This window comes from Streptopelia decaocto (assembly GCF_964273445.1).
Source record: "Streptopelia decaocto genome assembly, chromosome: 1".
Lineage (NCBI taxonomy): Eukaryota > Metazoa > Chordata > Aves > Columbiformes > Columbidae > Streptopelia > Streptopelia decaocto.
Window position 1 is genome coordinate 63,615,439 of NC_138663.1, and position 132,694 is coordinate 63,748,132.

Below are 132,694 nucleotides of genomic sequence, written 5' to 3' on the forward strand. Positions count from 1 at the left end.
CAGCAACTAGAGGAGAAGATGAAGGACAGAAAGTAGGAAATGCAGAGAGAGGAGCACCAAAGCTTCACTCATTCTTCCAAAAGTTCCAAACCTCCTACTTTCCAACCTAAATTTAGTCCCAGCCAACTTACAACCACTGATACTGTTATTGTCTTTAGATTTTCAATTTTCTTCTCTGTATTTACTTTCATACGTTCCCTTATGTCTGCTGAACTTACAATTATTGGAACACCCATCAGCCTTTGTTTTGCTAGGCTAAACAACCTATTGGTTTAGGTCCTCTTCTGTGGGGCAGGCTGTGATCAGCTGTGTGGCCACCCTCTGTACCTGCTTCATTTTCAGTACATCTTTGTTGCAAATGGGTGGTCAGAATTGTATTGTATTCACAACAGAGGCTTGCCAAAGATTTTTTGCAATGGCATTAATACTTCCCTTTCTTCAGCAAGACATGCTAGAGTCATAGCTGTCATCTTTGTTGCTATATCTCATTAATGACTGATCATCAACCTTTTCCCTCTTCTCCTGTCCTCTTAGAGATGTCCTTATAAAATCTGTAACTGTGTGCTGTAACTAATAAGGTGGATTTTGCTGCACGGCTATGCTTGAACATTGTAATAAAGGTTTCAAAGGAGAAGTTCCTTCTGTTTGTATTTTTCTGGCAAAATTCACTGCTTGCTCTGACCTCAGGAGCCAAAAGATTATTTTAATAGATGTGGTGTTTATGGGTAAAGACTCAAACAAGTAAGGTTGGTTTTGTAGGGTTTTTCCCCCTGTTTTCATCCTTTCCATTGACTATAACAAAAGATCCAGGAGTAAGGTGAGTAGAGTCAGCCCATGGCAGATGGTCCCACTTCCACTCAGTTTGTAGAGCAGAAAGAATTCATCAGCTGAGTAGCAGGACCACATTGTTTAGGTGACCTACCTAGGTCCTCACCTAGTTTCGTAGTGCCACTTGGCAACTGTGCACATGGTCATGGCTGGTGCTTGCTCAGCCCTGCCTGTCTTCCCCCACACCTACCTAGAGGAGCTGCCTGGGTCAGCAGCATTATTTTTAAACAGGCATCTGTGCTGTTCTTAAGGAATACACAAAAAATCACAGGTATGATGGAACAGAAAAGCAGAATTTCAGTAGGGGTCTCCTCATTCTCTCACTAGCACACATCTTGATGCTCCCCGCTATTTCAAAACACCATCTGCTCCCTAATGGGTCCAAATGCCCATCTCTCAAATTTACAGCTCCAGAATGCCTATGCAACCGCAGAGACCATAGAATCATGGAATGGTTTGGATTGGAAGGGACCTTTAAAGGTCATCTGTCCCTCTTCCAGTGTCTGGCTGAAAAGTCAGAGAAAATAAGCCCTAGTTGATGTTCTCAGAATGAATTACATGGAATCCATTAGGACTCACTAGAATTCCATCAGGAATTCATTAGGAATAGAGTTTATCTCTTCAAAGCCTATTGATATATTAATGCTGCTACTATTACTACCATAAACATCACAGCTTATACAGTATCTGAAGGACACCTAAGGCTGATATAAAACACCTTGTATATTTTGGATAACACTTTATTCAACATTTCATGTAATGCATGTTCAATTTCCTTGGACATTTGTTGTAGATATTGGTTATTTTTTTCACCGTATCCACAGTTGTTCTTCAAGGTGTGATCCTCTGCCTTCCTCTCATGATCACTTTGTTTTGCCTTCCAAGTTTTTTTTCCTATGGGTGGAAAATTCAGCCATCAACAGCATCTGACTCTTTTTCATTTAAGGCACAGGGCTCTCTTTAATGGTAAGAACACTGTGTTTGTGCAAAAGTAGCTTTACTGTGATGCTCGCACTCCCATCATCCTACGGCACTTGAGATCAAGTCTCCAAGTGGTTTCTCTGCCACTGGAAGGTTCCTGTATTACACCGCTCATAGCTCCCAAAGGGCTGTTTCTCTAGCTGAGGAGCAATAAAAGTATTAGGTCTTTCCAGTTAAAACATCATTATCTCACTACCCTGTCCAAGGCAGGGAGGTGAGCAGAGTGCTACTATATTCCAAAATTACCATCCTCCAAATCAGAGAAGTTGTCCCAAAGGCTGTGAAGCCAGGTGTGAGGCATGTTTATGCCACTGGCCTGCTGCACGGTAGTCTTGTTGGAGCTGGCAGGCTGGCCTGGACCATAAGTGTATTCTGAGAGGCAGGCAATTCAGAAACTCAGGAGCCACTTCTCTGTGCTGGCCACAATTCCTGCTTCCCCTGCCAATAAGCTTATGGTTTGGCATTTGTAGACACACCGCAGCTGTCCAGTTGATAAACTGACGCACTCTGGGTGGCCCTCATCTCTTGAGATTTTACAACTGCTGTTTGCTCCACCAGACATGAATTGAAGTCTTCCAAACTCTCCCACAGAGACTTTCCTGGTACTCTGGTGTCAAGTTCAGAACAAGAATCTGGAGCAGACATTTTATTACTAATAACACTTGTTTTCCTACACTGCTGATCTCCTTCAGCCAACTGGTGCCTGTAATGAACCCACACTTCTGTTCACTGGTTTGATCTGCTCAGCAGTAGTCAGGAGATATTTACAGTACCCTCCAATCCAGTAGCCCTCTGCACTTGAAGGAGAAAGGATTGTGTATGCTCTACAGTCAAACTCAGGATTACAGATTAAATGTATTGCTGGGCATGTACATTTATATGATCCTTGGGCCTCTTCCTGGTGTTTTCTGCATGCTCATTGTCCAGGTTAAAGAATCAGCTATCACCCACTTACATACAGTAAAACAGTGCTGAAAAATGCAATGTCCTTAGCAGAGATCTTGAGAAACATAGCTGCTGGACTGTCTGCATTTAAGATGAATTTTGTAGTAGCTTATAGTGACTTATATGTGTCTTGGATCTCTCATTCAATTCTTGCTTTACTCACGCATTACTCCTGGAATACGTAGCTACTTCATCTAGTAGAAAAGGAGAAAAGAAATTTAACGCCCATAGGCGATGATGTTTCAAGCACAAGGAACTGAAATAGTTTCAGTTTTTAGTGGCCGCTATCAAAATATTGTCAGTATTGTTCTTTTCTGTCTCCCACATCATGGCATTCAGGTAACAGTGAATATAGATTTACGGCTAGCTCTAATTTTATGCCAAATTGATACCATAGTAGAGCAACTGTTGGATTGCAGACAGAAGGAGAGGTATTCATTTCCGTTTGCTTCTGCAGTGGATTCATTGAAATGTGTTAGCTCAGCTGTGTGCATATATGCTGATGTAATCAAGCCAGGTGCATGCACAGGATTTTCTAACAGGAGGTGGAGATGAGTCTGGATCGTGTAAAGAGGAGATGGAGAGCTGTGCAGGATGTTTAAAGGTCACAAGGATGCTTCACATTTTGTACCAGACATGTGAGGAGGGAAAATAGCACAGGGGCACACAGTCCTCAGTACATTGAATGGCAAGAGAGGTACAAGTTTGGCATTTAAAGGTCCAGAGTTCCAGATCATTTATGGTGCAAGGCAGAGGGGAGGAGACTCTGCCACTTTGTGAGTTAGGTAGAAAAGATTAGGGAACATGGGTTGCTTATAGGAAAGGCAGGGAACAGAGTAAGGATTATCTAGGGAACATTTTACTATGCCACTTGAACCCAACTAGAGTTTTTAGTAGGCAAATGTTTGCTTCTAGCAAAATGGACTCAGAAGCAGATCTCATAAAATGTAGAAGGCTTTTTTCAGTTGGCCAAATACTACATTCTAGTTCAGTATGTTATTTTTCAAGGGAATGTGTTTTTTCTTTGCCTTCACAGAAGCATAGAGAGATGTGGGACAAGGGTGTACAGGAGGACACATGGATAAACAAGGCTGAGCTTGTAGAGAAAGCTCTCCAGCTTGATTCTTGCCACCAGAGACTTGTATACCACTAAACTTCCTAGATAGCCTCTCAGATTGTATAAGTGAAAAAGACATTACATAAGCTGCCAGCATTTTTCTCTTTTTCACTTTGAGAACCACCCTTATGGGACAGTTGTAAGGAATTTAGTAGGGTTGGCTCTAATAAGTTTCTGCGGATAGTGCTCTAAAAATGCAGACAGAAAAGGAAGCAATGCCTTTTTTCTGGTTTTGTTTTTAAACAGTTATAGAATTCTACAAAAGCGAAAATTATTTCAAAAGTTTTACAGGATACTGTGTGAAACCTTTCCATTTTCATTTTGTCCTATTACACTTTCAGTATAGAGCAGGTGCCATCAGGTATTTTCAGTGGAAGTGAATATGTGCTTTCAGGTCTCACCAAATACTAATTAGATTATGTGCTTAATCCCAAGCCTTCCCCACCTCCCCATGTTCACCTTTTCTTCTAGGTAACAACTGCTGTCTCTTAATACTGGCATCTCATGAATGGCTTCAGTTCCAATCCCAATGACAATAGTCTGGGATAGAAGAAATCCTTTTTTTCTTTTATAGTTTCAGTAAAAGTTTCATGACCCATGAATACTTGCATGAAATCCAAATCTAGTTAGTTTAGTTTTCATGTTATATGGAGGCCTGAGATCAGCTTCTCCCAAAGAAGTGCAGTTTGACATAGCAAGTAATGGGCATGAAAAACACCACCCTTGCCTATTTCAACCTAGAAGCTGCCACGCTAGTGCCTGCCACTGACCTCTGTGGAGGATGCAGGGCAATGCATGACCTCCCACAGAGCTCTGCCACCAGGTCACGTGGAAAAGCTTTGGCTCTTACCTGTCCCACATAATTTCTCTTTCTTGTTCCCTCATGGGGTTGCTCAAAATCAACTGAATTATGCAAAGAAAGCTGACGGAGATCTCTGTTGGTAAATCCAGTCTTACAGGCCTTTGCACAATAACTCCAGGATCAGACTTTCTGTCTTCCAAGAAATTTGATAGCTAAAGATTATGACAACTTCACAGAGTAACTTTTCCAGACCAGTGACCATTACCTATGAAGGTTTCATCCATCACTGAATGTTCATGGTGACTTCAGAAAGAATTTCTTGTATCCCTTTTTACTTATATCATTTTGGAATGACCAGTGTTTCTTCCAAGGTCAAATCTATACAGCATTCATTTTCATGAGAATCACTAGTTACCTCTCAAAAATAATGACCTCACAAATGACAATATTTGTCAAAGGCATTTGGAGGAGAATGGTACCATAGACAGACATACACTCAGCAGCTGGGAAAAAAGAAAAAAGGCTCTTCTCAGAACTTCTCTTCATGTATATTTTTTGTAGCCAAAAACTAGAGTGGGAAAGGAAAAGATAACATCTGAGTTGGGATGACCAAAGAACATAGAGAGAACAATTTAGTCTCTTAAAACAATGCAAGAAGTTAGATTCCAGTAGTAATTCAAGTGAAGGCAGGGGGTTGGGCCATATCCAAATATCTATGCTGTCCCAGTGACCCGAACGATCACATGCAATATACCTCACTTTTTTATTTGCTTGTTTATTCTGAATGACTACAAGGGCACTTGATGTGATAAAATGTGGACAATGTCCTGAGTTCAGCTGGAGAGAGTTAGGATATTATCTTTCTGGAGCTTCTCCCTGCAGTAATGATGATACCTGTTTTGGGGTTAATTTTCTGTTGAATAAGCACGTCAGGTTTTAAGGCACTGGTCCAGACTGTAAACAAGTCAGTCTCTTTGGAGCCTGCCTTGGCAGCTCAGCTGAGGTTACTATTTGTATTAAAATATTTGCTAACCTATTCTTCATAAAGCCAGGTATGTTTCCATGAAAAGGAGAGGCAAGGTTGACATCTGTCCTCTCGCCAGCATAAGTAATCATGTTTCCTTGTTATCTCAGCTAGCACCCCCCCATGCTGATGCACTAAATAAGGGACTGTTGAAATTCTGGGCTGGAGCTGATTACATTTCTGCTCCATACACAACTCTGAGTATCTGTGCAAAAGGCAAGAGAAATTCAGTCCCCTCGTTCCAGTGGCACCGAGATCAGAAGAAACCTTACTGCTGAGAAAAATCAGTGATAGAGAGATCTGGAATGTAAATTTTAAATTAGGTAGAGATTTTTCACATGTGGCTGACAAGCAATTTAAAGCACTAAGGAGAGTTCAAGAGGGAGTTAAGTGGTCCATGTAGATATACAGCTATTAGAATAATTTGGATGCATTTAGGATGCAGGATAGACAAAGAATTCATCTCATCCCCAAGCTGTTTGGAGCTGTGACTACATTTTGGTTTTCTCAGCTTGTAGAGTTTTCTATAGCAAGACTGGTCCCAACTATAATAGATCATTGTAATAGCTCTGTTCTTATTATGAGGTTGGGGAGTGGAAAGCAAACAATCTAAACAATGTAAGACCACTGCAATTGCTTCAATTGTTTTTTTAGGTTACCCATAAAATTGTGGCCACTTTTCAGGCATAGAAAAAGGCATAGGCTCAGACTTAGATCTTCTAGCCCAAAGCATACTCCTTAAACTTTCAGGACTGCCATTGACTGTGGATAAAATTATCTAAGATCATCTAGATCAACTACCATTGACCTAGGATAAAATGCAGGAAGTTCAGGATGATTATTTATGCTCCAAAATTAAATGAGGTGTTTGCAAGAAGAAAAAGGACTAGCTCTGGGGGACAAAAGGTTGCTGTCCCTTTTGTATAAATGTGCAGTCTCAAGGCACAGGAGTTTTTATCAGGTTGGGATTATTTGCGTTTTGATACTTCAGTTTGCCATTGGATAGAGTAGGGCGCAATTACTTTGCTTAGACTTGCTGTTCTCCATTTCTTTGCATTTGATATACAGTTCAAAGTCTGATAAAGAAATGTTAGAAATAATTGGTGTTTTTCCCACAAACAAGGAGTTAAATCAGACACTCTATTTTCTGATTTTTAAATGATGGGAGATTTACACCTGTAAGGCAGAGAATTTTTTTCTTTGAAATAGGTAAGATTTTTCAAAGCACCTGGGGCTGGCCTCATCCCTCTCCCACCAAAGTGAAAGGTCAATGCTTCCACTCACTTCAGTTGGAGCAAAGGTGGGTAAATGATGAGAACATTTGAGAGCATTCCATGTAAAGCAATTAGAACTAAGCATGTTGCTGCCTAGATTCTAGAGTGATTTATCAACTAATAAAAACTGATATGCATTTGCTTTACTCAGTGTAGCTGGATCAACTTATATCTGACACTCTGTTCTGGGAATTCCTAGTGACGGTATCGATATAGCTATGATGGGCTAAGTATACAGGCAAAATAAGTTTTGTGGGAAGAGGTGGTACATTTGTTACTCTGTCTCATATTGCTGGAATATCAGACAAACTTCAAGGCATACAAAGTCTTTTTCTACTTCATACTTAAAAGTTGGCTGATATTTCTGAAGGCATGTTTGCTTTTTTCTAATAGTATTTGTTGGACTGATGGGAGGTGCTATCTTTCTCTGCAAGCTTCAATATGGAAATTTCTTCAAGACACAACTGTGTTGCAGCTCTTTCTCAGGTATCTATCTAACATAAGGCAGCCTCTTTTTTTACTCAGTATTCACTACTATTAATTACTTCACTTTTTCTTCTCTTCTTCACGCTTCTGTCCATTCCCATCCATTATGGTTCCCTTCTTGTAATCATCATGTTGAACTCCTATTTAACTTTTTCCCTTATTTGGTGGTATTGATGGGCTTGCTCCGCAAAAGACAAAACACTCCATAGTATCTTTATTATTGTGTTTTGACATTTTTCAATTTTCATGTAATTATAGGCTGAGTTACTTCGATATGGACCTGGTCCAACATCTGAGTATTTTATTGGTTTGCATACAGTCAGTGTTAAAAATCACTTTTTTCTTTTAAAGTGACAAACTTCCTTTATTTTTCCCATCTTGTTTTCATTAACTTTGCTTGATGGTAGGTCAGGTTAGGTTCTTTGCCATCTCTGCTGCTTCTGTCATCTCCTAATGTTGTAACTGCCTTTTAGAGAGGCTGTTTTTCTTATCTTTGAGCTTTCAGAGCAATGTTTGTATGTGGGCTAGATTTTTTTTTCTCTCTCTGTCATCTTTGCTGTCTCTGCTCCTTGTCGTTTTGGTTTGTCTTTGGCTTTTGTCTTTCTGTTTTTTTGGCTCAGCTGTTCAGTAGCAGAGGCAAAGTTATTGTTAGCTCTGGCTGAGAAAAAATACAGGATGGAGAGATGCTTCTTTCTTCCACAGTTTAGTTTGATGCAATTCTTCCATTATAAGCCTGATTTTGAATCCCACCCTGAGTTTTTCAAGCTAAAATTAATCTACCTGAAATTTCACAGGCAAACTTTTATGTCAGACTACAATTTTTCAGGAAAACTTGACTGATACTAGGCAAAATATTTGGGAGATAAGAAGATAGTTATAAAAGTGGATTGATGTCACTTTCTGGATAATTTACTAACATTTATTTTAAAGAAATGTCATGACTCAAAACTATCTTGACCAAGAAACTCCAAATTTGGGTTACTTTATTGTCCCTGGCAAGGATAGGTGCTTTGGACTCAGTATGGGCATGCGGGTATAATTTAGATATTAGTAACAACAGTGTATCCATACATTAGAAACACATCAGCTTTCTGAATACCACATTCTGGCTTGTGCATTGTTTATAAACCACATACCAGCAGCCTTTGTGCTCTTTAAGCAGCATGCAGTACTACACACACTTTAGGACGCACATAGCCAAAGGCTACCAGATGCCTGAGCAGTTGCTGTTATATCCATCAAGCAGGATGTAAGAAACACTCAGTTTGAAGCATCTTCTGATCTCCACTGGAGTTTCTACAGTGTCTGTCAACTTCGTGGGCATTCTCAGGGTTGTGCATGCTGACAAGACCCCTCAGTGCCTCTCTGGGTATATCCCAAAAGCAAGGTCTCAATGCACTCTGTTCCTAGCCTAACACTTGGTTGTGTGTAGCTCCCTGCATTAACTATGGCTTTTAGGGAAGCACTTACACATTTCTCTTAAGCCCCAGAATGCTGAAATGTGGCGGTTCCTCAACCTAAAATTAAGTCTAAGGAAAAAACAGTAGTTAAAAGGTCAAATGAGGATGTGGAGGTACTTGTGGATAAAAGGGTATTCCTGAAATAATGTCATTACCTGAACTCAATTACTGGCAAATAAACATATGGAAAGTACAGACTTAGGGTAAACTGCCCCTAAACATCTTGATAGAGAAAATGACTCTGTTATGCCTGAATCTTAGTACATTCAAAGGCAACCTGGTCTACCATGAAAGCTCTGCACAGCGCATATATAATCTTATTATTGTTATACATGTATTATTTATAAACAATATGTTGATATAATAAATATATAACATTATTGTTATATATAATAAATATAAATATTCTGGTTTGTAATTCCTGAAGTCCCACGTCTGTTGTTTTGGGGTTCTCCACTCTTAATCAAAACTGATGTAGGTCAGGCAAACACTTTATGAACTGGCATTACTATGGCACATCGTAGGATATCTTAAGAGTGAGCTTTGAGTGAGCTTTGATTCCATCAAAACATCGAGGTGGCAGACTTGGCTTCCAGCTGCAGATGAGTGCCAGCAGGGAGAGTCTGGGCATGGGAGCAGAGAATTCAGCAGAGGCTGCAGAACTCTCCCGAGATGGCTAAAGCAGCCCTTACTAAGCTCCTTGCTGGCACAGTGAGACAGCTACCAGTGGACAAGAAAGGCGGCTTAGGTTAGGTAAGTTTACATTACAGAACGTTTCTGTCTGCCATATAGAGAAATGCTGAAACATTTTGAAATTCCTCTAATAGCAGTACCTTTATTCATAATGAGTCTGGGATAATATACCACCTTGTAAAATCATAGTCCAGACTTACTCAGAGTTTAAATACTTACAGTAATTAAAACAAACTATTGAAATGCAATCTACTTCCAAAAAAGGAGACCAACACTTCTCCAAGATACCACTTTGAATGCTTCTCTTTTGAACATCCCAGTTGTCATGGGGAAAGTAGTGACACTGGATATGAAATACTGCTTCTGAAATACTCCACAGAGCAGTGAACTTATGAGGAAGGTCGTCTTGTTGTGAAATGCATGTGTTTCACTATTTCGGACCCAAGACCTCTGTTCCACTCTGTAGAAATGAGAAACAAATTTACCAGACTAGTGAAATGGGCAAATGGGTATGTCTCCAGCAGAGACCTTCTGTACTCCAGGCATTAGATTTGACAAAAGTAAATGAAGTTTCAGGCAAAAAGTAAATGAAGTTAACAAATGTAAGTACATCTTCTGAGAAGCACTAACTATCTTTTACCTTTGGGAAGGTGAATTTTTTGACAGGTTAGGATTTTCTAGAACACAGAATATGTAATTCCTCCAAAATCAGTCTCAACTGTGCTTGCTGTCTCTTCCAAGCACCATCAGAAACACTTTGGGGATAAAGGATCATTTTCTAGAGAATACTTTGGTAAGATGAAGGGTCTCTAGCCAAATATGACAACAGTCAACATAGTTCCTTGTGTACTTCAATGTTAAGAAATCTTATTGAAAGTTCAAAGGATTGGATTAAGTTCTGCTTGGATTTCCTGTGATAATCTCAGTTGGATCATCTGCTCTTATATGTTAGAGCTCAGCAATGTCTGACTCTGTTAAGGAAAAATGACATTTATTAGAAACAACTTTCCTTAACAAACCTTCCTCATCTGGCTGGGACAATTCATGCTATTTAAAGGACTGTCTTGCATCTAACAAGAGTTTTGTATAGAGAACCAATAAATATCAGATGGGAAAGAATGAACTGCATTAGCCCTTTACCTGAAAAAAAAAAAAAAAAAAAAAGAAAAAAAAAAAGATTTTGGACTTGGTTTCTCACCCTCTGTTTATCTGTTTAATGTATACTGCAATTTCAGTTTCTGTTAGCAAAGACTGAATTCATCCTGCTTTGCATTGCTTTAGGACCTGGTTTTAAACTCTCATGTCATCCATATTCATTAGCAGCATACGAGAAGTAGTTGCACGGAATGATCATTTTCAACGTTTGCATGCCAGTCCGAAGGTCCAAAAGGAGGTTCACAACAAGTAATTTGGTGAACATTCACAGAATCACAGAATCACAGAATGTTAGGGATTGGCAGGGTCAGAGTCTTTGGATATAGATTTGTATTTCAGGACATGTGGTTTGTGGGTATTGAAAGATCGAATATGAACCAAATGGGAAGTTTTATGCAGAAGATTTACCCTTTGCGTTTGCCCTTCTTGTCTTTATTGGTAACTTCCATTAGCTATTTTTAAGGGCATCTGTACTTTGGGAAGGGTAACTTATATGTTTGCTCTGTTAAAATCTATGTAGGCAAGTACTAAATGTTCAGTTAATAGCAATCAAGCTAGCCCCACTGATACTACATTTACTCAGCTAAGCTTCTGTTTTGCTCTGTGTGAAGCCACTGGAAGTTTTGCTGTCAACTTTACAGGGCCAGATTTCACTCACTCTTTCAAATATTTGAACAACCATATTTAAGAATTGCAACCTTCATGAATGTTTTGAATACACCTGATAAAGGAAATAAGTTTATGATGTGTTGTAGCATGTGCTGAGAATGCATATGTTGGGTTTTTTTGTTTAGTTTAGTCTATTTTTATAAAGGAGAGAATCAGTAAATTTAGATTCCTGAGGAAAAATCCGTAAGTTTGAATAGTTTAGTCTACTGGTTAAGTAAGCATAGTAATCTCTGTTGGGCCAGAGTTTCTTGCTGCTTTTATTTCTAATGTAGGAGTTCTCTTGTAAAGATTTAGCTATACGACAGAGGCAAAGTTACTAATTCTGTCTATTAGCAGATGCAGATTTTGCTAGACCAAGATTAAGTGACTGATAGTGATCCATGTCATGACTCAAACACAAGTAAGGAAGAAAGTTTGTGCTGGCTTCCCTGAAATAAGACCTTTGCTGATTTTTATAGGCTTCATCCAAAACCCAATAAGAGAATTTTTCAGTGCCATTAGAGAGGCAGAAGCATTTCCAAGAAAAAGGAAAATTTGAAAATCTGCATTTTCAGCAGTGACTAGTATTGGTTATTCCTCAGTTTCAAAGTTCACAAGCAGAGAATTCAAAGGAAAATTTGGAAGGAAATCCAAAATGGAAAGGGGCCCTAGTTTCAGGTTGTTGGTACTTTCTGCTTTTCGGACTCCTCTTTTGAAGTGTCTCCAGTCAGGCATCTGAATTGCTAGTCATTTTAGAACTTTCAGGCTCATTCTTTTCTTTTTTCCTCATCTTTTTCTCTTTTCCTCTTCTCTTTTCTATTAAGGTCAAATCCTGCTTCTCATGATGCCAACAATAAAACTCCCATTGATTTCAACATGAGCAGGAAATATGCAGTTTGCTATTTACCACAACCACCACAATGAATCTCTGGGAAGAATTCATTTATATTCATTCCAACAATGCCATGAAAAATGGGTTCTTGCTATTTTATCACATCCAAACTGTTGCTCTAACTCTAACATCCTAGCTGTTGCTAACAAGTCAGTGATGATTTGTAAACCAACAATTTATGGTAACCACATTCCATCCCCATTATGATGTGTGGTTTGGAAATGGAAAAGTAATCAAGACCTCCTGTTAAGAGACTATTTCAGTTGAATGTTTCTGTAAATAAAGGCATTTTGAAAGGAGAATTGCTATATGTTTCTAACTCGAAACTGTTCATTTGATCTAGACCTCATCTATGCTCCAAATTCCTGCCAGGCTCTGTCTGTCAGGAGCGTGAGATCCCCAACAGTGGCAGAAGCATACTGGCAAAGCTGTTTCCATCAGTACAAGTATTTTCAGTCAACTGGATAGTTTCACTAGGCTGGAACGGCAGTTCCATTTCTTGGAGAGAGCTACATCCATTCCCTGGAATACTTCATAATATTTTATCAGCACACTGTAAGGGTATTCTGACATAAATAAAGGCCTCCTACTACAGTTACGGTAACAGATGAAGAATTATAGTCAGATCCATGGTATGCAGTAATGCCCTTGGGAACTAAGAGCCTGCGTAGTTTGTGCAACACTTTGTCTTGGTTGTGAGGATTGTGGGCAGTCACTGTGAAACTAAGGAGGATTTTCCAACACTTTGGTGGAAGACCACCTAGAATTACTGGTAAATAGACTCAAACAAGGGAATTTTGTTCCAGTACTAGGTTCTGATACGAACTAGGTTCAAAACCTTCTTTTGATCTCTTTGACACTAATACACTCTATCGCTTCAACCCTGCATAAGGAATCTAGCAGCCAGGGTTTGAGGTTAGAGCCACTTTATTAGGTAACCTGCTGAAGGAGATATCAAATTAGGCAGTCTAGAGAGTGAACTGGTTAATCAACACTAACTATAATGTGATATGAAGATAGAGATCACACTGATTAGGAGATAAAGCTCTCTTCCTACGCCTTCCTCTTCAGTAAAAAATCACTACTTGATTAGTTTACATATCCCAGGACTGAGCACAATCACTGGGGTAGGATGTCACCTCAAAGGGTTTATATGAATGCCCTGATTTTCTGTTGAACAAAAGACTGACTACTAAAAGTCACTCTCAAACTAGTATTAAGAGGTTTTTAACATATATAAATCCCCATGAGGTGTTAATTATCTTGTCTACGTTGTAATAAAATTACAAAAAATTAACAAGTATTTTGTTGTTAAGTAACTTTATAAGTAGTGATCTCCATAACATTAGTGTGAAATATGTATTTTAAAGGACATTTTATCTCATTTGGTACAATATACTGAAAAATAAGATGTGAATACTGGCAAGATTGCTCATTCACCATGGGGAACTTCAGCCACAGCTCCATGATGAAAAGTGTTCATGGGCTTAACTTCAGTTTAATTTGTTCCTTCCCACTCCTGACCCTCTGACCCTCTGCAAGCACAATGCATTTTTGTTAATGACAGCACAACCATTCATGAGCCTGTGTTATGAGTTAGACCTCTGAAATTTGATTGAAAAAAAAAGGAGTATATGTAAGGGGAGACTAATAATGTTGAAGGAGTTTCCTTGTCTGTCATTGTCGTGCTGCCAGGTGTAGTGGGCAGCAATGAGCAGTAGAAAGTGGAAGGAGGTTGGTAGATGGGACAGTCTGAAGCCCATAGTAGTGTTGCCAAAGGCAAAACTATACCCTAAACTAGCTTTAGAAAACAGATTTGTTATTTCACCGAAGAGGTGACCAACACAGGATCCTACAAGCTGCTAGATATGGGTTCTGTTGGGCCTTGAAAAAGTGTGTCTACTATGACACACTATCCAGCCAGAGAGCCAGTCAAGTATGATGTTAGGGGCCACTGCAGCCCAGCCAGTTTCATTCCCCTTGAGCAGAATTTGATCATATCTGACCTCAGCAGTTCTGGAAGCAAGACAAAATCTCAAAGCTAGGTTACATGATTTTATCCCTACCACTCATTCTTTCCAAATAGACCTTTTAGGCACATAATAGATTTCTGTTTTCTTTATTTTCAGAAATGTTTACTGTCCCGGTGTGTATGTCTTTGGTCTAACATATCAAGCTATTGTCTAATTAGAAAGTTAACAAAAAGAAGCAGCTTGTCAACATTTGTCCAGTAGTAGGAGCCTCTCAGGTAACTGGGCAAGAGTTAAGCGAGCCACCATGTTTACAGTAATGCTAATACTGCGCTACCACCTGGTGGACAAAAGGTAAATAGCACAAAGCTGTTCCACACGCAGACACACTAGCCTTATGAAATAAATACAGCACTGGTTGGAAAGGTGACAGTGTACTGACAAGGACGGTATAGTCTGAATCCTCCAGACTGTGCCAGTTCAGAATCTGAGCAGCCAGCAGAAGCCAAACAGATTTTTAAAATCCACTGGAGTTTTCAAGTGTGACAGTAGGTGAAGGGTACCCCTCAAAGGGGTATGACCATCTGATTCTCCTCTAGGATATAGAGAGAAGCAAGTAGGAATAAAATAATATTCCTATGATACTAGAGTATCTATGCCTTTAAATAAGCAACTCCTCTGACCTGTCTCCTCTCAACAGCAATCCTCAGAGCTACTTGCAGCATCCTTGACTGTCTTCTTCCTGCTAGCTCAAATGACAAGTCCTTTGGCAGCTGATTACCTTGAAGTCTTGACTTCTCCATGGTCTTCTTTCCACATGTTGGGATCACAGCAGCTCTCTTTCCTTTCAATGCTGTGCCTCAGGGAAGAAAAGAAATCAAAACACCACCTAAAATTTCAGTTACTGTATATGTTATTAATAAGAATATTTTTGGTAACCTCTTCATCCCATCAGGATGAAGTGCCCTATGGCACTTAACAGATTCTCAGAGAAGAGGTGTGTTCAAAACTTAATCTTCCTTTTCCCTAAAACAGAAGGAATCCCCCTGCAGGTCTGAAACTCTGCACAATCAGGAGGAGATGTACCGTGTGACATGCCTCTTCACACATGAACTACAGAGGGATTAGAAAAACAAGTATTACACAGACATCTCAAGTACATGTCAAAGATGATTAGCATGATCTGGTTTGGGTCTTACATGGCTGAAGGTAAAAGCTTTTGGGGGACTTTCCTTCTCATTAGTCAATCAGCTAGAGATTCAGATTTATACTGATGTCAGATTCTCTCTATGGTCTGATGTGACACAAAATTTAACTGAGGCTTTCCATATCCAGAGAACATGTCCAAAACCACACTTTATTTGATTCTACAGAGCAAGCCTTCCTCTGCTTTTTCCAAGAAAGCTTGGATCAAATGATGCTTGTGGTCCCTTCGAACCTGGTATTCTATTATTCTGTGATGTTCTTTGCATGGTTAATTAGATATCTACTGGAGCGAGCACATGAACTTGGGTCTCTAACATAACTACAGATTGCCTTAATGGTAGGCAGTAAAATTCTTTCTGCATTCCTTCTGTCTCACCTCCCTCATCCTCTACAATTTTGTAAGACAGTTTGAGAATATTTTCCAGGATTGTCTCCTCCAAGCTCAAGAATGGTCCATCCTGACATACAGGAAGCCAAGGAGAGCTCGCAGCAGGCCTGTATGGATGAAACGAAGAGCTCCAGACAAACCTAAAACATAAAAAAGAAACATGCAAGAGGTGGAATCAATTTCAAATCTCCCATAAAGAATGCAGACACATTATATAATGCAGGGATTAGGTTAGGAAATCCAAAATCCAGGTGGAGCTGAATCTGGTGAGGGCAACAAGAAGGGCTTCTACGAGTATATCTGCAGGAAAAAAACAACCAACCAACCAAACCCCACCACACACTGGGGGAAATGTAGGCATGTTTCTGAATGTGGTCATGGAAAAGGCTGAGGAACAAATTGACTTATTGGATGCAGAAATGTGACAAGAGGAATCTCAGGAAACTCAGTTATGGGCAAAATCCTGCACCCAAGAATGATTAGCCCCATGCACTAGTGCAAGCTAGGGGGATCCATCAGCTGAAAAAAAAAGAAAGCCTGGCAGAAGAGGTCTGCTGGCCTGGGTGTACTGGTAGACAACAAGTTGACTGTAAAAATCTGCCTTTGAGGCAGAGATGGCCAACAGCATCCTGGGCTTCATTAGAGAGACCATTGCAGGCAGGTGGAAGAAGGTTATCCTTACTTACTGATCATCATTGGTGAAACCCCATCTGGAATGCTGCAGCCAGTGCTGGGCTCCTCAGTACAAGGACATGGACATACTGTGGCAAGTCTAACAAAGGATCATGAAAATTATTTAGGTATCAGAGCATGTGACATACAGGGAAATGCTTGGAGAGCTGGGACTGTTCAGCCTGGAAAAGAGAAGGCTCAGTGGTATCTTATCAATGTGTATAAATACCTGACAGGGAGAGTAAAGGTAGAGACAGACTCCTCGCAGCAGTAGCCTGTGAAAGGAAAAGAGGCAATGGGCACAAATTCAAATACAGAAATTTCCATTTAAACATAAAAAACCTCTATTTTACTGTCAGAGTGGTCAAACACTAGAACAGGCTGTCCAGAGAAGTTGTGGAGTCTCTGTCCTTGGAGATATTCCAAGCCTGACTGAACACAATACTGAGTAACCTGCTCTAGTTGACCCTGCTCTGATTAGAGTGTTGCACTAGACAGTCTCCAGAGGTCCTGTCCAACCTCTATGATTCTGTTCAGTACCATGTTCATTATTCCAGACACAGTTCTGACAGGAACAATGCTCCTGTGTACAGCTTCTTTTTCCGTTTTTGGCAAAGAGAGGAAAAACATTTCTATCTTTTGATTCTGCTTTCAGGATAACATTCAGTCCACAGGTATTGTGGGACATGAGTGACGCCTTGTGCTTGCTTCAGCACTTTTTCCTGCCCTAATTGTCCTGTTGCCCAAATAAACTTATTGAAGCATCACAGCCCTCTTCTGGTTCCAGGTCCTGTCTTACAAGGAGATAGGAAAGACGAAAGTATATATTCTATTTTTTAGTGTGGCAGAAGCACAGGATAAGCTTAGGACATGAGGTGCAGTAAATGCACTGCAGAAGTTTTTCCACTCTAGTCCTATGGAAGAGTGGTCCTTTAACTCAGGATTAGATCCCTCACCCCTTGCTCTGCCTCAAGCACAGCAAAATTGCTATATAGGAATACTATAGATCTAGGACTCTCTCTCATTTATGCTCGCATGCCTTCCTTTTGCTCCTCTCTTCCACTGACCAGTACTGTGAAATAGCAGAGGTGCCATGGAGAAACGGGTTGTATACCAAAGACCTTAATGTTAAAGATGTGTTTATTTCATCTTCTAAGATCTTCCTAGTGAAAGATTTTCATGTCATGCCAAAAATAACAACTTCTTTACTTAGGGTGGAAATCTGGTAATGTGACAAATGCTGAATCTGTTTCTCTGGAAAGAAGTTGTGAGCAGAAGACTGTTACGGTATTATAGGAGGAATTCAGAGCAAAACAGTTCTTGCTGGGTTTGGTTGGTGCCCTCAGCTAGAAGAGTACATTCTTCCTCAGTTCTGTGACTTGGGTTCCTTATGCAAAATCTATTTCTCTGTGCCTCATGTTTCCTAAATGATATAATTTATATTACTCTGTCTTGCACACAAATATGAAGAGGATGCCATAATCTCAAAACTGATACATTAAAAAGCACAAAAGCTGAACTTCCTTTCCTGAATTCTCAGGCAACATGTAGCATAGCCTATGACAGCTCTTCTGAAACTAGTGGCGTCATAGCATTTTGTATCAGGTTAGGATACATAATTATGTCATCAGTGGGAATCATGCTGGGCCCAAAATTCCTCTGTAATAACTTCAGTTTCCTCAGCTGTTTGTCAGCACCTAAAGTTTTTCATAAAGAGCTGGAATGTGAAGAACAATTTGCAAAAAATAATCAGGAAAGTCTTTGTACAACTCATCTTTGCCATTCAAGTAGTAAAGAGTGAGGTGTTCTCTAGCTTTCTGCATAATGACATCATTGCTTCTTTGCTTCTTGTTTTTGTTCTGGTTCCCGGGCAGAGATGCCAAGGCAATAGAAAAGTCAATTTTCTCCACCCATTTTTTTTTTTTAAATCTTCTTTAACTCCAGTTAACCAAGAAAGATAGCAATGTGGAAACTAATGATGTATTACAAAGTACCGAGAAAATGTCCTTGAGTGGTTTGCCCACAATCCAAACAAGCAATATCATAATGAATCTATTACCACTGTAGTGATGGGGTAGAAGTACAATAAAACTGTGTTCACACTTGATAGCACTATTGGATGATACATTTGTAATAGAAAGTCTATTCTGGTAACCTTTGACTTGTTTCCTGCCTAGGGATAATTGGAAGAAAGTTACAACAAGCAACAGTGACCAGCAATTTTCATTTACGAAACTCCTTCCTCCTCAAGCTCCCTGCAGCTAAAACAAAGTTTCACAAAGAGGGATAAAATTCAGATTCAGTTACAGATTCTGCCTTTGTAGGCCACTAGAGACATAAGAATCGAGTGAAATCATTTTGTTTACTCAGATTTAAACCAAGAAATATGAACTAACGCAAGAGTCAGAACCAAATTGAAATATCTGAAGAACAAGACTTAAACACTGTACAAAATTTGTATCATCATCCAACACACATTCCATTTCTAACCCATCAGTTTTGGGATTCATTCAGGAAATACTTAAAAACAGGCTGTTTTTTTTTTTCCCCTTTTTGTGGGTTCTATTGAGAATGTTTCTAACACTCTTGTGCAAAATATAACGATGATCATCTGTGCCATCTTGTGAGATGTTCTTGAAAGACAGCATTTGTTAATTAACAAATTAATAGATATTTTCCTTCTATGAGTTCATTTTAATTGTCTGTTTATGTCAGAATATTTAAAGTGTGCCAGTCTACCACTTCAAGGAATATTTCTGTAATACTGATAGTTGGGGTTTTTTTCTCTGTCATTAAGTAAAAGAGCAAAGTGCTAAATGCTGCACAGTGATATGACTGTAAATGGATCCTTTATTTTTACTTCCTCACTTTAGCTATTAGCCTGTTCAACAGAAATTTTGCTGTTGATTCAGAGTCTGTAAGTGGGATCAGAAGAACTGGCTTCAGTAAATTCAGCAGCATATCCTGCTTTATTGCCCATCGTTTTCAGACTCCAGAATTTCAGCAACAGCTGAAATGGGCCACATAATTGCAAATGGTATCCAAACTTTTTACAAAGCAGCCAGTTCAGACACTGAACTTCCAAACTGGAGGATTTTTCTAGTTACTGTACCTGACAGGTGTTATGTGCTATATGTTACATTTAGTAGTTTATGTTTAAATCTATCCTGTGTAATTTTGTGCAAGGTGCACCTTGAAGACAAGCACTACTGGTTGTGGGTGGGAGTAGAGATTTGATTTGGATATATCAAGTGGTAGTTGTCACCTCTTTTATCCAAGTGTAACCATTTTGCCAGGTCTTGATTGCCTTCACCAAGGGTCCGGTTTAAGTTCAAAAGAACCCATTTCTTGTTCAAGTTCTACCCAAAACCCTGGGAAAATTATATTGAACTTTCTCACATTCAGTGAGCTAATTTTCCCTGTTTACAAGCACAAGTCACAGAGATCAATAAATAACACATTAAATAAAGGGGAAAACAAAACTCTTAACAAAATGGTTGAGCAGGGTAAAACACAGCACCTAGCATACAGTTATAACACAAGCAATATTACAGTCTTCTGTGGAGGGACAGTGTTTGGCCAGCTATTTGCTTTCTACTCTAAGGTAGCCTTCACTCAAAATTTAGGACTTTTGTGTCTTGCAGGGCAGCAAGGCCTGGTCAGCTCCAGCTTTCCCACACACCACGTAAAAAACTCTTTCCTGAAGACCCCTTTTCTACTTTCTAACCTTTGTACTCCATGCTGAAAGTAAATGCCTTAGATAAGGCTAACATTTCTCGTGCACAGTTAAAAAGTCTGAACTGACCTCAACTACTCTACACTTACAGGTACACACTTTCCTGCTTTATGCTAAAAAGCTCCTTCACAAACACAAATGTTTCTCAAATATAATGAAACAACATACACAAACCAAACATGTTTTAGGCCTGTCTACCAGTCCTTTCCATTCCTTGTTCCCCTGCTTTGCCAGTTGTCAGCCAGACTCCTTTTCTAGTCTGATTTCCTTTCCCCCTGAGGAATTCTTGTAGTGGGAGACAGTGCCAGAGATTTTCTTTCACTGCAGGCCTCAAACACCAGCGTTACCCAAAGTTAATGTATATTTAATATAATGCAGCCAGTATCGCTTTCTGCCAACCTCTGATCATGTGCCAGCTGAAGAATGCTGCAAAATAATGTCCTCTAACTAAATCTCAAAGCCCATGTATAAACTCCTGATTAGTGGTGGGTGAGATTACTAGGGATATATGTATGTACCCCTCTGTTTCTTTGCCAGCTGGAATTTCTCCATGCTGTAGGATATCTATGGAAGCAGGCTCCAGAGAACCTTCTGTTTTTGCAGTATGTGTGTAAGGCAAAGCTACCGGAGGGTTTTTCTTGGTCCCTTCATTTCCTGTCTCAAGCAGTCACGTAACACTTCTGTGTATGATTAATAGACAGTCATGATTTACTGGGTAAGTTATGGCATTTCAGTGATGAGTGTAAGGACATCTTCATGTGTATAGTTGTACATGGAACAATTTCATCTTTTTGGTTTCTTCAGGAAGACACTACCATTTCCATTGAAGTTTGATTTTTGTTGTTGCTTGCTTCTTCCTTCTTGGGTCAGCAGAGACAAGGAAGAATGAGTGTAATGAAGCTTTCTTTCTTGGAAGGGTTTTTTTTTAAATTATTTTTTTCCTCTCTGGTATTTCTTAAATTGGGTAAGTAAGGTTCATGTTCACCAGGTAGTATAAAGGTCAAAATATTACAGGAACCCGAGGGAAGTGATCGAGAAGGTCTTTCTGAGGATGACAGCTCTGCCTTGTAATACAATACCCTTTCTCATGGGAGTGGGTGGGAGGCCTGCCTAAATTTCCTCTTCCTGTCCTGCCAAATTCCCCAAATTGCACAACTGTGTATTCTCCTTACACAGTGGTACCCTTGGCATCTCTAGTAAATCTGCAGGGAAGCAGTGAAGCAGCTGGAGGCTTGAAGGAAGACCAAAATTGGTAGAGGACAGACTTGGTTAGCCAAAAACCAAAACAAATCCAAAGCCATGAACTGAATTTACTAACTCTCCCATGTATAACAGAACAACACAATACAGATTTAATAACATACACTATTTTCTTCTAAATGCACTCCATCTAGGAAAAATAAGTTTATCGGGATAAGCAAAGGACCCATGGGGAGTTCATCAGTTCAGTTTCAAGTCACAAGATGTGTTTTACTTGGCTTCACAGCCTTCTTGTGCAAGAGTAATATGAAACTGCTGAAGTGCAAACTGACACAAAGACATATTTTTACTGGTTGGTGCTTTTTCCTGTGTGCCATTATTTTAATCAGTAGGCCCCATGACTGCCTTCCTCATCACCCCTGCCTCAGACTGGCTTCTGTGAGGAAAAGAAAGAACAACTATTGGAAGAGCAGCATGGCCACTGTACCTTGTAAAGATGTAGCCCTGAAGGCCTTTGCTTTGTCACTACATGGAATCAGAAGAGAAGAATTTGGAACTCCTTAGAGGGGAGTGTCAAACATGGCTATCCAGGGGTAGGTTTTGCCTGAGCAAGGCGGGAAAGGTATGCCTCCTTTGGGAAAAAATATTTATGGTTTTTAAAATTCAGGTAACTGAATTAACTACTTTTGAAGCTTTGGTAAGCTCCACTGGAGCCTACTCTAGCTGATTATGCTGGCTGACTGTCATTAAGACAATTAAAAAGCAAGTACACTCACAGAGGTTTTGATAATCCTGCTCTTATTTTCTGTGTACAGCACCTTAAATAGGCTCAGCACTGTGGCTGGGATTGCTCGAGAGATCGGGTACTACTCAGTCTGTGTAAGGGTGGGAGAATCTGGCTCCAAATGGTTTCTTTTTCTCTCCTTGCTACAGGAACTGGAAAAGACAAGGGTGTGTGGGCGGGCCTGGAGTCCCTCCAAGGAAAGTGTGAGGCCTTGGGCAAAACGAATCCATCAGGTCTCTCATTTCTTCCAAATATAGGTCTGTTCTGAGCAATAGCCAAACTCAAGTCTGAACTCCACATTCAACTGTTTCAGAGGGAATACATGAAAAAGACCCTATGGCCTACAGAGTCTGTCTATAGAAAATATTTTGATAGCTCTTCCTCTCTGGCATTATCTTCCACTTAAAAGAAAGAAAAAGAAAACACACAAAACTGGAGCACACGGTTCAATTTTCACTGTAAAACAACTGATTGATGAAAATAATACTTCTGAAAACAATCTGTCGTGAGCTATCAAGAGTTTTTGCCTATGCACCAGTTGGCAGGAAGCAGACAGATAAATTATTACAATATGTAACAAAACAAATTACTCTGAAGAGAAATGGTATTTCTCTGTGTGTGTATAAGCAGGATAAGTAGAATTAAATCCATGAAAGTATGCTGAGAAATCATCCTCCATCACAGCAATAATATACTGGAAGCAAGGAACTCATTTCAGATCTATCCCTGTCCCTGAATCACTGGCAAAAAAAGGTTTATGATATGCAAATTTTCTCCTGGAGTAGAGTAGAAGAATCATGGACCTAAATGAAGAAGAAGAAGAAAAGGAAGAAAAAAAAAAAAAGGAACAAACTAATGAAATTGGATATTCTTGCTGTTGAGGGGAAGGGGTCTCACAGCCATTTTTGCCAAGATACTTCCAAATTTTTCAGGCACCACCACATTTTAATGAAATGGAGCAGTTACAGCAGCTCCCCAGATCTTGAATACTCTATTACTGCCCATGGGAAAGTTTTCTGAAATGCCTATAGACATGAAGATTTAAGAGACAAAATCCCATTAACTTTCAATAAGACAGTTTCTTTAGAACCTGGCATGTGGACAAATTACAGTGAGATAAGCTCTGAATGAAGTAACATCATGTGAATTGCTCTGTTGTGACTTTCTGTGTACATGCTCCTATCCCACAGTGACTAGTTAAGGCAGAGATGATGACTCTTTTTCTATCAAGAGCCAAACCACCTCACATTCACCTCAGAGTTCAGACCATGTACACTGGAAGTTAGTGGATAGCAGTGGACAAACTTGCTGTTTGCCACGTGCTAAAAATGCTTTTGAAAAAATAAGTAGAGCTTCTAAGTTGCATAGGATAAATCTACCTTGACATTTGTGGATCACTGTCACCCATCTTGAGCCATGAGATCCATATTATCCCTGCTTATGACATACCTATAACGTGCACTGACTCCATCTGTTCGTACTGCTGCTAGGAGGAGAAGGAATCCTTCTAGGCATGAGCCTCGTCTTCTTTTCCTGAACTATTTTCTACTTGTGGATCGTAGTGGAAGGAGAGGGACACAAAGTGTGTGAAAGTCTAGAAAAGAAAATTATGGGTTTGTTTCTGGGAAATATGACCTATAGAGTGTAGAGAAATTTCAGACCCCTCTCAGATAGAAACTGGAGAAGGAGACAAGAGGAGTCTTGTGCACATATCTGATATTGTTTCCATAGCAAGACAATATGACTGCTAGTAATTGATCTTAGGTTTTACACTAAATGTTCCACAGATTTGGCCTTTTAGTTATTACTACAATCATCATTACATCAATATGAAACAAAGATTCTTAAAGGTCTCCAGCAGTATCCAAATCCCATGAAAAACCGATATGGTTCTGTTTCTTAAAGGCTTCTTTGAAAATCCTTGCTTACACCCAAATTTCTTTCCCAGAATTCAAATTTCCCTTTAAAATTATGTATCCTTGTATGTGAGAGAGACAGAGTGTCATGGGCCTATTATTTCCTGCCTTTTTTTTTAGCCAAGGGACAAATATTATGTGATCTCAAATATGACAGGAAATTATTTTGCCCTATTTGAAAGCTACAGAATGAGATGAGTATCTAAAAAATAAATAAGCAGAAGTAAAGGGTTCCTCTTGCAAAGTCTTGCATTTACACATTGTAAGGGAACCATTCATAATTTGTGAGCACAATAGCTGATAGTAATTTCTAGCAGAAATGAGCTAGCTGCAAGGACTTCTAACTGTAGGCAGCTAAACACCCTAGAAGATTGTGATCGTGTCATTGAAGCAGCAAGTAAAAGACTGTGCAGCTGAAGAGTTATTGTGCTATTTACTGACAACTTGAAAAGGTGGAAGGTGACAAAAAAAACCCCTGTAAGAGTCCAATAATAACAGATAAATACACTTCAGAGAGCTGTAGCTCCTATCACATACCAAAAATTGGAGTAATTTGATCTTTTTTGTCATCGAAACATACTCAATAGGAACTCATTAACATGGCTAAGTCAGCAGCATAAATTACAGTGGAAAGATTAGCTTGACAGAGCTGTTTTGTGTCTTGAAGATTTTTGCATGCAACTACAACTTTATCACTAAATCTGCAAATGCTGGAACCATGTACAAATATCCCAGTGTTAGGTGAGAAGTACTGCTGTAGTTTCAAGAGAGGTTTTCAATGGCCAAGCAGAGGTTTTTCAGTTCCTCTTTCATTTGACGGAGTGCCCTCTTGACTTTCTGAGGTGTGTTCATAACCTCTATGCTGCTGGTGAATGGGTTGTAGTGCAGAGAAAAAGGTTTCTTGATCTTCATTGCGTAGTTTCTGTGGGTGAAGAAGACAGAGCTGCTAGCTCAGAAGCTAGTTCCCTAAGTGTAAAAGCTGCAGGACCTAATTTCTCAGTACGTAGACATGGACTTATCAGGGTGCAGAGGTTGCTGTGACATCTCCTCCCTGTTGCTCCTTAACTTTGTCTGGTACAGTACATACCCCCCCATGGCTGAACTACCTGCAGCCCAAGAGATCTGCAGTGTCTTGCTTTTCAGCGTGGCTGGCTCAGACCTGTCTGTGCTCTTAGAGCTCTAACACAATTCAGAGTTATTACAACCACAAGCTGAGGAATGCAGGAACACAGCATGTCTGCTGCCTTCACTTCCAAGAAATAACCTGGAGTAGCTCTTTCTACATAAAATTCTAAAAGCCTGTTGATACTCGGCATCCTGGGCTATTTTGCTGTCTCTATTAAAAGAAAAAACATGGTTGCTTGCCATTTTAGACAAAGTTTCCATTAAGTACATACTGATAGGAACCCCCTGTACTGATGGTGCCTATGTTTTCTGTTCTGACAGATTCTTTTGCCTTTGATTATTTTCAGCAGCTTTGGCTGCACAACTATCTTGAAAAAAATGTATGAAAAAAATTAGAATCTGAGAATGGTGTATTCCTTGTCCTTGTAAGTTCTTTTCAGGTCTGCCTGAATCTAATGCTCTTGAAAATCCTCTCTTCTGCCAGTGATTTCTCAGTCACGTTTTTACACACATTAATCATTTAATGTGAACCTTCATATTTAAGATGAGGGGCCCAATTTGCCATTGTTATGACCCCAGCAGACGATGCTGCTGGGGAAGGGGTGGGGGGAGTAGGGAAGAAGTCTGGCCCAGGTTCTCTTCCTCTAATAAATTATTCATTTCAGCTCCTACATGCTCCCCAGTAGCTCCACAACCAGCCTTCTGCCTCCAGCCAGAATTGGTCATGTTGTTCTGACTGTTGGAGATGACAGCTGGAATTTAAACTCTGCTTACTTTAAAAAGAAATAAATTTTTAAAATCTCCTTACTGCATAACATAACACAGTCAAAGAAATGCATTTAGAAACAACTTGAGCTAATTTGAAGTAATGTTATTTAGATTGCAGTCAGCTACTTTGTAGAAATTAGATTGCCTGTGAATGCTGACTCTGCATTTTATGTACAGATATAATCAGAGGAGAAAGGCAATCTTGTTTTTAAGCCCCCTGCAGATCCATGTTAATTCCTGAGTCTGCTAAAAATTTTCCATGTGGCCTTGAGTAAATCAGTTCTTCATGACCTGCTATCTGTATGGACTAACACACAGGCACCCCAACTGTGGAATTGTGCTCTACTTTGTTACAGAATTTACTGCAGAAATTGCTAAAATGAGGCATTGCTGAGATGAAGCATGGGGCAGGGCATAGCAATATATAGTTATGATTTTTTATGAAGCTTTTCTGAGATAATCTCATATTTAGCCTTGTTGTCAAAAATCCCGCTGTGCAGATGAAGTGTGCAGTGAGATAGCCTTGCATGGTAACTGCAGTAGTGGCAGATGTATTTGAGATTAGGATTCAAGCTGGTGTGCCCCCACTTAGTGAAAACACCCACAAACACTTTACTTACTGAAGCTTGGCCTTGGCATCTTCCAGATTTTCTGCTATGAAATAGACAGGCTGGAAATCTTGATCTTGATAAGGGTGAACTGCAGTCACTTCTGGATCAAAAGGCTTGTACTCTGGCTTGTTTGATAAAGCATACTTTGTAAGGAGAACAACACAGGTTAGAGCAGGTGAATGAACACAGCAAGAACTAGTGCCTACTGGGCCTTGAAATGCCCTTTGTGGTATAGTTAAAGGTAATATCAAGTGATGTTCTTTCAGAGGTAAAACCTGCTTTTCATAATCAGCAGTCAATAAACCAAATAATAAATAATTTTTTAAAAGAGGAAAAAAATTAAAAAAAAATCTATTTCCTGTATTAGAGTGACATATGATTTAGTACCATAGCTAAGTTCTCAGACAGGGAGGGGAAAGTCTATGCCACCTCCCAAAATCTGAATATCTAAAAGAAAAAATAATATCATGCTGCTTTTTTCAACCAGTATCAGAAAAGATTCACAGCCCTGTGCAACAGTTTCTAAGTTCTCAGCCCAGGTCACCATTCTCACATTTCCTGCTGCACTGAAGAACAGATAGAACACTCCTGGTATTTCTGCAGAGCTCCCATGCCAGTTAAGCAGCCTAAAAGCTTCCCTGAAACCCAAGATGTAATTACGTACTATACCAAGTGTGTGCATGTTTGTGTTTTGGGCCCACAGAGGTTCTTCTATATGTTTTGCTCAGGTTCTTCTACATTGTTCCCTTAGGCAGACAGGAGAATTATGGAAGTCGTTTATGTCAGCTCATCTATCATTTGTTTACACATACTGGAGATACCTTTAAACAATCCAGCAGCAGAGCTGGTGGCAGTGTGATTGTATAGGTATTGGTGTTGGTTGTTTAGTACTTGCACAGGGTCCTGTCAGGCTTAAAGCAAGTTCCTGCACAGTTTGCCTGTTCCTGAAACCCAAATGAGATAGTTTAAAATTAGCTCAGCTCCTGTGATGTTTGAACTGCACCACAGATGTGCTTAAAATCTGGTTTGGCCTCCAACTGGCCAGGTTGGTGAGTGCCATGGCCACTTTGGTGAAGTGTCCTGGGTACAAACAAAAAGGAAAAAGGTAGCCCATCCCAGTCAATGTTGAGAACTTTCTTTCCACCTTCTGCCTGGACAGTGGGCACCGTCCACCTAGGGACAGTGTTTCAGCACCCACCGCTTCTTCGAGATCTGTCTTTTTGTCTTTCTCTCTTCTTCCCCAGTCTTCAGAAGGCTCCCTTCACTATCTTATGATCCAAAATGCCAACTCCCATGGGACTTGTAAATAACTGGTAAGACACTAGTAAGAGTGGGTGACACTGTGCAAGACTTTCAGCTCAGTCTGCTAACTGGAAAGAACTCAGACAGTACCCTTAGGCAGACTGTAGACATTTCACTGAACTGAGGCTGAATTCTCCACCACTAGAGGCCTGCCTTAACCAGCAGGCCAATTTGCTGCTGAACTGGTGCAGAAATTAATACAGGGATTTTTTTTTTTTTTTAACTGAAAATGAACAAGATATAAAATGCTAAAAGATGGTGTTTTTCCTGTTCTTCATTTGCAGTGTGAAATTGAAGAATAAACCTTGGAGAGCACTCATACAGTCTAAGATGGATGATATACACAATCATGAGGCTGCTTTTATAATCTTAGAAGCTCTGGGGACTAATGGGAAAAGATTTCAGAAACTCAAAACCTGACAGGGGTCCTGCTATGCTGTCAGTGTTCAAGCATAACTGAAATCCCATTGATTTCAGTGGAAGTTCAGCTTGAAACCGGATGGCCTTAAAGGCCTCTACAAGTTAAGTACTTCTGCTGCAAGAACAGCATATGTAGCACTGAGTTCTGCCAGAAGTGTGGTATGAGCCATAGATTTTACTGTATGTAGGACAGAGTCCAGCTGGGTGTTAACAGGAGAAGCATTTTGGATAATGTAGAACAGCTGACAGAATATAATGAAATAAATAGTGGAATACCAATAGCTGTTGGGGAGGAATTCTTACAGTTCAGAAGAGGCAAGGTTGGCCAGCAGTCAGACCCATTACAACTCTTCAGTTTAGACTTAGGTATGGTTATCCTGTCCCTCCTGATACCTAGCTGCTGCCATTAAATGATTTGTTAGATAACACGGATTCAAGTGCAAGTCTCATGCAGAAGATGTCTAGCTCTACCTCTCATCTCTGCCTTTCTCCCAAGTTACGCCCTGAGTTTGGGCAGGATCAGTTCATCCACAGAAAATAATTATCCAAAGCTGAGTTCAAACTGGTCAGACTGAATGCTATGGAGAAGAGGAAAACATTTTGAAGATTTCATAATCAGGTTGTGGTTCCCTGGGTTACAGTCACACACCCATGGACTATCGGTCCAGGCTGCAGCTCAGGGATGTTCCCAGACTCCTTGCTGATGCTAAGTTTTCACATAACATCAGTTGCACGTACTGCTGCTGACCCTTTCCAGCTGGTTAGATGTTATCTTCTCGTAGACAACCACTAGCCTTAGTAACTCATGCTTTTTTTGCCTCCTCAGTGACCAAATCATCCTGCTATTCCTGGTTCAGAAACCTTCAGTGATGAGCAAACTCCTCCTTTGCATGGGTTGTTGTAACATGTCACCTCTGTCACACGAGCTGCAGTGAACCTGTCCGTGCCAAATATGCCAATCAGTTAAATTATATGGAATCAAGTTTGGGGCCTCCATGCACAAGCCAACATCTGGGCCCATACTGAGAAGACTGGCAGACCATTATCAGGATGGACAATGGCTTTCTCCTAAGCAGTAGCAAAGCTTATCCAGAGCTTTCTCAAGAGCCACTCTTTGCAAGAAACTGGAGGCTATCATGCGCCTCACTATCTTCCAGTCTTCATCTTCTCTAACAAAACTGTCTAGCCACTGCTATATTTCTAAAAAAATCCCTTCTTCAAAATAGACATTGCACCACATATTTTTCCTCTCTTCAGCTGTGAAGGAAACAGTTGGTATACATTTTCAAGTTGCTAGCAGGTGCTTAGGACCTCGGCACTTTACTCACACTGCCACTGCCTGTACAGAAGTTAGAATCAGATGCTTACGCAGACTAGAATGATTAAATGGAAACATTTCTGTATTTCATTTTCATTCCAATTAAAAATCTGTGACATAATCAGTCAGCTGTAAAAGGAAACTTCAGCAATGAAGGCCATGGTTATAATTAATTTGTGTATGAGAAGTTTCTGATGCTCAAGGTGAAGTGCACAGAACTCACTGAGCTGCTGCCCCAAAAGCTACACAGTGATGAACTTGTTGAGCTCACATAGGGATTGTACAGAGCACATAGCAGCATTGCTGGTGAACTACTTCCCATCTTCAGATTATCTTAGGTGTTAAGTGAAAGATGGACACACTTTTGGAAGGGAGATAATCTTTTTTCGTTACTTATTGAATGCTACCACATCCACATGTAATTTCAGGAATATGATGGATGAAGACCTAGGTGGACCCAGCTGTACCAAAAGTTTATCCTGCAGCATTACCAAACAACAACTGATGATAAAGGTAATGACAAGAATCTACCCTTTATCAACTTGAAGATAGTTACTACTTCCATTTTCAACCTTAGAGGTAGGGAATTTGAGATGCAGTTATAATTTTGTGTTATATAGCTCAGTTTTGTGAAAAAGCAGTTCTTGCCTACAACTTTAATCAAAAGCAGAAGAGCTTGCTGATGCCTGGTGAATAAATGTGTAGAAAGAAAGAGAGAGAGCACAAGTCTGGTACACTCAACTCTAGCCACCAAAAGCAAGCATTCTTATACAACTTTCACCTTTATCTTTGCTGAAATTAAACAGAAGAAGGAAATAACATCATGTGGATAGATTCTGTGGTGCATATTACTATGAAAGCTATTAATACATAGGTATTGGAGACATGATTACCTCTGCCCTCTAGTACCCTGATTTAAAATTATAAAGTATTCAGGCAGGTAGAGTAGAATAAAAGTTGCCTTGAACTGTACTTTGATATAGAACATTTTCTGTTTTACCAGGTAAATAAAAGCAAGCCTAGGTTTCCTCTTTGTTGTCTGTGAATATAGCAAGTATTGAAGGATTTTCAGAAAAACAGTTGCTTCAGCCTTAACGTAGAACAGATAGACATAAAGCAAACACATTGCACTGGAGTGTAATTTGTAGGGGAGCTCACTGATCTGCTGTTTCAAAACAATACTTTCCACTGTTCTACAGATGAGTGCTGCAATAGTGCTAGCAGACTTCTGCTTCTGTCCATTAGCAGTCAGGCACAAGATGAGGTTGTTATGTAGAAAGGAAGACACATTTATTTTTCTAGAGGACCAATGAGCATGCAGATCTCCCAGCTTATCAATAAAGAAACCTTTACAAATCATATACCTCAGAGTTTCCTCCCAAAAGTCTCCAAATTGCAAGTGTTGGGAGAAAACCAATGCTAAACTAGGCAGGTGCTAAAAGGAAGGTTGATGTCTGGGAGGATTCTCCTTTCTATATGTTAAATCTCAACTACTCCTCTGTTGGGACTCCTGTTATAAATGTCTTGTGATATGTTAACATGTTGTTGCTTCCCTCTGTCAATCAACTGGGAAGTAGGCTGACCCATATGCCATTAGGAGAGTTTCGTAGTACATTTATCATCATGATGATCCAACTCTTTCCAGTTATGAGAGTCCAAACTGTGCTAATTCAGCAATGGTTCCATGTAAATGCATCATGTAGCTGGCTGTTAAGCTGTTGTGTCTATGTGTTAAGCTTAAACTATATCTCCCATGAAAAAAACCTATTTCTATTTTATAAAAATGCATGAAAAGAGTGCTTTTTATTTTCCTATGCCTCTTACTAATTCAAATAAATCATCCAATATCTGCACAAACTGAAGCTCTTGAGAGCTACTGGTATCAGTTTAGGGGTTTTGCTGTCAGCTGTTTGTCCAAAGAAGGGGAAACCCGTAAGCTTTCTGTAAAGGTGCACAGTCCCTCTTTCCACAGTTAATCTCTCCAGGAATGGCAGTATCAAACCTGTGTACGCAGATTTTCATCTACATAAAACTTGGTCTGGGATTAGTTTTGAAACTTATTTAAGAATGTAAAACTCTAAAGGATTTTCTTTTTCTCAGTGTCCATGCTATTTACAGTTTCTTCACACTTTATTTGCTCCAGTCAGTCAGTGCGTTTCTGAGTCGTGTGTAAGTGAATGTCAACGGCATGGATAAAGTAGCAGAGTTCACAACAGGCATGATATTGCCCTCTAGTGAGTAACTCAGAAAGGTGCAAGAGTTTTATGTTAGAGTCAACTGTATTGCTTGCTACTGGCCAGGAGCTGTAAGAAGCAAATCTATTTCTTTACAAGATGGTTGCTTTTGTTGCATTTCTTTTCTTTAGGTGAAAGACAGGTACAATCCTACAGTAGTTTTTCCTCTACTCAGTAGCATCTGGGAAAGGAGAATGAATTTATTTGCAAGAGATAAATAAGTATTTTAAATCATATTGTTATGTGAGGAAACAATATTTTGCTTTTACCAAAGAGTTCAGAAAATTTGATTATAGAAATCTTTCAATACCATAGGTTTTACACATACCATAAGCTCCCCGTAAGACGAAAGCAGTCCTGCCCCATAAGCTTTGATTGATCCATTTTGCTTGCAGAGACCAAACTCCACAGTGAACCAATAAAGCTGGTAATAAGAACAACTTGTGAAAAACAGTTTCAACAGGCAGTTCATTTTTAAGCTGCTCATTTTTCCTTTAATTTTCTTTTATCCTTATTGATTAATGTCTTTGTATCTTTAAATTTTGTGGTTGTATGTTTTAAGAAAATTATTTTTTCTTTCAAACACGTAACACACACACATAACACACACGAATTATAACATGTTTTTTCAAAACTTGCCATCCTTCTTATTCTCACTTCCCTCACAAAAAAAAAAAAACAAAATCAAAAACAAAACACAACCACAAACAAACAAACAAACAAACAACAATGCTAATGATCATTACGTGGATAAATAAAGCCATCAAGTCCTATGACCTTCTTTCTTTGGAAAATGCTACATATTACCTTGCAACCTCTTAGCCCTGAGCTTCATTACAGTCAGTGGAAGCTGACAGATATCAACCCGTAGTCCCTAGAAGGACAGATAGACTCCTGTAGAGGATTCAAGACCCTAGGAAAGGTCCTTGAAAGGACGTTTCCCTCCATCTTTGTCTGTGTGATAGCATTCAGAAGAATTGAAGAATGACTTATCACTTAGCAGCAATGTGCCCTTTAAGATTATTCCAATTACATCTTCAGCATGCTCCAGTAGAAATAAAGATACACCTCTCTGGGCTTTTCTTGCAATTAAGCATGCTTAGGACAATACTTTCTTTACCTGCTGGACAGCAGTGGGATAAAAGCAACTCTTGGCTCTGTTAACCTGTTAGTCCTTCCCTAATTATAGCATCTAAGGAAATGAACAGTGAAGGAGCAATTTTGGACACAGCCTGACACCTGAGCAAATGGATAGGTGTTGTGCAAAAGAAAACCATGGATAACATGGGGCATTTCAAGAATACGGCTTTGTGTCTCAACTCTTCAAGGTTCCTTTAGGGACATATAGCTGTTTGTTGCCTCATAGGTAGGGCTGGACCTTGGCTTTGGTTTAGCCATAAGTATTGCATTCTCAGCACCCTTCTCAAAGAACTGCAGGCAGTTTGTAAAATAATGTGAAACTATGTTATTCTGTCTATTCTCCCTTTTACCTTCTCTTTCTTTCTCCCACCCTATCTCACATGTCTTGTGATATTGACAGCTTGGTTTTAGCCTGCAAATTCACCTCTAAAGAAACAGCATGCCAGGATCTTTATTTCTGCAAAATCCTGAGCTGTTTCCTCTGAAGTTCATCTAATAATTCTGCATTCTTGTTCTGCTAATAATCTTGATTCTTATGATTTCACAGTGAAAAGTCTTTCCAGTATCTCCCCATTTACCAGACAGTCTTTTGGACTGGAGAATGAGACTTGGGAGAAGGAGGAATTTTTTTCAGTGTTTCCTTAGATATCTTGTATTTGGCTTAACAGAGTACAAGACATGGTACTAGTGGCACTCTGTGGACAACATGAATACTGGCAATTTCCCATTTCTTGTGCACAGATCCACCTGCTTGGAGAAGTCTAGGAACTGGATGAAGTAATGGCATTTCGAAGTTTGTCTTACAAGTGTTATAGACCATAGCAACCAGCAAAGTTAAGGTTCTTTAAACAATCTTTTAGTTTGCTTAAATGTTGCCAAATAACATAATCTAGTTACCTACATTCTCTTTATAATGGATAATGACAGGAAATTTCAGAGAGAAAAAAGAATTTGTTAGACATTTATGTCAGGATAGAAAATACATTACAAGTTCTTCTCTACCTTCACTTTCTAGTGAAGGAACCTAATTAATAAGACTAGATCAGATGTTTAACTTTTAAACAATTGAAGACTGAGAATCCAGAATCCAGAATATGTTTACTGTTTAGAATACTTGAATGGCTCTTACAAAATTGTGTTCTCACAGATCCTTAACTGCAGGTAGTCCTTTCAAAAAGGTGCCCTTATTCTATCTCTCCAAACCCTAGATGATGCTGTGGCAATTTCAGGTATGAGACCTATCGATTCTTCTAATCTTAACCCTACCTCTAATCTAGTCCTAGGCAGTCCAGGCTCAGAGAGAGGTGCTTGCAGAGAAATGCTATGTGAGCCACTGGCCTTCACCCAGTCCCACCAAGACCTGGGTAATGATGCAATACAAGCTCTCCAGGATGCTTACTTCTTTAAATCTTAGCAAAAGCATGGATCTTAATCTTACTCTAGCCTCTCTAGACCCAGAGAGGGCAAATTGCAGAGGAAATGTGCGCGTGTCACTGCATAGTCCCCTCACATCACCAGCCCAGGACCTGGATGATGCTATGAAAAATTCAGCACTGGTACCTTTTGCTCTTCAAACTCTAAAAATACTGCTAGTCTTATCTAGTCCTTACCCACAGACAGATATGTGCAGGTAGATTTTAGGTGAGCCATGATGTCCTTCACACAGTGCCTTGTTCCACTTCACCATGAGTGGGGCTGTAGGCTGGGTGAGGAATTTAAGGAGTGACAATCTCCTCCCATCCACCCCCTTTCTTGGATGAGCCTCACTCATCTGGGTGAGGATAAGGCTCCTCTCTTCCCCTGAGAAAATCATCAAGACTGGGAAATGGCTGTCATTATCAGGAAAAAAAAAATAATTATTTTGATAGATGTTATACAGGCTAGTCATTCAGAACTGAAGGACGGTACCTGCTGTCAAATTGCTTTAAAAGCTTCACCTATTCTGTGAGATTAATGAATACAGAGTGCACCAAATTCTGATGGTCCATTGCAATTTTCATAGGAGAAAATGCGGGAATCACTTTGGGTGTCTAGTCAATTAGGTGAATCTGGAGAGTGAGTTGGGACCCTGCTGTGTCTGAATTTGTAGAAAATCAGCTTCAGCAACATATTCTCATAGAAGCAAAAACTATAAGTATTTTCTTGGTTGGAATCACATGCTTCTGGGCTCTCCCAGAGGGACTCCAGTCCCTGCTCCAGTCCCTAACCTGTGGATGAGAAGACACAATCCTGCTGATGCACCCACATTTGTGGCTAATCTCAGACACTAGAGAAGACCTTTCCCTGCACAGTAAGGGATATGCAGTGAATCGTTTGGGTTTTGCCTTGGATATTAAACTGCCATCTGCACTTACTGTGGCCAGTTTCTCAATCTCCGCTTCAGATGATCCAAGAGAAGCCAGTCCAATATCCTAAAGCAAGTAAGCAAGCAGGCAGTGTTACACTAGTGTGATTATTCAGCCCAAGGGAGAGAAAGAGGGGAAGGGGGAGGACCACATCATTTCTAGCATGAATAGCATGAACTATTCATTGTTTTTGTCACCCAAAATGACCTTCCATGGCTTCCAGGATGCCTACCTCTCCCTGGCTTCCAGCTACATAGCACTGGGAGCCACATTAGATGACCCTTTAATCCTCAGCATTCTCTGTGTAAAGTTAACCATGTCTTGGCTTAATTCTCGACTGTCCATGGCAGAGATTTATAGGGGGGCATGAGAAAGAAGAACAGCAAGGTGGGTTTTATCTTTGACATTACCTTTCTGTCTCTCACTCTCTTTCTGACAGCTCTTACAAGTGGGTCAGATCTATGCAGGGAGGATTCTGTTTACTCTCGTCTGTGCTCCCTGTTAATTGTTATTCTCACAATAGGAATCTCTAGATGTCTCTTCTTAGCTATCCCAGGAGCCATATCATGCAGCAAACAAACAGAACCAGGGGATTTTCACCATTCATTGTCTTATGTTGAATGGAACAAAAAACAGTTTTCATGGGATGAATTTCAACTGTGAAAATACTTTGGGGGAAAAAGAAAAGTGAAATGTGAAAATTCATTTTATGTGATCCCATTCTGTACAGTCTGTGTTATAGATGGGAAAATAGGAAAGCTGAAAGTTTTGAAATTGCTATAATCTCTTATTTCTAATGAGCATTCAGTTCTGGTATTGAACTAAACTGAAGAGATTTCTCCCTGAATAAATTATAGACTACTAGGACATTTTAAGTACTAGTCAACTTAATCAAATAATAACCAATATTTATGACCAAAATAGAAATTGGCATTTATTCAAGTCAACACAACTGGAAACCACATTATATGGGGTGAACTGACATTCTTTTAAAGATATTCTGACAAGGACCTACATCATGTAACCCCTCTGATCTTATTACCAGTTTCCATACTGACCACTGACCGATAAGCCTAGAATATGAGTTATCTTCTTTCCTCTGCTATGGTTTTGAGGCACATTGATAGTTCTGAAGTCTTTCATTATATGAGGTCATTGAGTTCACTTCGGTTTGACACTGACTGATTGTACTAAATAGCCCTTTATTGTACAAAGAAGCTCTGTTTGCTTTTTGGAGCCTTCTCACAAGTGTGAGCAATGCTGTGAGAATCTGGTGAGCTGCAAAAGGAAAAGCATCTTTAATGAAAGACATGGTGATGGACACAACTAAAGTATCATGTGAGATAAAAATGTACATCTAGAGACAGAATTATCCTGGGGACTCGATGGCTGTTGCTGGTTGGGTTCTTGTGGTGTAGGAACAGAAGCCAGGGGAACAGTGTGGTGGGTACAACTCAAACATGCAGCACCACAGAGGCTCCAATGGCATCCTTCTGCAGACTGACATGGCCCTCCCACAGAGAAGTCTCACAAGCACTGTCTGCCTTTTCTTCTACATGGACAGTGCTACCACTCCCTTGCAGTAAAAGTCTCCTGTGGCCCTTCTAGCCTGCCCCACTGGAGGTTGTGACTCAGGCATAATCAAGTCTTACTTAAAGTAGCATTTGAAATATGGTGAGCTGCACACCTTTGAGGCACTTCTGGTCTGCTATCTGGAGCAGCTGGTTAACAACCAGCAGAACAAGCTTCTTACCTGTGAGAACTGGGCAAACTCCTTGTCAGCTAGCATGGGAACATGACCCAATAACTCATGGCAGCAGTCTCTGGAAAACAAGTGACCTTTGTGTTTAAGAAATGTCTCTCTTCCTGCCCTACGTGAACTTCTCATGAAGGACTTTAGCCAATAGACCCCTAAGTGGAGCAAGTGTGAGTGCTGATCCACAGTAGCTGCCTCCATACCTGGCCTGGCTCTGGAGGGAGCAGGACAGAGCATTCCCTTTTGCCTGCCATAGGGAGCCAGCAGCCCCCCACTACCCTGGCTATTGTCTCACTTGGGATGGCACGGGCACTAGTCTCCTATGTTACAACAACTTTGAAAGGCCCCTGTTTTGTTACAGCATACAACAAAAACGTCTCTGTGAACTTGTAATTTCTCATGAAATGTAATTGCTGTTGTCTGGCCAGCACTTACTGGGAGAGTTTCACAGCAGGGAATCAAACCCCAGCAGATGGTAACTGAAGGCAGGATGAAAAGATTAAACCAGATATTCTCCAGTCTTTTCCTTCCCCAGACAACTTTGCAAGAGAGACAGAGACCCACACCCTCTCATGCATGACTTCCCCTTCTAACTCTCCAGCTACCAGTTTCTCAAATTGTTTCATTCTGTGGACTACTGGATAGAGCTCCAGAGCTGTTCCCAAGAGAGTCATCCCCAACACATTAAGGATGGATTTTGCCAAAGCATCAAACTTACGGTTCTGGGGAATGCATAGGAGAAGAGAAATGCCTTATATACTGTGTGCTCTGGAAGACACGAAATGCCAGGCTGGCAAGGAAGTCACGAGCAGACAGCAGTCCTGCAGCTGGTCTCAGCTGAAAACCTGTTCTCTCTGCAAAGGGAAGTGAGACCGAATTCAGATGTTTCTAGGGTAAACTACATGGCACACTTACTTCAGGTAAGCAGTTTTGGAGGACCTTCATGCTCTGTTGCAGTAGCTCCCTCCATCTAAGCATAGCAGGAAGGCCCTGGCTCCCTGGCTTATCATTACCAATGTGCCTCTGTAATGCTGAGTCCAGTTACTACAATATCAAATCACCTAGCCCTTCATCCTATGTGTATTCACACAGCAATGATATGAGATATGGGAGTATTGCCTACTCCAGTTTACATTTTTAGCACATTTACACACAACCACTATGTTTGTCTAGAACTACACAACGTCCCAGTGATGTGATCATAAGTGTTTTACTTTGCATGTATCTATAGAACAGGACAGAATAATGCAATACTTTTGCACTGTGATCTCAGTTTGCACTATCACTGTTATCCCAGGACTCCCTGCATTACTATGAAAGGTCTGTGAGGGACAACTAATAAAATAACCAGTCCTATGTTCAGCAGAACACAAAAATCTACATTTCCATGGGAAACATGTTGGTGGTCTGTAAAGCTAAGAGAATTGAAGATCACTGCTTTAAAAGAGAGACAATAATAATCTTTTTGAAGTCCTATATTCAAAATCTGTGTTGCATTCTCAGCTCCCATAAATGACATGCCATCTTCTTTAAAGTATAAAACTACATTTAAAAAAAATCAGAAATGGCTTTATTCTGCCTTCTTTATCCATATTCTATTGTGTCGTGAAGCCTGGAATCCAATTTATTTTATGTAAACAAACAAAAAAATCCCACCCACAAACCAAGCAATTTACAAGATTTGTTTTGTTTTGGTTTTTAATGTTCCTTCCAGCATTTCTTGTCTTGCTCTGTCTGGCTATTAGCACTTTTCCCATTATTCAAAAAAAAAAAAAAAAAGAGAAGAAAAAGGGCTTCACTGGAAGAATTTGAAGTGACAAAAAAACATCTAAAGCCATACAGTACAAAAGAAGAGTGGACAGCAAGTAATGCTTCTCTCTGACAATATGAAGGACTAGATGGTTAGTATTTGCCATGGTTATCTTCTATTGCTCCACTGAATTCAGTGGTAATGGGTACAGGACTGCCTCAAAACTGAACAACAGCAAAACCCTATGGAGATTATGTCTTTATCTTTGTCTATATCCTGAGCAATGACATTAGAGTTAACCAGGGAACCAGAAGAGATGGTAAATCAGCTTACTGTTCTCCCCCATCCCCAGTTAAGAAAGCAGGGAGTTTGCAGGAATAGACAGACCATCAGCTATGTCTCCTTAGGCGGCAGCCAGGAGCTGGCACAAGAACTCCCTTGCTACTAAGACAGTCCAGAGGAACATGAAAAACTGAGAATCTGGTCATCTTTGCACTAAATTCTGAGTCTGAGTGAAGTGAAAACTGCACCAGCTGAAAAATATATCAGACAAGCACCAAGCCCTAAGTAATTCAGTTTTGGAAGGACTATGAAAAAGTCTAGGGAAATTTGTATTGCTTTAGCATCCACATTGGAGGAGCAGAAGGGAAAATGAAAATTACAACTTATGTTCCCTGAGATGCCCTTTTAAATATAGGCCAGTGAATCAGACAGTCTGCTGGTGGAACAGACTTGGCCAGTTGCCTTGAAAAGCCATAGGAAAAAGTTATCTGCTGAAGGTAATATCTGCAATATCTGAACTTCTATTTCATTAAATCTGAACTTCTATTTCATTACTGCAAAAAAACAGCAATCAGAAGAGAAGTGGGGGTGTGTCCGATTGGACCTGCTGCCCAAAGATCTCTTAAATTAAAATGTCTTGAAGAGAATGTCTTGAGCAGTTGACCTAAAGTGATCTGCAAGGCTTAGTTCTTGGCCTAGAAACCTCATGTATACAGGCCTGTGTGTTGTAGTGTGAGCTTGCTTGAGTTCACTGGCTGTAATTTCTTCCAGCTGTGGAGGACAATGAATGCCTAAATCCAAACATCTTTCCTAGAAAGAAAAATGTGCCTAGGTCCATCTAGTTAACCCTTTAGGAAAACACTCATCATGGTAAACCATTAAGTCACCCTCTAAGCAATCATGAAATACTCATGATATAGAGTTCATTTCTGTTCAAACCAGCCTCACTAGTAGGCCACGTAGCACTAGACAGATCAATTGTATTAAAGTCAAAAGGAATTTCTTGCCTCAGTTCACAGACCTGGCTGAGTAAAAGAGAAGATGGAAGTTTATCTGTCTGTGTGGGCTGGTTATAACATGATGACTTTCTCTCCAGGGTATTCCTCTCTCTCTCTTTCTGCATCCCTACAGTTGATTATATAAAGACTTTATCATCATGTATGCTAAAGAATGATCCAGTCCTTAGAGGCAGTATTTAGCAAAGATAAATTTGAGTCCTAACTGGGAGAATGGGACAGTTCAGGGCTCACTCAGAGCTAACCAGTGAGAGAAGGAGCTGTGCTATGCATCTCCACATAGATTGTAGTAGCTGAAACATATCCACTGTATGCCAAGGAATCTTGGGAGACACACCACAGTCTATAGTTTGGCTGAGGTTTGTTTGGCTGAGCACTGCACACCTGTAACACAGGAAAGAACCTAAGCACAGAGTTGATTCATGAGTTGTAATGACCAAAATTTCTGGCCTTGCTGATGCTGGTGGTAAAAGCCACCCGAATTGGTTTTAAATCAGAATTCCTTATAAATCTTACCTCTCACCCCGTGAATGCTTGGCATGTGATTTAATACAGATTTTACAGACCTTGCAGATGCTTCTGAGTTAAACTGAGTTTGTTACAAAAGGACCTTGCAATAATGTCAATCTTCATGCTATTCTGCAAAGTAATCTGGATAGTGAAACTACCTTATTAGAGGTAATTATTGAAGATAAGTAAGATATCAGCTCAAAGCCCCACATAACTAAAAGGCTAAAATATCTTACTCACTCTTAATTGTGTCTAGCTGTATACACAGTTCTTTTGAACAAACTTTATTCTGTCTGTGCCTAATCTTTTACAAAGCCTCTAGGCCAAAATAATCTAGGTTTTTGTCTACAGTTTAAGGAGGATAGGAGCATCACTCCCAAGAGCCATTCTTTCAATTTTCCTTAGACACCCATTCCAGGACAGAATAAAATGCCTCTGAATTGCCTGTTTCTCATTCCCAGTTAGAATAGTTTGGACAGTTGGCTTACAATAGACACCCCACGTTTACAGTAGGTGCATTGAAACTCACTGTGAAGATCTTCCCAACCTTTACTAGCAGAATTTTAAGAATGACCATTTTTATTGCTATTTAATTTTTTTTTTTTCTTGGGGCAATTTGTATGGGATAGAGAATATTTAGAACCAGAGCACACAAAAGAGGCCCAGACTCCAGGCAGTCAAATCCTGTCCACCAATATGAGTAATAGAAATAGTATTATGATAGGATATTCTTACATTATCCTAAATCCCCACACTCCCTGGCCCTCCCCTTTAAAATCACCTGATTCACTTAAGGAGTATGAACATTTGGGGTAATCAAATCAGCTTCACATGATTTTGGAGCTCCCTGCTGTCAGCTACTGTGTAAATGAGAGAAGATGAGAATAGCTACTTCATGAGAAAAAATATTTATAAGCCCAGTTACCATAGGAGAGAAGATGGATAGCTGAATAGAAAGGAAAATACATGAGAAAATGCGGAATGCATACACAGAAAAATTCCTACATCTGGATGTGAAGCTGCTTGAGAGATGCTTTTCACATGCCAAACCTCCATTCCCTTATACTAAAGGTGCAATAAAAACTTTGCCATCAAACAGCTTAATCTTCCCTGAAAATGGCAATGTCTTAGAAAACTCTTCAGCAACAGGAAACTTATTCAAGGTTACTAACATCACCTGCTGATACACGCAGCAGGTCACATGATTTTCTGAATATTGAGTTTAATTTAATTTATTTAAAGTTAAACCATACTTTTTGTTATTTATTTCAGCATAGTACTGAGCTGTCCTCCACTCCCTGGTACATCTCCTTGTCACTGAGAAGAAGCAAGGACTCTTTAAAGACCGTCATTCTTTAGTCATTCTGGATAACAGTAGGAAATCAGCTGTTTGACACAAAGCACCTGGCCTTGGGAACACATGCAGCCTGTGGCCTCATAAAAATAATGCAGGTTCCCTTCCTCTCCTGCCCCTTGCTAGTCAGCTCCCAGCTAACAGCACCTAGGTCGGTCTAACAGTCTTATGTGTCCCTTCATCTAAGGCCACACCTTCGTGCATTTACAGACTAGCATTTCAGTCTTTCTGCTCTCCTGTCAGCCATGTGACAGGTATCAAAGAGTTTAATCTAGCAAGTGGGGCCATGGAGAGTGAGAAGTGTTCTTTCAAGGTAGCTGCTGATTGACTAGCAGGACCTCCTGGAAATAATTTCTTTTAAGAGACATTGTCATCCTGTCTCATGCATCAAACTTGAGAGGTGTGTACCTTTGTGTTTGGGTGTTACTAGCAGCATAGCTTTAGAAGCATAAATTACAGCCAAACCCATAAAAAACCTGCATGTGGCAGTCATGCTGTGTGGTGTGCTGCTGTGGCTGTACTGCTGCTGGTACTGGAATTGGCTGGTCAGTGCTACACCAGCTGCAGCCACTCACAGAGCAAACACAAGTGTAGTTACAGCTTGGTCCCTAGATACGTCTGGTATTAATGCCCAGTGCTACAGCTCATATTGCACAAGGGAACTCTACAGCTAATCAGCTCTGTTCACCAGCTTGGGCCCTGTGAGATGGTTTGTGTGCACAAACATATCCAGGAAAGCCTAGAATAGACCATGGTTCATAATGACTGACCTTTTAGAAATCTGGAGACATCCTGAAGTTGAGGTATGTGATCCTCTTGGTAGCCACAGTATTTCTCCAGCTGCCGAAAGGCATCCAGGTACTGCATGCAGGCATGAGTAGGGTAAAGGCTGCTCAGCTTCCTGTAGACTTCTCTCCTGAAAAGCAAAAACCGTAGAGCATGACCCACCTCAATAAGGCAGTACTTATCTGCCCTGTCTACAGATCCACAGAGAGTCATAAACCCCTTGCATAGGCAATGGTCTTAAAATCTGAACTCAGGACAGCTGGTGCTTGGAAGCTGCTGCCTGGGTGGATGTAGCAAAACATAAGGGGTTTTGTTTCACTTTTCCTATAGAAGGTGGGTTCTCTTCAGCAAATCTGGTTTATCCCTTCCAATACCCTCCTTTAATGTAGCAGGACTCTAATCCTGATTCAGAAGTGTTTCTTGCTTGGGCATAAGGGTGTTACAGGTACCAGGGAAATCCTAGGGAAAAGCTAAAGCTGTGGCCCTCTCTATGTTGCCTGACTTGAAATGCCAATCCCTTCATCTCTGTGCTGAAGCCTAGAGTGTGTTCGACTCTCATCAGCCTCCTCCTAAAAAAAGCACATTTTCTGATACTAAAAAGTAATATCAGGACAGGCAAAGAGGTTCATACTTTTGCATTTCAAAATGTCTGGCACGGGCTATGTATTTGAAAGACATGCCAACTTCCTGAAGCGTTTAGCCCATTATACAAAAAGAGATCAGCTGAGGAAAAATATATATAACCAGATTTGGGCACAAGTTTCAAGCTTCTCCTAGACTTAATGGTGCTTGGATTTAGAGCTGTGGTTTGGAATATATTTAGCTGTTGCAAAATAAACAAGTAGTAATAGGATGGCAAAGAACCTTATAGAAATGGTTATTTTTGTTCAGACATGGCCCTAGGGTGTTAAAAATTTTATAAACATTAGTTTATGAAAATTGAGATCATTCTTGGAAATGCTGGCTACAGAAATGACCTTTTGTTGTTTTTGTATTGTATTTTTTTGTGTGATGCTGTTGTTGCTATGGAAGTGATTGCCAGTCCCTAGTAATGGCTCTTTTCATTTGTACGAGTGTATTACACAATGTAGGAGCAAAGAACCAGAATGAAGGGGGGCAGGAAGACCTTAGGAGGAAAAAAAAACTAAAAGAATCAAGTGAAACAGTGGCTGCTGTCATTATTGCTGAAGTCACAGAAGACAGGGCCATTTCCATAGAAGAATTAGGAAAAAATGAGTAGAACTGCAGTTCAAGTGTTGCCCTGGCTTATTTCTCTGTAGAATACTGGTGACTTCAGTGGGCTTGCATAGGATCTTAACCAGAACAGAGTTCATTCCCAGACCAGAGTCTAGAGAGAGCAGGCTTGTTTATGCTTCTGCACATATGGTCTCTTTTATCGAAGTATTAATATCATTCTACTGTGTGTCCAAACATTGACTACCACAGAAATATAGGCAGCCTCAGAGACTAGTGATGAATTATCCAAAGCTGAGTCCCTCCTTTCTAAATACCTCTAAGGCGATCATCTAAGTTCACTCTGAAGTCAATAGAGTGAGCAGCAGATATTTGCAGACAAACATTAAGCTTACCCTAGTGTAGTGTCTCAAATAGGTGTAATGTCTCACTGTAGGACCATTAAGCTGCTGCTTGATGGTGCTTCAGTCCAGAGATGGAAAGAGAAACTGCTGAAAGCACAGTCCATGAAATATTCTAGAAAGGAACCTCATAACGAAGGATAGAGCCAGCCACTTAAAAGACTTTAAAGGCAATGAGCTTGTTTTATATAAATGTCATTATTCTTTTAGGAGAAAAAAAAAAAAAAAAAAAAAAAAAAGTGGCAATATTGAGCTTTATTATGAAGATGTGACAGATGCATCCCCATAATTTTCACAGAATCATAGAATTATTTTGGTTGGAAGAGACCCACAAGATCATCAAGTCCAAATATTAACCTAACTGGAACTCTGGCAACCATGTCCCTAAAAACTTCATCTATACATCTTTTAAACACCCCCAAGAATGGTGCCTCAACCACTTCTCTGGGCAGCCTGTTACAGTGCCTGACAACCCTTTCCGTGAGGAAATTTTTCTTAATATCCAATCTAAACCTCCCCTGGTACAACTTGAGGACATTTCCTCTTGTCCTATCACTTGCTACTTGGGAGAAAATTCTGTCCTAGATTCTCCTTTTTTCTTATATAGCCTTTACCCATAAGACATCTTTTGTAACCACTTAGTTTCAGGGCCTTCCAATAAGCCTTCTTGAAAACAGAAACTCAGGTCATCTGTACCTTCTGTGTACTGAAAACTGTATTTCTTCACTTGATTAGTTTTCGTTTTTATAACCATGTTGCTACAAACTGAAGGCATCCAACAGCTCTTCAGAGTGAACACCAAGGGAATTTAGTCTCTGCTACAAATTTCTGGTTCAATTGCACAGCGCTCAATTAAATTGTGCTGTAATGCAGCTGACCTCAGGGCATAGCCCCCGGGGGTTGTGATAACCATTATGAGGTCTAATTTTGGAAACAGTTTTACATAACAAGAAAACCTGGGTTGCTGGGACTGGCTGTTTGGGGAAATGGGCAGATACTCCTTTAAAGGTCTATTCTGTTACCACAGTGGGACTAATTCTAGGTGGAGAAGAGCTGGAATGACAGATATTGGCAACAAAAGGGAAAAACAGGAAAGAACACAAAATTAAATTTTCTTAAATATGACATTCCCACACATCATCCCATGCCAAGATTATTGGCTGGTGGTAGCAATCATGAGCGTGACACTGACCATCAGTCTTTGTCAATTGAAAGATGCTGTAAAAAACTATGTGAGGTTAATATAATTGCGACTGCCTGGATAAGTTGGATGCAGGGTTTCTGTGTGATTGTGGGCAATGCCTCTCAAGCTTTCTATGACACAGTAGATTTTACTTAAAGGAAAACGATCAGCAAAAAATATGGGATGGCCCTGTGGCTGAGATTCTGGCATGAAGTGACATCTAGTGTATGGATTTAATTCCTGGCATTGACGTAGACTTTATGTATAATTTTGGGCAAATCACTTAAGCTCTAGCTTTTCCAGTTGTAGTTATAAAATGTTGTCATCATTCTTCTTATTTCCCACCTTTAGGCTGTATTTCCATTTAAATTGTAAACTTTTCTAAACAAAGATTCTCGTTATGTGCACATGTAGAACTTTGCACAATCCTGGGACTCTGTTCTTAGTTGGGACATTTGGACGTATTTATGTTTGTATTATCATACAAACGTAATTATTGCTGCTTACTGAGATTTGGTAAAGTTAGTGGGACAAAGTGGGAACAGGGGTATAAGAAATAAGAACCCTGCTTTCTTTCAGATCTGCTATGTACTTCACATAAAGTCTGCAAACATACTTTGAGTTGAACTAATTTTGTTTGGTCGTTTGTTGTTCTTGTTGGTTTTGGTTTGGTTTTGGTTTTGGTTGTTTGTTTTGAGTGGCAAATCTTCAGGAGAAATGAAGCTCCGGTGAAGAAATGCTGCATTCATGTAAAAGTAACTTGGCACTATTTTGTATAATATCAAAGGCTTTTTTTTACAGTGTAAACAACGTATCCTGGAAGGTCACTCCAAAATTTCCTTTATCTTACTTTGAGAGAATTATATATATTCATATTAACAGCAATAAATGCATGCAGAACAAGCAAGGCTCATCTGTCTTATGAACATTGAATTAGCCACATCCTATGAGTAAATTTCCATCCTGTGAGTGGGCATTTTCTTCTGGTAACGGATTTGGAAAGGTGATATTTCTGTCACCGTCATAGCTATGGTTAGTTAAAGGTCAGTTAGAAGAAGTTATACTGTAGGCTCTAGGTGTTTTCTGGTTTTTGATATCTTGATGCAATTGCCAGGCAGAGTCACGGTCAGGAAAATGAATTTTGCTGTAGAAAGTGCAGAGTTAAGACCAGCCACTATGAGTGGCTTTCTGCAAAACAAATTACCAGAAGGTGACACTTAACCAAGGAGTAAAATTTGAGATTGCCAGTCTTTCCTGGGACTGCAATGGAATGAATGGCCCAGGAGTTGGAGTATAAATAACAGACTCACCAAGTTGCAGTTTCCTGTGCCGTGTACTCAATGTGAGGCAAAGGATCTCCTCTGTAATGAAAAGAGGAAATAATGTATGTGCCTGAAGTAGATTTCAAGTTCAGTTTCAAAGTATTATTTTCTTTGCCTGCACCATAAATATTTGCTGTAATGAAGACAGAAACAGCAAAATAGTACATAATTAACAACTTCTTTGTCTCCGTAGTCTCTAATGCATGCATTTTCATCTTTGTTCCAGTGTGCAAAGGAAAAGGGATATGGTAAGAAAGGGAGGGACATTCTGCTTTGCAGAAGACAAAAGAAGCCTTTAGGCTTACCCTTACCTCTGCTAAGGCAGTCTAGCAACCAAAATGCAGTGTATGCCTGGAGGGTCCATCCCTGAAGGATGTGATCAGCACAACATCATTTCAGAGAAACATTCATAAACTCAGCAGAGGGATGCCCAGGTATACGTTGCGTGGTTATCACTAGTTTCTCTGATGGGCCATCTCCTCTTCCTTATTGTTGCTTCTTCAGGAGCTCTGAGTCAGTTCAGTGTGTGCTTTTGTGCTGTTTTTCACTGCGCTAACTGTGATATATGTTTGCAGTGAGAAATCTGTCCTCAAATAGAGATTGCTCGAGACTTGGGAGATTTCACCGTTTCTTGGACACCATGAGGCTCATAAACAACAACCAGCTCTACCTGTACATCTGGTTGACTCTGCCAGACAGCAGTGTGATTCTGGTGAAGTTTTACACATAAGACAGAAGCATTTCTTATCACCCATATGAGACATGACAGGGTTTTAGGAGCGAAAGCTTTTGTGGCTGAACTCTCTTTCTAAAAGATAGCCGCATTCATACGTTGACAAAAGATCAAGGCTCTGGTATGTCTTGCACGCAAAGATGTCTGAAAGCACATATGGACCACTGAAGTCTCCTTCAGCAGCCTTGTACTTACGCTCTGTAATTAAAGGCAAGGTCAGCAAAGAATGCCCTCCGTTTCTTGTACTGCAGGTCAGCATATGCCTGAGTTGGAAAATAATTAAAAAAAAAAAAACGTTTTACATTAAGAGAGATTTGTGAACACAAGTAAATCTGCTAACAGAAGCATTCAGAAAACCTAGGCCTCAAACATGTAGTTTTCTCTGAGGCAATGGATCTTGAGCCTTATGAACAGGGTAAGACAAAGGCTGTCGGCAGCTACATCTCTGACATTTTGATGAAAATTTGGGGTCTGTGGCCAGAAAGGAAGGTAATGTGGCTTGACGGGAAATTTTTGGAGCTGTTCAGAAACACTGTATCAGAGACTATTACACTTACAGTCAAATTTAAATGCAAATCACATTGAAAATGGAATTGTAATTTGGGTGTCACTTCTGCTGGGGAAGAGATGAATCTCTGAATCATTTATTTTCTGGGCTAAGCATAAAGACTGCAATATAGGGCTGCATTGGACACAATGGTACCAAGCCTAGTACCGCCTCATCAGAGACAGTATAATACAGCTGCACAATACCCTGCATTTTGGCTGAAGAAGGGGTCCTCATTGGTTAGAAATCATTAGAGCCATCACTATCTGCAGAAAGGACAGGCTTTCAGCTCAGTCACCTTGCCCATTTATATTACCAAGTTATAATACAGACAGATTCAGTGGTATTTGTTTAAAGGGGCAGTTTACTTATTTATTAAATACCAGAGTTTTCTTTTTGCCCCTTCAGTCTGTACTAGAAGTTGAGCTTCAGGCAGGCCTCTCCAACTATTAAATACAAATAGAGATGTGGAATTAAATTCCTTTGAATTTTACATCATTCATAATAGGAATAAAATCTGAAATCTGGCACTGTGTTACTAATATAACTCATAAAGCAGCGTTGATCAGCATCACTGTACAAATATTTATTATTCTAAAATATTCAGAATTTACTGGAACCACTTTGCATACTACAAGCCAAATTTTTCCCTTAGGTTTATTCACATAATTTTCAGTGTAGCAATAATACCAGTAATACTGCAGTTAATGAGTATTGTGTGCGTGAATCTGAGGAAAGAGCTGGATCCCAAGAGCGTGTTTATTTTTGTCATGTGTTATGGATAACATGTTTGTTCGGATGCCACCCTTGCTTGTCAGTAGTTGTAACAAGTCCATGTGAAACACGTGGAAAAGACATGGGTCCAGACTATCATCGATGCTGTGACCTGTCAGCTTTGTCCCTGCTTTCCCAGGGCTCTGTATCCACCACCAGAGCAGCAGGAGCCTCCTTAGGCGATCACTACAGCTAGGGACAGGATGCCCCAGAGACTGGTGTCACAGTGTGATCGATTTGCTTTTCTGGCCATTAAAGTCACAGTAAAGAACAAAGTGAAGCTGTTGAGATGGACAGCCTGAATTGCCTATTTGGTAGTAAAAATATATGCAAAATCTCTGCTGAGCTACCTGCTCATCAGCCTCCTTGGTACTTTCCTCCAGCCTGTCAATTTTTTAGCCGTGCTTAGAAACACAGTAAATGAGCTCATGTTGTGCTCCCTCCTGTCACAGACAAATGATTTTCAGTGCCTGAGCTAACTTGTTTCAAGCTAGTTTAGGTGTTTCTACGGCACACTGCATCATTCTGCAGTGTGGATTTATCCCCACTCTGTACTTTGGTAGTGCTGTCTCTCATCCTCTTCAGTGCTCATATCTCCTATTTGGCAAAGTAGAAGAGGAACTTAGCCCAGTTCAAAGAATTCTTAATGTGCATTTGTTTATCTAATGAAAAATAGTTTCAGGGCTAGCTCTGGAGAATGACAAATACTTAGACTGTTGCTATCAGAAAGATATGAGGAAGTATGAAAGACGTCCTACTTAAGGAATATATGAAGCTCTTCAAGAGCACTGTAGTTTAATAAGTGATTCTTAAAAATAGAAGATAGACTTGGAAAGTTTTTGTACCACACAGAGCTGTACATAGAAAACAACATTAATTACTTCAGCATGTGTCTGATGTTAATCATATGTAGCTTGATGAAACAGGACCTGTAAGCTTTTCTCATTAAATTATTCATTCTATACTTCCTAATCTTGCTGAAGATCAGCCTTTATCTGATCCCTTACTTTTTCTGTCCTTTCATGAGTATTTCCTTCCTCCTGAAATTTTCCTTACAAAAAGATTCCCTACAGAGAGTTTCTCTTTTAAAAATGAAATAACAGTGACATCAAACTTACCGGATGACCATGGTCCAAACTGGGTTCATACTTAGTGATCAGATGATGACACTTGTCCAGATCTTGAATTTTTCTGGGGAACCAGGGCACTGCAGAGAAAGTAGCAGGAGTTAGATAAGAAAGGATCAAATAATTTTCAAAAGACACAGAAAATAAAAGTTGTGCGCAAGATTACAAGCTTTCTTTACAACAATATCTAAGAATATTCACATCCATGTGTTACCATGTCAGTAATTGAATTCATTTGCCAGCCAAACCGGCAGATTGGATGAAAAATTATCTGAAAGTAACTTGCAATTATAATCTCTTAGTTTTAATTACTAGAAACAATTTTTAAAGGCAAAGTCTTTTCCGTTTAGGCCAAATGAGATGTTCTGTATAACACAGTACAAAAAAAATTATTTCTGTATTTTGGATTTAAGAAAATATTTTGATCATGACTAAAAAGTAGTCTTAAATTTTCATATCTTTAAAAGTGAAAACAATATTTTAAAAGGAAAATGGGAAATATCTTGTCTTTGAGGTTTTTTCTTTCTGGCTCTTTTTTTTTTCTTTTCCCTCAGCAATTTTTTTCTAGCATTAGCTGAATTTCCAAATTATTTTCTTTCCCTGAAGTGGGGACCTTGCTAGTAACTAAAATAAATTAAATTATGCTCATTTTAATTTAAGTGCTAGCATTTACAATCCAGGAACTTAAAAAATACTGAAAAAAAAACAAAGTTGATACTGCTATCTGAGGTCTGACTGATGTTATGATCAGACTTAGTGTGTTACAGCTCAGAAGAGATCCATTTGGGGTCACCTTAATCTCATAATTGACAAGAGACCAGGCATCTCTGTACTGAATGGCAAATCTGGCTTTAGCCCTGTTATGTTATATCCAGACACAGCCAGTTCACAAAGGTACGAGGCTACACATGCACACCAATGTTAGGAAATTCCAGTTCTTTCATGCAGTTATGGCCAATTCTGTGTTAAGAAGGAAGAAGTACTAGTCTGACAGATGTCTTACATCACCCCAGATTACTTTTGTTGAGCCTTTGTCTTTGGCTGTACTGATGGTTCTGCTTGGAAGATGCCTGCCCTACCATCTATGGCCATATCTCCTCAAAACCTGTACCTGATCATAAGTCTTCCGCTTTATGTCCCCATACACATCCTGCCTATCCCTTACCAAGTCCTTGGAGAGGGCAGACAGGTTAAAGGAGAGGAGAGGAAGGACCATGGCAGAATCCTTGGTCTGGTCACAGAAATAGATCCAGCCAATAAAATAGGGATAGTGCTGACGGATGTAATTTTCGCTGCATCTGTCTCTGCTGCATGGAAGCAGAGAAAACCACTGCTTTTCTCAACTGTACCAAATTAATTTGGGTTAAAGCCTCTATGGCCAGGGCATTGTCTCTTCTCTGTCCTTTAGCAAACTGCCTGGGAAGGTCTATATGGCTCACCTGAAAATTCTGAAGAAAAAGTCAAAAAAAAATAAATTAATCTAGGAACTGGAGCCTCAGATGATGGGTGTAGCCAGAACATACATGTTTGCCTCTTCCCAGAATAATAGTTGCTGACCAGTAAGCATGTCTATACAACTCAGATATCTCCTAGTTACCAATATGCTCTGACTGGCATCTGCAAACCTCACTAGAAAATGAAGCTTCAGCTAGCCTCTTTCAATAAGATTCACCACCACTTTCAATAAGGTATATCAGTAAAATGGGCCACTAGCTGATCTTAGACCTAGGGGGTAGCTGAACTGAAAGTCCCCTGACACTTTAGCACCCCTGAATTCACCTCCATAGGTCCAAAACCACAAAAACTTTAAAGCTAAAACCTCCAAATCCACAGTTCTTCCTGGTGCCCATACCTAAGGTGTCTCTGTGCTGCACCACAAATACCAACTCTCGGACCCTTTCATCTTGAAATCAAATGAACTGCTTAGGGAACTACTCAGTTCTGGGTTTCAAATACAAACTGAGGAGTGCTGTGTGTAAGTCTGAGCTAACCTAGAAACAGACTTTGTCCGTTTTCATGCCAAGTATATTAATTCTAGCATTATTACCTCCAAACCAAGCCTGATTATTTTTGTGATTATTGTTCAAATCCATAAGAAAAAGGGAAATGTGAAGAAAACTGTGTCCCTAATATTCCTCTGCTTTAACCATAAACACACCCTCTTTTAGCAGTCCCTTACTTTTGTTGTAGGTCCCAGTCCCAGCACACCTGTAACTAGTTGCTACTTCTTAACACAAAACTCTCAGGTGCCAAGAAAAACCTAAAGAAATGCCTCTTCAGCTTCAATACCCCCTTTGGTTTTCCAGTTTCCCTGATGACAGCAATATCCTTTTGATATCCCCACAGTTCCTGAGAACATCTTGCCTGTCATCACTAGCCTGAAGGTGAATTTCAAGCAACACCCAAAGGTTTTCAAACAGGACTGCATTAGCTAAAAAGGTCCTGGAGATTTCTGCCTGGCCTTGTCAAGGGTGGCAAACCTCTTGACAATTCTGTATTTAGATAACTCAATCTGTGAGCTGGACCCTCAGCCTTCTCATCTATAGGGGCACCTCTGGCATCCTCAGGATTATACTGAAGGTCTCTAACAGCTTATTGTACTCATCGATCTCCTACCTGTCCATAAATGGGAAAAATACCCGTCTACCTCTGTCAAACTCATTTTCCTTCCCAATGACTGGTAGGGATGGTGACTCAAATACAATGGAGGCAGAGGAGTAACTACTTGCAGCACTTTGCCAAGTGAAATACTGTTCCTAAAGTACAACCTTTGAAGCTGCACAATCTCCAAAGAAGCTTTTCAGGCACCTGGGAAAATGCCTGATGCTCTGTTACTCTAAATTTGGTAGTGGGTCTGTGCTCTACAAAAAGCTCATCCCCTGTTTCTACCAGCCTGCCCTACAAGGCTTTCTGCTGACCCTCTCTCTCTTGCCCTCTGGAAGCTTCTTTGAGCTGGTTGTATCTAGTTCTTTTCAGTGGAGGAGCAATCTACCTACAGACTAGACTACTTGACTTAGATGGCAGTAGACACCTTAAACAGACAGCTACTGCTTCTTTTAACAAAACAAACACAATACACTACAAGCAAATGAAACATTCAGACCATCTGCTGTATCATGTATTCCTATCAACTATCTGTGTTCACCTCAGAGCGGTCAGTTCTCAGCCCACAATCTTCCTGTCATTGAGAAGTTCCCGGTTACTCCTCAGCTTCCTGTTTTGCTGGTTTATCCTTCTCATCTCCCTTTTTGCTGGAATGCTTTTCTCACTTCAATTCCACCGGCTATGATGAATTGCCTCTGTTTCCACACCAATGGTAATGGTTTCAATTCAGGCAAAACTGTCATGCACTGAAGAAAAACTAACGCATGCTCACTTGCTTTCCAGACTAATTAAATTACTGTTATGGTGCTGTCCTGGTTTTGTTAAAAACAAGTTTCTCTTTTAGTGAATTTGCCTGTCAGCTAAAGCCTTCATATTAACTGCATTTTTCTGGAGAACCAGATACATGTTTTGGTAAACCTAGCAATGGAATGCAAACTTATTGATAAGCACGGATGGACATCTCGCGAGAGGGGCAACGAGAAACCGGTGACCAAGAAACTGACCAACTGTGTATAACATTCCATTCACGTGATACTTGATATAAAAGTGGGAGATCACGAGGATCTCGTCCCTTTTGCCTTTTGCCTTTGCTTTTTCCCTTCTGCTTATGGCCGACATTAGGAGAGGACCTTGCTAGTCGTCCCTGCGAACTGAGGCCAGTGAGAGACTGAATCCAGCTCCGGTTGGCTGCAGAGTCCAATCCAGGACTTTGGGTGCCGGCTCTGCAGTTGCTGAGACTTTCAAGATTGGTTTTGTATATTTTGTATTATTTTCTCTATTCTTATTAGTAGCATTAGTAAAACATTGTTAATTTTTCCAACTCTCTTCTCTCTGTCCTTCTTTTCCTCCCGACCGCCTGTCCTGAGTGGGAAGGGGGGAGAGGGAGGGGCAAAAAGGGGGAAGTGGGGGGGGAGAGGAGGTTAACAATACATCTGCCAGGGTTTTATTGTCACCCCGCAATCTTAACCCTCCACAGGTGCTAATGGTAAAAAAGTTACTGCACAAAGAAACAAAACAGCACTATCAGGTGCATACTTTTCTTACCTTCTTCTTCTCTGCTAGTTTTCACATCCTCTGCTACTCTCCTTAAGGAGGTGATAATGACAGCAACATCAGCACTGCAAACTTCACATTCAACAAAAATGTCAAGATTATCAGCAGAGTTCTTGGGCTTTTTGGCTTGTCTGGTTTCAAAGTGATGGATCTGAGTTTCAAACATCTGCAAGAGATGTTCATATGAAGAAGCTTCTCCAAAGACTGACAATCCAGGTAAGTCTAGGTACACTTCCACAGTATCTTTAAAAAGTGGCTAAAAGAGATCTTAACAGGAAGTGCATGTTAAGCAATGAAGCCTAATAATGCCCAGATTAGAATGAGCTAAAAAACAGGCAGAGCTAAAGATTAAACATTGTACAATTAGGTAGAGATAGGTGGAGATGAAAGATGAGATACTGTTGACTGTAGCATTTAATCTGTGCTGGAATAACAAAGGAGTGGCTGGGTAACTCTTATGACCCTGGCAGAATAAAAGAAGATCTATTGATGTATAATAACACCCTAATCATTAAATAATTGCAAACAGTTAAAAATAAGTAACAAATATAAGACTTTTGTTTTGAATTATTCATTTTCACAGATGAGACTGAGCACCTGGTAGGGATACTTCAAGTGCCCAGAAGATACAATGCCTGTATGGTTTACAGCTCTTGTGTTCTCTGTATCTCCTGCCAAATATGCAGAGAAAATTCATTGGCTTCTAATATTCCCCCTAATCTGAGTGTCTGATATGCTGGCCTGTTGTTTAGTCATGACTGGCCACCATAACTGCTAGAAAGAAATAATAGATTGGTATCTGCTCTAAACAACCCTTATATAAAATTATCATGCTTCTAAATGACTGTGTCCAGTTGCTCCCTCCCTCCAGAGCACTCTCCTCCTTCACCTGGAGAGGGTAGCCAACCTCTCAGGGTACCTGTAGCAAAGCAGGGACAGTGAGAAGGGGGAAAGGCAGGTGGAGGCACAAATCAGGCAGGGAGCAAGAGAAGGGTGAGAGAGAGGGAGATGCAAAGTGGGGGATGTTAAGGCAATAGGGAGAGAAGAGGTCTCAGTGAAGGAAGCAAAGGGTGATGTCTGTACCTCAAAGACTTTGGCTGCCTTAGAGAGCTCAGTCTTCCTCACATTGGAAAGGGTGAGGGTCAGGATGAGACTGGCTTTGCCATCCTCCCTGTTGGAGTCCATGTTTCCTTGCCTGTTCAATGACTCCATGCCACACATCTCCTTCTCCTTGCTGGCCTCTTCCTTTTGGCCTGAGTCCCCCACCAAGTTGGTCTTCATTGGGAGACAGAGGAGTGGATTGCAATTGCCAGATGTTGCGTGGAAACTGCCTGAGGATGTGAGTGTTTCTCCCAGAGAAATGGCCAGGGGATGTGGTGAGACTGGAGATGCAGTCTGTATATGTGCGTGGTGAGATCAGCACCACCAGACAGCAGCAAAGTAACTTGGTTGTTACTGTGATAGGTGTAGGGACATTTATGCTGGCCATGCCAGACACATCAAGGGAAACCGCCTACGTAGGATATGCGCAAAAGCCCAAGAGAACCCTCCTCCTCTGGGTAACTTCAAAGCATGACCCTCCTGCTCTGTTTGAAGGTGTCTGCAAGCTGTTCAACCCTGAAGATGGGCTCCTTTGTGGAGAGGCAATTAAAGTGAGCCCCATTTACATCTCCCAGTCTGGACTGCCCTGAACAATGTATGATATTGCCCTTCCTCTTCCCCACTCTCTCTTACCTCACTGGGCCCCTCTCTGCATTGACCATGGCCCTGAGGAACCAAAGAGGCTCTTCCCTCAAACCCTAGACCAATCCAAATGGTGTCCCCTCTGCACAGGCACAATTTTGGGAGTGCCAGAGAGACCTGAGCCAGTGACGAAGTTCATTGCCTACTTCTGGGCTTTTCCTACCCATGGGATCTGACCTGTTCTACCCTAGCCCTACAGGAGCTGATTACTGCCTCCAGGCTAAGTTCCTCTGTTAAAACTATGACAGAAACAAGTTCTGTCTCCAGTGAAGCAGACTTTCAAAAAGACCAGGGTCACATCTTTCTCACAGCTGGCAGGACAAGCTCAGGAAGGGTTCAGCTCTACCTATGTCAGGGCATGGCATCCCTTGACATCCACAAACGTGTTTCTGGGTTTGAACAATGGTACCTTCATACCCCAAGTTATAGTGTACTGGAACCTCTGTGAAAGTCATCTTGCTGGCCCACAGAGAAGACCACCTCTCTGTCCTCCCTTTGCAGATGGAGCCATTACAATGTTCCCCTTAGCTGATCCTGTCTGGGTCATACACCCCAGTGCTGTGTTGCTCTTACCTCCTCCCTGGCCAAGGAAGATAAGACAATGCAACCAAATCATGTTTTCCAGAGACCATAACAGTGCAGCGTTTGCCCTTGGCTCAAGACAGAGCACTGGGAAGGTCTTGATTTCCCCATCTATTACCTGGCTGAGACACAAAATTCACGGTGAGTTTTCAAGCACTATGACCAGGCAGCAGGTCTCAGTGTCCTGAGGAACATCATCCCATCCAGACCGCGGGCACTGCGGGATTTGCACAGCTTGGTAAGTGCCAGCCCTGGGAGAGGTCTCCACGGGCTGTACCCAACCCGGGCCCGGACCGGGGCAGGGCAGGGCAGGCTGCTGTCCGCGGTGCTGAACCCGGCCTGGCTCCAGGCTGCGGTACCCTTCGCTCCACGAGCTGCCCTGGGGCCCCTGCCTCTGGCCTGTTTCATCTTCCGGGGGAAACCGGGAGGGCAAGGTGGCACTGCAGAGGTGGGTGAATTGCAGCTGCAAAGTGAATGGGACAGGGGAGAAGAAGTGGGCTTTAACGGGGGGGAAAGGCTCCTTCCACTCCCACATTCCCCCAGCACTGCTGGCAAGTGGAGTGGAGAGCAAGCTGAGCTGAGCGTGACTGAGTCCATACTGGACCTTTCCCATGAAGAGTGGGGGCATGCATCTCCATATCCTTGGAGGGACTAGGTTAATGATTGGACTCGATGATCTTAAAGGTGTTTTCCAACCAAAACAATTCTATCATTACATTCCTACCCAGAAGTAAGACTCTACACTTGCCCTTCTTATATTTCATTAATTTTTTCCTTGCCCAATTCTCCAGCCTGTCTAGGTCTTTCTGGACAGCAGCACAGCCTTCCTATTCCCTCATCCAAAACATTGATGAATATATTGAATAGTGCCAGCCCCAGTACTGACCCTTGAGGCACTCCGCTATATTAATGTTGATCAAGACACCAGATCCTTTTCCACCAAGAAGATTTTCAGACACTGCTCTCCAATCCTGTAGCATTGCCTGGAGTTATTGTGCCACGTCCTGCACTTGGTCTTGTTGAACCTCATACAACTGGCCGCAGCCCATTGATCCAGATGGTCCAGATCCCTCTGTAGAGCCTTCATACCCTTCAGCACATCAACACTCCCACCCAACTTGGTGTCATCTGCAAACTTACTGAGGGTGCACTCAATTCCCTCACCTAGATTGTTGATAAATATATTAAACAGAACTGACCCAAATACTGAGCCCTGGGGGATCACCACTTGTGACCAGCCACCAAGTGGATTTGACTCCATTCACCACAACAATTTGAGGCCAGCCATCCAGGCAGTTCTTTACCCAGGGAAGAGTATGCCAGTCCATGCCATGAGCTGCCAGCCTTTCCAGGAGAATGCTGTGGGAAACAGTGTTAAAGGCTTTATTGAAGTCCAAGTACACAACATCCACAGCCTTTTCCTCATCCACTAAGTGGGTCACTTTGTCATAGAAGGAGATCAGCCTGGTCAAGCAGGACTTGCCTTTCATAAACCCATGCTGACAGGGCCTGATCGCTTTGTTGAAAAGTGGCTTGATGAGCACCTCCGCCAGCTCCCTCAGTAGCACTGGGTGGATCCATATGGCCCCATAGACTTGTGTGAGTCTAAGTGGTGTATTGGGTTGCCAACCATTTCCCCTTGGATTATCGGGGTTTCATTTTGCTCCCTGTCCCTGTCTTCCAACTCAGGAGGCTGAGTACCTGGAGCACAACTTGTCTTACTATTAAAGACTAAGGCAAAGACATAATTTATTACCTCAGCTTCTCCCTTGTCCTCTTTCACTATGTTCCCCCCCCACATTCACCAGAGGGTGGAGATTCTCCTTAGCTTTTCTTTTGTTGCTGATATATTCATAGAAGCATTTTTTTTGTTTCGTTTTACAGCAGTAGCCAGGCTCAGCTCTAGCTGGGCTTTGTCCCTTCTGATTTTCTCCCTGTATAACTTCACAGCATCCTTGTATGTCACAAGGTCTCCTACTCCAGCTATGTGTGGATGTGCAGATGAAAGCCCTAGAGCTCAAGATGCTTGTTTAAGGCACTGGTCGCAAATACTGGCAGACCAGGTCACCAGGGTCCTATGGCTGTCTTTATGCCCTAGTGTCAGAGTCCCATCTCTATCTGCTATACAGCACTAATCATGGTTCTGTGTACAAATTGAGGCTTCTCTATAGAGCCAAACTGGACTCATCAGTCAAGGTAACAGTTGAAGCAATACAGACAGAGCTTACAGCACAACTTTGTAGCCCACTGCAAAACCAGCACAGAGAGCCTTGTTTTTCTGGGTGGTGACAGGCCCATTCCCAGCCAGTGGACACTCTAATACTACCTTGAATCCAAGTTTGGGGCAGGCCCAGGAAGGCCTTACTCATGCTGTCGTGGTGTAAGTCAACTCTGCTGAGACATCTAAAGTCCTGCTTTCAGCACTTCTGGTGACCTCTAGGAGTGCAGCAGGAGAGATTTTGAGTCTGGGTGCTACAGTTTAAAGGGCTATGCAAGGGCTGGAGCACAGTGTGTCATCCTTTCTCATGGGACAGGCAAATTCTCCCTGCATAAGGTGAGGATCTCCCACCCCAAGAGTAGACTCACCCCCTCTCATGCAGCCCCTGAGGTGGGTGTTTTAAAAGGCCAGGGCTGGTTGGTACAAACAACCTGCCCATTTTTGATCTCTTCCCATGCAAATATCTCCACCCTGTATGAGCACAGTGCTATTCATTTGAGATGGATGTAGCATTAATATTTCTGTTTATTTAGGTTAGTTTATATGGTTACATTTGAATATGAAAAAAGTCTTCTCTGCCAGCCGCCAGACTGGTTTGAAGCAGTGAAGAGACAAGCTTTAAAATAATGCAGTCTTGTTGAGTCCTTTTGTGCTTAATCCCTCTTTGAACAATTTCTGCATCCTTTGGGGAATAATGCAACCTTACTCCAAGGCTGCCACTATATCTAGGTATCTTAGGAAATTCAGAGGAGACCACGTTTCTGTATAAGCTGTGCTGACAACTTCCCACTCCATCATCATCACTGACCTTGGCCAAGGTCACTGCAAAGGAAGAAGGCCTCATGAGTGTTCTTCTTTGATCACCTAAAACAGGCCTGGAGATGAGGACATCAAGAAATGCGATCATAGTGGGACAGAAGAGATGAAGGTTATGTAAAAGAGTAGCTTGGGATAAGTTAGTCAGAGTAGCATACAAAAATATCCAGAGTATGCAAAGGTATAGCAATCAAGGCTTTGCTGTATATTTCTAGGTAATCACATAAATCAAGAATTTTTTTATATATATCTAATTTTCATGATCTTGTCTGGATGAGTGATACTCAACCAGTGCAAGACAGCCTTTTTTGAGCTGGAACCCACCTCAAATGGGCATGCCACCTACCTGGGTATTTAATACTGATAGACCTGTGTGATTACCTTGCAAAGACAAATTACACTGGCCAGATAACTGGCCAGTTTGCTACACTACTTATATTTTTTTAGCATGGAAATAAGAAGTCACCCATTAAGAAGCACTATTGAAAATGCAACTTATTAAAGCATCTATGCACAGGCTAATTTGTTCTGCAAGAAAATCTGCTTTCAGTATACTTCCTCTGCTTTTAAAATACCGAGCATTTAAACTTTTCCTCTTCTCTCAGTCTTGCTGAACAGCTGTGTTAAGCTGCTTTGGCTGGAGTTATTGCTCATTTAAACCTGCATTAAGGGACACAGAATTGGATATGTGACATCAATACTCTTTAACCATTCCACTTGCACAAAAAAGACAACCATGAATCCTGGGTTCTCAATATCACTATAGATTTGCTGCTGCTGTCACTCATAACAGCAAGCATAAGCAGAGGAGCTTGGAAAGCTGTCTGAGGATTAGTTTGAAAGACTTCACCCTTGAGATGAAATTGTCTCTTTGTGATACACAGTTGCCTTATGGGTCCTATTATATTAAGAGAGAAAAATATGGGCTCCTTTCACACTGAAAATACGTGCCAAGTAGGACTGAAAGATCTACACAGACATTGTCATGAGAAAGAAAAAGAAAAAGAAAAAGGATAGAGAGATAAAAAAGCTTACTTCAAAGCACGAAAATGATACCATTTTGCATAAGTGTATGTCTATTGAAAAGGGTTCCAGCTGGTATGCTTAGATTAATATTATTACCCACCATAAATATAATGGAAACAGATGTACTTTCTGTCTTCCTAAAGGATGATGCTTACATTAAAGCTTCATTGATTTTCAAACTATAAATATGAGAGTAATACAATAGTAGGTACAAGACCTGTGGACATTCAAATCCCTCTCCATGTTTGGATCTCCTAACAGGAACATGACTCCTGAATCATGTTAGTATCATGACACAGAATTGTTTCAAATGCTGTTCTGCTTTGCTTTGTTCCGTTCTGTTCCAATGTAGCAGTGCTGATCTCCTTCCTCCTTCAACTAAAGAGCTACAGGGAGGCATTATACAATGTGGACTAGTCCAAGAGGGCATTTAGCTGCTTTCAGTGAAAGTTATTGGATAAAATACCGAAACAGCTTTTTGAACAGACAAGCTCTTCTGTCTCCATGACTCAGCCACTGAGTTAAGCTGGATTCATCCTTGCTTCCATTTGCTGCCTCAGTCAAGTTGTACTCCAGAAAGAATAAAACTGCTTTAACTGAAAAAGGGAGAGTAAAGCTCAAGTGGGAGAAGGAAGGAGACTCCAAAAAAGTATTATGACTTAGGACCTGTCTTGAAAGATGTCAGGTTTGGTTCAAATGCACTCAGACTGGGACACAGCTAACCCAGGTCTTCCATAGCTTTGGTGCGGACTCTGGCCACAGATACAGTGAGTTAGGAGTTGGAAGGCTCTGAGACCTTCAGATGCATTGTAAGAACCACTCCTCCATGTCCAAGGTGTTGGTATCCACCTCCTGGATTGTGAGTCCAGAAAGTTAGAAGACAGCTTGTAGAAGTTCTGAATAAAACACTCTCAGAGAAGGACAGACACAACAAAAGGTAGACTTCACACATCAGCCTTCCACAGTGAGTAGCTGATTATATATATTAAGAGAAGTGTCCCCCTTCTGTAAGCTAGCTGGTCCTGAATCAGCTCTGAATCCATGATGTTACACAATATTACAGCCAGCACAGCCCTGAGACTGGACTATTAATAATAAGGCCTTAATGTTATGTTAAAACATCTACATGGTTTCTTGCTTGAATGAGGTATTGACAAACTGACCTCACATCCAACCACAAAAAGCCACACAGCCTTGCCTTTATGTAACTCTCCTCTGAAGGGGTTTTTTTATGGGTGCTGTATTGAGGCACAGACTCCATGCTCTGAATAGGCAGCATCAGTGCTTTGCTTAGGAACTCTGCTTTGCAAACTAATGTCACACCACAGCATACAATGTTCTTGACCTGCAAAGACCCTTTCAGGATCAGTGCTTGTGCAAGTACAGTGTGTTTATTCATGGTGATAAATCTTTGTTAGTGAGGCTGCAGCATACTTGCTGTCTCTTCCATTGGCATTTGTGCTTTGGACCAATGGCAATATCTTATTTTTAGGAAAAAAAAAAATCAGGATAGAAGTGCTTGTGTGTAGAAGTAGAGCTACAGAGGGCCAAGCGGTATATGTATACCCCCTGATAGGTGTAGAATTTGGGAGTCCATGGGAACCTTGCACAAAGGTGAGGAACTGAAGGGAGAACGACTGTGAAAAAAAATTAAGGTGGATTAGTCTGTTAGTCATTACTATCCCATCCCTGGCCCCAGGGTGGTAATGCAGCTTCACAGCTGCAACAGACTATAGCTCTGTAGGGTGGAGATCTTATTCTGTTAACCTTTGGCATAAGAGACATGGAGGCTTTCCCCAGATTCCCAGTATTAAGGTCATTTTTATGCATTAGTGATAAAAATTGGATTAGTGTCTGAAGGCCAAAAGATTCAAGGGTAGCGTGCAGGTGTCTCTTTCTCTGCTAATCTATAATAATTAAGATACATAACATAAGCATTCATGCAGTACACAGGAAGATAATAGACTGAAACTAGATGAAGACTGGCATTTGCACATGGCAGCTTCTAGTCAGTAGCCAGCAATTAGCAAGTTATAGCAAATCTTCACTTTATCTTCTGGAGGGCATTGCAAAGGATCCCCATCTCACCTGAAAAGAAAATAATCAGAGCAGTTAATCCTAAAGCTGGCCCATTTCTAACACTCTTGTATGTATTCACCCTTTATATCCATTCTCTGAAAGAATAAGGTGAAAAAATAAATGCTGGATTGGACGTGATTATTAGGGTCTTAGTGGAGTAAGGTCTGCAGAGTCAGCCCTTTGCCTTCATCAGCCATACAATGATGGCTCACAGGATCAGAGGTGCTGGCTTTTAGCAGGCTAGACAATGTTAAGGGGTAAATGAATTAGGAAAAAGGCTAGAATGGCAAAATGAAATATGATTAAAGCCAAGCTTTTCTTTTTCTGCCTTATTGAGAACAGGTAAAGCACACTTCAGAATCCATCATGAGGCCCTCTGGCCTTTCCTAGCATCTCCACTAAAGCATTCTTACTTGATATTTCAGATGTAACCAACTCCAGTCAAGTGGAAAAACTATTTTGAATCTTGGCTAGAATCAGGAAGCAATTTTTCCAACAGAAAAGAGATGTGTATGGCTTGAACTTGGTCAGGCTGAGAACATTAAATGCAACCAGATGAAATCTGCTTTGTGGTTGCTATTTTTGATCCAAGTTTTGAGGAATTCAAGGTAACAAATCTGTAGTTCCTTACTATTGATAGTGTCAGCTAAGTTCTTCAGCTGCTTTGCATTGTCCAAGACTTCAATCCTTTGGGTGTAGGGATTGTACCGAACAGAGAAAGGACGAGGGATCGTTTGAGCAAATTTCCTGAGGCAAAAAAACACAAAAACATAAACAAACTTGAAAAGCTTATTTTTGCGGTAAGTCACTCTTTTATTGGTATGTGCATTTGATGAGGAGAATAAGAAAATCTGTGAGAGGAAATAAATTAAATTCCTGCTGAGTGATCTGAGACCTACAGCATTCTGTAACACTCTTGAATCTGCATTTGCTCTTACTACCTTTTTTCTTTTTTCCAAACAGGATTAATTATGTAATTGGCATGGCAACACTGCTCCTGGTATAGGCCAACTACACAGCTATTTGGATTTGAACTTGAAAACCTCATTTTCCTTTCAGTAATGCAAAATATAAGAATCCTGATCCAAGTCTGCAATTTCTGGGAAAGTAAGGTCAAGTACCTATGCCATCCTGACATATTAAGGAACAAGCAGAATGCTAACATCTGGCATGGTTGGTAGTGGCCTTCAGGCCATTGCAAAGATAGGAGATAGTCAATGGAGTAAAGCAGTATTCTTGCCAACCCTTATCTGAAGCCTTCCTTTCTGCAAAATAGTTAATTTCATGGCAGACTCTGAATGGGATGACATGGTCAGAGCTATTGTTCCAGGCTCCTTCTAGACCCCAGCAGGATACTGGTTTATATATCTGTTTTGGATTACTGAAGTTATTGCTGAAAGAGGAAGGAAATCACGCAGGAGTTGATTATGGAGCCCCTGATTGTGACTCAGTATGGCAAATCCCATATACCCAGAACAATGGAGTAGACTGGATGCCACCTCCACATTTCTCTTTCAGTTTATTCCTAATTAGTATTAGCTAAGGCCATTGTCTCAAACTGCAGTGTGAGCAGGACACAAGGTGTGACAGTGGGAAAAAAAAAGGTTAGCTAGGATGGCAATTTGTTTAGTGGTATCAGTCCAGTTTTCCTAAGAGGAGAGATGCACATTAGAAGGCCATCTTCCCAAATCTCAGCTGAAGGTAAGATCCTAATCAGAAGATGAACGCCTTAAGATGAAAAATATTTTAGGTCAGCCTCAGTATAATTTTTCAGGGATGTTTTCCATTGCACACAAACACACATGACCAGGTGCATGCCACAAACACAGGCACTGGATTAACCCCCAGACACTAATTCAATTTAATCAGTTTTCCAGTTTGGTCATTGAAACAATTAAAGAAGTTCCAAGAATGTTTTTATAGGCAGCATCTTCTGTTTTCTCAAAGAATTTGCTACTGAGTTAGAGTATACAGAGAAGAAAGGAACCATGTGTAGGATATTAATAGCACAACACAAAAAAGAAGGCCACCTTTCTCAGGTATTACCCCAGAGAAAATGGCAAAAGGAGAAGCTACAGGCTTATGACAACTGAAGAAGCAACAGGGGAGGTAGCTAGGAAGACTTTGGAATTGGGGAATGTGGGGGCAGCACAATATCCTGGATCTCTTTATGTGTTTATCTGTGAATGGGAAAGAGGGAGAGAGAAGAGACTGCAGGTCTGGGGCAAGTCCCTGTATGGCATCTCCAAGTGAAATATTTGTTAAGTGTGTACCAAAGCTAACCCCTAGTGGCTTGACTAATATCCAGAAACATAGTGGTGCTTTTTTAAAGAGAAACAGAAATATTGTTGTGAGGTGGAACCGAAGCTGAACAACACAGTCTGAGCCATTCCTGTTTCAAAAACCAGAACTGAACCTGGACTGTTATTTCAAAGTCTTGTTGAACTGGACCTGAGTCTGTATTTCAGTCACAGATGACTGAAAGATTTACTGTGTAGCCCTGTAGTCTTGTAAACACGCTGCTGGTAACAAGCTGGAGGCTCTCTATTAAGCTAACCACACAAGCCTCAGGATTGGGATTATTAGGATTGCTTGGAGTTTTGTTTAGTTGTAATAGCAATTGTCTAATGACCATGTGGCTATTACCTAATTTGTCTTAGTTTTGCTTAATTCTGATTAATTGTGTGCTATTATGCCTGTTGTTAATAGTTTTTATATAGGCAAGAATAGCAAGTAGTTACACTGCACATAGTATTAATAAACTAAATCTGACCCTAAAGTAATCACAGAATCATAGAATGGTTGTGGTTGGAAGGGATCTCTGGAGATCATGTATTCCAACCTACAATGATGTAGCATAACAAAGCATCAGCATGGGCTGATACAAGAGGCCTTGAAGGTGTGAGCACAGGATGAAGCTGGGGGTCCCCAGGGCATCAACAACTCCCCACCGGACAGTTATTTATAGTAAAGCAAACTTAGGAGCTGAGAGGGAAAACAAAACAAAACCAACAACAACAACAACCACAACCAGTTTTAGGGGAAACAAAAGGGACAAATATTTGACATAAATTGTGAAGTGAGAAGCAACACAGATTTGCAGATCAATGTAGAGAAAGAGCAAGATGTAAAGCATGTTAGAAAACATAAAAATGGCCCTGAGGAAATCTTGGGCTGAGGAGGAAGAAAGGAAGCATCAACACCACCTGCCTCCTCAAAAAAGAGAGGAAGAAACCCCACTAATTAACATCACAACCCTGCTCTGAAGACCTCAAACTTTTGATCATTTGACAACTCTACCCTACCCCGTCAGACAGAAACTGTTAGCTTAAGACTTAAAAGAAAGTGTTAGGGTGAGCATAACTTCAGAGGAAAAGGAATAGATACTAGGAGATTTTTTATATTAGAACTTTTAACTATAGCATTGTTAAAGAGACTTGTTTTGCATTAATTAGCTAGCTTTGACCCTAAGTGTTAGTATCATTGCAACTGGACTAATAATTTTTTGCTGCATTTTGGTTATACAGATGAAACTCTAACAAAAAACTCTAGACTTAATGTATAATGTATCTTCCCTTCATTGTCCTTAACAACATTTTGAGTGTAACAACTACTCAGTCTCTTTAACCAATTCACATTTTTTTGTAGTGTCTCTGAAAATATTACTGTCAATCCAAAACCCATTACAGAAATGGGATCCAGTGTATTGTCAATGGACAACAAACTGGTTCTTCTGTGGAATGATTGGATTACCTTAGCTTTTCTTTAGCATCTTTAAAACTTTCAGCAACGTAGTAGACAGGCTGGAACTCAGTAACAGGGTACTTCTGCACAGAAGTCTTCTCCAGGACAAGAGGCTGAATCTCAGGCTTACTTGATAAACAATACTATGAGCAAAAGGGTAAGAAATTTATGTCAGTTAAAAAGTGCTTGAATTTGCTATGAAAGAAAGAGCTCTCAATGCCACCCAATTTCAGACAGGAAAGAGCTGTTCCTGTGGAATACAATGATAATGTCACCTACTAGGAAAGAAGCAGGTATGAGTCCCCTGTGTACACTGACACATTTAGTAGAGCTCTTCCATGAAGTATGACATTTCATGCTACTTCTATGCGCAAAATAAGAAGCAAAATAAGAGTCTGAAGTCATTCAGAGATTTGAGAGACCATAAACTTCTTCGAAATGCTGTTTTATAGAACATACCTGCAGTTCCCCAAATGAAGACAGCAGTCCTGCACCATATGCCTTGAGTGAATCGCCTTCCTTACATAGTCCAAACTCCACTGTAAACCAATAAACCTAGCAAGAAAATTATACAGAAGCATACAATTAATGCATCATAAAGAGCAGGCGCACATCATTGATTTGAATATATTTGCAGTTTTAATTTCTATTGAAAATGTTGCCATGTGTCAAATATCAACTGTATAAATACAAAAAATATCCCCACAGACTGAAATTCTCCTGGAAGGGGCACAGTGCTAGACTTAGTGTGCCTGTGAATCAGTTCAGTTCCCTGACAAACACAGTTGTGTTTTACTGTGCTTACATTTGTCAGCAGAGCAGAAACAACAAAACTATAGCAAGAAAATTTCATTTTGGCTGGCCAGCCCAGTTGAAGCCAGAACCTTAGCTGATCGAAGTTTGTGTCCTGTTTCACACAGAGGTTGTCCAGATGCAGCAGCAAGAGAGGGAATAAGCTATTAGTGCAATATTGAAGGAAGATGATCTGTGGCTTAGTATGATATCCTGGTCTGTCATTTTGAAGGGAAACGTGCTCTGGCTCAGAAGAACTACCTCATCTGTCAGAAACAGTACAGATGGTGCAATGGTTTGCCCAGGCACTGAGGATGCTGATCTCATAGACAAATCCCTGTTTTTAGTTGAAGCTTGTGACTCTGGGTCTCAGTAGTCTCAGAGTAGGATTCAGGGTAGCCACACTGACTGCAGAGTGCATCATCTGCCTGGGAAAGTGGAAAAGAAGGGACATTCACAGGTAGGACTGCTACCAAAGCTGCCTCCTGAGATTTCCTGTGGGGATGTAGTAACACATAATATCTTCTTGCCCAATATGTTTGTGCTGGAGGAAATCTTGTCTAGGCTTCTGCGTTTAATCACAACTGTCACTTTGAATAAGGGGTGCCAAAGTTATTTTCCTTTAATGCAACTGTTTCAGGGTGGGGTTTTCCAATCATGGACTTCACTCCATTCCCATTCAACTCTATGGGAGTTCTATCAGTGCTTTCAGTGGCAGAAGAATTAAGACAACGCAGGGTGCTTTGGAAAACTGAGCTCTCATTTATTAAATTACCGTAGCGAGTTTCTCGATGAAATCATCTGGAGCTCCCAGAGATGCCAGTCCAATTTCCTGTAACAATAAACCATTATTCTTCAAGCTGTTTATTGCAAACATTCTTCCTGTCTCATCTTATGTAATTTCTCACATTTTAAACGTTACCATTGCTTACTACCACACACAAATGTTTACAGGACATGTTCCTATCATGCAACATCAATTTTAAACCAGAAATCTCTCCAGAAATGAACAAAAGGTCCTGTCCAAATGTCATTTACAAGGCATGATCCTTTGTGTCTGGTACAAAGCCCACTGAGGTCAAATAAAATTCTTTTTTTGCTTTGACAGGCTTTTGATCAAGTCTACAATGCACACCCAAGAGAATGATACAGTCAAAAGGAAGTAAATCAATCACACCTACACACCTGAAATATTTCTCTTTGTTTGAACAGGCCCTGATTGCAGGAGTTTTCCTGGAGCCTTGAATGAGTTATTTTTTCTGAAGGACAGGGCATGATTTGAAAGAGCTTGTTCATTCTTGGCAGCTAATGGAGACTTTCCTGGGAGGCTTGCAACAGCTGGATTCAGAAGACAGCCACCCGAGACTGTATATAACCAGACACCTTTCTCAGTTTGTTCCAGTGAGGGCTGCACAATGCAAAAATCAGAGCACCTCACACACACACCAAGAGCATGGGAGCAGCCATCACCATGACAAATCCTAATACGCCAAGATGCAGTAGGGCTTATCTTAAAGGAAATCCTCCATTCCGGGAAAGGAGGAGCCTGAGCGCAATATTGAGTGCTTACTAACTACATGAAGTTGCCTTTTGTCTTGTGAGCTGGATGTTACATAGCTCATTTTGCCTTCTTTCCCTCTGTCCTTTTTTCCTTCCTCTCTCTCCTTCTGTGTCTGTCTGCCCTCCTGATTCTTTCTGACTTTCTCGCTTTCTGTCTTTTCATGTTTTCTGGTAAGATACAAACAAAAGTTTACTCCTTCACTTCTTTAGCTTTGCAAAAAATTTGCCTGCAAAAAAATACCTCACACAAGACAGACATTTAGTGTTTGGGTGTATAAGTTCACCTAAGTGATTTGTGTCAAGATTTCAAGCAATAAATAAATCAACCGCAACCACTCTTAATATGCTTAAAGGTGAATCCACACCACTTCTCATAGCTCTTGGCTCATACTCTGAATTAACTAGTCTCTTGTGTGATCAATTATAAAAACAGTACAACCACTGAGTAACTTACCTGGGAAAACTGAGCAAAACTGGGATCAGCAAAAAGAGGCACATGTCCTAGCAGCTCGTGGCAAATATCACTGCAGGAAAACATGACATCTGAATAACTTTAATTTAGGAAAAGTTCAGCAATGCTGGATGAATGCCCTAGAGTCAGAACATAGTCAGGAGTGCAGTGCCTTTGCTCCTATCAGCAAATAATGTTCAGGACTCACAGGAAAACATTTTGCTCTAAAATGATTCTTGTGTTGGAAAGGGTCGCACACTCCAAGGTTTTCAGTGCTTTCATCATCATACATCCCTCAGAGTAAAGATGATATATTATTCATTTTTCCTTATGGAAGAAAACCATTCATTCAACTGCCCACCCAGCTCAATAAAGCTCAGAAAGAAATCACCCAACTGAAGGGAAAATGGACTTTTCAGTCACAATGACAAGAAACCTCTTTAGATCAAGTCCAAGATACTAAGACACCATGGTGTCAACATGTACCACAAGAGCTCAACTCCAGTTCCTGTTCAGGCCCACAGCCTGAGGTGGAAGCTTGCCCTTCCTCTGGTAGGACTTCTTTCATTGCAAGTTGAAGCTGGCAGCTGGGCAGGCATGTTTGAGGATGGACTCACCTAGGGGCTTCTAGATTTTTCAAAGACAGAGAAGTGGTTTGGTGAGAAGGAAAGGGGAGAGGTATAAGATGCTCTCAGGAGGGCAAGTCTATGGAAGACATTTCAGCCTGGCTTTGTGCATGATGAGAAGGGGGTAAGGAGAAGCAAGGAGGAAAATCAGAAGTATGAGGGATGGAAAAATGGAGGGGAAAAGGAGGCTGTGGAAAGGACTAGGAAGCAAAGAAACAGTAAGGGAGGGGAGAAAGAATTACAACAATATGAAGCAGAGGAAGAAAATTGTTTTGAAAATAGCAAGTGGAAAAGGACAATGGACAGGGACAGAGAGAAACATTACAATACAAAACTGAAAAAGAGAAGGAAACAATGATCTGAGCTTCCTCTGTCTTGCTGCCAGAAACTAGCTTGCAACATGTTGAGTCATTCCTGCACAAGATTTCACACCACTGTTTGGGTGTTAATAGCCTTTGTACACTGCTCTCTTGCTTCCCAGCCACCACGCAAGCATGCCTTCAGTAGCAAAACTGTCTGATCAGTCCCATAAGAACTTGCAGAAGAGGATGCAGCTTGTTAAAAAGAGTAGAAATCTTCTGAAAATGTTTTCAGAAGAGAGCAGTTGCTTGGCCGCTCTCCATTAGCTCTGTTCCCGGGAGCACTCCAGAGTCCCACATGGTTATTATCAGTTGGGCTGACCCTGCTGTTAGTCTGCTGCAACTTTACACACTTTCTGTGTCAAAGTACTTACGGCTCTGGTGTGTACATGGGTTTGGACGCGTGGCGAATATACTGCGTAGAGTGAAATACTCGGAATGCCAGCCCAGCCAAGAAGTCCCGAGAGGAGAGCAAGCCTGCAACAGGACGCAGGCGAAATCCAGTGCAGGCTGAAGGGACAAAAAATGGAATCTTAAAAAGCAGCTAGTGTGCTTGATTTTTCTTTGTCTAGACTCCTCACAGTGGAAGACATTTGTTAACTGTTTTCTTTGCTCTCCCTATGCCAAACAGAGCTTAGTTGTGAGAGAGTAGGGAATGTTCTACCCATGTGTACCACCGTCACAGTATCTGAGCATCTGTACCATCATACCCCTGGAAGTTTTAGAGAGGGAGCTGGGACACACGGATGTAGTGATGTGCCCAAGCACCACAGGGAGCCTGTGATAAAGCAGGGACTACTTTTCCATCTCTGGAAGCACCACCCCCACTGACAGTTGAGGCCTTTCATTTCATTTCAGTTTTTATATGCTTCAAACTTACTTTGCAAAAATTTTGAAATATCCTCAAGTTGTGGAATGTTATCCTCCTGGTAGCCACAGTACTTCTCCAGCAGTGGGAACACGTGGTTGTGCTCATAACAAGCATGAGTTGGATAGAGACTCTTCAACTCCCTGAAGACAGTGCCCCATGTTTTCTTTTCTTCTTCTGTGTAGGTGACTCGAGGAATAGGTTGGCCACTGAAAAGAAAATAGATACCCTCGATAGCAGCAACAGAGAAAATGTTCTATGCCAGCAGCATTATACTCAGGAGTTTTACATGGGCTGGCCAGGAGCTGCTGGTGCAGAAGGAGAGTTGCCTTTTGTCTGACAAGCAGGTGCAAAAGGAGCCTCACTTGCCCCTAGGCACAAGCTTGGAAGTACCCTACTGACCTCAGCTGAGATACTGGCCTTTAGACAACTCCTTTTATTAATGTGGTAATGTGGTAAAAATAATATATTGCTTATTTGTGTTATCAAGATGTTATTCTAAAAATATTTGCTGGCTGATGGTTTCAATTTATTTGCATTTCTAGATATGGAGCAGCTGTTGTATTTCTTGCTCTAATACACATAACATTGATTGTTTTGTTACAACAGGGAAATCATCAGCTCCAGAAACCTGTTTCTTGGAGATGCGGAGAAATTCTGAGCTGTGCTTCATGCTTTAACACATGCAGACTTAAGCCACTTTGATGCTATTTAATAATAAAAAAAGAGTAATTTTGAGTCAAATCCCACCCTCAAGCCTCCATGTCTTTAGCTCATGTTGAAGCTAACAGGAATTAGAAAATCACAAGCAATATAGTTTGGCCTCCTGTGAATAGTCAATTCCTTAGCAATAATGATAGGGCCATAGGTGAATCCAGCAGCTTTGAAAAATCAAAGGGGTTTAAGGAACTTAATAGGGTTAACATCACTGCTGGAATAATGCTGGAGCCTTCTAAGCCCCAGAGATCCATTGTTAAACTCTTGATGATACCCCACCATCTCCCACCCCCTCATTTTTTACTTGAGCCTCAGGGCAGCTCCTCTGGAGCACCATAATTTTCTCTCTCTCTGTGTCAGCCCTCCTTGATCTGTGGAGCTTTAAACAGCATGTTGAATTATGAGGATTGCTGGGGGATTGTTGGCACTGGGGGATTGTTGGGCACTCCTAGTAATCTTCAGCCACTTTTAAGGGCTACAGGGGGAAGCTATGGCTTAAAAACCTTTCAAATTTCAATTAAAAATTTCAGGGAACAACAGGGCCAGAAGCAAAGAAGGCAGAGGGAAGAGGCAAGCTAAAAGCAAAAAAGCAGAGAAGTCAGGGAAATGAGGCATACAACAAAAATGACCAATAAATATGTCAGAAGAGAAGACAAAAGAGCAAAGGCAGAATAGAGAAGCGAACAGCAGGAGGCAAGAGGACAAAACAGGTGCAAGAGAAGGGACACAGAAGTGGATGAAATTCAAGGTAGGAAGAACAGTAGGAGACAAACAACCACAGAGCCACCTCACCTTTGTAGCTGACTTCACAAGCTAAGCATATTTGCCATTCCAGATACTTCCCATGAAGCCTGATAACTTTGGTTGTCCCTTTCCTCCTGCATAGTCTCTGCATCTCTGTTCCCCCAGCTGGAGACACCCCTTCAACCTCTCCTCCCCACTGTAGACCATGAAAGGCATATCTGCCAGGTGTAGCACCCAGGGGCAAGAACATCACACATCCATCTGGGCCTTCCCAAATCAACACCCAAAGTCACAAAAAACATGTGCTTTCTTTCCACAAGTCCCAGAAGCCCAGATGTGGGCTTTCACAACCTGTTACTGGAAGACCCGCCTGGACATGTTCCTGTGCGACCTCACCTAGGTGTTCCTGCTCCAGCAGGGGGATTGGACTAGATGATCTTTTGAGGTCCCTTCCAATCCCAAACATACTGTGATACTGTGATACTGTGACCTTATTGGAAAGTCCAAGAACTTCTCACAGAAGGTGCTTTTAGGACATAGGCCCTGTTTCCAATGTATCTGAGGATCTGGACAGAAGACTAAATATCAATTAGTTACATCTTGGATTATAATGGTTTCATCTTCCTAAGATGGTTTCAGTTTGAATCTTGGGGGGAGATTTTTTTTTTGCTTTATTTCTACATAGGATTTGATGAAAGCCTGAAAACTAGAGATCAGAATTTGCTATTCATTATGTAGGAAAGGTAAATTTTCTGTGGGATACCTATAAACAGACACTAGGTCCACCCACACGTAGCCACAAAGTTTCATCCAAATTTTTAAACTATAAACTGGGCTCCTGACTTTTTTTTGCTTTCCATCAATCAGTCGAATTTTGTCTCTCATTTTGTGATTAGATTATTAGCTCTTCGGCTCAGGGACTATCTTTTCATTGCAGTCCTGTGCAAAGTGAAGCCCTAAATGTACAACATATGTTACTTTATTCTTTACAATCACAATTTTTGGCAGTCTCAGCAAGAATAAGGCCCAGTAGTACTGATGCAAATGTGTGAGTTGCTCTGGGAACAGAATTTTCTCTCTTCCAGATCTGATCACTGAAAGCAATCAAGCAAGCCTTTTCTAACTGAGTTTATCATCTCTATTCATTTATTTTTCTTGGGAAATGAGAGCTCAAATTGCTGATTGCAGCTGGGTCAGACATGATAAAATTAGAGTATCAGGAACTGGATTAGCATCAGAACCATAAGTTATTAATTATTTTAATAGTGTACGCAGCTCCTGCTTTAATGTAAATGTAAATGATAGGCACTTCTCCCTTAGCCCTGGTTTAATGGAGAGAATACCAGAAGCAGATTTATTCAACACTCAGGTCTTTGTAGTAGCAACGGAGTCTACTACTCAATTAGACAACAAAGCCAGGGAAGAGGGGCATTGTGAGGAAAGAAGGGAGGCGATGTTATCTTCTGAACATGTGCCTGGAACAATTTACTTTTGTTTTACTGTGATTTGGGGATAAATACATGAACAGGAAGATTTAAACACATGACAGAGAAAAGACAACAGCAAGAGGATGCTTATGGAAATCCAGGGATTGCCAGCAGCATGAGAGCTTTAGGAAAGGGCAAGAGATGTGGGGTTGCTTTCTGCCCACACTCTCAGCACTCACTGCCTGTAGTTGTAGGCGATATCTGCAAACTCCTTCCTCCGGGCCCGGTACACAGGATCTTTGAACCCCTAAAGAGAAACAGCGATGGTCAGTTCCTCTGTAAATGCAGGTGGTGAACAACATTCCTCTCACTGAGCACCCTTGGGCATGGCTGGTGCAGTCCAAGAAGTGCAGGAGGACAAGTGGGGAAGCTGCCTTCATCCTGCCCAGCTCAGGTGCTCCCTGCTTGCACAGGGAACTGCTCCTTCCCCATCTGCAAGGCCACCAGGTCAATCATTCAGCCACAGCCTCCCAGCACCTCTTGCCCCCCCAAGTTCTTTCATTTTCTTATTTCCACGTGCTACAAAAAAGGCAAACATGCTCCTTTACAGAGTCAGCAAGGTGCTCCCACAGGAGCAATACACCTCATTAATGAAGTGTTGGTCAAAAAGAGGCAGCCAAGGGTCTAAAATGTGTGCTGTTCAAGATTAACCTGGCATAGAGGTATTTGTGATTAAATCCCATATCACTTTACTAAAACCACAAGCTCCTTTATTTTCTCTTTTTCTACACTCTGTGTACTGTCACACCTATTTACACCAGCAGCTGGGTTTCCTTTTTAAGGCTTAACCTGCTCACTAACTAATTCTAGGAATTGGAGCAGAGATGCTTAATTCCTTTTAGTATCTTTTGTTGTTGTTGTTTTCCTTTTTCAAATACAATCTTGGTCTATTCCCACATGACACACAAGGGGGCCATTGACTCAGTGTATCTCCTTTCATTCTGTCTTTCATATGTGACCACACTGAACATCATGAATCATTGTACATGATACATAACACATCTCAAATTAAGCAATGGGTAGTGAATGACTAATCACCCCATCTCAATTAAACTAATAGCAGCAATTTTTGTTGCGCTGCATGTAATTTATTTATAATCACCCTATCCCAATTAAACTAATAGCAGCAATTTCTGTTGCACTGCATGGAACTCACTGTGTTTTGACAAATGAAAATAAGTTGTTGTTTGCTTGGAGAGGGAATAGAAGCAGAAATTATTCTTGTATCTGGAAGAGCTGTAAAACCGCTGAACAAGTTGTTTTTATCAGCTAACCCGATGAACAAAACTTTCTGATTCTACCATTTAAACCACAAACTTTTCAAAACAGAGACATTTTCTTTTGTTCTGTCTCAACATACAAGAATCATGTCAGATTTAAAAACCACATAACAAGGCAACAAGCTCAATCGTGTGTATGTGATCAGAGATGAAAAAAAACAATCTTCCTATTACATCTCTGGTCTATGATATGCTGCTTCCAAAGTTTTTGTCGCTACTGATTCACAAAATGAGTCTGAAGTCATCATATCAGAGCCAATTGGGAAAACCAGAGGTGTCCTGTGGTGGTTCTGTGCTCTGATGATCACTATGACTTTTAAGGTCTCCTTGTGTTTGCTTAAATTAAAGCAACCTTTGGTCTGATTTACTTCATACTAGGGATTGGGCTGATTCTAACCCTGTAAACATGGTACCTTTCTGGTCCTAAACCATGTGAGACTCGGGCTACTAGACTTGTCTCAAAGCAAAGCATATGTAAATAAAAGAAACATCTGTCCCAATAACTAGAAACATGTTAAAACAACAGCAACAACAACAAAACAAAAAGGCAAACCAACAAACAAACAAAACAAAGCAAAACAAAAAACAAACATACAAACAAAAAACTTTGTTACTCACAGGATGGTCGGCATCCAATTCCGCTCCATAGCTTAGGATCTGATTAGCAAATCTGTCCAGCTCCTGAATACTTCTTGGGAACCATGGCACTGCAAAACAAAAAAAGAAATAGAGACTGCTATTCTTCTTCATTACTTGGTTTGGAACCTTCTCCTGGTTTTTCCATTTTTTCATCATAAATATAAAGAAACATATACAAGGGGCTAAATTCTTTGGGCAGCAAAGGCCTTTCCCTGTGGTAGGGGGCAAGAACAAACCCTACAAATTGTCTTGAATTTGTGGCTGTTTTGCACTGTTGGAAGAACACAGAGCATCAGGAATGTCTAGCCCTTGGCGAAGAGTGGGCTTGTAATATTTATGATTTTCTGTTTATTATTCTGGTGTCTTGGCTTACCAAAATGTAGCAATTTTTTCCAGAGTATCCTTCCTTTCACAGTTGCTAGAATGAGCCATTTCAAAGGAACAGCACAAAACCCCACAGCAAGAAGGATACAGGATTATTTGACCCTCTGAAAATCTCTTTCTAAGACTTACTTGGTGGCCTCACTTAAGCTAGGATGCTGAAATGAAATGATAAATGGCACCCTAATACCTCAGACTAGCATAGTATTACTGCAGTCATTATACAATAATGCACTAATTTAATTAACATTCTGATTCTGGTTTTCTATTGGGTTGTAGCTCACATACTATATACACTTCTACAGCACGGTCAGGATATGAAATGGGACCACACAGCATGTAATGACCCTTTACACAAGTACATAAGGTGGAGGGCAAAGAAGACTCACAGGGCTTTCCAGATGTGGCATTCAGATAGGGGAAAGCAGATATCAAGTGTCTGCATAGCAACTGCACTACAAGGAGAGGCTCTTTGCAGCTCGTGAGGTGCATGGAGCAGCCATCCCAGGTCGGACCTCCTTCCTGGAGTGATGGACACAGGTGTATTCACTCACTTGTCCAGTCAGTCCCCTGGCATGTGTCCCCTCACGAGCCAGAGGCCTGATGCACACACACACAGTTGCTGTACCAGGCTGGAGCCTCCTCTTCCATCTTGTCTAGGAGGATCCGATTGCATACCAAACCAAGCATTCCCCTGTCAGTCACGACTGTGCCTGGCCACCCCAGCTCTCTGCCATGCTGATACAAGGAAGCTTGATGGAGGGAGCAGAGGGGCCATGGGCCCTTTCCTCTCCCTTGGCCTATCATTGCTTATGAAGCGTATCTGTAGGTACCACTGCTAGGTACCACTGGAAGCTGGGCACATTCTGGGAGCTGCTGGTGCTGCTGGATATGGCTTACTTGGCTTGCCCTTCTGCTGCTCCTTTCTTACATTTTTCGGCCCTTTGATCCTGGTTGCTTGCCTCTTTTTCCCTTCCACTCTCTCCTGCCTGAGTCAGAAGTTAAAGCCATACCTCAAGTTAATAGCCTCTGATGAACATTTTACGAATACATTAATTGCTCTTTAAGCCCATGTACACTTGTGCCTCCAAGACACTGCAGCACTGAGCTGTATTGTTTCTTTACATGAGATATGAAAAATAACTCCTTTTTGTTTTAAACTTGATTATTTCATATGATGTTTATTAGTTCCTGCATACAAACAGCATTTGCCGTTATTCACCTTCTCCAGGCCACCTAGCATTTTATAACTCGATGACAGATCCTCCATCTACCATGCATCATACTGACTGGCACCTTACTTCTGTATCTGTTTCAGGCACAAAAATCGTGGGCTACCTTTGAGCCCTCTCATCACTTCTCTCTGCATGACTTCCAGTTCTGCCATACTGTTTCTGAAGAAAGGGCACAAGACCTCCATCTGAGAAAGTACCCCATAATCAGACCCTGCAATCATGTCCTGTATGCTCTCCATGTTGAGTACAAGTCAGATTCATGGACTCTGAGGTTAACATCACCCAAAAGTCTGCTGGTCCAAGCCCAGGGGCTCTGAGCAATCTCTCTGTCAATTAAATGTTGCAGTTCATTAATGACTTTCTTGCATGAATGGGTGTCACTGGTTGAGTCAGTGCTTGGAAAACTGCTCATTCTCCTATGTGGCTCTTTGCTCAGCTGGGAGCACTACCACTCAGCCATACATCCCCAATTGATTTTGGGTTTTGTGCCAAATGAACCTGATCCCCAACCACAGCTGCCGCATGACCTCCCTGCAGCTCCTGGCTGATGGGGCTGATCCCAGACCTGGATGGACCACCTACAGGATAAGAGGATCACTCTGTTTCCAGGACTATTCAGCCGTGGGTTTTTTGCTGAGCCTAACAACACAGAGGGCACTTGCGTTGCGGGGTTTCTGCAAGACATCTGCAGAGAGGAGCCAAGGCAACAACAGCAGATTTACAGGACACATTTTGGGCGGCTGCAGCTCAGCCCCATGTAGGGTGCTTCCTCCCCCGACCTGCTGTCCCACCACCAGCCTGTCTTTGCCCAACGCTCCCGCTGGGACCCCTCAGATGTGTTCCAGGCAGGACAGGGAAAGCAGGCAGGAGAGGTCCTGGGCTGCCCGGGCTCACTGGGCTGCTCCCGGCTGTGCCTCCCCTTCTCCCGACCAGCACAAGTGGGTTTTCGTCGCCCCCTTTCTGAGCTGCACACCCTTCTGCTTTGCCCTAAAAACCACACCTGAACAAGTCACTAGATGGCAGCAGCAGTCCCAGGAAGATCTTCCCGAAACGCCTTAATTTGCTGGGTGTACCTATCCCTAGCTCTCCAGTTTCTCCAGAAATATTCTTCCACCTTGCAGTTAGCAACATTCCTGCACTTCCAGACCCTTGAGTTAAACCAGTCAGAGGGGGTGAATAGAAAAAGACGTGTTTGAGTCCTAGAGAGGAGTCACTACTCACACCGCATGAAGCGTAAGCACAACAAATCTTCCTGATTCTGTTTTCTATATGGGCAGCTGAGCACCAGGTTTATCTTCTAGCTCTGCCACTGAGCTTTGTGTGATGATGGGGGAATCACTTCACTGTTTTGTGCTTCAGACTCCCCCGTCAGGTTGGTGTAAGGCACACTGATAGAGGTTTTGGGATTGGGCACTGGACAAAAAGCTGTCTGTCAGCACCACAGCAAAGGATTTGTCAGTGAATAACCACTATTTTCAGAGACACACCATGACCTGAAGGATCCAGGTTGTGCAGACAGACTGATGAGGCTGAAGTCTGCAGTGGATTTCAGCAGCAATGTGTATAGGGCTTTGCTGGCCTGAATCAGAAATGTGGGCAGGGTTTGAATCATTGCAACTTCAAGAAAGGATAAAATGTATATATAATACCAACTTATTTTCATGAAATACATTTTATTCTCAAGATCCCCACTGTACTTGCTGCAGAGCTCATTATAAACTCTGGGATATACTGACTTCCAGGCTGGTGCGGTGTCAATCCCAGGCATGGAGGTGGGTGGCTGGTTTTTCCCCTAGACAGGAGAAGCACCTTATATTTTAGGCATGCAGCCCCTATAGGTACCTAACCTATTTTCAGCAGATTTCTGCCCTGCACCCAGGTTCCCCCAGACACCAGCGGTAGCTAAGAGAGAGGAGCTCTGCTCCGCAGAGCTGGATAAAAGGGGCAGGCTGTGAAAGGGAAATCCTCAGGATGTTTAGTACAATTTGCACAAGCATAGTGGATGTTAAGTCGGGTTCTGGAAAGTCCTGAGCCTACTCAGCATTTGTGGAAACAGGAAATGAAGGTGCAGAGCATCGCCCCAGGGCAGTCACATTGCACCAAGTTCATACAGTCCTCATGCTAGGGACTAGAGTGCAAAGAGGCTATTGGGTCTTCTGCCTAGCTGTGCTGTGCCAGGACGCTGTCCCCAGTCCTCCCAGCAACTATTTAAAAGATCAAATCAAATTACCCCCTGGCTGAATCTATCCCATATATCGTTTGTAACATCCTCCTCCAGCCCCATTTGCCAGACTCACTGTCTCTCTGTACGGCCATTAATGAATTGCCAGAGCAAGCTGCTGCAACACTGGGCCTCTGTGAAGGTCTGAGGAGCAAACGTGGGCTGATCAGTAATAAATATTGATTTGTCTGTAAATGAAGCAGCAGCATTTATGGGATTGTGCCGAACACCCAAGTGGTGACCAAATTACCATGAGGTCAAATGCTTAGTAGAATGCTAATAAGCCATTTATATGAGGGGCAGCAAAGCAGGAGCAGCAAGGACTTCTGCAGAACTCCTCCATTTGGACCATTGTGAGGAGGGTCAAAGACAGGTCTATGCAATTTATAGCAGTTCGAGGCCCAGGTTTAGCCCTTTTTTAAACAGTCCCAAATGCTTTGGCCAGCCTCAGGGTTTAGAAAACAAGGCCCCTACAGAACCTCAGCCTCCAGCCTGTCTCAGAAATGCAATAAATTTTCTGCATTTCCCTAATGTTGCAACAGAATAATATTTAATTATTTTTATTCATGGGCTCTGAGTGCTCTGCAGATACCCAGCTTGTTTCCAAAAAGAGCCATGAAGAGATGTACTGTGTTTTTACAACAAATCTTTCCATCTCTACAGAGGGGTTTTGGCCCAGTGACTGCTAGCCCATCTCATCTGAAGCTCTAAAACTACCTTTGTATGTAGAACATTTTGCTGGTCTGCCCTCAGCTAAAATTACACTGTTGATCTAAACTTCATATTTGTAACTATTTTGATGTGTACATGGGAAACCAAAATTACATTTTGCTTTTAAGAGGGGAAAGACCCTATAAACAGCTATAGTGATCAGACCAAGGAAAAAAAAAAAAATAAAAAGGGTGCTGTTCATTTATACCTTGCCTGATATACCAAATAAAGCACACACACGTGTTTGATGCTAAGCTATACAGAAAGGGCAAGGCAAGAAATCTTTTTGACTGCCTGCAGGACACTGTCCCAAGAATGGCACTGTGTGCTTCCTAGAAGAAACAGTAAAATAGGGGTATTTTTCTCAAATCATGAACATAAGAAAAGTGAAGCCTTAGCAAAGAAAGGCTGAGAGTATCTAAAGCAGTGATGAAAGAATCAGTCCAATGGATGTTCGGGCTGTCTTCAGAAAACTTTTCCAGCCTTTACCTGCCAACTGAGAAAAGTGTGACAATGTCCCCATAAACCATAATCCTGAGATTTTGCTCCCTGGAGACATATTGCTCTCATTCTGTGTTTTATGAATAAAATATCACAAAATCACATCTGTGGATTATGACCAGATTTGCCAGGGCTCTGCCAGTGTAGCTGCCTCATCCCAGAATTTGCCACCCACAGTTCATAATCTAAGCAGGGTTTATTTGACCTTTTAAAATATGGCTCTTTGGGAATTTCAGTTTGACTGGACCTTCACTACTCATGAAAGAAGCTGAAATTGAAAAAGAAAAAGAAAAAAAAAGGGAAAGGGCAAAAAGAAATATCCATCTTCTCCTCTCTTCTTCTCTTTCCTTAGCAGTAACTTGCTCCCACTTTATACTATTTATGAATTACTGAAACTAACAAACATAGGTTATCTTCTGAGACAGAAGGATATCGAGTCCTTTTTTGCAGCACTGACAGGATAATCTAGCTCAAAAAATCCTTTGATCAACACGGTAACGTGCAGTGAAATCCTAATCCTACAGCTGGCCAAAGGAGTTTTGACTTCTGTGAGGTCAGAATTTCACTCACGGGTCTTTCTTGGCTGACATTTAGAGCTGTAGCTCTATGCAACTCTGGTCCATGCTTATACATAACTTTATTATTTAATAGTTTATTATTAACTTCTTAATAATAATTAGAAAAACAAAATAATGCCAACCCCTGCTAGGCCCTGTATCTTTCTTCTGGAAATGCAAAAGCCCCCGAAAGAGAATATCCTTAATTTGATGTGATCATAAATCACCTAATCAACCTTTTGTCCCTCTGACTCATGAATGGAGAGAATTGACTCCAAAGAGTATCTGCTTTATTCTTTTTCATCTTCAAATGTAATGTCATGGGTAGGACACAAAGGAAACGGTAAAAGGATTACCAACACTGATCTCAAGAAGGTATTAATGTCCTTTCATGTTGTTCCTAGGAAGGAAAAGGAAGGTCTAGGCCTAAAGTATTTAAAGTCTGAAATCCTATTAAAATCACATCTGTTATCTCAAGAGGCATTTAAGTGTGTCTCAGACTGGATGCTGGGCAGCCACCCCTATACTGAGCAGCCTCAGCTCCAGCAAAAATCTCTGAGAATTAGAAGCATGAACAACTTACAAAATCTTTTCTTATTGCCCTCTAAAGGCAGAATTACAACTGACCTCCCTGAGATTTCTTCCAGGAACCAAGTTAGTCCTGCTCCCACCAAAGTGGGTGGCAGACCCTCCCCAGTTTCAACAGCAGAAGTGAGGGGCATCCACAAGCCCAAAAAGTGGAGAGGCAGATGGATGATGTTGGACTTGTATACACCTGTGTGAGGGACAGGTGGCTAGCAGGGTGGATGGTCACTCTGGAGGACTTTTCCTCCCCTCCTCCCATCTCATCTCAGCCCAGAGGTGCAAGGAGTCCTGCAAGGACAGGGCTGCAGAAGCCAGCAGCAGCAGTCCATTATATCAAAATCAGAGAGTAAATCCAGGTGTTCAAAGGGGAGTGCCAGCCCAGGAGCGCAGGAGGGCACTTCCTCCTCCTGCCCCATGAGGATAATACCACTTCATACCAGGCTCTTAACACATCAGCTACACCACAAGACTTGTGCAAACTTGATTTGTGAGGTCCCAGAGACATTTGGCAATGGGGAAGGCACTACAACAGCACGTCACGGCCACTTTTTTTTTTTTTTTTTTGTTATGCTACCCTTTACCAGCAGTTCCTGCCTGAATTAATAGAATCTGGAAGACAGCTGGAATTTGTGTAAAGAATCCATCGAATAAACAGTTTAGAAAGAGTCAGCAAATGAGCAACAACTGGTTTAATAACTAGTTAATTAATTGCTCAGCAGAGCAATAGAACCCTTATCTCCAGTAGTTACACATAGGTTTTATCTAATCTACTGGAGACACCCTAGAAAAGAGGAAAAAGACTGGCCACAAACCTAGAAACCAGGTTCCCTGAGAAGAGAAGGCTGAGGTTGGACAGGATACACCAGACACCCAAAAGGCTGGTCTAAAGAGAAAGAGTATCTTCTGTTCCAGGTGTCAAAGGCAGGCAGGAGGAGAAGTCATCAGCTCTCAGCGCAGCATGTGAGACTGGGCCAGAACAGGGCAGCCCCGCAGTGCAGAGACATGGAGGTCAGGTAATCTCCAGCGCTCAGGACACACAGTGGTTTAGCTAGTCCTGCCTTTTGCCAGGGGACAGACAACATAACCCCTTGCAGAGCTTTCCTCCCCATCTTCTGATTTAAAATTTTATGTCTATTTTTAAGATGGCCTATCACAATTTTAACATACTCACCCATCAGTGCTGGCTATGTATGAACTGACTCTGAATGGACTCACTGTACAAGACAGCAAAGTTTAACTGGGTTCACAGAGTCTATGTATCACTTAGAAATTAAAAAAACACAGCTTCTTTTCACCTGAGGCAGGCCCTGAGCTGGGATGCACAATGCACAGGCAGTGTCTTCAGGACACCCTTTTGGTGACCTTCCTTGGGACTCCAGGGAGACATCCTTCTTTAGGAGTGTGAAAGGCAGTCTTCAACAGGTAACATTTTTCCACAAAATGGGACTGTATAGGCTCAAATCTGCTGGGTACTGAACAGGTATGGATTTATTATGAGGATGGGGTGGGACAGAAAAGAAAGCATATCAGTGCCTGAATTTCTCAGAAGAATTGGTCTACAAGCCAAGTCCATGCATAAGCCCGAAGATTTTGCTGGAACTGTTCACCCTTTTAAATTGTGATTGAGTTTATGTGGATTTTTTGTCTCAGCAACTGGACAGATGTAGTGCATCCCTCATGGAGATCTTTGTTGTTTCTCTTCTTCTGTTTCAAGTTCTCATGTGGGCAGAGTTATTCCTTTGACTTACAGGTGTGTGTCAAGAACAAAAGTTGACATCCTGCATGGCTTATCAAAAGCTGTGTATCCAAATGCCACCTGTTTGAACACTGGGCAGAGACTGCAAGCAGAAAACAGATGTACCCACGACTTCCTGCAACCATTGCTTAGGGATTTGCAAATTGAGCCCTTAACCTGTAATCAAATCATCTTTTGATCCCTGTTAACTTCTGCATGTAGTGTAACGAGCTACTGCAGCAAGGCTGTCTTTAAGAGACCGTGACTGCTGCCAACCAACCAGACAGATGACAACATAACACCTTAACACCAGTTCCTAGGAGACCTAGTCAGAAGCATGAAAAAAGATGAAGCATGCCAGTTCACACCAAGAGAAAATCTTCATATGAAAGAGCTTACAACACAGGCAAAATGGGCAGAGAGAGGCAAATGCAGCCATACAGATCCAAGAGGAACTCCTTTGCTACTGGAGTGAAGCAAATATTCCTTGTTAATATTACCCTTGTCAGTGTATCCTTACCAGTGTCCTTCTTCTTTGTTCGTGAAAGCTCATGGACGGTTGCTCCAATATCATTTCTCAAGGACTTGATGATCTCATCCAGTGCTGGAACGTTCTTGCCTTCCAAGTTAATGAAGAATTCATATTCATCTTTGTTGAGACGGGAAGGTCGAGACTCAATGTGGGTCAGGTTTATACCTTTTTCCTATGAGAAAGACAGATTTTGGTCACACGGGGTTTGGGGAAAGAAATATGATGTAAAGACTAACTAAAATTCATGTGTTAGTCAACAACCCATACTATACAATCCAAATAACTCAAAAGTAGAGACTTGGCTCTGGTGGTCACTGGACGGAAGGCTTTCACAACAGGGAGAAAGACAAAAAGGAAGAATGAGAAGGATGTGAGATTCACCCTTGTGCAGAGCTCCAACATAAAGACTACGCACTACATAAACCTTTGGAACAGGTGGAAGCAGGATACAAATAGAAACAGGCTTTGTATTGTAAATGGTGACTCCAGTACGGCAAGTACATAATGAAAGATTGTCTGTGTGGACAAGAGCATTTCCCCAGGATCAACATGGTAAGTAGGCATTTCACCTGTAGAGAACCCTCTTGTGAGAAACTGAATGCTGTATTTATGAGCATCTTGAAAGGAGGTTGGAAAAGGAAGCAGCTGGGCACTCTGTGAGATAAGTGTCTGCCAAGCCACTACACAGTCACCTGCAAAGCCACCTGCAACAATTTCCAGGGCTGTGAGCAGGTGTTGGGCAGAGATCCAATGGGAAACATGGATCTGCACCAAAAAGGCAGCCCAAGTTTGTGCAAGTAAAAACATGGGTGTTTTAAATCATAGAATCGCAAAATCACATCATGGCAGAGTTGCTGAGGCTGGACAATGCCTCTGGCTCAGGTATGGTCTGCTAGACCAGATTGGTCCTGTTTCCATTCAGTTTTTGAGTATCTCCAAAGATGGAGACTCCACAAGCTCTCTGGGCAACTGCTCCAGAGTATGATCACTCTTAAACCAAAGAAGTCTTTTCTTTAGCACAGAAATTCAAATTCTATCTCACCAAATATCTTCTGACCAGCAGCGGTTCTTCCTAACTCTGAAGAAAGGGATCATTGGCAACTAACAGCCTTGAAGACTATGGCCAGTGGGTACGTGACCTTAGACATGCCACCATGTCAATGTGTAAAGCAAAAAGTAGCTAAAAATCCTGGGGTTTTGGTCACTGAAACACAAGTCTAGGAAAATCTGCCTTGGTTTATGAAAATATCACTTTATGTTTTTTTGATAAAAGCCTTTTGAACAGATTTCCATTGATGCTGACTTAACCATCTGACCTTCCTGCCAAGCTCACACTGGACTGCATCCACGGCACACTGAGACCAGGTCTGGGCTTCTGTTCACTGGAAAGAATAGACAAAACCCCTGGAGGAAATTTGAACCTGAAGATCAAGCACAGAAGAGTCGAGGAGCTCACAGACAGTGCTCAGCAGCCCTGGAAAAGCTACTGGTCTGCTGCTTTCAGGCTTAAGAAGACCTCAAACTACATGGGGTGAAATGATGGCCCTACTGGTGTCAGTGACAAACCCCCTGCTGCAGTGGGATCAGGATTTCATCCATGAAGAAATGCTGCGAGGATCTACTTGTGACCTACATGAAAGAAAGAGGGAAGATTTTTTTCTATACCTCCCTCTAGTCTGAGCTTCTCAAGCCCTTTAAGATTTTCTTTGCTCCTCTCAGTGCTTGCATAGTGCAGGAGGGCATCTGGCCATCAGTGGCAATGGCCTCATTCATTCCAGCACAAAGGGCAGTTTATTACTTGGTAGGAAAGAGCACACATGTCATTCCTCTGTTTCCTGAGTGTCGCACGCTACAAATGAACTTAAATTGTTTGGCTAGATACCAACACAATAAGTTGAAAAGGTCAAAAGCTCATTTGCCAACTGCTGCATTTGAGAGATGCTGTCCTGGCAGGGACGTCTTGGGGAGAGAATGAGGGCCAGTGTCCTCAGCCCCGAGGACAATTTGTTTTAGGCCTCTAAAGCCTCATTTCACAAACAGAGTGCCCATTGTACCCTCTGCTTGGTAAGGCACAGGGAGGTGGGGCAGCCCAAAAATGGAAGTTCAGATGACTTGGGGCTGGAACGACTTCGAAAGAGAGCAGGCGGAGAGGGCTGCAGGCCCCTTTGCCATGGCCATGTCATGTGGAACAGTGCACCAACATGAAGGGAGTGGAGCATCTCCCTTATAAGAAAAGGCTGAGGGAGCTGGGTCTCTTTAGTTTGGAGGAGACTGAGGGGTGACCTTATTAACGCTTACAAATATATAAAGGGTGAGTGTCATGAGGATGAAGCCAGGCTCTTCTCAGTGACAACCAATGGTAATGGGTTCAAACTGGAACACAAAAGGTTCTACTTAAATTTGAGAAGAAACTTCTTCTCAGTGTGGGTAACAGAACACTGGAACAGGCTGCCCAGGGGGGTTGTGGAGTCTCCTACTCTGGAGACATTCAAAACCCACCTGGACACATCCCTTTGTAAGCTCATCTAGGTGTTCCTGCGCCAGCAGGGGCATTGGACTAGATGATCTTTCGAGGTCCCTTCCAATCCCTAACATTCTGTGTTTCTGTGATGCTGTGAAGCTGGCACCTGGAGCCCAGGGCCATTCAGCTGCTCTGTAGAGCCACTCAGAAAGGCAGAAAGTGAGTGTAAAACATCCCTCAGCCCAAGTCTCACCTCAGGCCCACTGACCTGCTGCTTTACTTTTGCCTTGCACTGATGTGTTGGACTGATACGTTGGGGTTTTGTATTCTGTCTCTGTGTAGATTCACAGACCCTGTTTGGGCTTTCCATGTCTTGCAGAGGCTGTGATAAAATGGACCACTACTCAGTGGCCATTATCCCCTGCTTGTGTCCCCCTCTCACAAATGACCATCCCTGCCTCAGCATCCTTCCCCTGGAGATAGCAGACCTGTTGGAGAGATCACACAGGTACCTTGACTACAAGACTTTTTCTTTATTTTTTTGGCCAGGTGACTTTTCTGTTGTATCAGCTCTGCAACCTGGCTCAGGGAGCAGCTGCACAGAATGGAGGGAATGATGCAGGGGCTGGGAATGAAGAGACAAGCTGCGGGGTGGAAAAGGGAAAGGAAAATTTTAAAAAAAAAAAAAAAAAGAAGAAGACAGAGAGAAGGGAGCATCACCTCCCACAGAGTGTGAAGCTGGTTTGCTGTTTATTTGAGAGGTGCCTGTAGCTCAGTGATGTGCAGAGCCAACACATTACCACCTTGTGATGAGGCTTCAGGACCTCACAACAGAGAAGCTGAAGGGAGAACCCTCTGGTGTGTGTTTTTGAAGCAAGAATTCAGCAGCATACATCCAAACAGCTGAACTGGCGCTCCCGTAGAAACATGCTTTCATATGCTGTGACTTGCTACTAAGCTCCCGGTTTCAAAATATTTACAATGGCTCTGTTACTAGAGCTGTTATTCAAATCTTGATTTCATTCTAGTACAACTACTCCACCTAGTGTTTAATCTTCATAGTTTCACACTGTTCGAAACTTTTTGTACTCCCAGTATCGCCGAATCTTGCAATTGTGTGAGAATTCTCATAGTAGTTGATGTTTTATTTAAAGCTCCAACTTTTGGAGACAGATAGATACCTGAGAAAGGAGAATGGGTACAGTTTTTGCTTTAGTTTATTTTAAGTAGTTTTCAATCTCTGTGTTTATCAGTAAAGCTTGAAATCTTGACAATGTATGCCCTCAAATTTTTTTTTGTTGTTGTTGATTTTATGCAACTTCATGATTTCTCAGCTATTTTTTGTTTACAGAACCTAGCTCCTAACTTAACTGGTTTTGGAAGATTTGGGCTCTCACATGTTTGAGGCTGGATTCATGCCTGAACTATTAACATTGGTCTCTTCTTCCTATTTTAGAGCTGGTAGGAATCAGATGAGCCCATGGCTTGAGATCAGATATGTTTTTGCTGGATTCTCCCCACCATTCATCAGCTTCAAAGAATTTGCAGCAGGTTCCTCCTCCCCTACTTCCCCTCAGGATTATGACCACCACAGAGGTTGAGTCTTTCCTACATGAACACATCCCATCATACAACCACATATCTGCTAGAGTGCTTCTGTATCAGTAGAGGAAGGCATAGCTGTTCACCTTGCCTTTATATCAAAAGAGTGTACTAGGCCATTTCTAATATACTTTTTAGCAGGTATTAACAATTCAGAACAGATTTTGCCTTGAGGACTGAAGGCAGCATTAAGTGTAACTCCTAAGAATGCCACAGGGGTACAGTATTGCCAGATGCCTCGGAGTTAGCAGAAGTCATTGTAAATTTCTTGCTTTTTTTCTTAAAACCTCCACTCCTGAGGGTGAAAGATTTCAGCTTTAATATCGAAGTTAACCGTATCTCTATCACTCCGCTTTAGAGAAAGAGGTCTCAAGACATTCTCAGAGCCCAAAAAGCAAGTTAGAATCTAAGTCCATTTTGTGTAAGTTATGATTTTTGAATGACAGGGGTTAGCAACGCAGATACCAGTTTACAACAGAGGCAATGAGGGATGCAGGAGATTGCCCATCTCCCTGCCTGCCTTTCCCCACAGTGCTGGATCTCAGCCTTGGCTCCCTCTCAGAGGCTGTGAAGCAGCTCCAGCCCCCTCCCCAGGTTATTCCACTTATGCTGTCCCAACCAAGCATCTCTCATGCTGCAGCTGCCCCACACCAGCAGGATCAAACCAGCCTGGTGTTACACTAAGTCAGCAGTATTGTAGAGGTCACCACCAAGATAATTTAGTCCTACCCTCAGAGACTTTAATGACCTGATCATTGGAAAATAGAAGTTACGTTCTCATAGCCACAGGGGGAAGCTTTTGGTGCAGATGGATACTTTGTGCTTTCAGAAACACAAGAAGAAACTAAGTACCTAATTTTCACAGGAGATGAGAAAGTTACAATGATGCCTTCAGCCATGTTTTCCCAACATGAAGGAAAAGCAGCCACCTGATTCAGATTTATTGCCCAAAGGCCTGTTTCTCAGCTGCAGACAGTGCTTCCCCGTCTTTTCCTTCACATTTCCTAGGGTCTTCCTCACATGACAAGCTCATGGAGGCAAAGGGACCCAGACCTGGTCCCTGCCAGCAAATAGCTCCAACAGGCAGCCAGTCCAGGAGCTGCCCCTGATGTCCATCACTCCACAGTTCTGCTACAAACCTAAAGTTTGGTATGAGGCATTTAGCATAATCGAGCCACAAAACCCATGGAGTAGGACAAACCAAAAAGCTTATATGACAGCATGTGGCACTGCACAAACACCTAGCAAGAAGGCATTCCTTCCTTTAAACTCATGTTGGTTTAGTAGATCAAGGTGTCCTGCTCTCCTGGCCCCATAAAGAGGAGAGATCAGACCGAAGATGATTGTAGCTGTGCATGTGCACACTGTGATGGAAAAACAAGCATCACAGGACAGGCACGCCTGGCCTTCTCACCTATCACTGCAGACACCTCCAACACACCCCCTGGCCAAAGTGACCGTTCACTTCTCCTGATTTGGAAACAACCCAAAACACTGCAGAGCCAATACCTTCACAAGGGACAAAGAGATAACAGTTGTTTTAGACTTCCTGTTCAATAATGTGAACTCCTAAACAGAAAAAGAACAGAGTCATTTTCATTGGCTCTGAAAGCCAATGAAAGGGTTTCATATGGTGCAGCTTGTTACTCTCATCCAGTCCTCCCATGGAGCAGTAACTTGGTCCAGAAGCAGGAACACTACTCAGTGCAAATCAATGGGGCTGCTCTTGAGCTAAAGCCCTACCCACTGTAAGTAACACCACTGATGGCTGGACCTTGTACTGAAGTCTCGCTCTATATTTGGGAAGGTCACATCAGTGAAAAGAAAATGGAAGGCTCCTCTCCAAGAACAGGTTGAGCAAACTTGTAATGTATTCCAACCCCATGTTTGCCACATACCACAGCTAACATGTCTTCTACTTTGTGTAAATCCATCAGGAAAAGGACTTTGGAGGAGCTAATTGTATTCACAAACTCATGTGGAAAAATTTCAATTAAAACTTTTGCATGTTAAAATGTCTAGTTCTGTTTTTTTTTAACGATTAATTTGAATTTTGAAATGATGGTCTTTGAGAGGGGACAACTTCTTTTTTCTTTCCATTTTATTTCTTTCAGAATGGACTTTGTTGTCATTTTAAAAAGCAATCTCAATTCCAATAGGCTTTTATCCTTACAGAAAAAAATAAACATTCCCATCATGTGTAACATTTGGTTTAACCCAAAATCCTCTGCTTTGCTTTTTCAGTTTTGATAAGACACCTGGAAGATTTCTGTATTTTTCTGACCTGGACTGATACTCAGGAACTTCTTCATTTGGCTTCTTCAGGGATCTGCTTGGTACAGTACCATGGGACAAAGCCTTGGAAGGAAGAGGGGCCCAAGAAAGCTGCTTAATATTCAGGGATCATCTCCTCCAAGCTCAGGAGGGATGCATCCCAATGAAGAGGAAGTCAGGTAAAAATCACCTGCATGGATGAACAAGGAGCTCCTGGGCAAACTCAGACACAAATATGAAGTCTACAGAGGGTGGAAGCAAGGATGGGTAACCAATACAGAGAAAATGTCTGAGCAGCCCGGGATCATGCTAGGAAAGCTGAAGCCTTGATAGAATTAAATCTGACCAGGGACATCAAAGGCAATAAAAAAAGCTTCTGTAGGTATGTCAGTGATGAAAGGAAGACTAGAGCATTTGGCCTTTTCAAGCAATTGCTAAAGAAAATCCCATGGGCAAGGCTGCTTGAAGGTAAAGGGGCCCGAGATAGTTGGTTAATATTCAGGGATTTCTTCTACCACGCTCAAGATTGGAGCATCCCAACATGTAGGAAGTCAAGGAAGGGAGCCAGGAGACCTGCATGGCTAAACAGGGAACTGCTGGGTAAGCTCAGGTGGAAGAGGAGAGTTTACAGATCATGGAAGGTGGGGCTGGCCACTTGGGAAGAATATAAGGCTGTTGTCAGGGGATATAGGGAGGCAACTAGGAAAGCTAGGGCCTCCTTAGAATTAAAGCTGGCATGAGGGGTCAAGGACAACAGAAAGAGCTTTTTCAAATACATGGCAGATAAAACTAACACCAGAGGCAATGTAGGCCCACTGATGAATGAGGTGGGTGCCCTGGTGACAGAAGATAGAAAGAAGGCAGAGTTACTGAATGCCTTCTTTGTTTCTGTCTACTCTGCCGGAGGCTGTCCCGAGGAGTTCCATTCCCCTGAGGCCCCAGAGGAAGTCAGGACGGTTCAAGAATTTGCCTTGTTTGATGAGGACTGGGTTAAGGAACAATTAGACAATCTGGACATCCACAAATCCATGGGCCCAGATGGGATGCACCCACAGGTGCTAAGGGATCTGGCTGATGTCATTGCTGGACCACTCTCCATCATCTTTGCTAAATCTGGGGAGACAGGAGAGGTGCCTGAGGACTGGAGGAAAGCTAACGTCACCCCAGTCTTCAAAAAGGGCAAGAAGGAGGACCCGGGTAATTATAGACCAGTCAGCCTCACCTCCATCCCTGGGAAAGTAATGGAACGACTTATCCTTCGTGCCATCTCAAGGCATATCAAGGATAAGAGGGTCATTAGGGGCTTCACCGATGGGAAGTCATGCTTGACCAACCTCATAGCCTTTTATGAAGATATAACGAGATGGATAGATGATGGCAGGGCAGTGGATGTGGTCTACCTTGACTTCAGTAAAGCATTTGACACAGTCTCCCACAGCATTCTCATAGCTAAACTGAGGAAGTGTCGTCTGGACGATCGAGTAGTGAGGTAGACTGTGAACTGACTGAAGGAAAGAAGCCAGAGAGTCGTGGTCAATGGAACAGAGTCCGGTTGGAGGCCTGTATCTAGTGGAGTGCCTCAAGGGTCGGTGCTGGGGCCAGTACTGTTCAATATATTCATCAGTGACTTGGATGAGGGACTAGAGTGTACTATCAGCAAGTCTGCTGATGACACCAAGCTGAGAGGAGTGGCTGATGCGCCAGAAGGCTGTGCTGCCATCCAGTGTGACCTGGACAGGCTAGAGAGCTGGGCGGGGAAAAAATTAATGAAATATAACAAGGGCAAATGTAGAGTATTGCATCTGGGCAGGAACAACCCCAGGTTCCAGTATAAGTTGGGGAATGATCCATTAGAGACCAGTGTAGGGGAGAGGGACCTGGGGATCCTGGTGGACAGCAGGATGACCATGAGCCAGCACTCTGCCCTTGTGGCCAAGAGGGCCAATGGCATCCTGGGGTATATTAGAAGGGGGGTGGTTAGTAGGTCGAGACAGGTTCTCCTTCCTCTCTACTCTGCCCTGGTGAGACCACACCTGGAATATTGTGTCCAGTTCTGGGCTCCTCAGTTCAAGAAGGACAGGGAACTGCTGGAGAGAGTCCAGCGTAGGGCAACCAAGATGATTAAGGGAGTGGAGCACCTCCTTTATGAGGAAAGACTGAGGGAGCTGGGTCTCTTTAGTTTGGAGGAGACTGAGGGGTGACCTTATTAATGTTTATAAATATACAAAGGGTGAGTGTCACGAGGATGGAGCCAGGCTCTTCTTGGTGACAAACAATGGTAGGACAAGGGGTAATGGGTTTAAGCTGGAACATAAGAGGTTCCACTTAAACTTGAGAAACTTCTTCTCAGTGAGAGTAACAGACCACTGGAACAGGCTGCCCAGGGAGGTTGTGGAGTCTCCTACTCTGGAGACATTCAAAACCCGCCTGGACACATTCCTGTGTAGCCTCATCTAGGTGTACCTGCTCCGGCAGGGGGATTGGACTAGATGATCTTTCGAGGTCCCTTCCTATCCCTAGCATTCTATGATTCTATGAAACATAACCCCTATTTGTAAAAAGGGAAAAAAAAGGAAGACCTGAAGAACTACAGGCCAGTCAGTCTCACCTCTATGCCTGGCAAGATCATGGAGCAGATCCTTCTGGAAGCTACGCTAAGGCAGAAGGAAAAGAAGGAGGTGATTGGCGACAGCTAACATGGCTTCACTAAGGGCGAATCATGCCAGACAAATTTGGTGGCCTTCTACAGTGGAGTTACAGCATTGATGGATAAGGGAAGAGCAACTGACATCATCTACTTGGACTTGTGCAAAGCACTTAATGCTGTCCTGCATGACATTCTTGTCTCTAAAGTGGAGAGACTTGAGTTTGATGAATGGACCACTTGGAAGATAAGGAATTGGCTGGATGGTGACAGTCAAAGAGCTGTGGTCAATGGCTTGACGTCCAAGTGGAAACCAGTCAAAAGTGACTTTCCAAGCTGTGTGGTGCAGTCAACATGCTGGAGGGAAGGGATGCCATCCAGAGGGACCTTGACAGGTTTGAGAGGTGGGCCAGTGTGAACCTCGTGAAGTCCAACAAAGCCAAGTGCAAGGTCCTGCACATGAGTCAAGGCAATCCCAAGTACAAATACAGACTGGGCAGAGAATGGATTGAGAGCAGCCCTGAGGAGAAGGACTTGGAAGTGTTTGTTGATGAGAAGCTCAACATGACCCTTCAATGTGCACTTGCAGCCCAGAAAGCCAACTGCATCCTGGGCTGCATTAAAAGAAGCTTCTCCTCCTCTACTCTGTTCTCACGAAACCCCACCTGGAGTAGTGTGTTCATCTCCGGGGCCTCAAACATAAGAAGCATATGGACTTGTTTGAGTGAGTTCAGAGGAGGGCCTTGAAAATGAACAGAGGACTGGTGTACTTCTCCTATGAAGACAGAATGGGATTGTTCAGCCTGAAGAAGAGAAGGCTCTGGGAAGACTTTATAGAAACTTCATAGTACCTAAAGGGGACCTACAAGAAAGCTGGCGAGGGACTTTTTACAAGGGCATGTAGTGACAGGACAAAGGGTAATGGCTTTAAACTGAAAGAGAATAGGTTTAGATTAGTTACAAGGAAGAAATTATTCACCATGAGGATGGTGAGGCACTGGAAGAGGTTGCCCAGAGATGTTGTGAATGTTCCATCCCTAAAAGTGTTCAAGGTCAGGTTGGATGGGCTTTGAGCAACCTGGTCTAGTGGAAGATGTCCCTGCCTATGGCAGGGAGGTTGAAACTAGATGATCTCTAAGGTCCCTTCCAACCCAAATCATTCTATGATTCTATGGCTTGTCCAGTAAATTAAAAACACAAAACAAAACAAAACAAACCATAGTTCACAATGTCTGTTCTGTTTTCCTGATTTTAAGCATGATATTTTGCTTATGTGTGATACTGTCTTTCAGACTAAGGTATTTATTCAAGTTTTGGGTTCCTAGCTATCATCTTCTGTAATAGCATTAGACAAATGAACAGTATACCGTTGCACTAAGTAGTACCTTAGGGTATGGTGGGTCTTAATAAAATGAAGTTGGTGTAAAGACTCTGCTGGCAGGTTCATGCTGCCTCTATGGCAACCCTCAAGCCTGCAGGGAGGAAAAAGGTGTTCACCAAGAATAACCCATAAGGAAGTTGTATGCACACTAGGATGGATAAAGTTTATGGCCAAATAGGCTATTCAAATGCAGAATAATTGGGTCTGATAAGCAGAAAGTGAGTTTTTACTACATCCCAATATATACACAGAGCATCTAGTATGGAAGCAAAGTGGATTCAGTTTTAACAATCTGCTTATCGCTGAGCATGATTGAGCTGCTATTACATTACAGCATGTCAGAGTGTGAGTCTAGTCCTGTGGATGTTGCCTCTCTGCAAGGAAGGTGTAGAAGGGACTCAGGCAGTCAACCGTGGCATAGGGCACCCTGGGTGCAGAACAGTCCAGGAGGAGCAGATTCACACAACCAGGCAAGGATTTGCAAAACAGAGGGAAGGCAAGAGCCAGGAGCCAGAAGAGTTTAGGAGGCTGCTGATGTCTGGTGTTTGGGGATGCCTTTCTCAATGCTGCTTATTTTTGTGTGAGAGCCAGGGAAAAGATTCTTCTCCTATCCAAAGTGGATGTTGAAACCTTCCATAGACATGGTTTGGGTTTGTTTTTAAAGACAGAAATGCTTTCAGCTTAAAAAGCCGTATAGTCTTTCTTTAAATATGTGCCTGCCATTCTGAGGGTCCAGCCCTTCTTCCATGCTTGTTCTTTTTGGACATTGTGCATTCGCCTGACACCAAAATGCTTTAGAGATAAGATGAATTGAGGGTAAACATAAGAGAAAAGTGGATATAATCAGGTACATTTTGGACATAAAGCCAGCAGACTTAAGGAACTTGAGTACATAGAGGGAATTCCTCAGAAAAAAAGGCTTCAAGCTACATAGGAAAAACAATATTTGTCACTGTAGCCACACACTTATGTGCAACTGGGACCTGAACAGAAACAAAGAGTTTGGATCTCTGAAAAAAAAAAAAAAATGTGGGAGTATGCAGAACCCTGTCAACTGCATAAGTAACCTTGACGGATGTTTGAGTAGGACAAATGTTAATGGACTAGTCCCCAAAACACATTGAAATTCTATTAAACTTGGTGTCTCAGTTAACAGGATATAATTCTGCACCATGAGCGCTCTCTCTGTAGAGACTGGACTTGTGCCTTCAACTGCCTGGCTACAAGGCTCCCTTACCTTCAGGCCATCCTGGCCCACAACAGGGGCTTACCCAGTTCATCTGGCCTGTGTTTGGACACTGTTTTCCTCCTTGGGAGGTTTATCTCCTGGGCGAGTACAGATGACGGCTAGACTGGGGAGCAGCGATGGTGTTTGGTTGGCCATCAGTCCTGGATCTCCTATTATCTGCACACAAAGCCAAACTGGAGCACACTGCAGCTCCCTTTGGACTCTTTCACCCCGTGGACATCAGGCTGCAGTGAGGGCTAACACCTGGCCTGGTTTCACCCCAGCACGAAGATAAGACACAGATGGGATGTGTACCTGGGAGTAAGGAGGTGCTCCTGTGTTGAGCAGGGACATAAGAGTGACTGAACAGCCCTCCAAGAGTAACAGAAATTTTTTCTCCAGCTCTTCATCCAAGGAGAGATGAACCTCCCAAGGCCCACACAGACACCTCTTTTACAGAAAGGCAGCCTGGCTGATGATGACATGGCGTAATCACTCATTTTTTTTAGGAACCCCCTCAATTCCCTGTGTCTCAGTCTGGATCATGTCTCCACACTTTCTTCCCTGTCTTGAAAGAGGATTTATTTTCCAAGACTTTCATATTTACAGCTCTCTCAACCCTCCTCCTCCATCCTTCATTTCCCAGAGTAATTTTATAAATTGGCTAGAGAAGAGGCAAAATCCTCAAAGCCAGTGCTGGAGGCACCGTCCCTTAATAATTCCCAAGTGCAAGCTGGGAGGAGTAGAGGGTTGGGTTGAGCTGTGCTCTTCTCCTGTGTTCCCACGCAAGAATGCTGAGAGAGACTGGTGGCCTGGGCAACCCCCAGCCTCAGCAAGGATCAGAGGGGCTACAAATGTGCCATGCATGGCCATCAGCACCAACGGCCACACAAGGTCTGGCCCTCAGTGGGAGTCAACGTTCACCCTGGGGAGCAGTCTGATCATATTTTGTGGCTTTTGTGTTTTCCTTTTTCCTACTTCTTGTGGTTGCTTAAGGCAACGACAGCCAGAGCAGCCATCCCCACATCTCCTCCCTGTGCTATTCCTCTGAGATACATCTGCTGGGTTTCTCCAGGCCAGTGCCAAGCTGGTGACAGAAACCATGGGGACAAGGTGAGGGATGTCCCTGCGCAGAGGTGCCCAGCAACAGAGTCTGAACTAACTCCTGTAGCTAACCTGCATCTCAGAATTGATTTTTTTTAAGCAGGGAATGGATAAAGATGAAAAAATCCTCTCAAGATCTTCCTCCTTGTCCCCACCCTTCCCCTGCATAACACCACCTTTCCCATATCCGCTGCAGATGTCACTGAGCACTGAGTCTGTGTCTCTGGGGCACCATGGTCATGGCCCAAGTGGGAAAAGGTGGACATTACCTCAGCTGTGTGTGCACATGGGTTTTACACTGCTGTACTCAGGGCGAGGTCCTTTGGACTGAGTTAGAACAGCCCAAGGGCTGCTCTTGCTGACACACCCCAGTGCTCATGAATTCCCTAATGACAACCCTGAGGAGCTGAAGCTGCAGGTCAGGCTTGCACCATTAAATCCCTTTCCTCCAGCCACCCATACATTTCCCCAGTACATTGCCAACAGCATGCAAAACTGATATAAGAACATCTATGCCAGGTCTCTTGCCAAGCCTTGGTGCCGAGGGAGACTGCCAGTTTGCACAAAAAGAACTGGCTTCATTGGGATGGGAAACCACCCAGCCACCAGTACAGACAGCTTTAGCTGAGCTCCATCCCCTCAGTTGCCATCAGGGTCACCGGGGAAAACTATGACTCAGATGGTCTAGTTTAGGTACCTGCTTTGGGGCAAAGAGGGTCACATCCAAGAAGTGGCTACTTCTCTCCTTCCTATACTAGCTCCCATGCAGATTTTCCTCTAGACCTGACAGCGATTTGATTAGTAGACAGCAATGCATTTATCTAGAGAATGTCAGCAGCCTCTTTAATTCACTTACATGCCACCGACATATGGACATTTTGCAGGACTGTATTACTGTGGTCAGTCCACAGATTTGGACTAGCTCTGCTGTTGTTGGTATGAATTTCCCTTCATCTTAATGAATCAAGTATGTCTTATAACTCATAATCAGTTTTCATTTGTACTAATACCACACAAACCTTTCATTTCCTAGTCAGTTTGGTTTATGAATGGAAAGTATGTAGGCCACAACTTTTTACAGTGTTCTACAGAAAGAGCTGCTTTGACGCACAACTGTTACATGATGGTGTTCTAAAAAAGAAGAAGTCACAAAACCAACATAACAGTGTATTTGCTTGGGAGCACAAAGTACAGAGCTGTGTGAGTTGTAACACAGCCATCTTGAATTGCAAGGATTTTGTGCTTTTTAAATGGCATCCATGACATCTGGGAATAATTTCTGGAAGAATAAATAGGCACACAATGTACTGAAAGGTAAATGGCTCCTTATTTCCCCAAAAGTTTTCCAAATCAGTCAGTAAAAGCTGCTGAGTTCCTTTGGATTGAACAAAGTGCAAAATGCTGCCATTCTTGGGCTTTATTGTAGGTAGACTCCACCCTCTCTGTAGAAGTGCCAACAGTGGGAAATGGTAGGTTTATTTACATCAGATTTATTGAGGTAAGCAAGGATTAAGAGGACAGTAGCTGTCCTGAGTAGAAATACTTCATGGAACATGGAACACAGCTCATATTCAGGTTATATTAGCCTAAATATAAATATAAATATAAATGTAAATGTAAATATAAATATAAATATAAACTCAGATGTCAACCTCAGGCTATGGCACAATTCTCTTCTACCTGTTACTCAAGCAGTTGCAGTGAAATATCTCCTTCTTAAATGGAGAAAATGCATTTTTTCCACCCTCATATGAGTTTAAAGTAGAGGTTTTAATTTAAAAGTTTGAAGTCAAATTTCAACTTTAAAACGCCACTTCTGCTCCAGGACTTTCAGTTATTTTAGCCCCAGAAAAGAACCTCATGCTAGTTTCCCCCATTATGGCAAAGAAATGGAATTACAAACATGATCACAAATACCCTGAGAGTATGTTGCTGCATTGCAAAAATGCAAAGACATGGTCAGGTCTCCTGGAGGAAAATATTTACCTCAAATGTGCGCAGAACTTTAGCCAATGCTCCAACTTCTTCCTTCAGAGAGAAAATCAAGGAAATCACACCATTTTTATTTGAGGACTCTTCAATGTACATAGATTCCTGAAAGAAAACAAACAAACCAACAAAAAATATCTATAGTCACACTAGACGTCAGTTTTTATTTACTCCATTTCCCTTTTGCACAGCATCAGCGATGTAAAGAGGATATAAAGTTGCTTTAAGTGAGAACTAAGGCCAGTGTTGCTGCCTGAAGTAGAGCAGAGCAATGTAGGTGAGCTCTGTGTAGAGCTGCAGGCCATGATCTATGTTTCCCTTCAGCTCTGCTTGTACCTTCCAAGTAGCACCAGGAGAGGTGTATTCACAAGACGGATATGGAAGGTAGTTTAAAAACAGAATAAAAACAACAACAACAAAAAAAAGGAACAACATTGGAGCAAATGTTCATTCGTATCCTTCCTAAATCCTACAGTGAGTAAAGACCCAGATAGGGAGAGAGATGTTTTCATTTTTGTTTGTTCTCTTTCTCTTATTGATTTTCTGCTCATTTCCAGAATGTCTTGGTATGTTCCAGTACATGTATTTCTGTTTTAAAAAGCTATGTTGAGTAGGGAAGAGCTATTTCACTGCTTTAGAAACAGGAAACGAAGTCCTGGAGTTGGGTCAGGTTTTCAAAATTATCTGGGTACCTACAATGGCAGGTGAGTGCCTGCTGAGATTTCCAGAATCACTTATGGAGTTTTTAATGTTAAATTTGATATGCAACCATCACAAACTTTCAAAAGTCACATTAAGTCCTTATTTGTGCTTTTTTACTACTGGCCTTGGGCAAACAACTCCTGGCTGGTATTTCAAAGATCATACCAGACATCTGCAATACACACAGGTCCTGATGTAATAAGTCCTGGGCTAAAACCTGACTTAAGGTATCCATCCTTTCAATTTTTCTTCATTACGGTCTGGATTTTCAGTCAGAGTCTGTCTCCATTACAGCTATTGCATAATTTAACATATAAATCAGATCATAAGGAGTCTCAGTTCCCAAATATTGTCCTCAGAAATAGCAAAGGCAGTCTTTGTAGCTGAAGGATTAATAATTAAATCCAGCTGCCCCTGAAGCCACAAAGCTCTTGGTGGGACTACATTTTCTGAAACAGCGTTTTAAGGATCTGCTTTATTTTGTAAAGTAAATAATTGCCAATTCTTCAAGGTGTCTCTGAGGCTGCTGCTAACCTGAGAATTCTTTGCCAGACTGGCAACATATTTTTCTACCTGGCTTTATTTCCAGAGGTTGCAAAATTTATCCAAGTGTTTTCCATCTTTATGGGGAGTCTCTATTGTAACTGTATTAGAAATACTGGTTTTATGCACCAGAGGGAAGTTTGTCACCTGCTGAACTGTGACACTTCAAGAAGCATCTCTGTGTTTCCTGGTTCCTCACCCAGTCAGGCAGCCATTCCAGCTCTTAGCTGGTGGGAACCAAGAGGAAAAGCAGTCAGGAGTGGTGTGGCAGCTGGCTAATGAAACTCATTCACACCTGAAGCAACACGAGGGGAAACAATGGCAGGAGTCTGTCAAAAGGCAAACCAAAATGTCAGTCATCAGGAAATCTTATGCAAGTTAGTGTAACCAAAACCATCATCTGAAATGGCATCCCTGCATGGCTTTGACATTCTGTTTTCCCCTACTGCAACCAAAACTGATCTTAAGAACAGAGCTGTGTTCCACCAGTGTCTGCCCAACGGACCAAGAATTTGGTTTTCATGGTCTGCATTGGAACTGTTTTAAAAGCCATGTGTTTCTGCATTTAAAATACTCTTGACAAAAGATGCCTCAAGGACTAACTTCTATGGCAGGTTGACTTGAATCTGTGTGACAGTCACTTGGTTTGTTCAGCCTGGAGAAGAGGAGACTAAGAGGAGACCTCATGGCAGCTACAGATTCCTCACAAGGGGAGGAGGAGGGGCAGGCACCGAACTCTTCTCTTTAGTGGCCAATGACAAAACCCGTGGGAATGTCAGGAAGATGTGCCAGGGGAGGTTCAGGTTGGACATTAGGAAAAGCTTCTTCACCCAGAGGGTGGTGGAGCACTGGAACAGGCTCCCCAGGGAGGTGTCACGGCCCCAAGCCTGACAGTGTTCAAGAAGAGACTGGACAAGCCCTCAGACACATGGTGTGAACTGTGGGGTTGTCCTGTGCAGGGACAGGAGTTGGACTCAATGATCCCTGTGTGCCCCTTCCAACTCACGACATTCTATGATTCTATGACAAAGAAGTTGTTGTTTGGACAGCTGCCTGGGATACAATGCAAGGTTCAAGCCCTGCAAGGTAATTTTGATGTTAATTGATCTCTTTATACCATAAAATAACCCAAAAACACCTTAAAAACATTATTTCCAACCCAGATGGATTCTCATTTGTCACTAGCCTTGATGTGTTGAGATCAGCCACTTTCAAGCTGCCCTCACTCATTTTCCCAATCTTGTGAATTGATTTATGTTACTGTTTAAAAGTAAGACCCGTTGCAGTAAGGAGTAGGTACTAGTCCTGCAAACAGGGTTATACTTGCTTAACTTCTTGCACATCTGCACGTGCACGCATTTCACTTGACAAAAGTTAGTTCATACCCACAGAGACAACAGTTTTCATTGCAAGAGGAAAGAAGAGAAAAATGTTTGTTTTCCTGGTACCCAGTTCTTATCAATATATATAGAAGTGATATAAATCAATACACTGGAGACAATGTACATCAACATATCGACTGGGGTTTATATACATCAACAGACACACATGCACTCACATTTGTTGTTGAGCTTTTTTTACTACTTATATATAGTTTTAAGTGTTGATCACAGTTTATCCATTTTCAATTCTGATTCTAATTTCTTGGTTTTCAACCTCTTATATTGAGAGGAATTGCAACTTTGGGACAGTTCTACTGTTCTGTTACTACTGTGATTATGATTAAGAATTGAACAATAATTTCATTGTCATTAAAACACTGCCTATATGACCTGTATATGTGATTTATAAATGTAGTGTGGAACAAATTAAGTACTCATTTTCTTCTGGCATTTTTTTTTTCCAAAAGTAAAACAAGAAATAGTGGATCAACATGAACATCCATTCCTGAACATAGTACAGTCTCACAGATAGGTGATGTGTAGATGCAAGGACAGGTTTAATCTGAGTGAAATGCAAATCTGTATTTTTAGTTAACCACTTCTTACATAGACTGATATTGCCTTCCTGGCACATGTGGCACTACTGGAGGTCAATGACACAGACCTGTCCACCTTCTAATGCATTTTTGAGCTGGTTAGATAAAGCCCTTCAGAGCAAATTCCAACACTGTTAAAGCCAGAGGAAGTTGTGCTTGCTGTTTCAGTGAGAAAAAAATCCCACCTCTGTGTTGTAAATTCCAAAGTTACTGGATATACAAAATAGTAGGAAAAAAATGGGGAAAAGTATCTCAAAAGCAATAAGATTTCTGAGTTACTTCTGAAAATTGAACTAGTTTCCAAGTCAGATTTTTTAAGGCACTTAGATGCTGAGCTGCCACAGATCTCATTGGGACCAAACAGGACTTGGGAAAGTAGCATGGTGAAACCATAGAGAATGGTTGTGGTATTTCAGCTTCAGCACACAAGGCTCCCTTGGCTGCTCCACTCTTAAAAAGGCTTGTAGAAATTAAAGCCCCTTTTTGACTACCTTCTACAGCTTTTTTTCTAGCTTCAGTGGCATTGCATAGGACACATGCACAAGGAATTTTGTCCTAATAATTAACCATGCTGGCCTCAGGTTACATCACTTGCCCCTGCAGTAACTATAGTGCCTGTCATCGAAAGGTGGGGGCTTCAGGACTTTCCTGATTTTTTGAAAGCAAAGGGTTCAAAGTAAATAGGTAAATACTAAAAAGGGTGATATCAAAGTCACAAAATTTAACAAATAGCTCCACTAGAAGAGCTGTTTTTCTTTAACAGAAGAAGACAACTTACATTTCCTTGCACATGTTTAAGACCTCTAATTAGCTGTTGGTCTTTTCTGCTTCTTCTTCTATTTGTCATATCCGCAAGGATACTGCTGCAGTGTTCTTTTTTGTTCTCACTGCAGTTTTGTGAGCACAAGTAACAACAGACAAGTACTTCAGCTGCCAAAAGGGAGAACGGTGGCAAACAGGCATGGCAAAGCATCAAGACAGGCAAGTTGTTTCCTCCCATCTCAGGTCACACTGCTTCTCAGAGAGCGGGGAATAAGATTTGCAAGCATGGGGGAAGTGGGCAGGAGGGACGCCCCTGTGAAGAGTGGGCATGGAGACCCCATCACTTACCTGGAAAGGGTCACCATTCATTTTGCAGTGCTGCATGTCCATGTTGCAGAGGCAGCGATGCCTACTCAGGGAGGTCCCTTTGCCACTCCAGGTGAAGCCTTCTGATCTTATGACAGTAGCCAGAGCTCTGTGCAAAGGTTTTTAAAGTGGAGCAAGCCAGGCAAAGCCATCCCCTTTCCCTCCCTTCTCCAGCTCCCTCCCCTGGACACAGTGCCAAGGGGGCGTTCTCCCCACACGCCTCTTCCACCCACCCCCGGCGCATGGACAAGCGAGTCCCACCCCAGAGCACAGTGGCACTCTGGCATATTGTTTCTATCTTCAACCAACGTGGATGAGCAGCATGCTTTGAATTAACAGCCTTCCTCCTCCTGATCAACATCAGCTGCTGTTTTCATTTTTGCACATCAACACATCATCTTCAGTTCATCCTTCCCCCCATCCATTCCCACTGCCCCATGTGTGTTCTGCCTCAGGTGGGTTTCCTATTGAGGCTCGCTCCACGTGACCAGAGATCAGATGTTCTCTAGGATCTGCTCTTTGGATGCCAAGCATGAGCCGGGGAGGGCCATAGAGCAGCAGCTGTGGGATTTGTCCTTTAGTAGGACCTCCTGGGCTGCATCCAAGAGGCAGGAGACACCACTTCACACAACAGACGTTGGAGAGAAACAGCCTGTGCAAAGGAAGCATGAGACAGGAGTTAGCTGCATGAACCTCACAGTGGGATATGAGTGTGGACACAGAGGAAGGGAAGAAGATAAAGGAAGAAAAAGAGCAGGGAAGAGCACATCAGAGCTAGAGGGCAGGTCAGGATAATTCAGAAGAACTGCAGATCTTTGTGTGCTTCTATATAGTGTCCATTATGGAGAACTACAAGAGGAAGAGAGTTGGAGGCATAAATGATTTCAGAAAATGTTGGTAAAGGCTTGGTATAAAAGAGCCCAGATTTGGTTTAGAGTCACCCAAGTGGTTGAGGGAATAATGGAAAGCTGTAGCCCAATACCAGAGGGCAGATTTAAAAAAAAAAAACTGATCAAGTATCTGACTTATTATAAGGAATGATGAAGTCTGTACTGACAAACTATGTCAAGGCAGGTGATCTTGTCATGTTTTTGTGATGGAGATAAACTCTGTGAGCTTTCAGGGAAGCTCTAATGCACGCACCACAGCAGACCAAGATTGGTAAATGCTAACAAAGACTTACCATGAATCAGCTGTACTCAAAAAATCCAATAGCTGCTAAACAGAATCAGTTTTGCAGTAGGAAAACTGGGTAGAGCCATTTTCAGGGATCTCAGTCCAAACCCCTGCTGAACTCTATGATCATGGAGTCAGAATCCAGCCCACTGAAATTATCTACCTGATAATGTGCATTTGAAGTAACTCAGTGTTTTGGTATGAATACCTTTTTCAGAAGAGCTGCTTGTTTGTGCGTCTTGTGGCTAACAGGGGTAGAAAGTTACTTTCTGAAGTGACCAACAAGCCTGTGGTATGGGCTGGCAGGTCAAAGTAGGCAGCCAAGTGTGATGCATGCATAAAACACTGAGCTCTACTGACACCATGGCAGCAGGTGGAGGCAAGGAAAGATGAAGCAGTAAGAAAAAGGGAGGTTAACCTTGGTAATTGCCAGCAGTAAAAAATCTAATATATTTTAACTCCTCAGCCAATAAATCCACTACTAGCCTCTTTTTTTCTTCTCTGTGGCTTTTACATGCATTTAGTCCTTTTTTTCCTTTCTTCCATCCCTTTACTTATGTATTACACCCTCTGTTCAGTCTACCCTCACAGTAATGTGAAAGCAAAGTGAAATATTTGGTATGCAAAATACCGCTCATGCCAAATCCTCATAATTATCTATTCTGACTCTTCCTGTTGCCAGTTTTATCTGTTTATATTGCAATCTTATGTCTTACTCTTATTGCTACATAACCATATCACCACTGTACTGCCACCAGTTCCCTGTTTAATCAGCTCGGACTGTCAGAGGTTGCCTGGTAGCACAAGGCACTGGCTGAGGGAAGCAAATGTCCTCTTTGCCAGAAGGAATTTCCAAATTCTCTTGTCCTGGAGCAAAGAGGGTGTGTGGTTGGGGGGTGGGTGGCCAGTTGGTGGTGGGGGGACAGTGTGAAACTGCATACATATGTGTCTCCAGTGCCATTACAGTATAAACACACAATTGCATCACTGCTGGTTACCTTGGACCATTTCAGAGTCCAAACTGTCTGACCTTCCCTGTCTTCTTTGAAGTACTAGTTCAGTGTACAAGTTCATTCCCCTGCAGTGACATTGCTAACTGAGATTTACTACTTGTGTTTCAAGTTGCCCCATGTGTCTGGTTCCCTGTGCTCTGGGTGCGCATCTGAACTTCAGGTCCATTAGTCCTGCTCTGAGCTCCTTCTGCAGCACTGTGCAACCCTATGCCTTTCGACCATATGCAAAGATGCACTGATGTCCTACATTGCCTCCATCTAAAAACAACTTTTTGCCCTCAGAAATGCACACCTTCTTGGAGTACACACATGTGCACAACATGCATCCATTCCTGGCTATGCTGCTCAGGCACTACTAAGAGAGCTCTTTGCACTCCAAGTTGGCTGTTTCCCCTGGTCAGCATGATGCAAGTTCAAATGGCCACGGACTTTGGCTGCTTTTCAGACTGCTCTTTCCTGTCTCTCCCTGTAGCCAGTACTTACAGAGTGGTAGCTTCCTCAGAGCTGTGTGTTTTCTGGTTTGGGCAGGGATGTCCCTTCCCATGCACGGACACTGGGACTATCCTTGGCCTGCAGCTTTCTGCCTGCCCTGCTGCTTCAGGAGGTCCCAGTCAATTTGAGGCAGCAGTGAGCAATGGAAGGGGGCTTTTCTAGTGAAACCAGAAGCTCCTGAAAATTTTCCAGATGGGGACTGAGTGAGTATCTCAAGGGGTTTGTGTGTGTCTGTATGGCAGGGGGGAGTCCCTCTTATTGCATTTACTAGAGATCTCCGGGTGCTGCGGCTCTTCATAACATGCTGGCCAGTCTGCCCTTCCTCACGCTCCGGTCTACATCGTGGTTGCAAAACCGCGCAACCACATCCCCTGTCCTTGCAGAGCCGTGTTTCCCGACACCTCCTGCAGTCCGCCGCTCAAATGCTTTTTGCCGCACACCGTCCCCTCCCCAAATGAATTTCCCCGTCTCCTTCTCCCCGGAGTGCGGCGTTGCCGGGAGGTGGCACTGTGTCCTCACGGCAGCGCCCGGAGGAGCAGGGGCGGGTGTGGGCGACGGCGACACCCGGTTGTCCCCGCCGCCAGCCCCCGGCCTGGGGGGCTCCACCTCCCAGGCTGTGGTAGGCATCACCCAGACCCCCCTCCCACCCCCCCTGCCAGGGGACTACCGCTGCGGAGGCGCCGGGAAACCTCCAAACTTTAGCTCTCAAAAAAAGTGGGGATGGGGGAAGGTGGGGGGCAGCCCGGTGTGATTTATCCCCTGGGGCTCTGATGGACACGAGACGCGTGGCCCCACAATGGGGCCACACGGCGGGGCCGACGGGCGAAGGGCCCCACTCCGCGGGCGCGGAGGGCCGGGGGAGCCGCGCAGCGCGATGGGACCCGCGGGAGCAGCGAAGGGGCGAGCGGGCCGGCGCTGGGGCCGGGGCTGGGGCCGGGGGGAGGGCGACTGCCGCGGCTGCTGCTTTTCTTTTTTTTTCCTTTTTTTTTTTTTTTCTTCGTTTTTTTGCAGCCCTATATGCAAACTGTCACTTCAGGTTAGCACAAGACCTGATGTAGCTCATTAGCATGAGCTGTATCTAATATGCTTAAAACCTCTAATTATTTATTATGCCCTAATTGGCAGCCCAAGAAATGTCTGCAAAGTGAGGAGTGTTCATCCCAAAACGCCTTTCGAGAAGAATTCAGCAGTGTCCCTGGTCAAACGTCGTTTTTAATTCTTCATTTGTGGCACGGGCTTTATTCCTCTTGTAGATGATAAAACGCTAAGAAAACTCGTACAACTGCTATCCCAAGAACTAGTCTCCCTCACTCTGGGCAGGATAGGCAACAATTACTCACGAACACGGTTTAATGCTCAAAGTCCTTTCTGTGAAGGGATGCTTAGGAAGAGACATTAAAGTTCATCGAGTATGCAAAAGTGTAGGTGGATGCTCCTTGAAAATTACTTGAAGGAAGTAGTCGTCAGGGAAAAATCACTTTCCTGCCTTCTGAAAGTAGCAAAGTTTTGAAAATTATATTCACATAGAAACTGTTTCAAAATAAGTTTACCTCTCTGAGGTCGCCCTCCCCTCTCTCCTAATTGCCTTTTTTTTCCTCACAAGTCCCTATTATGTTTCTTCAGGTTGCGCCAACTATTTATTTATCTTTATTCTTTTTCTTTTCATTCATTATTCTCTCTCCCCTTCTTTTTTTTTTCTTTTTTTCTTCCTTGTGTGTGTGGCTTCTCGGTCTGATCTGTAGCTTGTTACCACCCACTGCACGCTCTCTCCTGCAGCCGAGGTGTTTCTATACAAACTTCAGCGTCCAGTTGTCATATTAATTATTACACTGAGTAATGACTGAAATAGTCAAAATAAGGGGAGACTCAAGAGAGCTTTTTCTTGCTGCTCAAAGATTCAGCAAAGAAGCCTTGCAACAAAGCACTAATTGGTCCCCAGAAATACTCTGACAAGGCATGGAAGATAGGTTTCATAAAGCCCGGCAATTGTGAAGGGGGAAAAGATCCTTGAATAGACCCCACGCTTCTTTTCTAAACTCTCTTGCTGAGCAAAAAATGGACTGCTTCTTGAATACTGGACTGATCTTGAATGCTATACCCAGCAGAGAAAAAAATGCACCATTTATTGTAAGTTTTTTTTTCCAGCTATTCATGTGTTCTATGTGGAGAATAAGCTGGTTTTGTTTACCATGAAAGACCTTTTACTTTATTTTCACTCTTGGGGGGGAAGCTGGAAAGGGGAGGGGGAGGGTGAGGGGAGGGAAACACATGTGCCCAAATCCAGACGAGCTGCCTACTGTAACAAAATGGAGTGTAACAAATCCTACAGAACTCCCGAATGTATCGATTCTTTGAAGATCCATATAGATTAACGACTTTCGTTCTGCTTTTCTAAGACGGCATTTAATCATAACGTAAATGGCCTTTAAAAAAGAAAAGGGCATTAAAAAAAAAGAAAAAAAAAAGCATACCAAAGTTGTTTCGTTTGGGGGTTTTGTTTGTTTGTTTGTTGTTGGGGTTTTTAAGGAAAAAGGAAAAAAAAGGAAAAAAGAAAAGCAAGGACTTCAAAAGAGCTCATGAGTGTGGCTACAATTTAGGTACACAAAAAAGCCACTATAAAATAATGACGGTTCAAGATTAAAAGAAAAATAAATCCAAAGAAAAAGGAGGTGGAGAGGAAGTCCAATGAAAAAGGCGAGGGCTATTTATCATTATGTTAGAATTAAGAATTTCGAAGTGCAGGTGCAGGACTGGGCATGTGAGTGGGTGGAGGTGGGGGACCTTGAAACAATATTCATTATTCGTAAATCTGGAAGGCCCAGACCCCTCACTCTGCGCAGGGAGAGGACAGGGGAGCTGGCAAGATGGGCCAACACAAGGGCTGAGTTTTCTCCCCAGCGGCAGCGGATGGTGAAGGACGTGCTGGGCGAAGGGAGGAAAAGGTTCTGCCCTCCTCCTTCACCCCCCCCAGGCCCCAGAGCCAGGGGAGCTGAGAGCGGACAGGGCCACGGAGGCAAAATTACATGTGAGTTACACTCAGTGACCTCTGGGACTGGCGTCTTTTGCCTTTTTAAGAGCCCTTTGAGACTGAAGAAACAGGGACCCAGACATTCCAGTCTCACTCTGCCATTTTGGGGGAAAAGGGCAGGAATTTCCCCACGTGGTGCTTCCATGCCAGTTCTGGTAGTGGGTTGCTACAGAATTACTCTGTTTACATACATATATATTTTACAAGGCTGCAATTATTTGATATTTCTGTTGTCGCTTCCCTAAGCACTGGGATGTGAATCACGGGGCTGGTTCATTACTCTTCTCTCACTCCAGTGATGTGACATCACAATGCAGAGCTAATGATGCAACAGCTATTTCCAGTGCAGAGAATTCTGATGTCAGACAAGGGATGTTGAACAAACCATCCAGAAGACTTGGACCTGAAGAGGGAAAGCTCCTACACAGAAAATAAAAATGAGTGTTTTATCCTGCTTAGGTCTGGCTGTCCTGCCCAAAAGAGAATAAAATCATTTAATACCTTTCACATGCAATGAGACAGTAGGTTAAAAATCAGAACAAAATTCAGTGACCAGTGAAGAGGGCCCTGAAATAAATATGACAGAGGTTAGACCACAACTACTTCACCTTTTTCATCATGCAGGTGTATTGAAAGCTACCACGTTAAAAATTATTAAAAGACTATCCAGCAGGATAAAGTTTTGCTGAATGACCTTGTGCTTTTCACTGTTTAAACTCATGTGTCCAGCCAGGGTCAGGGATCCAGCAGCAGATGAGAAGAAGTGATCTCTATAGCTCCAGGCTGCTGTAATTGAGGGTCACAGCAGAGCAGGGCTTATTTTTGCACTCGTTTCTACTGAAACCTGAACACAGACTTCACAGGTTCACTCCCTCCATGCTTTAGGGCTGGTGTGAGCATGAGGGATGAAAGCCACTTGCAGGACATTCTACAGTCATAATCTCACTCCATGGCAAGACTGTCATACCATGGCTCTGCCTTTTTTAGGGGCTTAGACAGCACACATCTCAGTTTTCAGAGTGGAAAGGCACAAAGTGTGGTGGAGATGGGCCGGAGCTGAAGGCAGAAAATGTTTTAAAGCTTGCACAGATCCATGGATATGTGAAAGGCAGGAGGGCACAGAGGGGCCAAGCTGGGGTCCTCACTGCTGCTTGTGCCAAGAGCAGGGCCACCAGCATCCCCCAGTGCTAAACCTCGCCAAGTTTTCCAGGCTGCTCAGACCCATGCAGCCCCAAGGGTCAGTGTGGTCACCAAGTCATGCCAGCCTCAGGTTCTCAGCACCGTTTTTCCACATTTGGTCCTAAGTCACAAGGGTGACTTCACCTGGCAGCAGGGATAATTTCCCCTGTATTGCTTGGATCTGTCCTGACTCCCCTAATTACAAGCAGACGCCACCACCTGCTTGGAAAGGTGATGACTCGCTCCCACTTTGTAGGGTGTTATGGGAGGAAGCAGGGGCTCTGTGGATTCCCCAGGACCAGTAAGAGGACTGCATCACCTGGGAAATGGGCTCTGTCAGCAAAGAGAGAGCTGACCCCACATCTGCTTGCTCTGCTTAGCACACCCACACTTTATAATGCCCTCTGAGACAAACCGCTTCCCCTCGTGTCGGTGGCAGTACCGTGGCACTCAGACCTTCCAAGTAACCGTCCACTTTGGACGCACCCAAGAGGGGTTTATTCATTCTCCAGACAGGCTCGCCCCTTGGAACGCAGCATTTCAAAGGGGTAACTCAAGGCGGCTTCTCCCGAGGTTATGCACGCAGCTGCTCTCAGCAGTGCTCCTCGGAACACCCGCACCGGTTCCCCCGCCGTCGTCGCAAGCTAATGGAGCCATCAGGCCGAGCACACGCGGCTCCAGCCGCTGTGAAGGGAGCAGCCCCCCGGCAGCAGGTCGCGGACACTCGAGAAACTCAGACTCGCAGCACTTGATGAGCGAAGGAAGCGGCAGCGGGCATCCCTGTGGTTCCCAGGGACAAGGACAAACCCGCCTTTTCGCGGGTCCGCACACGGGAAGTTTCAGTTCGCGACTGCCTGTGCACGTGCACGGGCCGCGTCACGGCGCTGTCACGGGCTCTTTTCCCGCGGGCATGCACCCGTCGTGCATGCAGGACCCGCCGTGCCGTGCCCGCCGCGCCGCGGCTTCTTCCCTCCAAACCCTGGCAGGTGCCGCTAAGGTCGCCCCCAGCCCGCGAGCGCCCCGACGGCACGCGCCGCAGAGGACACCCCGCACCTCCCGGGGCTGTCCACACCTGCCTGCGCCCCGCGAACCACCCCCTCCCGCCCTCGCCCTTATCCCTCCGCAGCAGCGTTCCGGCGCGCACGCCACCTCCGCGGAGAGCGGGAGGACGTGCCAGCAAACGCCGCTTAGGCACCCCCATCCCCGGGCAGGGCTCCCCTATTTCCCTGTCGCCTGCATCCCCACCCCGCTCCCCCGGAGCCGCGACTGCCCCCCCTTCAGCCCCCTCTCCGCGGCGGCCCACGCGCGCCGCCTCCCGCCCCGCCGGGGCGCGCCCGCCGCCGCCCGCCCCGCGCGGCGCCCCGGCGCGGGTGTTTGCTCAGGGCCGGGAGCGCGGCACGCGCCGGGCGCACGCACTTGCAACAACAAACCCGCGAGGGGTGGGGGCGGCGGGGCGGGGGCGGGGGAGCGGGCACCGGGGGGCGGCGGAGGGGGGCGGGGGAAGGCGGGGCCGCGCGGCGGCCAGCGCGTGTGCGCCGGGGGCCGCGGGGGGGGCGCGCGTGTGTGTGTGTGTGTGTGTGTGCGTTCCCCCCCCCCCCCCCCCCCCCTCCGCCCACGGCGCTGAAAAGACGGCGGCGCTCCGCGGCCGGCAAAGCTGGGGAGCGTGGAACGCGCAAGGTGCAGAGAGTGTGTGAGTGTGAGCGCGGGGGGGCGGCGGGGGGAGAGTGCGTGTGCGTGTGTGTGTGTGTGTGTGTGTAGGAAGGGGGGGGCGGGCGAGCCCCGTCCGCCCCTTATAAGAGACACAATCCCCAGCCACTTTTTTGCAAAAGGGGCTTTGCAAAGCAGTCGGCGCACACGCGAGCGCCACGAGCCTCCCCGCGGCCGCCGCACGGAGGGCGAGAGGGAGGGGGGCGGGCAGAGCCTCCCGCCATCCCCGGCCGCCCGCCCGCCCGTCTCCGCCGCCCGCTCCCTTTGGCCGCCGCTGCCCCTTTCCCCCCGCTCTCCATCGTCCATCTCATTTTTTTGAAGAGAACGCCGCCAATTTTTTTTTCCTCTTTTTAAATTTCTTTTTGGTGGTGGGGGGACCGGGTTCGGCCGCCGCTCGGGCGCCCCTGCCTCACAGGACGCCCCTGCGCCCATGGCCAGCGGCAGCCCCGCCAGAATGGCCAGCGGCGCCGGGCAGCCGCCCTTCCTGCAGCCAGCGTGCTTCTTCGCCGCGGCGGTGGCCGCCGCCGCCGCCCCGCCGGGGCCGCCGCCGGGGGCGCCGCCGCAGCAGCTAAGCCCGGCGGGCGGGCAGCCCTCGCCGGCCGGCAAGCCCTCGGCACCGCGGGCCGCCAAGCGGCAGCGCTCGGCCTCGCCTGAGCTGATGCGCTGCAAGCGGCGGCTCAACTTCAGCGGCTTCGGGTACAGCCTGCCGCAGCAGCAGCCGGCGGCCGTGGCGCGGCGCAACGAGCGGGAGCGCAACCGGGTGAAGCTGGTGAACCTGGGCTTCGCCACCCTGCGGGAGCACGTCCCCAACGGCGCCGCCAACAAGAAGATGAGCAAAGTGGAGACGCTCCGCTCCGCCGTCGAGTACATCCGCGCCCTGCAGCAGCTGCTCGACGAGCACGACGCCGTCAGCGCCGCCTTCCAGGCCGGCGTCCTCTCGCCCACCATCTCGCCCAGCTACTCCCACGACATGAACTCCATGGCGGGCTCCCCCGTCTCCTCCTACTCCTCCGACGAGGGCTCCTACGACCCGCTCAGCCCCGAGGAGCAGGAGCTTCTCGACTTCACCAGCTGGTTCTGAGCGCCGGCGACCCCCGCGGCAGGTGGGTGCGCGCCTACGAAGGGCCGGGGCGCCGTGGGCCGAGGGAGGCCGAGGGTGGGGGGACATGGAGCGGCGCGGGGGTGCAGCCGCCGGGGTACTCCCGTCCCGCGGTACTTACGAGCGGCTCCGGCAGCCCGGCGCTGCGCTAGTTCCGGCGCGGCTCTGATCTCCTCTTTCTTTTATTGTTACAGGACAGTTGCAAAAGGGGAAAAAAAAACCCCACAGAAGTATATATGTCACACTGAAAGACAAGACAAACATCCACACAGAAAAAGAACCTGTTGCATTTCCCTCTTCCCCGCCGTCGGAGGGCGGTGCGGGCACGTCTCTCGGCGGGCGGGCACAGCGCTGCGCGCCGCGGGGGCGGTCGGGGCGGCCGCCCCCAGCCCCGGAGCTCGGCCGGCGTTTGCGCTCCGTCGCGCCGCCACAGACTGCGCGCCGGCGGAGTGGATGTCCCGCGGGGGAGCCACGGCGGCCCCGGCCGGGCGGAGGAGCTCTTCCTCCTCCTCAGCAAAAAGGCAACCCCTCCGTACCCCGGCCTCGCTGCTGCGGCCCTTCAGAGACTCGCGTTTATCACTCTGTGGACAAAGTTAGTCCCCGATGTTTATGGAGATGTTGAAATGAAGCTATGCTCTACTCAAAGACGACCCTGGAGCTCCGTCTACCCTGCTCCCCGCATCTCTCCCTCCCCTCGCTCCGATCTTTTCCTCTCGTTTCCATCATAGAATGCTTCCAATCTTTTTTTGTGAATTTTTTTATTATAAGAAAATCTATTTGTATCTATCCTAACCCCTTTGGGGATATATTAAGCTATTTTTGTACATAAGAGAGAGAGATTTATAGAGGTTTTGTACAAATGGTTTAAAATGTGTATATCTTGATACTTTTTTTAATATGTAATGCTTATTACCTCTTCATGTTTAGACTTGTAGTCGGCGTTACCTTACAACTGCCATTTTTGTATGTGGTTTTGTAAAGGACTTGGATTTCCTCCAGATGTACTTTAGCACCAACGTGTCTTACTTTATAGAAACTTTGTTAATGTATTAATAATGTTATTAAACAATGTTCAAAGTGAACAAAGTTTATGCAGCTATTGCCCAAACGCAAATGGTAGCCATTTGTTTTTATATGCTGCCTTTTGAAAAAAAATACACAAGCAAACAAACAAACAAAACCCATGCCACTGCCTTTTCTTACTGTTTTATTACAAACGTACAAAGGTCCTGTATAACCTTGTTTTATACAAATTAGTTTCGTAATAAAACTTCCATTTTAATTAAAATGATCGGCTGCCCACTGCATGCAATTTTTTTTCTTTCTGCCATTGACAACGATGAATGTAAGGACAAAATGTTAAATTCTGTCATGCCTGAGATAAGCTGCATATGAAGTGCTTGTATCTGATGGATGTAACATATATATCTTTATCTCTATATAAATATGCAAAGATCTAGCGATATCACCATTGTTTTCTTGCCCTTCTGTGTTGCGAATGTGTATCCAAATCAAAAGGTGAGGGGATGATTAATGATTGCATTGTCCTTCCTGAAATCACTGCACATTAAAGAATTCCTCCCAAAGCCCAAGTTCTAAAAAAGAGGGCGCTCCATCCCGCATTTCGACGGTGTGACACTGTCCTCCGCGGCCGTGACCCAACCGGGCAGAAAAACCCGGGGAAAGGCACAGCCGCCGCCACCGAAAACACGGGCTACTGTGTGGCCTCTGCAAAGACAGTGGCTGGGTAAATAAAACCGTCGGGGGAAGACGGGAAGCGAGAGACGAAGGGAGATAAAATTAAATAAATAAAGTGCTAGGAATGGGTGGCAGCTTAGAGACACTGGTCTTTCTAAGCTTGTTATTCTACCCAAATAGCGTGATCTGCCTGTAAAAGTACCCAATTACCAAGACTCAAAAAGAAATTGGACTCTTCCCCCCCCGCTACGATTTTTTTTTTTTTTTGGCTAGCCTGCTTGTTGTCAGTTAGCAAGGACGTGATCAGAATTCGCCTTCTCCTTTTCGCCTGGCTCCTGCATCACTTGCAAATTCAGTTTGCGTGCACCAAGTCAAGCGGAAAGCAAAGCGCAAAATGCATCTTACAAAAAAAAAACCCACCAAACCCCAAAACAACAAAGACCGGGGAGAGACAGCGTATCGTACAGAGTTAAAAAAAATCTATCCCGCTCCGAGCCGAGTACTGAGGGATGCGCTATTTTAAAAAAATAGGAGGGAAAAACTTTGGTAGTGGACCCTGGAGTTTTCTCTCTCTGTGTGTGTGTATGTATACCTATATATATGCACACACGTATATGCATATGTGGACATATGTACATGTGCATATCAACGTATAGTCCTTTCTGTATTGCTGTATTTTTGCCCCTTCGCCTCCTCCCCCACGCCCTGAAATGATCAATATGTGATTTAATCGAGGGGGGAAGGGACGAGGGACGGGGACGGGACACGCTGGGGTCACGAAATCCCTCATTACTTCAGCACAAACACTCATTGTTTTAACCGCTCGTGGAACTAATGTTTAGTTATGAAAATAATAACCGTTATATGCCTCCATCCGCTCTCTCCTTACAGCATCTCCTTTTTTATTTACCCACTTTTGCAAATGTACAGATAAGGTATGCAAAGAGAGTGTAGCGACTAATTTATAGCTATGAATATAACATTAGGATAATGTTTCATTCTGTTACAAAGGCGAAATTTCTTTTCCTTGTGTAGACAGGTGTTCTTTTTTGCTCACTTCTGAATAGTAAATATCCAGACTCATTAAACTAAAGGCAAAGTTACGCTGTTGTTCGCTACAATGTATAAGGCAGGCTCAGAAATTCACCACCTCCTCCCTCCCTTTTCCCCTCAGCCCCCTCCCTAAAGAAAGGAAGAAAGAAAACACACACACACAATTTTACTGAAGATAGGGAAAGGGCAAAGCAGGATTGGGGTAAATCTCATTACATCTGCTCTAATCGCTTAGCAACACAAAGCCTTTTCTTGTATTAGTGCGGAGAGCCTTTCAGCGCTGCCTGACAGACAGTATTCAGTTAGCATTAGTAAACTCCATAAATCAGGGACTTCTTTGGGCGCAGTATAAGTTTTAGAGCTACTCAGGGCTGGGGGGGCGCGGAGAGGGGGAGCGATGCAGATAGAGGTTGCTGGGCCACGGCTTTATCAATTTCTTTACCTGTGTATTTATTTCTCGTAATGCTGGGAGTGTCCCGTTAAAAAAAAAATGCCTGTTCCTGAGTCCGTCGCTCCCACCCCGCCCCGCAAATGAAGACTCTCGGGCAGCGACGGAGAAGTACGGCGAGACCCCCGCCGTTAGGCCGCGGAGGTGGGCTGCGCTGCCTACCCGCCCCACGACGTGCGCGGCGACCCGCTGAGGTCCGCGCCTGCGGAGCCAGGGGGGAGCCGGGGGGGAGCCTTCCCGCGGCGTGGGCCTTCCCCTCCCTGTTCCTGCCATTGCCCCGTCCCCACGGGCCCCTCCGCTGCCCAAACTTTTTTCATGCGGCCGGGACCAGCGCCGGCCCCGCGGAGCCTCCGCGCACTGCCCCGCCCCCGCGCTGAGGGTGCTCAGGTAAGAGCGGAGGGGGAGGCACCCCCGGCCCTGCTTCGGGAAAGGGGCGCAGGCACCCTGCAGACCCTCCCTTTGCCCCCAGCCCGCCTCTCCCACCCTCCCCTCGGGGAGAGGCTTCGACCCGCACCCAACCCCGCAAGCACGGGGCTTTGGGGAGGCTGGGGCGCTTTCCTCCTTTTTAAAAACTTTTCCCCCTCCTTTTCCTCTTTCTGGATTAAAAAAAAAAAAAAAGTTTGTTTGTTTGTTTGTTTGTTTGCCCTTCTTTTTCTTCCCCGTCATCCCCCCCCCTCCCCCCCTTTTTTTTTTCCCTCCCCCACCTCCCCGCGTTGCAAGTCCTGCCTTTTGTGTGCGGGCTCCCAGGGGCACAAAGTGTGGGGGCTATGGGGGCCGGGCAGGCAGCGGGCAGCGCTGCCCCCGCGCGTGTCCCGCCTCAGCTTTTATTCCGCCGGCGGCGGCGCGGCGGGGACCCGGCGGGCTCGGGGCGGGGGGCGGGGGCCGTGCGCCCGCCGCAGCTGCCGCCCGCCCCGCTCCGCGTCCGCGCTGCGCGTCCCCCTGTCCGGGGCGCGGGTAGGGGCGGCCGGCAGGCAGGCAGCACGCGAGGAGAGCGGGCACCTGCCCAAAGAGCGGCCACGGCCAGGGGGACTCCCTGGCTCGCCGCTGCTCGCCGCTCCATAATGCAGCGCGTATAACTCAGCGCATTCAGGGATTAGCTCGCCTTGAAGTGTAGGGGGGATTCTGTGTCTCCCCCCTCCTCGCCTCTTGGAAAGGGGAGCAGGGAAAATCGGTCCCCCGCCCTCGGCCGCCACCCCAGTCCGTCCCAGCGCACAGCAACTTCTTGCTCCCAAGCGAGCTCGCTTTTAGCGTGTCAGCCCGCACAATGCAGGGCTAATTCCTGCTGCAAAAGGCAAGTGGTGAGGAATCAATCGCAGGCTTTATGCAATCAAAAGGGATGATGGGTTTGGGATTTTTTTTCTTTTTAAAGTTCCCTGCCCCAGACTGAATTTCTCCTGCTCCTTACCCCTGTCCTATTAATAATCCCATGCAGGCGATTGCAGACTGAGGTAAAGCTATCATTTGTATGCGCCTGAAGATTAATTTCCCCCATGTACCAACTCAACGGCATAGTTATCTCTTTAACAGGGAAAACAGTTTGGCTCCATTGTCGGGTTGCCAAGACCGCCTTTTGAGAAAGGGAGCCCGGCTATCCTCTGATCAAACTCAAAGGTTAGTTAAAAGACAAAAACAGCTGAAAATCTTCATGAATAATGCTGTTTCCCCGAGCCCAGTGTAGTGCAAGCGCACATTTCAATGCCAGAGCATTTTGTTATGCTGCTCGCCTAAGTCAGAATTTCACAGAAAAGGCAGAGAAGAAAAGCTCCAACAATTAGAGGGGGCCTGTCAGAAAACATTAACGCCTTCCTCGCCCAGCCTGTCAAGCGTGCTGGAAATAAAAAACTGGCATAGCGAATCGCACCTCCACCCTCTGGAGCTGCGAGAGGGGAGAGGGAGGGGGATTTAGAGATGGAGAAGTAGAGAGAGAGACAAATGGATAGTCCCAGGATGTTAGCAGTCCTCCTCGGCTTTGCAGTTCATCCAAAAGCTGGAAAAAGAAGGAGAAAGGATCTGCAGCTGGATATTCGCTCTTGATATTTCTCCTTCCATTTCATTCTCCAAAATTACATTTTCTCTCGGGACCATCACACGCACTCACACTGTCTCTCTGCAGCTTCAACCCTTTCCTGCATCAGTCCTGCAAAGCACAAGTGAGGTGCCTGGTCAAACAGCAGCATGGCAGATCTGTTGACACCTTTTGCTTTCTGCTCCCTCAAATGTACAGATTTAACCACCCAGACACACATGCTCGAGTCCTTTCCCCTAGTGAAATACCTACTGCTAAGGACACCAAACCAAAGCCTCCCTTGCACTGCCTGTAAGTGAACATCTATGCTTTGACTTTCCTGGCCACAGCATGCATTTTTCCTGAGCATCTAAATTACAACAGAGCTCTGCTCCTTTTCTTACTGTAAGCAAAACCTCAGACCACCACTTGAATGCCTTTTTGTTTGCCCTTGTTGCTTTTGTTGTATTATACCATTGCAAATATACATATATGTGCAGTCTACTCTGGGTGAACCTGCTTTAGCAGGTGGGTTGGACTAGGCGATCTCCACAGGTCCCTTCCAAACCTAACCATTCTGTGATTCTGTGATATGCTGATATCTGATAAGGACCAAATCAGTACTTTGCAGCTTTTATGGCCAGCCTTTTGTTGGGTGAAATCAGGGAGATGCGTGCAGAAGGGTACTGCTGTGTGTTGTAATATTCGTGTGTGGGTTTCAAAAATAGAACTACTGCAAAATATGGGGTGACTGAAGAAAAAGGAGGAGTATCTCCAAACCTCATCTCAGGTGTTCTAGGGGGTTACACCAGTAAAGGAACACAGCAACACAGCTCAGATGACATGTGAAAATAAGACAAATCAGACTTTGCCCACAGTCCTCAGGGACAGCAGCCCCAGTCCTCCATTCCACACACACTCTGGAGCAGTACAATGCATTCAGGCAATATGGTGCTTGCTTCCCCCCTTCAGAGGAGACAGGCATTTCCTGTGGCTTTGGAGCCAGATGTGTCTCCAGAAGGATGTAAGCAAAGGAACAGCCCCCCTGAGAGCTGGTACTTTCATTGGCTCTGACACTTTTGTCCTGTGCAAACACAGGCAACCAGCAGGAGAGGCGAGAAGTTTCATGAGATCCATTTTCTCTCTTTACCCAGATACATGGTACTTACTATACTAGGTGCAAAGGGAGAGGTTGGGTAAAAATGCAGGGAAGGGTGACTAAGGGACAGCTGCTTTTAGTGACAGGGCATTGACCTTGGACTGAAGCTATCTAGATTCATTGCTGGGTATGATTTGTCCCTGTCTCGATTTATTTTAGTCTGATATCCATGAATTTTAAACAGAGACCATGAGTAGTTCCTCACAGGTGTCCAGGGATACACCTCATTGGGAGAAGGTGAGGAAGCTGGCAAGACTAAGGGGTCACTGCTCCAGACTCTGTTCTTGTGGAAAGTGCTGTGTGAAGACCCAGTGCATACTAATAGTCTGGCTTGTCTTTTTGGGGGTTGGACAATCCGTGTTTCTCTTCATCCTACTGTGAACAGGATTCAATCCCGTTTGTGCTCTTCACCTACCAGTCCAGAAAGGGACAGTTATGTGTTTTTCGCAGAAGAGCTTTTCTTTCTCTAAAACATCAGAGCAAACATCTGTATGTTGATGTGTATATTACCTGGAAGCTACTTGGGAGCAAAATTCCTCTGAAAATGTCACCTACCAGGCTGTGTATTTCAGGCCTTTCTTAGACCCTGTAAACAACTGCAGCAGTCAAGTTGCCCAATTTTTCTGCTGGTCACTCTTAATTTGCAGCAACATGTTGTGTTCTTGTATTCTGCTTTTATAAACTCCTGATGGAGGTTCCCAATAGCACTGGGGAAAGAAAGGTAAATCCATCCCCAGGCTTTTGTGATAGGGGTGGTGATTGTCTTCTGAAGTGGAGCCCAAATTTGTTTGGTTCAGTTTCACAGGAGCAGGTCACAGAAAGAGCACGTGTTCCCATTTTGGGATGGGGTCCTCCTCCCTCCCCCCAGCCACACCACTGTCTCTCCCCTCCTGCTGCTGGCTGAGCTGTGAGCTATTTTAATTTGCACTTGCTGCACCGGCAGGGCTATATTATTCTGGAACAGGAAAGGAAAAGCCCCATATTAGTAAAGTGCGAAATGCAGTTTTGACTGAAAAAGGAAGCCATTTCAACAGGATTATACCATGACAATGCAGATTAAAACCCTGCCATATGGCCTAAGCTAGGCTTGCTTTTGCTTTCAGGTAACAATGCATTGCTAATTAAATGGTGATGACATTTCTAAACAAAAAAAAAAAAAAGAAAAAAAAAGAAAAAATTTTAAAAGCCACCTGTATGTGAAATAAAGACAGTCAAGTGAAGGGAAGACATTAATTGGTGTTAATGATACTGGAAATCAGCCCTCTTTTATCACTGCGGTTTGCTTTGAATAGGAGAGGGAATTTGTTTGATTTGTTATTGAGTAAACAATCATTCACGTATGCACTTGGAGGAGTGAACACAGTGCTTCTGAAAGGTGCCTAACTGACAGCACAGGAGAGCAAAGTCCTGCACCATAACCAGGACAAACACTGCCTGGGCAATAAGACAGAGCGGCTTGTTCCCCAACCTGTTTTGCCAAGGGCCTGCAAGAGAGTAATGGAGGGTTTCCCTGAGCAAGGCAGGAAGCCAGCCTGCCTGCCTAAGTGTCAGTAACATTTATGCATGTGCTTAAGTGCCAGACTGTACTGGAGATCTTTGCTTTTTCATTTCTAAGGATACACCAGCAAATGATGGTATAACCAGTCAACATAAAACCTAGTCTCTCCCACATAGACTACTGTGTCACTGTGGGACAGCAAGAGCTTTCAGATAATATATGGGATAATGTCAGACTGTTGATCTACAAGCAAAGGGTCACTGGTTATTAATAACTCCCTGAGTCTTTCAGGTGACGGGTGTTGTTCAAAGACATGAGACTTTTACTAAGTTTCTAATCAGCGTCTGTGCATCTTCCTTCATGCCATGCAAACTGTATTTGGAGCTGCTGACCCAAGAGGCTGAAGAACAGGCTGTGGGACACACTTTGTTTCATTCGCTTTTAACTTTCATGGCAAACCACATTTTTGGGTTTCTGTAGTGCACATCATGTTGATCTGCCCAGCTATGGTCCCTGACCTAGCAAAGAGACATACAGTGTTTCATACCCTCTCAAACTTGAGGTACTGCCAAAAAAAAGCTCAGCTTATCGTTCACATCTCTCACTGACTATGCTGCTACTCAGATGAACCCCAGTCTAGGATGGTTCTGGATTGTATGGAAGAAAATTTCCTGACACAGCTTGTCAGTGAGTGAACTAGGGAAGGCTGTGTATGGAGCAATGCTGGTGCAGTGCTGTTCTTCACATGGCTTGTCTTTTGCAGCCCCAGTGTTACTGGAGCTGTAGGCTTAGTGGCCCTCGCAACCCTAACCATAACCATAATGGCAACTTGGTCCTTGGGCTCAGGTTCCCACATGCGTGGGTGGCTCAGATGAGAAAGGTGTGGAGTGAACCATGTTGGTGCAGTGCCGTGCTCCCCTTGGCATGCCTTTTGCAGCCCCAGCGTCCCTGGTACTGTTGTTTGCTAACAGACAAGGACTCATAGGTAATGTGACAGTCTGAGCTCACCTAGGGCATAGTGATCATGAAATGATCAAGTTTCCTGTTCTTGGAGACGTAAGGAGGGCGATCAGCAGAACTGCTATCTTGTACTTCCTAAGGGCAGACTTTGACCTGTTGAGGAGGCTGGTTAGCAGAGTCCCTTGGGAGACAGTCCTGAAGGGCAAAGTAGTCCAGGAAGGCTGGTCATGCTTCAAGAAGGAAATCTTAGAGGTGCAAGAGCAGTGTGCCAAAAGATGAGCTGGCAGGGAAGAAGACCAGCCTGGCCGAATAGAGACCTTCGACTGGAACTCTGGAATAAAAGGAGAATGCATAACCTTTGGAAGAAGGGGCATACTACTCAGGAGGACTGCAAGGGTGCCATGAAGTTATGCAGGGAAAAAATTAGAAGGGTCGAAGCCCAACTAGAGCTGTTAATTATCCATTAACAACAAAAGGAGGGCTAAGGAGAATCTCCATCCTTTGGTGGATGTGGAGGGAAACATAGTGACAGGGCATGAGGCAAAAGCTCAGGTCCTAAATGCCTTCTTTGCCTCAGTCTTTAATAGGAAGACTAATTGAGCTCTACCTAGCCCCCTGAGCTGGAAGACAGGAACAGGCAGCAGAAAGAAGCACAAATAATCCAAGGAAAAATTGTTGGAAACGTGCTACACAACTTAGACGTGCACAAGTCTATTCGGCCAGATGGGATCCACCTAAGGGTCCTGAAGGAGCCGGCGGTCATGCTCACCAAGCCAGTTTCCATAATTTATCAGCAGTCGTGGCTGACTGCGGAGTTCCCAGTTGACTGGAAGTTGGCAAATGTGATGCCCATCTACAGGAAGAGCTAGAAGGAGGACTGGGGAATTACAGGTCTGTCAGTCTGACCTTGGTGCCAGGAAAGGTTATGGAGCAGATCACCTTGAATACCATCATGTGGCAAGTATGGGACAGCCAGGCGATCAGCCCCACCCAGCATGGGTATATGAAAAGCAGGTCCTGCTTGACCAGGCTGATCTGCTTCTATGACAAGGTGACCCACTTAGTAGATGAGGGAAAGGCTGTGGATGTTGTGTACTTAGACTGCAATAAAACCTTTGACACTGTTTCCCACAGCATTCTCCTGGAGAAGCTGGCAGCTGATGGTCTGGACAGGCATATTCTTTGCTGGGTAAAGAACTGGCTGGTTGGCAGGGCCCAAAGAGTTCTGGTGAATGGAGTCAAATCCAGTTAGTGGCTGGTCACAAGTGGTGTTCCCCAGGGCTCAGTGTTGGAGCCAGTTCTATTTAATGTCGTTATTCATGATCTGGACAAGGGGATTGTCTCAGTAAGTTTGCAGATGACACCAAGTTGGGTGGGAGTGTTGATCTGCTGGAGGGTAGGAAGGCTCTACAAAGGGATCTGGACTGACTGGATTGATGGGCTGAGGCCAGTTGTATGGGGTTCAACAAGGCCAAGTACCGGGTCCTGCATTTGGGTCAAAACAACCCCAGGCAGCACTACAGGCTCAGGGAAGAGTGGCTGGAAAGCTGCCTGGAGGAAAAGAACCTGGGGGTGTTGATCAACAACTGGCTGAACATGAGCAAGCTGTGTGCCCAGGTGGCCAAAAAGGCCAACAGCATCCTGGCATGCATCAAGGAAGTGATCATCCCCCTGTACTCAGTGCTGGTGAGCCTGGCAGCACTTCACACTTTCTGCTGTCAAATTTTTGCTTCCTTCTCCTCCTCTACTTTGGTCTCATCTTTAGGCTCCATTGTTTCTTATACCTTGGGCCATAGGAGGTCTAGTGTTGCACCATGAACCCGCTTGCAGGGCAATTACTCGGTTGCATATGTCTTCATCCAGGCATTGTTCATCAGCGTGGTATACCCAGAACAACTGTGGGGTAAGAAGAAACCAACAAGCCAAGGAGAAAGCACAGACTTGACTTTCAGAAGCATCTCATTGCTATTACTACCCATCTGAATCCCAAATTCCCCCGGGCTTCACCAAAGGTTTTGGTTCTGCCTCTTAGGGACCCACTGGTGGGGATGGTGGCCAACTGCTCCTGCCTCTGAGGCCAGGGAGCCTGTACGAGATGAGAAAAGATGCTGGCCATTTCACTTACCTGTGCAGAAAGGAGGATGGTGTGGACCTGTAGTATCACAGGATGCTATACAAGGTGCTATGGCAGAAATTCACAGTAATCATGAGAGGGAGAGAGGCACCCTCCCAAACAGCCATGCCGTGTACTGCTGGGCAGGATGACAGCACAGAGAAGGGATGCTGATGAGCAAAATGGGAACATATAGAAAGAGCAATGCTGGGCAGACACCTCCAAGACCTGGGCAGTGCCAGCCCTAGGAGATGATCCCATAGCAGCAAGTAGCACCTCAGGGCTCCCACAGCTCCCTCTCCTTGCATCTGTGTCAGAAGAGAGATGTGCTTGTGCAAGTGGCTTGTAGAGGAGGCTGGTGGCAGTGTGAGCAGCACACAGGAGGATTATCTTCCCTCGGGCTGTGCAGCATCTCAGCTTCCTGTAGTTGGGCACTGGTTTGGAGGCTGCACCTGCCCATTTTTAAAACCCACTGATGACTCTGTCCTCCATTCACCTACCTGTTCCTTTTCTGAACCCAGATATATTTTAGCCTTCTACAACACTCTATGGTAATCACTATAAAGAGATTATGATGTACAGACAAACAGAAATAAAACAGCTTCTGGCAGAAGTAGTGAGCAAACCTCATCCCTCCCTCCCCTGCTCCAAAGTTTCTTGTCATAAGACCACCACGGCTGCAGGGGCAGGTGATGAGGACAATGACAGGTCCATGAAGGGCACTTTACTCAGTCTGGGTTGTCCCTTGGCTTCTCTGCATGGACAAATTGTGTCTTCTTGGCACATCTCTTATAGTTACCACTACCCCGTCTCACTCTCTGTGTGTGGAACTGCTACTGACCAATGGAGCATTTATAAATAGAACAATGTTTAATTAACACAACAGTAGGACAGACTTGTTGAAATACTTCCCAGACAGCAGGCAAGAGTCCTGACAAGGAGACTATTATGGGAATTTTAATGAATCCTTCCAGAGTGGGACAGCTTCCATACACCTACATTGCAATGACTAATTTTGTTTGTGAAAATTGTATTGGTAAATGATGGAGGTTGACAATAATGTTGAGGACCAGTGAACTGAATAAAGTCACTGGGTGACTCTGTGAAATACTGCCTACAGGGCAGAGCAGAGTGCTTACTAAATACAGTGCAGTCAAGAGTCCAAGTGCCCAAAAGCCCACGTCAAATCCAGCTACAAATGTAGTTTGCATAAGGCAGGCAAAGAAGCAATTGAATAACCCAAACAAGGATCTGGCTGTGCCAGATGCCACCACAGCATGAAAAGAAGCAAGGACTGCATGACTGCACAACTACTTCTAGGAGACACAACCAGGAACATGTGCCTTATTAACACCACTTTTAAATGCGTGCCTGCTGCTACTGCTGTAATTGAGACAATGCACACATATCCTTGCCATCTCCCTATCTAAGAAAACAGGAAATTAAAATTGGCTACCTCAGTGATGGGCCTGTGTGATGTTCCCATCTACCATGCACCAGCCCACTTCTTCTAGCAGGGATGTGTGAAATATGAATCAAGGAGCACAGAAAGGATGAGGTTTACAATGCTGGTGGATTCCCTCAAGTCCACCTCCTCCAAGCTCTGTAAACTGTTTTTTATCCTTTAGTATATAAATTGCACACCATCAGTAACCCAGGGGCCATAACCAATGAGTCCTAATGAGCTCAGAAGTTCAGAAATAGCCTCTTATCCTTCAAGATTTATGAAGCCCCTAGGAAGACAGTCTGCGATGACAGATGGGTTATCCTTGAATTTGCCAGTTCAGCTGCCCACTGCTGTGCTGCAGGGACAGTAACCAGCAAGGAACTCTCTGCAGCCCCTGTTCTTCTGACTTCATCATCATTATACATCTGATGTTCTTTTTCCCCAAATATCTAGATATTAGTGGACAGATTCAAGATTAGCATTGTCTAGCCAGGGAGCCTGGGCACGGCCAGGATGGTTTTTGTTGTGTTTTTTTGTTTGTTTTTGGTTTGGTTTGGTTTTTGTTGCATTTTTGGTTTTTGTTGGTTTTGTGTTGTTTTTTTTTTTTCCTTTCCATTTTCTCTTCCTTACAGGCATGTGACTTTTTTTTTCTGAAGTGTGGCAAATTAGGTGAATGTACATTGATTACTAAAATATAATGCACTGCACTCCAAACAAAATGGTGTTGCAAGGTTAGCTTTGAGTGGAAGTATGTGTTACGATACTCATAATCATAGTCAAATACAGGTCTTGGTGCATTACTTCAGACATTAAGGAGAAAAATTGTGTGGGTTTTTTGGCTAGATAATGACATACACAGAGCTGACTAAGAAAGCCAACAAATTTATTGCTGAAAACTTTGCTAACATGTAAGGATTTCACTGAACTGGAGTGAAACTTAGCAAACTGCTTGCCATAAACCTTGGTTTGCCAAGGAAAAGAGGTGAAGAAGGAGAGGATATATCCTTTCTGCTGCTATAAATGCTGTTGCACTCAGAAGTTCAGGTTGTGAAAATGTTGCTCATTTTTATCCACATACATCTGTTTCCTGCAGAATTCTTCCTTTTGCATAATGTGGAGTCTTGCCTGTCAGATTAACGTAGTGCTTCACCCCCAGACAAAAGTGCTGGCCCCTGATAAATCCATCTAGAGCACACCTAGCTCCATCAGTGGGCATATTATAAAAGGTAATGAGCTTGACGCTCCCCTTAGCTCCAGCTGCTGTAGCAGCGTGTAATGAGCCCTGCTCTATGGGCTCCAGCGCTCACACTAAAATGCCATTGAGAAGTGAGACAGCATGCCGCTGAATTTAATTTACTGCTTAGCATCAGCTGGCCCGAGATGATGGAAGGTTGTCTGGATGGAGGGTCAAGTGGTATAAACAGTTCCAAATCTCCCTTCTGCCCAAGGTCTCAGAGCTGCTAAGCCCCACGGCAAGCAGGCACAGACCTGATGGGGCACATTGGCTGAGCAGGCTCCATAGGCAGATTCCTTTGGAGCATCTGTTCTCCCAGATGAAGAATCCCTCCCATTGATTATCCCATCAGCATTTTCACAGCAATTGAGAGAAAAACCAGTGCAACAGGCCAAGATCTTTGGAAGACGTAGTCTGCCATTGTAGGTACTTTTTTTCTGGTGGAGTAACTTTCTTACCTCCAGAACAATACATCACACTGTATTTTGCTTGTAAGGTATCAAGGATTTTCAGATCACAAAGTATCATCAATCTGTTTCAAGAAACACAAGCTGGAGGAAGGGTTTGAATAGTCCAGAAAGGGCCAATACCAGATGTTGAAGGAAAAAATAACAAAAGGGAAGCACATGGTGATACCACCTTCAGTAACATATAGCTCGAGGCTGTGCAGATCCCAAGGCGGGGCATTGTACTTAATTGCTCCAAGAAACTTTCTTTCTGCCATAGACTTGTCTAAATATGTTATAAGTGGCACTAAGCTTAGGGTATATTTAAAACTAAGCCTGATCAATGAGAAATTTTAAAAGTTTAATATGTTATCTGCAACCTAAGCATCAGACCTGCCTTTGCTGACAAAGACGAACTAGTCATCCTGTGCTCCAGAGGATTATGATCCCATGAGAGCAGGACAGAGATATGCACGCCTGGCAGGGGAGGGGTGATTTTTCCTGTAGGGAAGGTTGATAATGCTGCTTAAGGATGTCCCAGCCTTAAACCCAGAGATGTGACTGTCCAGTAAGAAACAGAACGACCATATCCAGGCCTCTGAAAAATGGAAAGTGGCTAGTGGGGATGGGTGCCTGGGGCATGATGTGCTCCAGGCAATTTCTGCAGCTGCTCTTTAAAGACACAACCATTGAAACCAGCGAGACCACCTGAGGAGCAGGAGACCTTCCCAAGAGAGTAACATAGGCAGAATCAGGCACCCAGGGTGTGAAATATGGGTCTTTAAAAATTTATCTCACTGTGTGGTGGCAGGTTTCTAGCTGGTTTGTTTGCCTGGATGCCTGCTGGCATGTCTCTAAAGCACAATGTGTGTGCTTGGCTCAGTGCAACCCACACGTTTGCATGTTCCTTCCCTGCTTACAGCACGCCAGGGGCTTGGTACAGAACACAGTCAGATGTGTGAGGTTCTTGGGGCACAAAGATTTGCACAGCTACATCCATGTGGGCAGGTCATGCAACACAAAGCCAGGTACTGTCGCTCTTCCTGCATACTGGTACTGCGTGGTCTGAGCACACATTCGTGCCCCAAATGTTTCTCTTTCTTTATATTGTCACCTCTTCCAGTGCAGACAAAGACCTATTTGTGAGCCTGCACTCATTTTCTGTGGGGATGACAGGTGGGAACGGAGGTCTGATATAAATATACCCTGATTTGAAGTGGCTTGTGAGTGGGATCTATTTTAATTTTCCACTCTGAACAAGCAATTTTACTTTGCGTGAAACTTTCTCTAAAATGAATGAACTCAATTAAGAAAACCACAACAACACAACTTTAAAAAAAATACCATTGTTATTGTCCATGTGGGTTTTGGGTGGGCTGTGGAAATTGATTTACGAGTCAACCACTTTTCTCTTTTCTTGCCATCTCTCGCTTGAGTGGTTTGTAGGCCTTGTCCCTTTCTTTCACTCAAGGAGAATAAGGTTGTCTATGGAAGAGGTCAGCATTTCAAATTGGTGGAGTTCAACTGCACAAATGACATAGAACTGACAAGAAAAGACAGGGGGTTTGGAGGTCATAGACTGCATAGGTCCTGGTTAGGATTTTTGCTTTGTGATGGGACCTGGCACCAAAATGAATTAAATAACAGGCTTAAGGACTATTGAGGGAGGGCTGAATGCAAATCAAAGATAAGTAGAAGTTTTCTTTCCTAAAAGGGGAATGATTTTTTTCCTTACCTCCCCCTTTCCATATCTGCACAGGCAAGGTCTGCATGTTAAACATGATTTAGCAGGCATTATTCTGGAGCCTTTTCATCAGGTTTCTGCAGTGATTGCCTATCTTGGCCTATGATTAATGATCTGCTGTGCAATTTGGAGGCTATAATGACTCAACAATCCACACACAAACTATATAGTCGCATTCCTTTTGCAGATTTGCCAAGCTGTTACCAAGGGGCCCACAACCAAGCAGGATTGTTAGAGAGATAGCTAAGCATTTCTGCAAATGCCATTCTGCCCTTATCTTGCTGAGAAGTGTGTTGGGCAGCAGGCTCATTTACAAAATTCAAAGCCTAGATTTCAGCGGTTCTGTTAAAAAAAAGAATTCTGGACTGAAATAATCATTAAAAAGGCTGGTAAGAAGAGCCCCTGGTATATGGCTTCTCAGTGATTATACAGACAAAATACTTTCTTTGTTTCCAAATTTTGAATCTGATTAATTGAGGCTTAATGCTATTAATGCAGTTTGAAAGAAGAAAGTTAATCTTTGGAAAACCATGCCATAAATGAAATCTGGAAATCTAAGCAGATTTTGAAGCAAAAGCTTTGTCTTCATTTCAGTTTCCATATGGGAATAGGTTATGAGGATCTGTTTATGAATTTCAACCGTGTCTGCGTGTGGTTAAAAAGTGTCTATAGAATAACTACTTTTTAAACTTTTTAAAATTCAAAACATGAGTTCTGATGAGAGTCATCTTGGAAAATCCATAGTTCCTGATTGTGAAGTTGTTTTCAATGAAAATAAATGTAAACAGGAAAAGCAAGTACAGAGCTACAGATGGAATCTGTCTTTCACAAGGATGTCAGTTATCTCATGAAAAATAATTAGAGACTAATCCATATATGTTCCTGTTTTCATTATTTATTTTTATATGTAGGCTCAATAATTCAGTCATAACAAAAAAAGTTCTGGCATTATTTCACTGCAGTCACATTCACTTTAATGATTCATTCAGTTTTAGGGTTTTTTTTTTGGTCTGGCTAGAGGAGAGGGAAACTGGAAGGTCATATAGTAGATCCATCCAGTACATCATATTATTATTATTGTCATGACTATTGTTATTATGGAAGTGCTTGGAAGATTTAAATAAGGATGGATCTCCACAGTCCTGACACTGAACCCTTGTAATAACATTGTACCCTCATAATGAAAAGTATTTCTTAGTCCTGTACATAATGTGCTGAGACCCTGATTTTGGAAAGATTTCATGGTTCCAGATTTAAGTACAAGTGTAAGTGCTTCTCTGCATTCAAGCTTGAGCAAATACATCACACTTGAATTTGTGTCCAGAGTGAAGACTAAGATGTCTCCAAGCTGCTTGGCCTTTCTCTGATCCTATGGCAAGCAATAGCAACCTCCCCTTGCTCTAACTTCGGAGTCAAACATGTCAGTGCTCATTTAAACAAATATTTTTAATACTAAATACAAATAGGAAATACACAACTTGTAACTCAAATGATCAGAGCTGTCATGGTTTCCTGCTGATGTGAAGAAAGGAATAAGAAGCCTCTGGCTATGAACACATTCAAGCAAAGCAGCATTTACCCTCCCCTCTCTGTAGGGGCTTTCACCCTTATGCCAGAAGCCAAGCCACAGTGATGTGCCACAAGATCCTACTGTTCTGCAGATTTTTAACCAATCTTTGCCTCAGATACATACATAAATAAATAAAATAAGCTTTGAGCACACTGCAGTACAGCCATGATAGTGCTGCTGTGCATTTATTAATCTATAAATGGTTGTGTAGCTGACACTGCCTTTGGGGCAAAGGTGGGGGTCAACAACCTATCAATGGTGGTCTGCAGGCCTGTGATTATCAGCAGAGGTTACACAGGACAGCAAGAGCTCATCAGTGGCTAGAAGATATTGCCTCTCAGAGAGGCAAAAGCCTTCTGCCGCAGTGTGATCATTGACCTGTGCAAAACAACCATTCCTCCTGACCCAGGAGTAAAGCAAAGGCAGCAGGTGGGAGCCCTTAAACCTCTCAGGATGAGAGCCTCTAGCTCTCAGCCTTACTTGTACCTCTGAAAATCAGTACCTGTCCTCTCAGGTGGATCATGTCTCCAAATCTGCTTAGGATGCCTCTTGGAAAGTCAAGAAGCAGCAAAAATAGGCACTTTTCACACAACAACAAAAAAGGAGCAGAGCAGGTCTGTTTGGAGGAAATACTTTGTTTGAAGGCCCAGGGATGATTCTGAAAAGAATAAGAAATTCTACAAACAGTGAATGTTAATTTTGAAACATCTTTAGTTGCTTCATGTGTGAGTGGAGCTTGCTCTGCATCCACATGAACAGTAACTTGGATGGAAGCAAGACAAGGATCCCCACTGGCATCAGTCCTCCACCATCCTCCGTGGAAAGCTTAACACTGAGAGGGACACTTAGTCTCCAAAACACTTACATCTTTGGCTTTTCTACTGGAACCATCTGTTTCAAATGTGGGATAGGTTTTCTGTGAGACAGCCAACCATCCTCTAGAGAGTGTGATGAGGTCAATCTTATTTCACACTGGTCATCCCCTCTCAGTTCCTTGTGTTTAGTGACCTCAGCTTGAACTGTTGCTTAAAGGTGAACTAGACTGAGATTTTCAGAGGTCATGAGTGAGTCTGAAGATCACAGCAGCTCAATATGCAACAGAGAACTTTTCAGGAGTTTCATTTTCTTGAAGGATGTTTTCAATTCTTTCTGCAAAACAAGTTTTTCCATGGTATGTTGCCCTGAATCCTCAACATGTATTCAGTTAGACTGAAAGGCTGCTAGAAACAGGTATTTTGAAGTATTTTGTCATTTTCTTTTCTGACTCAGAAAAAAAGAGTGTAAACAGGATCACTGGACAGAAAAGGGGAAGTCATTTAAATAATTCCAACTTTCAGAAAAGGTTCAGCTGAGTCATGGTTCAAATATTATCATTGATTATTGACAGGGACAGGGCAGGCTTTCTTTCCTCTGAATTCTCATCCCAACTAATTTCATACACTGTAAGTGATGCTGTACATATGCCTGTGCATACTGATCAGTGCACAACAACCTTAAGGATGAACAATAAAGAAAATACAGAAAAAGTCAGTCATTCTCTTTGAAACCAGGTGACTTTGTAGTATGAAAGAGACAGAAACTATGTTTGTATGGACATGTCATACTGAGGTCGCCATCTGTTTACATACATATTAAATTTAACTAGTAGACACAGTCTGCTTTCCAAGAATGACTTGCATATGAACATAGGAGGAATAAGAATCACTCCAGCTTCACACTTGGCAACTTTTTGTAGACCAGGTGTTCCAGAAGGAAAGACTCTGGTCTTGAGTGATGGTTCAGCACTCCTGGAGGGCCAGAGTTCAAGTGCTGGGATTCAAGTTTTAAGCAAGTGAGCAACTTCTGCATGTGGCTGCAAGGCACATGCTAATGTGTTTTGGAATCTCAAAGTGACTGAATTCAGATCTCTCCTTTGATGAGGGAGACAGTGAGTTTAGGTAAAAGTATTGTAGCTTCAAGAATGTGGACAAATGTGTAACTTTCCACAAGACACTGAGAAGAGAAAATAATGAATTTCATCAAAAGCTGCAAAATATGTCCCAGAATCACCCAGTTACTTCAAGCACTGG

At 43.2% G+C, this 132,694-nt stretch overlaps 3 protein-coding genes across 3 annotated transcripts; 1 reads left to right on the top strand and 2 right to left on the bottom strand.

The window, feature by feature from the left end:
* Nucleotides 1-24,939: 24,939 nt before the first annotated feature.
* Nucleotides 24,940-55,614, bottom strand: LOC309450742 (tyrosine 3-monooxygenase-like; the record flags this gene model as incomplete). The annotated part of the gene is made up of 12 exons (XM_082073825.1): nucleotides 24,940-25,099; nucleotides 26,691-26,824; nucleotides 32,284-32,379; nucleotides 35,450-35,506; nucleotides 37,194-37,263; nucleotides 37,915-38,050; nucleotides 42,879-43,024; nucleotides 46,983-47,033; nucleotides 47,923-47,990; nucleotides 50,167-50,255; nucleotides 54,325-54,499; nucleotides 55,417-55,614. 12 exons carry the CDS (start codon nucleotides 55,612-55,614, stop codon nucleotides 24,940-24,942), a joined length of 1,380 nt encoding a protein of 459 aa, XP_081929951.1.
* A 7,076-nt stretch (nucleotides 55,615-62,690) lies between these two features.
* On the bottom strand, nucleotides 62,691-103,595 carry PAH (phenylalanine hydroxylase). Its single transcript, XM_082057684.1, has 13 exons — nucleotides 103,539-103,595; nucleotides 99,203-99,310; nucleotides 84,511-84,694; nucleotides 76,044-76,132; nucleotides 74,325-74,392; nucleotides 71,210-71,406; nucleotides 70,704-70,839; nucleotides 69,348-69,417; nucleotides 68,109-68,165; nucleotides 67,001-67,096; nucleotides 66,551-66,684; nucleotides 63,429-63,544; nucleotides 62,691-62,806 (listed from the first exon to the last, which is right to left on the bottom strand). The coding sequence occupies exons 1-13, from the start codon at nucleotides 103,578-103,580 to the stop codon at nucleotides 62,763-62,765; spliced, it is 1,341 nt and encodes a 446-aa protein (XP_081913810.1). The 5' UTR covers nucleotides 103,581-103,595; the 3' UTR covers nucleotides 62,691-62,762.
* An 8,986-nt stretch (nucleotides 103,596-112,581) lies between these two features.
* On the top strand, nucleotides 112,582-113,538 carry ASCL1 (achaete-scute family bHLH transcription factor 1; the record flags this gene model as incomplete). Its single annotated transcript, XM_082060741.1, has 2 exons — nucleotides 112,582-113,258; nucleotides 113,450-113,538. The coding sequence occupies one exon, from the start codon at nucleotides 112,582-112,584 to the stop codon at nucleotides 113,230-113,232; it is 651 nt and encodes a 216-aa protein (XP_081916867.1). The 3' UTR covers nucleotides 113,233-113,258; nucleotides 113,450-113,538.
* Nucleotides 113,539-132,694: the final 19,156 nt, after the last annotated feature.

Excerpts from the sequence above, each read along its gene's own strand:
- PAH (XM_082057684.1), bottom strand. The coding sequence starts at position 103,580 with ATGGACATGCAGCACTGCAAAATGAATGGTGACCCTTTCCAG. Across the intron at positions 70,840-71,209 it reads TATTTCAAAATTTTTGCAAA|CCTGCACTGGATTTCGCCTG; the intron begins GTAAGTTTGAAG and ends TTGTCCCTTCAG. Across the intron at positions 66,685-67,000 it reads CTTCATTTGGGGAACTGCAG|TATTGTTTATCAAGTAAGCC; the intron begins GTATGTTCTATA and ends TTTTGCTCATAG.